We start from the raw sequence: 117,096 nt of genomic DNA on the forward strand, positions 1-117,096 counted from the left end.
AACCACCATCTTCAGAAATATCCGCCGACAAGTAACCACCACCATCTTCAGAAATATCCCCGGACAAGTAACCACCATCTTCAGAAATATCCCCTGACAAGTAACCACCACCACAGAAATATCCCCGGACAAGTAACCACCATCTTCAGAAATATCCCGCGACAAGTAACCACCATCTTCAGAAATATCCCCCGACAAGTAACCACCATCTTCAGAAATATCCCGCGACAAGTAACCACCATCTTCAGAAATATCCCCCGACAAGTAACCACCATCTTCAGAAATATCCCCGGACAAGTAACCACCATCTTCAGAAATATCCCCGGACAAGTAACCACCATCTTCAGAAATATCCGCCGACAAGTAACCACCATCTTCAGAAATATCCCCGACAAGTAACCACCATCTTCAGAAATATCCCCGACAAGTAACCACCATCTTCAGAAATATCCCCGACAAGTAACCACCATCTTCAGGACAAGTAACCACCATCTTCAGAAATATCCCCCGACAAGTAACCACCATCTTCAGAAATATCCCCGGACAAGTAACCACCATCTTCAGAAATATCCCCCGACAAGTAACCACCATCTTCAGAAATATCCCCCGACAAGTAACCACCATCTTCAGAAATAGAAAGTAACCACCATCTTCGAAATATCCCGGACAAGACCATCTTCAGAAATATCCCCGACCCACCATCTTCAGAAATATCCCCGACAAGTAACCACCATCTTCAGAAATATCCCCGACAAGTAACCACCATCTTCAGAAATATCCCCGACAAGTAACCACCATCTTCAGAAATATCCCCGACAAGTAACCACCATCTTCAGAAATATCCCCGGACAAGTAACCACCATCTTCAGAAATATCCCCGGACAAGTAACCACCATCTTCAGAAATATCCCCGACAAGTAACCACCATCTTCAGAAATATCCCCGACAAGTAACCACCATCTTCAGAAATATCCCCCGACAAGTAACCACCATCTTCAGAAATATCCCTGGACAAGTAACCACCATCTTCAGAAATATCCCCGACAAGTAACCACCATCTTCAGAAATATCCGCCGACAAGTAACCACCATCTTCAGAAATAGAAAGTAACCATCATCTTCAGAAACATCCGCCGACAAGTAACCACCATCTTCAGAAATATCCCCCGACAAGTAACCACCATCTTCAGAAATATCCCCCGACAAGTAACCACCATCTTCAGAAATATCCCCCGACAAGTAACCACCATCTTCAGAAATATCCCCCGACAAGTAACCACCATCTTCAGAAATATCCCCCGACAAGTAACCACCATCTTCAGAAATATCCCGCGACAAGTAACCACCATCTTCAGAAATATCCCGCGACAAGTAACCACCATCTTCAGAAATATCCGCCGACAAGTAACCACCATCTTCAGAAATATCCCCGACAAGTAACCACCATCTTCAGAAATATCCCCGACAAGTAACCACCATCTTCAGAAATATCCCCGGACAAGTAACCACCATCTTCAGAAATATCCCCCGACAAGTAACCACCATCTTCAGAAATATCCCCGACAAGTAACCACCATCTTCAGAAATATCCCCGACAAGTAAACCACCATCTTCAGAAATATCCCCGACAAGTAACCACCATCTTCAGAAATATCCCCGACGACAAGAAAAACCGACAAGTAACCACCATCTTCAGAAATATCCCCGGACAAGTAACCACCATCTTCAGAAATATCCCCGGACAAGTAACCACCATCTTCAGAAATATCCCCGGACAAGTAACCACCATCTTCAGAAACATCCCCGGACAAGTAACCACCATCTTCAGAAATATCCGCCGACAAGTAACCACCATCTTCAGAAACATCCGCCGACAAGTAACCACCATCTTCAGAAATATCCCCGACAAGTAACCACCATCTTCAGAAATATCCCGCGACAAGTAACCACCATCTTCAGAAATATCCCCGGACAAGTAACCACCATCTTCAGAAACATCCGCCGACAAGTAACCACCATCTTCAGAAATATCCCCGACAAGTAACCACCATCTTCAGAAATATCCCCCGACAAGTAACCACCATCTTCAGAAATATCCCCGGACAAGTAACCACCATCTTCAGAAATATCCCGCGACAAGTAACCACCATCTTCAGAAATATCCCGCGACAAGTAACCACCATCTTCAGAAATATCCCCGGACAAGTAACCACCATCTTCAGAAATATCCCCGACAAGTAACCACCATCTTCAGAAATATCCCCGGACAAGTAACCGCCATCTTCAGAAACATCCGCCGACAAGTAACCACTATCTTCAGAAACATCCCCCGACAAGTAACCAACATCTTCAGAAACATCCCCCGACAAGTGAACCAATTCAGTAACACTGACGCGACATGAAAACACCAGCCCTATTTAACGAAATGTTTATAATTCAATCATTTTAGACCAAGTAAGAACGTGTAACCTGACAAGGCACATACATAAGTGTACTAGGGAGCACGTTTGTAGACACTTGGTCAAATTTTACCCATGTTGCTATAACATTTATATACCTGTTATAAAGCAAAGGTATACAGTCAGATATGTTAAGGCTGACAGCACTAGGTAGATGTAAAGTAAGAAGAGATACATATTAGACATCATATTTATTTCGTCTCACGTAATACATGAATATTATAAACATCATGACATAGCTGTGGAGCACAAGCTCCCTGTTGACCAAGAACGCAGTTGTTGTGGTATCAGTATTGTGACAATAGGAATGTCGTTATGCTGCATACTCAGAATAGCTGGAACTATTAAAACACTGAATTATATGGGATGCACAAGGTCCTCTCCACAGCCCACAGAAATTGTCAAAATGTGAGCAAATACAGCACATACTTAATGAAGATCTGTGGAGAGATGATGTGACACAGGAGGACAGGTGAGCCTTGAAGCTGTCCTTCTATACCATCCCGTCCATAGATCGTAGGAATACATACCAACATCATGGCCCTAATGCGGAAATATATGTGTAATGATTTAATTTAAATGTGCGTAGATATTGAATTCGGTGTCCAAACACACGAAATGATCTATCATCTCACGTCCCAAACACCACCCGAACATATTCCATTCCCATGATGTAATCAAGTTTGATTATATACTCATGGAACAATCGGAAATTAAAGTACAAGTGTTCCTTCATTCTTTTCCAGATTTCTTCACAAGGTATGTATTGCGGCCGCTAAGAAACTTCAGGATTTATAAACTCATGTCCAAAAGAAACGATACCAAATATTTTTTTCAATATTTTTAAATTAATGATACTTTTTGGAGAAAAAACATATTTCTGTGTATCCCACGTTCCTAACCAAACGTATTCGATCGAAAAAAACGGTAACATTGATTCACTTAAGAAGCAATTGCACGAATACTCAAAATGACGTTAAGTCGTGTTGCACGAAGTGCACGTGAAGATGAACTGTATAAAACTGCTGGTCCGACACGTTGTGCCCACAGCAGTAAAAAGCACACAAAAGAAATGGCACGTTCGACAGCGATCGAGAGAGAAAGAGCCGTTAGAATGGTCCGACAGCGAACATCACACGCAGCTGTAGCAAGAACGTTTGGATGCGCACGCATAACCGTTACCAGGTTAATGCGACGGTTGCGTCAAACAGGCCGAACAACAGTCAGGCTGAGAAGCGGGAGACCCCGGGTGACCACGCCTATTCAAGACAACCACATCCGGTTACTTCACCTACGTAACCGCTTCGTTCCTGCGACGTTAACGGCGGCGACGGGACTGGGACACCGGATCAGTCGACAAACCGTCTACAGGAGACTGCAGGCACTTGGTATCCGTGCACGTCGCCCCTACCGTAGAGTCTACCTGACACGTCAAAACAGTCAGCCGATTGATATGGGCCAGGCGTGTTCGGCGGTGGCAACGTCGAAACTGGGCACGTGTCTTGTTTTCGGACGAAAGCCGGTTTTGCCTTTACAAGAATGATGGTCGGCAGCGAGTATACCGAAGAGTTCGTGAACGTTTGGCGCCGAACTGCATCAAGCAAGTCCATGCATTTGGAGGCGGAGGTGCAATGGTGTGAGGAGGTATCTGTGGTGGTGTGAAAACGAGGCTCGTCATTATTCGGGGGAACCTGAATGCACAGCGTTACCAAGATGAGGTTTTACGACCAGTCGTGCAGCTATTCGCCCAACAGCATCCAGGAGGAATCGTGTTCCAGCACGATAACGCTAGGCCTCATACGGCAAGATTGACCCCTGAACTTCCTTGCCAACGCAAACATACAGGTTTTGCCATGGCCAGCGTGTTCACCAGATTTGAATCCCATTGAGCACATCTGGGATCACCTCAATCGGAAAATCAGAAAACGCCCCGAGTCAACCTCCAACAATTGGAACATTGTCTCCAGGATGAGTGGCAGCGAATCATCCCTAACGTCATCCGACGTTTTCAAGAACAAGACGTCATCAGCTCGGAGGCGTGTCATGGCATGTATCGCAGCTGCTGGTGGACATACCCGGTACTAAAGTGGCGTTAAGACTGTTTTCAGAGACTACCCTCACTAGCCTCCTCCACTGTGCTAAAATGAATTTTGAATTTTGGGCACCACACTTCGTTTAAAGCCCTGTGTTCATGATTGTAAATCTTTGATTGCCATGACTTTTTGTACACATGCCGTAAAATCATTTATCTAATGAAAGATATCAATTTGAAATGTCTATGTTGTTTTGTTTTAATTTAGTGATCTTTTAAACACACGGTATCGTTTCTTTTGGACACTAGTTTATATACGTATATATGAAAGACAAACGCTGCCAAACAAATGCAAATGTAGAAAGCAGTTTGGTCAGTCATTTTGATGTCACTCCGAACCATTATGGACCACCTCCAAGACGAGTATCCTGTCCGACATGAAGGACGCCTGAGTGACAATGGTAGGTAGGACTTACATACCCACCATGCAGGTGACTGTCAGAGCGTTGTGTCTGGGAGAGTAATTACTACCGACCTGCACTGGTCACACACTTACTTTCATTGCCAGACAATGTAACACTGTATCCCTTACTTTCTGCACAGTATTAAACAACATCATGTTTTCATTCCCCTCAGTTTCCGTGTTCATCAGTTGAATGTATTCCTGTGGTCAACGAGGCTAGTGTGGGGGATGGGGTGTGGTATGTGTGGGGGTGGGGGTGGGGCATGGGATGCATACACGCATCTCGCATGCTGTAGTAGGTTTACGTCTTATCCTGGAGTAGAGAACCCCGAACACAGTCAGGCGTACGTTATTCTACTGTGACGTCGTTTCTACACCTACAGGATAAATTTGGAGGGATACCCAAAATAGCTCACTTACTTTCCGCTATCTGATTATAGGAATACGGGTTTTAGTTTACTTCACAACCAGACAACAGAGCGATGTCGCCATATCGCGATGTCGCATGTCTCGCGTCACAATATGTCGTTTCGTGATATCGCTATCTCATCGAACGTTATTACTGTTTCAGTGTGGCCGTTTCGCAATATCGCTATATCGTGTCGTACTATCGCGCTGTCGCGACATCGCGTGTGTTTTTTCAAGGAGCATTTGTGATAGATAATCACCTTAATCACAGTTGTGGGGATGTTACCTCTCTGCGAGGAACTAGTCTCATTCAGATCACGTTAGTTCTCAATGCTGCATCACCAAGATATGAGCACATCGCAATACAGGTCACGTCAGAACTAGAAATCAAATTGTTGACTTCAGTTTGATGGCCAGTAAACAGGCAAGATTGTATAACGATACTTTCATCGGGTTTGGGGGAATTATCTTCCCTTTCAAATGTTTATCCTCTTGAAGTGATGACTGGTTGGATGAAGTGGCGCTCTCGCTGGTTGGATGAAGTGGCGCTCTCGCTGGTTGGATGAAGTGGCGCTCTCGCTGGTTGGATGAAGTGGCGCTCTCGCTGGTTGGATGAAAGGTACTTCTGACGTGATGTGCCGAGATCTTTGCGCAGCGTTAGCGAGAACTTGGATTTGATCCTAGAAGGGTTGGTAGTGAACCGAGTACTTGCCAAGGTGGATCCCCCCTACTACATCATTGAACCGCCTCTTAACGTGGACAGTTTCTCTACTCAGCCTTGGACACAGGAAAAAACACTTGTAAACGTTCAATGATTCTTGTAATGTTCCAGGAATACAGGAATACAATAACTCTACCTCAGGTTTCAACTCCAGCCAATGGGAAGGATGCTCTAAAGTATACTTTTCGGCTTCTCCTTTTAGAGTGAGTGAGTGAGTTTAGTTTTATCCGCACTCAGCAATATTCCAACTATATGGCAGCGGTCTGTAAATAATCGAGTCTGGACCAGACAATCCAGTGATCAACAACATGAGCATCGATCTCCGCAATCGGGAACCGATGACATGTGTCAACCAAGTCAGCGAGCCTGACCACCCGATCCCGTTAGTCGCCTCTTACGACAAGCATGGGTTACTGATGATCAATATTCTAACCCGGACCTTCACGGGTCTTCTCCGTTTAGAGAATACATTATACTGAAGCAATGACATGAACAAGATTCAGTCTCCACAACAGTTCACAAGCCGTGAAGGAAGCTCCAACACAAATATTATTTCATAAAAGTGAAGTATCGATTGAATTTATGTTTCAATTCAATTCTTTTATTCTGTATAAAGGCCAACGGCCCATGTACAACATAATACAAGATAATCATTATAATGACAGATGGGAATTTCTGAGAAATAGAGCTTCCTTAAAAAATTTTACAACATATAACAAAATATTTATCTAATGACATGTTTAAAGAATTTTAAACTTAAACATCGTGGGTGAATTACAATAATATCTTGGTATATATTTTGATCTGAGATAGTCATACAATGGACATTTTAGAAGGAGGTGATATTCATCTTCTACTCAACCTAACGCATAAAATGTACATATGCTATTACTGCGGGGAATGCCACACCGCCTGCCAATATTAACCATTAAAGGGAGCTCACATATTCGTAATAAACATAAAAGTCTTCTGTATTCTCTTTCTAGGATAGCACACAAATAATAATCAATTGACAAAAGAGATTTATATTCTTTATAATTAGATAATTTACTTGAATCACAAATTTTAGATTGCAGTCTTTAAGTCTTTGTACAAAAGTATTGAGAAACATGTTTTTATCACCGACTTCATGAGTGATCCACACTAAACCAAAGCCATAACTATATAGTAAGTGTTTAACCTTTGATGCCCAAGTTATACGATTACATTCATCTCATGATTTACATAATAAATAACATTGTTTTGGATATCTAACAGTTGGCACTGCTAACAATTTTAACCAAAATGTCATACATCGTTTATGATAATCAATAAACAGACCATGTCTACCGCATCCACCCAAAGCAGCATCATTTGAGACATAATACCCAACACCTAAAACATATTTACAAAACTTAATGTGAAAACGTTCAACATATTCAATTTATGTTTATCTCTATATCATTTTATCAGCTTACATTTCTCACATAATGTTAATACGTTTCTCACATAATGTTAATTAATTGGATGCAGGTTATTCTCCCCAAGAGAATGTTGATTCTCTCACTGGCCCTCAGTACTGTTCACTGTCTAAATACTCCCCATCAAATAACCTGTAATGTCCTGTAATATTGTCTAACACCTTTGGTACAGAACTTCTTCAGTCCTCAGTTTTCTTGGTTTAAGTGTATGGCGCTGGCCCCTCCATATGAATACAGCATAGCCTTGGGCAGAGTTCAGGTTTTATTGTGATTGAGTCCAGTGAAAATAAAACGAAGGGACGCTTCAAGAGAACAGTGTGTGCTGAACAAAATGTCAGCGAGCACGCCATGGCTCCCAGCAGTAGAAAGCATCTACACCTCTTGTTAGCGGGATACGCATTCACATTCACGTTTCCCCTTCTCATTACCGCGATATGGCATCATACTGTATTCAGGTCAGTCAGAGGGACACGATGCCCTCCAGCCTAGCCGGGCTTACTGTTGTATCACACTGACCCGTCTAGTATTGGGTGAAACTTGCTGCTATATCACACTGACCAGTCTTGTACAACTTACTGCTATATCACACTGACCAGTCTTGTACAACTTCCTGCTATATCACACTGACCAGTCTTGTACAACTTCCTGCTATATCACACTGATCCGTCTAGTATTGGGTGAAACTTGCTGCTATATCACACTGACCAGTCTTGTACAACTTCCTGCTATATCACACTGACCAGTCTTGTACAACTTGCTGCTATATCACACTGACCAGTCTTGTACAACTTCCTGCTATATCACACTGATCCGTCTAGTATTGGGTGAAACTTGCTGCTATATCAAACTGACCAGTCTTGTACAACTTCCTGCGATATTACACTGACCTGTCTTGTACAGGTTACAACTTACTGCTATATCACACTGATCCGTCTAGTATTGGGTGAAACTTGCTGCTATATCCTGACCAGTCTTGTACAACTTCCTGCTATATACACACCTGTCTTGTACTTACCACTGTCTATCACACACTGGCCAGTCTTGTACAACTTACTGCTATATCAACTGACCAGTCTTGTACAACTTGCTATATAACACACTGGCCAGTCTTGTACAACTTACTGCTATATCACACTGACCAGTCATGTACAACTTACTGCTATAACACACTGGCCAGTCTTGTACAACTTACTGCTATATCACACTGACCAGTCTTGTACAGGTTACAACTTACTGCTATACCGCACTGACCAGTCTTGTACAGGTAACAACTTACTGATGCATCACACTGACCAGTCTTGTACAGGTTACAACTTACTGCTATATCACACTGACCAGTCTTGTACAGGTTACAACTTACTGCTGCATCACACTGACCAGTCTTGTACAGGTTACAACTTACTGCTGCATCACACTGACCAGTCTTGTACAGGTTACAACTTACTGCTGTATCACACTGACCAGTCTTGTACAGGTTACAACTTACTGCTGTATCACACTATCACACTGACCAGTCTTGTACAGGTTACAACTTACTGCTATACCGCACTGACCTGTCTTGCACAATTTACAACTTACTGCTGTATCACACTGACCAGTCTTGTACAGGTTACAACTTACTGCTATATCACACTGACCAGTCTTGTACAGGTTACAACTTACTGCTGCATCACACTGACCAGTCTTGTACAGGTTACAACTTACTGCTGTATGACACTGACCAGTCTTGTACAGGTTACAACTTACTGCTATATCACACTGACCAGTCTTGTACAGGTTACAACTTACTGCTGCATCACCTGTCTGACAGGTTACAACTTCTTGTACAGGTTACAACTTGTACAGGTTACTGCTATATCACACTGACCTGTCTTGTACAGGTTACAACTTACTGCTGCATCACACTGACCAGTCTTGTACAGGTTACAACTTACTGCTGTATCACACTGACCAGTCTTGTACAGGTTACAACTTACTGCTGCATCACACTGACCAGTCTTGAGGTTACAAGTCTGCTGCATACACTGACCAGTCTTGTACAGGTTACAACTTACTGCTATATCACACTGACCAGTCTTGTACAGGTTACAACTTACTGCTATATCACACTGACCTGTCTTGTACAGGTTACAACTTACTGCTGCATCACACTGACCAGTCTTGTACAAGTTACAACTTACTGCTGTATCACACTGACCAGTCTTGTACAGGTTACAACTTACTGCTATACCGCACTGACCTGTCTTGCACAGGTTACAACTTACTGCTGCATCACACTGACCAGGCTTGCACAACGTACGGCTATATCACACTGACCTGTCTTGTACAGGTTACAACTTACTGCTGAATCACACTGACCAGTCGTGTACAAGTAACTGCTATGTCATACTGACCAGGCTTGCACAACTTACTGCTATATCACACTGACCCGTCTTGTACAGGTTACAACTTACTGCTGTATCACACCGAGTCTGTCACATGGACAAAGAAGACTTGTTTGCTATATTGTCTGCAGCCCTGCTGTTGCTGCAACGTTTCCCGGATGATTTGGTACACGGCGCAGACATCGCTCCATTTCATTCAACACTCGTTCTATAAGGGAGAGATCCGATGAATTTGCAGGTCAAGGCGGTACTTAAACATTGTGCTGTTGACGGGGTACCCTGGGCGTGTGAGAACGGGCATTATCCTGTTGGAATGTCAACCATGGGCTTTGGCGTTGAAGAGACGGAATTGTCACTTCTCAGATTGTCCGGACCTTTCCTTTGGGCTCTCTGAGATGCATTTATCCCACCCCAAATGATATCGGAACCACCCCAAAACAATTCCTCTCCGTGACACAGGCTTTAGCATAACGCTTTCCAAACTGTTTGCGCTGTCTTGGGATTGTGAAACGTGGACGTCCTGCACGTGGGCGATCGGCAACTTCATTTGGTTCTGATATCGTTTCAACAGTGCGAAAATGGTGTTTCAGTGGCAACGGAAATGCGTGGTCACCTGACGTGGAGATATCCCCCAACGGACCATCCCAATAGTTACCAGACGTTGTGCAGTCGTGAGCGGTTCGTTACAGCCGTTAATGTTTTAACTATCGAACGTCAAACAATTAAGCTTTCCAAATCGACAGCAGTTTAACACGTAAGTGCTCCACGTTGTATCGAGATGCACATGTACAGTCGCGTGAAGCGGACATAAATCCAATAGCATACATTGACAGATTTGTGTACCCATCCAGTTCCTGTGTTAAGGTAGCTACGATCTCTTTGTCATACATACGTTATCTAACGATAACACGCATGTCAATCGTTTAGATATCCTAAAACACGCGGTGATATTGACTGAAAAGAAGCAGTATGTGACAGTAGTGCTGCCTGTATGAGGTTTTCAACAAACTATGGTCTTACCTGACGAGTCAATGTAGGCATTGAGCCGTACTTGTTGGTTGTGTACGTCACTTCTTGAAATAAGTTAGGGTCAAGGGTAGATTTCAGCATGACATTTAAGTAAGCATACCAAATATATAAAACATAATTTCCAAGCATGAATATGGCTAGAATTGGTTTACGCTGCGCACTGTGTGCAAAACGTGACCTATTGTGTCAATCTGTTGAAAATAGACCAATTTTATATCAAAGAAAGGGTCAACAAAACTGTTTGCATCGCACGAACACAACGGTAAAAAAAGGCGCTACCGCGATCAAGTTCTTCTCAATTGAATCTCCATCATGGTCCGACGTCAACTATGCAATGTTGATAGGGGAAGAGCCATTGCGTGGCTCCAGGATGGTTTGACACAAACACATGTGACCCAAAGGATTGGTAATTGTCTGACTATGGCAGCGGTTCCAGGCAACCAATTCAATTCAAAATCGTCCCCGCTCTAGGAGGCCAAGATCAACATCACAGCATAATGAACGGTATGTCGTACAGTTTGCCTTACGTCAGCTCGACGTCAGAGAGGTGATCTGCGAAATGCATCTGCTATTCAGGTGTCAGACCAGACCATCCGGAATCGTTTTCGAACCAACAACAGCAGGTATTCTTCACGGATGGGTCCAGGTTTGCGTTGCAGTTCAACGATGGCAGAGTTCGCGTCTATGACGAACAGGTGAAAGGTTTGCTGACGACAACGTCAGGCAGCGTCACCGTTTTGGTGGTGGTTCAGAGACGGTGTGGAACAATGTCTGTGCACCACAGGATTCCTCTTTACGTCGTCCAGCGAAATGTGACTGGTATCAGATACAGGGACGAAATTTGACTGGTGTCAGATACAGGGACGAAATTTGACTGGTATCAGATACAGGGACGACATTTGACTGGTGTCAGATACTGGGACGACATTTGACTGGTATCAGATACAGGGACGAAATTTGACTGGTATCAGATACAGGGACGAGATTTGACTGGTATCAGATACAGGGACGAAATTTGACTGGTATCAGATACAGGGACGACATTTGACTGGTATCAGATAAAGGGACGAAATTTGACTGGTATCAGATACAGGGACGAAATTTGACTGGTATCAGATACAGGGACAACATTTGACTGGTATCAGATAACAGGGACGAAATTTGACTGGTATCAGATACAGGGACAACATTTGACTGGTATCAGATACAGGGACGAAATTTGACTGGTATCAGATACAGGGACGACATTTGACTGGTATCAGATACAGGGACGAAATTTGACTGGTATCAGATACAGGGACGAAATTTGACTGGTATCAGACAGGGACGAAATTTGACTGGGACAGGGACGACATTTGACTGGTATCAGATACAGGGACGAAATTTGACTGGTATCAGATACAGGGACGACATTTGACTGGTATCAGATAAAGGGACGAAATTTGACTGGTATCAGATACAGGGACGACATTTGACTGGTATCAGATACAGGGACGAAATTTGACTGGTATCAGATACAGGGACGACATTTGACTGGTATCAGATACAGGGACGAAATTTGACTGGTATCAGATACAGGGACGACATTGGTATCAGATAAAGGGACGAAATTTGACTGGTATCAGATACAGGGACGACATTTGACTGGTATCAGATACAGGGACGACATTTGACTGGTATCAGATAAAGGGACGAAATTTGACTGGTATCAGATACAGGGACGACATTTGACTGGTATCAGATACAGGGACGACATTTGACTGGTATCAGATACAGGGACGACATTTGACTGGTGTCAGATACAGGGACGACATTTGACTGGTATCAGATACAGGGACGACATTTGACTGGTATCAGATACAGGGACGAAATTTGACTGGTATCTGATACAGGGACGAAATTTGACTGGTATCAGATACAGGGACGAAAATTTGACTGGTATCAGATACAGGGACAACATTTGACTGGTATCAGATAAAGGGACGAAAATTTGACTGGTATCAGATACAGGACGAAATTTGACTGGCATCAGATACAGGGACGAAATTTGACTGGTATCAGATAAAGGACGAAATTTGACTGGTATCAGATACAGGACAACATTTGACTGGTATCAGATAAAGGGACGAAATTTGACTGGTGTCAGATACAGGGACGAAATTTGACTGGTATCAGATACAGGGACGACATTTGACTGGTATCAGATACAGGGACGAAATTTGACTGGTATCAGATACAGGGACGACATTTGACTGGTATCAGATACAGGGACGAAATTTGACTGGTATCAGATACAGGGATGAAATTTGACTGGTATCAGATAAAGGGACGACATTTGACTGGTGTCAGATAAAGGGACGAAATTTGACTGGTATCAGATACATGGACGACATTTGACTGGTATCAGATACAGGGACGAAATTTGACTGGTATCAGATACAGGACGACATTTGACTGAGTGTCAGATACAGGGACGACATTTGACTGGTATCAGATAAAGGGACGACATTTGACTGGTATCAGATACAGGGACGAAATTTGACTGGCATCAGATAAAGGACGAAATTTGACTGGTATCAGATACAGGGACAACATTTGACTGGTATCAGATAAAGGACGAAATTTGACTGGTATCAGATACAGGGACGAAATTTGACTGGTATCAGATACAGGGACGAAATGTGACTGGCATCAGATACAGGACGAAATTTGACTGGCATCAGATACAGGGACGACATTTGACTGGTGTCCAGATACAGGACGAAATTCTGACTGGTATCAGATACAGGGACGACATTTGACTGGTATTAGATACAGGGACGAAATTTGACTGGTATCAGATAAAGGGACGACATTTGACTGGTATCAGATGCAGGGACGAAATTTGACTGGTATCAGATACAGGGACGAAATGTGACTGGTATCAGATACAGGGACGACATTTGACTGGTATCAGATAAAGGGACGAAATTTGACTGGTGTCAGATGCAGGGACGAAATTTGACTGGTATCAGATACAGGGACGACATTTGACTGGTATCAGATACAGGGACGACATTTGACTGGTATCAGATACAGGACGAAATTTGACTGGTATCAGATACAGGGACGACATTTGACTGGCATCAGATACAGGACGAAATTTGACTGGTATCAGATACAGGGACGACATTTGACTGGTGTCAGATACAGGACGACATTTGACTGGTATCAGATAAAGGGACGACATTTGACTGGTATCAGATACAGGGACGAAATTTGACTGGTATCAGATAAAGGGACGAAATTTGACTGGTATCAGATACAGGGACAACATTTGACTGGTATCAGATAAAGGGACGAAATTTGACTGGTATCAGATACAGGGACGAAATTTGACTGGTATCAGATACAGGGACGAAATGTGACTGGTATCAGATACAGGGACGAAATTTGACTGGTATCAGATACAGGGACGACATTTGACTGGTGTCAGATACAGGGACGAAATTTGACTGGTATCAGATACAGGGGCGACATTTGACTGGTATTAGATACAGGGACGAAATTTGACTGGTATCAGATAAAGGGACGACATTTGACTGGTATCAGATACAGGGACGAAATTTGACTGGTATCAGATACAGGGACGAAATGTGACTGGTATCAGATACAGGGACGAAATTTGACTGGTATCAGATACAGGGACGACATTTGACTGGTATCAGATAAAGGGACGAAATTTGACTGGTGTCAGATGCAGGGACGAAATTGGACTGGTATCAGATACAGGGACGACATTTTACTGGTGTCAGATACAGGGACGAAATTTGACTGGTATCAGATACAGGGACGACATTTGACTGGTATTAGATACAGGGACGAAATTTGACTGGTATCAGATAAAGGGACGACATTTGACTGGTATCAGATACAGGGACGACATTTGACTGGTATCAGATACAGGGACGACATTTGACTGGTATCAGATACAGGGACGAAATTGGTATCAGATAAAGGGACGAAATTTGACTGGTATCAGAAACAGGGACGACATTTGACTGGTATCAGATACAGGGACGACATTTGACTGGTATCAGATACAGGGACAACATTTGACTGGTATCAGATACAGGGACGACATTGACTGGTATCAGATACAGGGACGACATTTGACTGGTATCAGATACAGGGACGACATTTGACTGGTGTCAGATACAGGGACGACATTTGACTGGTATCAGATACAGGGACGAAATTTGACTGGTATCTGATACAGGGACGAAATTTGACTGGTATCAGATGCAGGGACGAACGTTTGTGTCCGTTTGTTGTTTCTACTCTTCGCCAAATTGGAGCTGGTTCTCTTCTTCAGTATAATGCTTGGCCACATAGGACCAGGTTTGTGAATGATTTTCTCAATCAAAATGGCATTGTGAGGATTGAATGGACTGGCCTGCATACTCGCCTGATATGGCACCGATTGAGCATGCTTGGGATGAGTTATGCAGGCGGGTAAGGGACAATCATCATGAACCTGGTCATCGTCAGGCAGAGTGACAGGCTATCCCACATAAGTTTTTTCGCGGTCTGATGACAGTATGCCTCAACGATGTGCTGCACGTGGTGGTTTCCCCAATTATTTCTGGTATTGATGAATTTTCAAAGGATGCTTACAATAATTGAATTTGCATAGAGCAAATGATTTGCACACGGTGCTCAGATTTAGGACAGAATGAACCAATTCTAACCATATTTATGCTTGGAAATTCTGTTTTATATGTTTGCTATACATACTTAAATATGCTGAAATCTATCTGTGACCCTTAACTTCTTGTGAGTAGTATATATGCAAAGCGGAGTTAAAACCAAACCCAGTGTACTCTGGTACACTCGCTCACACTACACACTCTCGCCCGTAGTTTCTAAACATTCTCCAAAACGTGTGTGACAAGTGCCCATGACTTCGCATGTTTTGTGAAAGTTAAGTATTTTCATTTACTAAGAAATTTATACGTTCTCGATTTTAGTCGAATACAGGCAAAATTAAAACTGTTAATGACTCCCAAGACAATGGCTTTTCTATACAAGAGCTATGCTATCACAGTTACGGTCATCAGAGCTCCAGTAGGACAGGTTCTCGCTACCATGGTTTCAGTTGCGTCAGGACGCTCGGGGCTGCAGTTGATCTTCCCGACTGTCCTGCAGAGAGTGTGGTTTAAGGAGTCTGAAGAATGGGGTGACATTTACCAGCATCAGGAACACTGCATCCTATCAGACAGTGTGGACTTTCAGATCAATTGATGAAGCGGCAAAACTTCTTGAAAGGCAAAACGACTTTACTGTAGCATACTTTAACAGTCAGCAGACCTTCGTTAGTCGCCATCGTTACTCGTGGCCGAGTATCCGAGTTTCAGAGTAACCTTGTGTGGTTAGTGTTCCCAACGTGTCACGGGGTTGTGGCATCGCCATATCTCAGTAGCCACTATTCCGTGTCGAATGCCAAGTGGAAACAAAATGTACGAAATTTATATAAAGGTCAAAGAACTTGGTGAGAAACCAACAAACAATCAAATGTATAAGATTTGTTTTCGAAAAATTAAGTTTACTAAACAAAATAGAGAGTTCTCATGTGTTACTTTATGTCCAAAGTATAGTGAGTGAATTTAGTTTTACGCCGCGTTTAGCAATATTCCAGCAATATCTCGGCAGGGGACACTAGAAATGGGCTTCACACATTGTACCCATGTGGGGAATCAAACCCGGGTCTTCGGCGTGACGAGTAATCGCTTTGACCACAAGGCTACCCCACCGCCCCTCCAAAGTATGACTAAATACATGTAGAACTAAGTGTGTGGCTAGTAGATAAATCTGGTTGTGGACGTAATGAGGGTACACTAAAACAGGATTAGGCATCAAGGTGAACTTTATGCACCCTCCACAGTCGACTGTAGCACGATCGGATCACTTTTTGATTTATCAGGGAACAGCCATCTGCGTTGGAGCTTTTTCAGTACCCCCTCTCTCATTCACAACAAACCAACGTTGTCTCATTGACTGCCTAACACCCGTGAACCCAGCATTAGACACCCTGGGCCATTGCTGTACCAACATGGCGCCCAGCTCTTGAACATTCTGCGGCTGACGTCCCAACCTACGAAGATTTCGCACAAGAGCATCCCCTGATCGATGTGATTTGAGGTCAGGTGATCTCGATAGCCACTCCATGATGTCAATATCCGCATTTTGCAGAAGATTTAGCCAACTGCTAGTGCAGCTGAGCTCAGCGTAAACCTTAATTATGGTTCACCTGTGTCAGAACAATATGATGTCGGGGACGAAGAGAGGCAGTGCGCAAGCGGTTTCGTTTGGTCACGCGACCCCTAAACAATTGACGTTGGACTCGTAAAACGATTACGCAAATGACGTAGCCGAATGTGATTGTGCTCGTCACACGTTGCCGTACTGATTTGGGGCGATCAGGTGGCGTACCGGTTTGAAACTCCTGTGGTTGTCAGTTGTTTCGTCTACTGAATCTCATGGCACGTGCAACAGCCACAGTTGACTGGCCAGCCTGGAGCAATTTGCAGGTTCAGGTTTACCATAGCAAGGCGTGGCAACTGTTATCTCTCGAGTGTTGTTAAGGCGTTGTTTCTAATCACCAGCCATTGCTGCACACGTTGGTTAGTCACGTGTTAGAAATCGTTGTCACGTGACTCCGCGTGGTTCACCACAGTTGAAATGGTCGGATGTGTCATGTTAGCCTGGCCATCCTGGATCATATTAACTACCCTGTACTACCCATTTTCAACATAATTCATTTCTCAAAGTGTGAAGTTTAGTTTTTTCAGTACGATACACCGTTCGCATGCGCCAATTACATACATGAACTAATTTACATACTATGTAAAAAAAACCATACGTTTGGTCCGCACATTTGTTCTGGTGGTCGTGTAAATCTTTTCACATGTGCAAAATGTACATGGTGAGAATTTGAACAATTGTTGGTCTACTGCCAAAGGCACGCATACAGTGATGTATATTTCAAGTGATTACTCACCAACTTCTAAAATGCCAATCAAACAGTGATCAAGCAAAGAAAATTGAAGGTCAAAGTCCAAGCGGTATGGTGCAGCCTTGGAAGAAGGCTCAACCAGTTCTTTGCTTAATATCTAGGAAGAAGAACTACTAAGAGTTTCAAAGATGATCCAAAACTAAACAACTCTAATAATATGTACAAGACTCTAGCATCCAAAATGGAAGAAAGGGTTAAGAAAAGAGTGGAGAACGACGTAAAACAAAAATGCACACTTAGGCCCAGCTAAAGTCTAAACATTATCATTAAACAAGAGTGGATCCCAATGCAAGTGTTGCCACAAGCGTAATGAAATACTGGGTGACAGAGATAGGCATCTTTGCCACTAAAGCTGATTGATACACACCTTAACAAAACCTCAGCCAGTTGAGTTTGAGTCTGAAGACGGACACGGTGATGACATTGACAATGGACACGTCAATACAAGTATTGGTACATCATTTTTACATGAGAATTAGTGAGATATCTTTAAATGGATGAGTAACAGATAGCGACCTCCATCGGACCAAAGTGATTTTCGTGCAGCCTGCACCAAGCCAGACGTTCCTGCCTGCACTTGTCTGTGAGTCCTTCAGATGGCACTGATGGAGAGGGGACTTCCACTCTCTATTGCCCGCCCAATACTTGGTGTGGTCATGGGTTTGTGTCTTGTCGAATTTGGGATCGGTCATTACAGCAATTAGTCTTCCTAGGTCTTCCAAATCTTGGACGATCCTTTACTTCACAGGTGGCCACGTGCTTCCTCAGAAGTCAACTTATAACTCTGTAGTTAATGTCTAAGTTAGCACCAATGTTGTGACAGGACATCCCTGCATCATGGATGCCAATAACTTGCCACCATGTATTTTCTGAAAATCGAAGTCTTGTCTTTGCAGCCTGTGAACATGTAGCTATACGACTGTGAGTGAAGTACATGCTTTACAAAAGCATTCCAGTTTGCTCGTATGATCACCTGTTTGGACCGAATGTTCAAAAAATTACCTTGGATTCAGGTGGTGCTTAATTGAGGCTCATATATATTCTCCAATTAATAACATGATCTATGATACAGAAACACAGTTTGCTGAGAATCTCTATTTACTTTTGAAGACAACATACTTTGAGTTATGGATTATGAGATCTATCAAGTGATGGATTATCATGTCTATAAAGATACACGAGAATCTGAATCAAACAACAGCACAGTAGTGGTTGGATATTTTATTGTTTGTGTAGGTTATTGTATGAAATAAATATCACAATATATGTATAATTCAAACACAGAGACTTACAAATGTCAGGTACAGCCACAATGGGCTTGAACACCATCTGACGTGTACAGCATCTGATGTGAACACCATCTGACGTGTACAGCATCTGATGTGAACACCATCTGACATGTACAGCATCTGATGTGAACACCATCTGACATGTACAGCATCTGATGTGAACACAACCTGATGTGAACACCATCTGATGTGAACACAATCTGACGTGAACACCATCTGATGTGAACATGGTGAGACATGTAATGATGCTTAAAGTGTCCTTTGTGTCTGTGTACAATGAAACATTGCAGTGTTACACATAGTCCTCTAGATATTGCATATACAGAGTTACAGGCACCACACAATGACTTCACACAAGGACTTCACACTGAACACACCCACTGGTAAACACAACATGCATTGCTGGTTTAGTGAATTTACAATTGTAGTATGCAAGATTTTATACTGGCTACATTCATAATAAAAGGATTTTACAATTTACCACCTGAAATTGTGAACAGTAGCATGTTACAGGCTCATGTCATCAACCCACATTAGTTATTTTTCCATGCTTCAATAACAAATGATAATACACAACATACACTGAGAACAATAGCATACATATCGACAAGATAAATGCAATCATTTTTAATATAAAATATACTTCAGGAATGCAAATGATCTGCATGCACGCATGTATACATGTACACAATTAAATGCTGTTAATCAGGAACGATAAACTACAAAGAGGTCCTTAACCTGGACTTGACAAAGATGGTCACAGTGCCAAGGGCCTTGTTGCATTCAGAAATCTTTAAAATCTCATGGACAGCTCCCATACTTGAAAATGATTTTAGAGTAATCATAGCGCTAATATTAATTCACAGAATGAGGCCCAGGGCCTAACTCCACAAAAGAAATTATGGTATGACTTCTGTAGTAACTATCCATCAGAGACAGACTCCTCGTCTTGACAGTTGCATGATGCTTTGGAACTGAACTACACCTTGGCCCACATTCACAGTTAAAGTCGGAGGTTTGGCCCACTTGGACAAAGTGACTGTATGACACCTTGGCCCACATTCACAGTTCAAAGTCGGATGTTTGGCCCACTTGGACAAAGTGACTGTATGACACCTTGGCCCACATTCACAGTTCAAGTCGGATGTTTGGCCCACTTGGACAAAGTGACTGTATGACACCTTGGCCCACATTCACAGTTTAATCAGGATGTTTGGCCCACTTGGACAAAGTGACTGTATGACACCTTGGCCCACATTCACAGTTTAAGTAGGATGTTTGGCCCACTTGGACAAAGTGACTGTATGACACCTTGGCCCACATTCACAGTTTAAAGTAGGATGTTTGGCCCACTTGGACAAAGTGACTGTATGACACCTTGGCCCACATTCACAGTTAAAGTCGGAGGTTTGGCCCACTTGGACAAAGTGACTGTATGACACCTTGGCCCACATTCACAGTTAAAAGTCGGAGGTTTGGCCCACTTGGACAAAGTGACTGTATGACACCTTGGCTTTCACAGTTCAAGCCCACTTGGACAAAGTTCACACATTCACAGTTCAAGTAGGATGTTTGGCCCACGTGCACAAAGTGACTGTATGACACCTTGGCCCACATTCACTGTTTCTGTAAATTGTACAGACACCTATGTACACATCAAGAACACTGCTTGTATCTGAGAACAAGACAACTTGAAAGTGTTCAAATATTCTTGATGTTGTGATATTCCAGTAATCTATTTATCACTCTGGATTATCATAACCTATTTTGATGAGAAGAGCACTTGTCTAATGTTACATGAATACAAAGGGGCTAGTCCAATACACTGTTTATACACAACATGGACGGCATCAGTTTCTGACATGGATTAACATCATGCAGCAACATGCATATCACAGATGAGCTGACAGACACACTCCTTTTCTACCGCACATTTGACGGCTGTGATCGGGGACGACTCTGGGAAGACTTGGGAAGTTTCTGTGGTGTGTGGAATCCAGGAGACCTGCCAAGTAGAACACAAGTTGCAGACCACAGACATGATTTATAGATGTACCAAGTAGCAGAACACCGACTGGATATATAATGTTTGCTCATAGTAGAACACAGACACAATATATAGATGTTGCAAGTGGTAGTGAGTGAGTGAGTGAGTTTAGTTTTACACAACACTCAGTTATATTCCAGCTATATGGCGGCAGTCTGTAAATAATCGAATCTGGACCAGACAATCCAGTGATCAACAACATGAGCATGGATCTATGAACTTGGGATACGATGACATGTGTCAACCAAGTCAGCGAGTCTGACCACCCAATCCCATTAGTTGCGTCTTTCGACAAGCATGAATTACTGAAGATCAATTCTAACCTGGATCTTCAAGGGTCTGCAAGTATTAGACCACAGACAAGATATATAGATGCTACAAGTGGCAGAACATACAGAGAGGCTGTATAGATGTTGAAAACATCAGGACACACATATAGAAGCAGGTCACCAAAAGAAATAATCTTTTCCCCACATGGATGCTTACCTCCCTTGTTTGTGTGCTGAACCAGGGCCTGACTTGATAGGACTGGGTTTCCCAACAGAGTAAGATACCTCAGAATCCTCTCTGAATGCAAGGAGAAATATCATGTAAAATGAGTGTCATGTCTAGTGAAGTATTTTATTTCAGAGGGACACTTATGCTGGGGAATTTTTAACTTGTGTCTTTCAACTACCTACCTGAGAAGACAATTCTGTCCTTAAACTACCATGCCAGGTGAAAGTCTTCTGTTCAGGTAAACCTACAGCAACCACCCCCTACCTGAGAAGACAATTCTGTCCTTAAACTACCATGCCAGGTGAAAGTCTTCTGTTCAGGTAAACCTACAGCAACCACCCCCTACCTGAGAAGACAATTCTGTCCTTAAACTACCATGCCAGGTGAAATTCTTCTGTTCAGGTAAACCTACAGCAACCACCCCCTACCTGAGAAGACAATTCTGTCCTTAAACTACCATGCCAGGTGAAATTCCTCTGTTCAGGTAAACCTACAGCAAACACCCCCTACCTGAGAAGACAATTCTGTCCTTAAACTACCATGCCAGGTGAAAGTCTTCTGTTCAGGTAAACCTACAGCAACCACCCCCTACCTGAGAAGACAATTCTGTCCTTAAACTACCATGCCAGGTGAAGTTCTTCTGTTCAGGTAAACCTACAGCAACCACCCCCTACCTGAGAAGACAATTCTGTCCTTAAACTACAATGCCAGGTGAAATTCCTCTGTTCAGGTAAACCTACAGCAAACACCCCCTACCTGAGAAGACAATTCTGTCCTTAAACTACCATGCCAGGTGAAATTCTTCTGTTCAGGTAAACCTACAGCAAACACCTCTACCATGCTACCTGGGAAGACAATTCTGTCCTTAAACTACCATGCCAGGTGAAATTCTTCTGTTCAGGTAAACCTACAGCAACCACCCCTACCTGAGAAGACAATTCTGTCCTTAAGCTACCATGCCAGGTGAAGTTCTTCTGTTCAGGTAAACCTACAGCAACCACCCCCTACCTGAGAAGACAATTCTGTCCTTAAGCTACCATGTCAGGTGAAATTTTTCCAAACCTGCAGAGGTTTTCAATTCTTTGAAGAGAGTCGTCCTTGGGGTACATATTATGCATTTTCCGGCTGAAAAATGTCCTGTGACAGTTGTATCAATGTTTTTTGAATAAAAAGATTGTACAATAAATAAACTCTTTTATTTATTATACGGACCCTACCTCACGGAGTTACCTCCCTTAGCGCGCATGCGCACCAACTGGGTAGGCTCCTAGACCCGTGGATCATCATTCCTTCTGCTGAATTCTCATCAGTGAACAGAATTGGCGGGAGGTGGGTGGGCCCTACCCCAAGGATCTACTCTCTTCAAAGAATTGAAAACCTCTGCAGGTTTGGAAAATTCTTTTCAGAGAGATCGCCCTTGGGGTACATATTATGCATAAACACAGACTCCCAAAGACCGGAGGCCAGGAGGAGGGAATTCTGTCCAAGCACACACAAAATATAGCGATCGTATCATGGAAAAAATTGAACAGACGCCATAACACTCACCTGTCACTGACCCAGCTTCGCCCGCCGAGAGGCATTATGGGAGGGGAACTGACAGGGAGGATTTGTGCTCAAAGACGAATTCTAGCATAATGAGACATTGCACGAGTGCGAATGTCAGTGAACCGACCCACTAAGTGGCTTCTTCGTGAGAGCACCGTGAGGGGAAAACAAAATACCACTCACTAACGATATCGTAACTCCTTAGAGAATCGAAGGGGTACAGGTTCTCTGAGTGCTCAGTGAGCAGACATGTCAATAATGGAATCATTGTACAGTAGCCAAACACAAACCAATAAACCAAGACTCACTTGGTCAGGGTGGCAGGACACTGTCCACTGGAGAGAACGGTACGACCAAAGCTCGCATGCGATTGCGTGAATGTGTATCGAGCTGATAATGGCGTATAAAAGTGCTTGGCCGGCTCCAAATAGCGCAGAGCAGATCTCTTCAATGGGGAGTGCCGCTGCAAAAGCTTTGATGCGCTACTGCCCTGACCGAGTGAGCCTTCAACCCCTCAGGGGAGGCTTGCCCTTAGCCTGATAAGCCGCACAAATACACGAAACAAGCCAGCGAGACAAAGTTTGCTTGCTCGCTGGCAGACCAGCCTTCCCGCCATCAGAATAACAGAACAGCTGGGTACCCGTACGGATCCCCTGCGCTCGCTTTGATATAGACTTTGAGCGCCTTACGGGACATCCAACGGGTGAGTGCTCAGAGGAGTGGTCCCCGATGTGGAAGGCTGGGTAAGAGTAGGAAGTTCGATAGGAGCTGTCACATGGAAAGCGTGATCGACCTTCGGTCGGTAAAAAGTATCTGGGAGGCTTAATGCTGACACGATCCGTGGTGAAACACAGTCAGCGCCGGGTCGGACGACATAGCATGTATATCGCCGACTCTTCGACCAGATGTTACCGCCACCAGAAACACAGCTTTCCAGGTCAACAACTGAATGGAAATAGCCGATAGGTGTGAGAATGTGGGACCGGACAGCCAATCGAGCCACGCATCGACATCTAAAATACAGCTACTGCACGGGCTCATGAAAGGTAATCACAAATCTAACGCCTGTTCAGGGGTCGCGGACAGCAGAAGGAATGATGATACGGGTCTAGGAGCCTACCCAGTTGGTGCATGCTCTAAGGGAGGTAACTCCGTGAGGTAGGGTCCGTATAATAAATAAAAGAGTTTATTTATTGTACAATCTTTTTATTCAAAAAACATTGATACAACTGTCACAGGACATTTTTCAGCCGGAAAATGCATAATATGTACCCCAAGGACGATCTCTCTGAAAAAGAATCCTCTGTTCAGGTAAACCTACAGCAACCACCCCCTACCTGAGAAGACAATTCTGTCCTTAAACTACCATGCCAGGTGAAATTCTTCTGTTCAGGTAAACCTACAACAAACACCCCCTACCTGAGAAGACAATTCTGTCCTTAAACTACCATGCCAGGTGAAATTCTTCTGTTCAGGTAAACCTACAGCAACCACCCCCTACCTGAGAAGACAATTCTGTCCTTAAACTACCATGTCAGGTGAAATTCTTCTGTTCAGGTAAACCTACAGCAAATACACCCTACCTGAGAAGACAATTCTGTCCTTAAACTACCATGTCAAATTCTTCTGTTCAGGTAAACCTACAGCAACCACCCCCTACCTGAGAGGAGCAAATCTTTCCCTGCTGCTGGAAACATCCGGGTCCGAGATTGAAGGAATAATTTCAAACTCATCAGGGGGAGGAGAACAATCCTGCAAACAAAAAGTTACAAAATCCTCAGAAACTTAACTGGTACAGTGATGTAAAGATGTGGTAATATTTGGTAAGAACAATCTTCATCAACATATATTATAATTGATACTTTGGGTGTATTCATACTTGTTTCTGTTACATTTACCTAAACTACAAGGTTAAAGTGGCACTGATCTGTGACTTCTGTGGCTGTGTGAACTGACAGTTACTTTGTGTGAGTTCATCTATTTTTCTGCATTCAAGAAGACCCACTGAGGTGAGCTTGTCAACCTTTCTGTATTCAAGGGAGACCTACTGGGTGAGCTTGTCAACCTTTCTGTATTCAAGGAAGACCTACTGGGTGAGCTTATGTCAACCTTTCTGTATTCAAGGAAGACCTACTGGGTGAGTATATGTCAACCATTTCATATTGTACTGTAAACGCATTCTATTTTCGCGGGAAGACACACTGCAATTTTCGCTGAATTGACAGTTTAGACTACATCGCTACACAATTATTCGCTAATCAGTAATTGCCGGAACTGCCAGCTGTCTCTTTGGCCAGCCACTAATAGCAGTGAAAACAAACAGAGTGGCTTAACCTGTCAGGGCGGCGCTTATTGCTTACTCACAGGAAATCCCTATCTGTGCGATATAATAGTACACAGTAATCCGCTTACTCCCACAGAAGAGATGAAAACACATCAGTCTTATGTTCAATTCTGACGATTTGATCTAATTAACTTATACTGTATATGAAGCTCTTTGTGATTTCAAACAAGCCGGGTTGTTGTGAATGAGATGATTGAGTGTTAGTGACTATTCGCTTCATGATGTACTGGTGAATAAAATCTTAATGAATAAATAAAATACTGCTGTATTATTTCTTTCCGAAGTCGCTTCACGGTAATCTGTTTTGTATCAAACCATCTGTCATGTGACCACTTCCATGGCGCCACAACACACATTGCTGTTTTCGCTTAATTCGCAATGGGATTTGGCTCATTATTTAATTATGTTTTGGGAAATCCATTACAGCTTCACAGTTAAGTATGATCAGTCGCCATTTTAAGATTCCCGCTGATTTCTGTCTTCAAACGTCTTGATGTGTTATGGTAACAACTCAGGGCGAGTGAGATTAAATCAACCTTCCTGTATTGAAGAAAGATCTTAACTAGACTGAATGAATGACAGGTTTATTCATCTGTAAGACCGACACACATTGAGAGAGAACATCTGTAAGACCGACACACATTGAGAGAGAACATCTGTAAGACCGACACACACACTGAGAAACATCTGTAAGACCGACATTGTGAGAGGACATCTGTAAGACCGACATTGAGAGAGGACATCTGTAAGACCCACATTGTGAGAGGACATCTGTAAGACCGACATTGTGAGACTCCACATCTGTAAGACCGACATTGTGAGAGGACATCTGTAAGACCGACATTGTGAGAGGACATCTGTAAGACCGACATTGAGAGAGGACATCTGTAAGACCGACATTGAGAGAGAACACCTGTAAGACCGACATTGTGAGAGGACATCTGTAAGACCGACATTGTGAGAGGACATCTGTAAGACCGACATTGTGAGAGGACATCTGTAAGACCAACATTGTGAGAGGACATCTGTAAGACCAACACACATTGAGAGAGAACATCTGTAAGACCAACACACATTGAGAGAGAACATCTGTAAGACAAACAGACATTGAGAGAGAACATCTGTAAGACCAACAGACATTGAGAGAGAACATCTGTAAGACCAACAGACATTGAGAGAGAACATCTATAAGACCGACACACATTGAGAGAGAACATCTGTAAGACCAACAGACATTGAGAGAGAACATCTGTAAGACCGACACACATTGAGAGAGAACATCTGTAAGACCAACAGACATTGAGAGAGAACATCTGTAAGACTGACATTGAGAGAGAACATCTGTAAGACCAACAGACATTGAGAGAGAACATCTGTAAGACCAACACACATTGAGAGAGAACATCTGTAAGACCGACATTGAGAGAGAACATCTATAAGACCAACAGACATTGAGAGAGAACATCTGTAAGACCGACACACATTGAGAGAGAACATCTGTAAGACCAACAGACATTGAGAGAGAACATCTGTAAGACCAACAGACATTGAGAGAGAACATCTATAAGACCGACACACATTGAGAGAGAACATCTGTAAGACCGACACACATTGAGAGAGAACATCTGTAAGACCGACACACATTGAGAGAGAACATCTGTAAGACCGACATTGTGAGAGGACATCTGTAAGACCGACATTGTGAGAGGACATCTGTAAGACCGACATTGTGAGAGGACATCTGTAAGACCGACATTGTGAGAGGACATCTGTAAGACCGACATTGTGAGAGGACATCTGTAAGACCGACATTGTGAGAGGACATCTGTAAGACCGACATTGTGAGAGGACATCTGTAAGACCGACATTGTGAGAGGACATCTGTAAGACCGACATTGTGAGAGGACATCTGTAAGACCGACATTGTGAGAGGACATCTGTAAGACCGACATTGTGAGAGGACATCTGTAAGACCGACATTGTGAGAGGACATCTGTAAGACTGACATTGTGAGAGAACATCTGTAAGACCAACAGACATTGAGAGAGAACATCTGTAAGACCAACAGACATTGAGAGAGAACATCTGTAAGACCGACAGACATTGTGAGAGGACATCTGTAAGACCGACACACATTGAGAGAGAACATCTGTAAGACCGACAAACATTGAGAGAAAACATCTGCTAGACCGACAGACATTGTGAGAGAACATCTGTAAGACCAACAGACATTGTGAGAGAACATCTGTAAGACCAACAGACATTGTGAGAGAACATCTGTAAGACCGACAGACATTGTGAGAGAACATATGAGAACGACCTACCTGGTTGGAGTACTCTCTGCGCACTGCATTGCTCAACTCTTGCTTAAGGCTGGCTACATGGCGTCGGTGTGACTCAATTTCATCCTCCAGGGAGTGGATTTTGGCCACAGCCTGGTGCTGTGTGTCAATGAAGGCACCCACAAGGTTCTGTAATGTAAGGTATGCTTATGAAAACAGTATCTATATATCTCTGAGCATTTACCATGGACACGTCTATTCAGTGTCAAGTTTGAGTGAGGTGAGGTGAAACTGGGTTTAACGTCGTGCTTGAAAATATTTCGCTCATATGACGACGTGCATGCATGTGTATGTGTATGTGCGGCTGCTTGTACTAGCCCAGACTGAAGCTGGTTTTATAGTGCTAGCCCACTGAGATACCGTGCCGCAGTGAAGCATGAATACCCCACTCAGACACATTATACTGACCCCGAACCGACCAGTCCTTGTTGTACCCATTAATGCCGAACGCCAGGCAGGGACCAACAAGTACCATATTTTAACGTCTTTTGGTATGACGCGGCCGGGGATCGAACCCGCGACCTTCCGCACTCCGGGTGGACGCTCTAACCACTACACCACGGAGGCGGTCTCAAGTTTGAGTGAAAAAGCTGAAGCATATATAATAATAATAATAATAATGGATATTTTTAGCGTGCCATTTTCCACCCACTGATACATGCTCAAGGCGCTACATAAAAGCATACATACAATGCATACAGAGGATAAAATAGTAAAATATGTATACATTGAAATTGATGACAGAAAGATTGATTTTAGGGATAGGCTTTGGAAAAAAAGAAAGTCTTCAACTTAATTTTGAAAGTTTCCAATGTGCATGACTGCTTTGTGTGGAGAGAAGAGAATTCCACAGAGTAGGACCAGCGCATTGGAAAGACCTCTTGCCAAAAGAAGAAAGTAGAACTTTGGGAACGGAGAGAAGACATTGGTCTTGAGATCTGAGAGAGTTCTGGTAGGGAGTACACAGTGAGAAGTTCAGAGAGATATGAAGAGCTTGATTCTGCAAACATTTATACACAATGCAAAGAAGTTTGGAAGTCAATCCGGAACTTGATTGGAAGCCAGTGTAATGATGAGAGTACAGGGGTGATATGGTCTCGCTTTAGTGGTAAGGATATATATCACGTGCTGCTGTATTTTGGACTTTTGTAGTTTATTGGAGATGTCCGCAGGTGAGTCCGTAGATAGAAGGCTATTACAGTGATCCAATCTGGATGTTACAAGGCATCTCACAAGAGTGTGGGCACTTTCCATTGTGATGTGCTTCCTAATCGTCCCAATGAGTCTGAGGTGGTAATAGCAGGTATGACAATAACTTATCCACACGCTAATCTAGAGACAGGCCCGAACTCAATATAAGCACCAAGATCTTTTATCAAAGCTGATGGTGTGGATGTTAGCTGAACCAATCTTCACACTATCGATGTTAAATTTCTCTCCAAGCTCTTTGGTTTCCCTTCAACAAGGAGAACCTCTGTTTTAGTGTCATTCAGTTTTAGTTTTCTGCCCGTCATCCATGTCTTGATTTCCAGAGTACAATTCTCAATCTCTTTCAACGCTGATTGGGCATTATTTGGTCTGAACTTAGTCAGGAGTTGGTTGTCATCTGCATAGGAAAAGTGTGGTATTAAAAAAAATTTGTCACTGATCAGAGAGAGTTGGTTGATGTAAATCAGGAAGAGCACTGGTCCTAGAACAGATCCCTGTGGAACTCCACATGACAGAGTAATCTTCAGAGATGCTGCCCGACACTGTGACTGACTGGTGTCTAGCAGACAGGTATGAAGAGAACCAGGTCGGGTGCTTGTCCTACCGATTCCAGAGTGATGTTCAAGAGTATGGAGAAGAATCTTGTGGTCCACAGTGTCAAATGCTGCACTCAGATCTAAGAGTGTCAGAATTGCCACGCCACCTCTATCAACCAGGCATCTTAGGTCATTTACCACTCTTAGAATAGAGAGTTTCGCAGAGTGGTGTGGATCGTAGTTTCCATTGGTACTGCCTAAGATGCTGTTGCTTGACAAGTGATCCATCAACCTCTTGGTAGCTGCTCTCTCGACAAGTTTGGAGAAAAGTCAGATTAGAAACGGGCCGTAGTTTTGAAAGTCATTTTGTCAAGTTTTGCATTTTTAACTAGTGGCATGATAACAGCATCTTTGTGCATATGTGTGGAAAGATCCCAGATGACAGACTCTTGCTGATGATTTCACATCGTCGGCAGTAGCTAATACTTAGGTGCTCAATCAGAAGAGAAGTTGGTATAGGATCGCTGAGACAGGTGGTCTTGTTGGATGACATGACGAGAGATTCTACTTCCTGCTGAGTAAAGGCTTGAACTGGAGGAGATTGGTTCCCTGGAAGTCGGAGTATGGTAAAAGAATGTCCCTCTCAGCAAAATTTCTGAAGCAACTTCCTGATGTCTTAGATCTTGTTCTTGAAAAAATGAGTTAAAGAGATGAGCCAACTCAGATGGATTCTTTCCTTCAGGAAGTACAACAGTCTCCTTTTGCCCATTAGCGAGCCCAGGAACTTGTGCAAGGTTTTTGGCTTGCAGGTAGAGTCTAAAATCTGTTGTTTGCAATAAAGACGCTTTGGATTCCTAATAACTCTGCAGACCATATTCCTCGCAGCTTCTATAAAATTTGACGATCTACTTCTAAACGAGATTTCCAACACCATTTTTTGCTCAGCACGCCTTCAGCATTAACACCTCTGGTGTGATGAACAGAGTCGTTAAAAAATTACGACAATCGAACGCTGAATGAAAGGATTCTTTCCTTAATAGGAGCATGTTTGTCGAGTAAATCCCGAAGAACAGTGTTATACTGATGAGTCAAGCTTTCAACATTTGACTCAGGGTGTGCTATGAGGTCAGATATTAACAGGTCACCACAGAATTCGATCCTATCTATCAGATCTGGGTATAGCTAAAGCATATATATACCTGACATGCTATCAGCTCTGGGTATAGCTAAAGCATATACACTGACATGCTATTAGCTCTGGGTATAGCTAAAGCATATATACCTGACATGCTATCAGCTCTGGGTATAGCTAAAGCATTCATACACTGACATTCTATTAAGCTCTGGGTATAGCAAAGCATATATATACCTGACATGCTATCAGCTCTGGGTATAGCTAAAGCATATACACTGACATGCTATTAGCTCTGGGTATAGCTAAAGCATATATACCTGACATGCTATTAGCTCTGGGTATAGCTAAAGCATATACACTGACATGCTATTAGCTCTGGGTATAGCTAAAGCATATATATACCTGACATGCTATCAGCTCTGGGTATAGCTAAAGCATATACACTGACATGCTATTAGCTCTGGGTATAGCTAAAGCATATATACCTGACATGCTATTAGCTCTGGGTATAACTAAAGCATATATACCTGTCATGCTATAAGCTCTGGGTATAACTAAAGCATATATACCTGACATGCTATTAACTATGGATATAGCTGCAAATTATGTAGCTGAAATGCTATTGTTACACACCCGTGGGTGAGAAACCCATGTGAGAAAACTGGTATCACACATATGTGTGAGATCGATTTCTAATCCCGTGATTGGCTACTCCATGGTGATGACCTAGGGTCAGGGTATGACGGACTACTTTCCTGATTAAAATTCATTGATAAGTTACTCGTGCTTCAATCGAACAAAAACTGTTACTCGTGCAAAAACTACCCTTTACACCTGCCTGTTATTTTTAAGCGATTGTAAACATAAACAGGTATTTATAAAACGAGTCACAAGTAGAATATATATAACACAAATCTATTTATTTTCTAATTCCTTTTATTAAAACTTTTGATTTCTAGTATATTCAAAATGTACAACACTGGTACTTTTACTGGAGAGATGCGATAAGTGTCATGTATCGTCTTGCAAAAATACCTGACAATATAACGTCAGTGCCTGTCCATTGTGAGATTGATTTGCCTTGTTGTTTCTTTGATGTATTGATGAAGATGACATTTTTCACTGATACAAGATGATGAAGACCCACTTCCAGCTCCGAGATACTATGTGATTCCAATGTTATCAAATACACCCATGACAATCTGAACCAAAACACACTCGTTGAAACAATGTTCAACATGGTACGTTTTGCAAGGCTTCATGAGTGCAAATGGCGGCACACGTCCTTCTAATCAATCGAACATGTACAGGAACCGTTGTTGATCTACACATACGCCATTGCTCAAGATATTCCTCCTCCACGATGATAATGAAAAGTTTATGTCTCTCGATAACTTACAGGATGTAATCAACTCACATTTCATACCGACAACTCCGTGAAATTCGCTACATTCCAAGTGGCAGTTTCTGACTTGGAAAACGAAGGATGGCGAAGAAGAGTAGTCCCCATTGACAGTGGAACGGTAATGGCCTCAGCAATGTCACATTCAAGCAACACTGGGGGCACTCTAATTACACACACTCAAAGGTTTTGGCTCCGGTCGATGGGAGAACATTGAACGGAACTGGTACACAAGTACAGATCCCCAATGCAGAGGATATCCAAAACAATCTTCGATGACGACAACCACCGCGATAGCGATATTAACTATCTGCTCACCGCCAAATATTTTACGCTGCAAGAATTAAAATCATCCACATTTGCACGGATAACATCATCGCTTTAGAGGGTTTAATTACTTTTCTGTGATCTTATCTAGTTATCATTATCACTATTGCCTTGATGATGCTTAAGAGGTGGCAGAAACCTTTTGTGGAGGGGTCACCATGGGGACGAAAGAGTGATTAGGAAGCCAAATGACGTCCACTCATTCATAAACGTTGTGTTGTGTATTATTAGCACCTCTGATGCGAAAACGCAAAATTTGAATGTATTTCAGGCCATAAAATGGTGCAATTTTATGGTGTGTAAGAAAAAGATTATTAGTACTTTCAGTGTCTAAATCGAGATACCATTTATTCTTCGAAGTTGTTTCAACGCATTTTAACTCGCTTTAAACCATAATGTTTTGAAACAACTTCAGAAGAAAAAATGGTATCTGACAGACACTCGTTTAGTATTTTCTATTTAGCTCTGAGCATATCTATAAGATATAACTGACATGGTAAAAGTTCAGTCACATCATATATACTTCACATGTTATTAGCTCTGAATTTAGTATGTATATACCTGACATGCTATCAGCTCTTGGCCTGCCTTTCCAACATCAGTGGGGATAAAGTCAACATTGAGCAATGCCTTGGACAGTTCAGCATCATGGCGACCAGGGTCTTTGAGTAGAGACATTTGTCTTTTAGCCTAGACATAAAAAGAAACTGTTTGTCAGGATATGTCAGAACACGTTGCCAATACTCTTCACCAAGATGAGCAATATTCTTGCAGCAAGGTGCACAGTGCAACACAATTCATTTCTCTCATTTTAGCCATCTCTAAAGACAAACATGTACATACAAAACAGCGTATATCATCCAAGAATATCAACATGGTCATTAACTGCTCTCTCTTCACCGAGGATGACAGAGAGACTCTTTTTTATAGTCCCATTATTTCTCAAGACCATAAAATGACCCCTTACCATGGACTGCCAGCATAATGGTATGACTCCCAACAGAGGCCTTACCAAGACTATTGTCAACCCAAATAATATTCTAATTATGATCCTCAAAAAAATCCAATAACCCGTAACAACGTTAAAAGACTTGACCTTTAAGTAACCTACCATTTGATATTCTGGGGGCACAGTATAAAAACAAAATAAATTGTCAAAGCAAACACTCGAAACAGTACTGTACAAGAGGAAGTTTGTCTGTGCAGAAAGTTACATTGGTTCAAGGTGCTGTTTAGGAAACAGTAATTTAGACTCACAGTTTTCTGGCAAACATATATCCAGTTTTGCAGTTGAAATACTCCCTAGAAGATCCACACCTTGGTTATCCTGAACATTAAGTGGAAAGGTCTCGAACAACTACTCCTATGATACATATTAGGAAGCTGCCATGATATCCCTCAAATCCTGACCCAAACACTCACTGTGAGCCTACAGACACAAACTGGAGTGTGCTAGCTGTTACTCACCTCATGTAGTGCTCTCTCCACAGACTTCATGTAGTGCGACAGGATATCCTTGTCTCTGCAGAAGAACAATCATATAGAATGGGTTAGAATTAGAACATACAAATCTACAAACAGTTCATGTTCCAACAAATATGGAACAATATTCTTTCATGTTAAGCAATTGGAGCATTCAACAAATGGCAAATATGTTTATTTCGTACCGGACTGGACAAGTGTTACCTGTTAGCTGTGTGCAATGCATTCTCTGTGTCGGCCATGTTGCCGGTAACAGACTTCACGGTCCATCTCCATCTGGAGCACTTGCTTCTGGAGCTGGCGGATGGACTGTTCCCGACGCCGTAGCTCCACCTTTGCCTCTGACAGACCCTGCAACCACACTGAAGCTATACTTCCCTCAGACACACTGAAGCTATAGTTCCCTCAGACACACTGAAGCTATAGTTCCCTCAGACACACTGTAGCTATAGTTCCCTCAGATTGTAGCTATAGCTCCCTCAGTCTGTAGCTATAGTTCCCTCAGACACACTGTAGCTATAGTTACCACATACTGTAGCTATACTTCCCTCAGACACACAGTTGCTATAATGACACTGTAGCTCTACTTCCCTCAGACACACTGTAGCTATACTTCCCTCAGACACATAGTTGCTATAATTACCACACACTGAAGCTATAGTTCCCTCAGACACATTGAAGCTATAGTTCTCTCGGATGCACTGAAGCTACAGTTCCCTCACACTGTAGCTATAGTTCCCTCAGACACACTGTAGCTATAGTTCCTCAGACACACTGAAGCTATAGTTCCCTCAGATTGTAGCTATAGTTCCCTCAGTCTGTAGCTATAGTTCCCTCAGACACACTGAAGCTATAGTTCCCTCAGACACACTGAAGCTATAGTTCCCTCAGACACACTGAAGCTATAGTTCCCTCAGACACACTGAAGCAATAGTTCCCTCAGACACATTGAAGTTATAGTTCCCTCAGACACACTGAAGCTACAGCTCCCTCACACTGTAGCTATAGTTCCCTCAGACACACTGTAGCTATAGTTCCCTCAGACACACTGAAGCTGTAGATGCCTCAGATTGTAGCTATAGCTCCCTCAGTCTGTAGCTATAGTTCCCTCAGACACACTGAAGCTATAGTACCCTCAGAAACATTGAAGCTATAGTTCCCTCAGACACACTGTAGCTATAGTTCCCTCAGACACACTGAAGCTATAGTTCCTTCAGACACACTGAAGCAATAGTTCCCTCAGACACATTGAAGCTATAGTTCCCTCAGACACAATGAAGCTATAGTTCCCTCAGTCTGTAGCTATAGTTCCCTCAGACACATAGAAGCTAAAGTTCCCTCAGACACACTGAAGCTATAGTTCCCTCAGACACACTGAAGCTATAGTTCCCTCAGACACACTGTAGCTATGGTTCCCTCAGACACTGTAGCTATAGTTCCCTCAGACACACTGTAGCTATAGTTCCCTCAGACACACTGTAGCTATGGTTCCCTCAGAAACACTGTAGCTATAGTTCCCTCAGACACACTGTAGCTATAGTTCCCTCAGACACACTGTAGCTATGGTTCCCTCAGACACACTGTAGCTATAGTTCCCTCAGACACACTGTAGCTATAGTTCCCTCAGACACACTGTAGCTATAGTTCCCTCAGACACACTGTAGCTATGGTTCCCTCAGACACACTGTAGCTATGGTTCCCTCAGACACACTGTAGCTATAGTTCCCTCAGACACACTGTAGCTATGGTTCCCTCAGACACACTGTAGCTATAGTTCCCTCAGACACACTGTAGCTATAGTTCCCTCAGACACACTGTAGCTATGGTTCCCTCAGACACACTGTAGCTATGGTTCCCTCAGACACACTGTAGCTATAGTTCCCTCAGACACACTTTAGCTATAGTTCCCTCAGACACACTGTAGCTATGGTTCCCTCAGATTGTAGCTATAGCTCCCTCAGTCTGTAGCTATAGTTCCCTCAGACACACTGAAGCTATAGTACCCTCAGAAACATTGAAGCTATAGTTCCCTCAGACACACTGTAGCTACTTAGTTTTCCCTCAGGACACACTGAAGCTATAGTTCGTTCAGACCCCACACTGAAGCAATAGTTCCCTCAGACACATTGAAGCTATGGTTCCCTCTGGCACAATGAAGCTACCAGTTTCCCACCCTCCCAGTCTGTAGCTATATTTAGTTCCCTCAGACACATAGAAGCTAAAAGTTCCTCAGACACTGAAGCTATAGTTCCCTCAGACCACTTTTCCAGGCTATAGTTCCCTCGAGACACACTGTAGCTATGGTTTCCTGAACACTGCTTTCTCCAGTTCCCTCCCGAACCTGTAGCTATAGTTCCACTCAGACACACTGTAGCTATGGTTCCCTCAAACACTGTGGCTATAGTTCCCTCAGGTTACACTGTAGCCTATTAGTTCCCTCAGACACACTGTGGCTATGGTTCCCTCAAGAAAACACTGTAGCTATAGTTCCCTCAGACACACTGTGGCCACACTTAGTTCCCTCAGATTTTACTGTAGCTATGTGGTTCCCTCAGACCCCTTTCCTTTCTGGTTCCCTCAGACACACTCAATAAGCTGGCGGTTTCCCTCCAGACACACTGTAGCTATAGTTCCCTCCAGACACACTGTAGCTATAGTTCCCTCAGGCTGCACAACAGCTATAGTTCCCACCTCAGACTACCTGTAGCTACTTGGTTTTCCCTCAGACACACTGTATTTGCTTGGTTCCCTCAGACACCACTGTAGCTATGGTTCCCTCAGACTTACACATAGCTATGGTTCCCTCAGACACCTGTAGCTATAGTTCCCTCCACCAGAATACTTGAGAAAAAGTTCCCTCAGACTTTTACTGTAGCTATGGATCCCCTACCCTCAGACACACTGTAGCTTCTCGTTCCCTCAGACACCTGTAGCTATAGTTCCCTCAGACACACTGTAGCTATGCTTCCCTTGTTCACACTGTGGCTATAGCACCTTGGGCTTACACTGTGGCTATAGCTCCCTCAGACCAGGCTGCTTAGCTATAGTTCCCTCAGACACACTGTAGCTATGGTTTCCTCAGACACACTGTAGCTAGTGGTTCCCTCAGACACACACTAGCTATAGTTCCCTCCAGACACTTTTGAAGCTATAGTTCCTCCCAAACACACTGTAGCTATAGTTTCCCTCAAGACACACAGTGGCTATAGTTCCCTCCAGACACACTGTAGCTATAGTTCCTCAGATTTTACCAGCAGCTATAGTTCCCTCAGAACACACTGTAGCTATGGTTCCCTCAACACCTATGCTTCCCTCAGACACTTTCTGTAGCTTCCTTAGTTCCCTCCAGACTACACTGCTTCTATAGTTTCCCTCAGACACACACCCACACAGACATGCTATGTCCTGCAGAACCCTTTGGATTTGTAATACATCCTTCAGACACACAGTAACTATGCATCCACCAACCAGCTTCTTCAGCTAATGTCGTGTAGACACAGCCACAGTTATGCTTACAGCACAGAGTCCAGGAGATCAATATGTCTGCATACCTGACGGGCTAAATGGATCAAGTATGTCTGCCTGACTCTCATCTACATGGATCCAGTATGTCCATATGACTGACTTACATGGATCAGGCCATGTCCATACCTGACTTGACTTACATGGATCAGTATGTCCGCCGCCAGGCTGACTTACATGGATCAGTATGTCCATATGACTGACTTGGGTCAGTGGGTCCATATGACTGACTTACATGGATCATTTGTTCATGAAAACTAACCTGCACAGCTTCTGCGAGAGTCGCTTCACATGTCCATACCCATAATGTGGCACACAAATCAATTTATTGCTCTGAGCTCCTCCAGCTACTGGCTCTGTTGATTTCCTGCAGCAGATGCTGCGCCTGCTGCTCCACCACTTCGCGCACTAACTAACTCCCGACAGACGCTCGCTCAAATTTCTCCATGGTCACATACTTTGGGGATTCTGCAGGGGATGAAGGAGAGAACAGAAATGACCTTATTTCAAAGATACCTCGCATCAATAGCCTATCGAATTTCTGCCTTCCAATGCACTCTGCCTGTATAACCTAGAAGTTTCAGCTTTTCAATGATACACTCTGCCTTCATAACCCAGGGGTTTCAAGCCTTTCAATTTACCTCACCACCTTCAAATCCCAGGTTTCCAGCCTTTCTTGTGGTACCTCTGCCTTCGCATAACCAAGGGTTTCCCAGCCTTTCAATGATACATCTGCCTCCACGACTCAAGAGTTGCTCTTTCTAATTAACTTTACTTCTGCCACTTCACAGAGTGGTGAGAGCCTCTACACAATTACTGAGTACCTTGGTGGCCGAAGTGCATCATATTTATCAATAGCAATCACACTAATCCACTAAATTACACCAATCCCACTTGATCAGCAGCGCACATGCTCCTTGGTGTAAAGCCCATCTTGTCGAGTAGTTGCCACATATCACCCACTTCAGACACCACCTGCTGCTTGAGCTGCTCCACCTCCGACAGCACGCTGCCTTACGCTCCACCTCCACACTGTGCAGGCGCTGAGTGAAGTCCAATATGTGGTGCTGCAGTGCTATCATCAAATCCTGAAGAAGCAAACCGCGTCAACATTACACACTAGCTGAGGTCACAGAGTGAATGGATTCAAACAAATGCATTAAATCAAGTTTCATCTGCATCAAGACTACATCAAATATCAGATGCTTTTGCCTCATAATTCTGATTAACAATAAAGTAAATGTTGAGCAAATGTTGTAAAAACATGTTAAACCTAGCATCACATAATAAGTCCATAAAAGTCTTATGTACTGATTCTGAAGAAACTTGAGTTCAGCTTGGTTTGAAAGTTAAATGATGCTACCTGCGATGGCGCGAGGGTTTGTTTCTTTACCACAGGGGAGTCCCACTCAGTGTCTGAGAGGGACATCGACCAAGTCCTCGCACCAAGGGATGTTAAGTTCTACCATGGTATCAGCCATTGGCTGCAAGCTGATCCCAGGGAACTCGACACCCAACTTGTCCAACAGCTTACTGAAGGAACTCCTTGCTGCACCAATCAAGGCCCTGGTCTCAACAGCCCCACCTGCAGAACACAACACAGACATGGGTCTCAAAATCCCAACATGCAGAACACAACACAGACAAGGTCTCATTCATCCTTTTAATCACCTGCAGAACACAACACGGAAAAGGGTCTCATTTATCCTTAACACAGACATGGGTCTCATTCATCCTTCAATCACCTTCAGAACACAACAGACATGGATCTCATGCATCCTTCAATGATCTGCAGAACACTACACAGACAAGGGTGTCATTCATCCTTAACACAGACATGGGTCTCATTCATCCTTCAATCACCTTCAGAACACAACAGACATGGATCTCATGCATCCTTCAATGATCTGCAGATCACTACACAGACAAGGGTGTCATTCATCCTTAACACAGACATGGGTCTCATTCATCCTTCAATCACCTTCAGAACACAACAGACATGGATCTCATGCATCCTTCAATGATCTGCAGAACACTACACAGACAAGGGTCTCATTCATCCTTAACACAGACAAGGGTCTCATTCATCCTTCAATCACCTTCAGAACACAACAGACATGGATCTCATGCATCCTTCAATGATCTGCAGAACACTACACAGACAAGGGTCTCATTCATCCTTCAATCACCTTCAGAACACTACACAGACAAGAGTCCCATTTATCCTTAACACAGACAAGGGTCTCATTCATCCTTCAATCACCTTCAGAGCACTACACAGACAAGGGTCTCATTCATCCTTAACACAACATGGGTCTAATTCATCCTTCAATCACCTTCAGAACACAACAGACATGGATCTCATGCATCCTTCAATGATCTGCAGAACACTACACAGACAAGGGTCTCATTCATCCTTCAATCACCTTCAGAACACTACACAGACAAGCGTCCCATTCATCCTTAACACAGACAAGGGTCTCATTCATCCTTCAATCACCTTCAGAGCACTACACAGACAAGGGTCTCATTCATCCTTAACACAACATGGGTCTCATTCATCCTTCAATCACCTTCAGAACACTACACAGACAAGGGTCTGATTCATCCGTAACACAACAAGGGTCTCATTCATCTTGCTGAATGGATCCACAGACTGAAAATGATGTCCATAAAGTGACAAAACTTTCTGTCATCATACGAGTCTTTATGACACATCTCACAGTTTGAAATAGTGCCAAAAGTGTGAAAAACAGCACAAACATCAATGTCATCATCCTTAATCCTTTGCTTCATGTAGAGTATGAGAGCAGATACACAGTCCTTGATGTTCTTCTAAACTCACAGGCTGGGAGTCATATACCGACACATTTACCACTACAGACATACACAGAGATAGTGACCATACACAAACCTTTCTCCTTGACCTGTCCAGCGACTTCCAGAAAGTCAGACATGGCTGGAACTACCAGGTCTGTGATGGCACTGCCAGTCATCCAGTTGAGTAGGTGACTCTCCCCTGGTCGTGTTACCTCCACATCCATCACTTGGTCTTCCTCAGTAGGTGCAAGACCAACACCTGGGTCACAAAGTCAATATCATTTTGACATTTACCACAAACTTTGCATGAGGTTTGAAAGGAGAGTCGTCAACTCTACAAAGCAACAAGCAATCTCAACAAGGTTCGGAAGGACTTTTCACGTCATGGCATTATGGCACTAATATAGCGATGTGCTAGCACATTTGTGATGCTAATTGTACTAAACTAATGCCTTATTCATAGTGCAAGCCCACTGAGATACCATACAGAAGTCTACCATGGATACACCAGTCACACACTGGCTACTGACTATAAGCTATCAGGTTCTTGTTTTAATGACACTCAGACTCAAACTACCAAACAACAGAGCCGAACATACTCATTACCTCTAAATACTCTCCTGGACTGCTTGGCGCCTCCGGTACACACCAGCAGTCCATTACTGCCTCGAACAATGTATCATACGTCACAAACATCTTACCACGATCCCTGGCCCATATGACACAACCTGTTGGCTGCCATCATCAGCTTAATAACACCAGTCCGAGAAGCACAAAATAGGAGTTCTTTTCTCTTTTTCTTTGATCTCGGCTCTGGTTTGTCAGTCTCAGCTGAGTTCGGAGTTGAGGGACACTGACAAGGTACTGGATTGCGGCTCACAGCAGGTGTCCCACCTGATCATCTGGTCCTCAGAACCGCGGCGCTCACTGGCCAGCTCGTTACGCCCGTCGCGTAGAGAGGATAGAGGGCACCAGCTAAGGTGCACAGGCCGAGGACAAGGAGGAGATTTGGGTGTCAGCATCATCAAGTACTTGCGCAACTCGAGGCACTCAGATTCCAGACCTTGTTGCACACTGCCTGAGGCTCGGATCTTCTCCCATGCCTGGTCTGCCACAGCTTGACTTTTTCTGTCAGGTTGCAATAATTGATGTTGACAGCTGTTACAACTCAGCGTTGTCTAAAGTTAATCATAACATAAACTTAACAACTTAGCTTGCTTTCCACACTGTATAAACAATATTAAGGGCGACATCTCGATTATCATTGTTTGATGTCTCTCTACTCTTATGTTCTATCATATTACATATGCAGGTCACCATATCATGCAGGTCCTTCGCCCACCACATACAAATAGGTCCCTGGGTTACAACATACAAAGATAATAATACAAATATAATAGGTTCCTCGCCCACTGCATAAGAATAGGTGTATAGCTGACTATGGGAGTAGGTAACTGGCTCACTAAATATGAACAGGTCGACAGCTGACTACAAAAGAACAGGTCCATGGCTCACTACATATGAATAAGTCAACAGCTGACTATATAAGAATAGGTCCACAGCTCACTACATTAATAATAGGTCCACTGCTCACTAAATTAAGAAAAGGTCCATGGGTCCCTACATATGAATAGTTCCAAGGCTGACAACTTAAGAAAAGGTCCCCAGCTTACTACATTAAGAATAGGTCCAGAGCTCACTACATTAAGAATAGGTCCATGACTCACTACATAAAGGATAGGTCCATGGCTCGCTATGTGTGAATAAGTCCACAGCTGACAACATAAGAATAGGTCCAGAGTTCACTACATTAAGAATAGGTCCATGACTTGCTACATGTGAATAGGTCCACGGCTGACAGCATAAGAATAGGTCCACATCTCACAACATATGAAAAGTAACCAGCCCACTACAAAAGGATATGTATCCCCTGCTCACTTCATAATAGGTCCACAGCTCACTACATACAAACAGGTCACTCGCTCATAACATACATAGATGTCACTCACTCACTCACTCACTCACTCACTCACTACATAATGGGTCCACAGCCACTACACAAGTAAAACTAACCAGCTCACTACAATAGGATGTGTATCATCTGCTCACTACATGCAAATAGGTCCACAGCTCATTATAATATGTATAGGTACCTCACTCAACAACATATTGAAAATTTACAAGCGATCCTTAACTAGCTGTAACATTTCTGACTGTAACATGTAACAAGAACTGACACCAGAAGGCAGTGATTATTCTGCCACACAAGGGAGCTGACCTTGGAGCGTGACTGCAGGTCCCCAATGAGCTGCGTGTAGTGTTGCTGCAGCTCCTCCTTCTGCCTCTGCCACGATGACTCCTGCTCCTTCGTCAGTGATGTCAGTTTGTCCAGCTGGTCTTCGTATGATTGCTGCATCGTGCTGATCTTTTCATCTCTCATCGCTACCGCCTCCTCCATTCCTCGCATCTAGTAACACAGCAATCAGTATGTCCTTATGTCTACGCCATACATGTCCATACGTCTCACCATCACCCCATCTAGTAACACAGCAATCAGTATGCCCTTATGTCTACCCCATCTAGTAACACAGCAATCAGTATGTCCTTATGTCTCACCATTGCCCCATCTAGTAACACAGCAATCAGTATGTCCTTATGTCTCACCATTACCCCATCTAGTAACACAGCAATCAGTATGTCCTTATCTCTCACCATTACCCTATCTAGTAACACAGAAATCAGTATGTCCTTATGTCTCACCATTGCCCCATCTAGTAACACAGCAATCAGTATGTCCTTATGTCTCACCATTGCCCCATCTAGGAACACAGCAATCAGTATGCCCTTATATCTCACCATTACCCCATCTAGTAACACAGCAATCAGTATGTACTTATGTCTCACCATTACCCCATCTAGTAACACAGCAATCAGTATGTCCTTATCTCTCACCATTGCCCCATCTAGTAACACAGCAATCAGTATGTCCTTATGTCTCACCATTACCCCATCTAGGAACACAGCAATCAGTATGTCCTTATGTCTCACCATTGCCCCATCTGGTAACACAGCAATCAGTATGTCCTTATGTCTCACCATTACCCCATCTAGTAACACAGCAATCAGTATGTCCTTATGTCTCACCATTGCCCCATCTAGTAACACAGCAATCAGTATGTCCTTATATCTCACCATTGCCCCATCTAGTAACACAGCAATCAGTATGTCCTTATGTCTCACCATTACCCCATCTAGTAACACAGCAATCAGTATGTCCTTATGTCTCACCATTACCCCATCTAGTAACACAGCAATCAGTATGTCCTTATGTCTCACCATTACCCCATCTAGTAACACAGCAATCAGTATGTCCTTATCTCTCACCATTGCCCCATCTAGTAACACAGCAATCAGTATGTCCTTATGTCTCACAATTAACCCCATCTAGTAACACAGCAATCAGTATGCCCTTATGTCTCACCATTACCCCATCTAGTAACACAGCAATCAGTATGTCCTTATGTCTCACCATTACCCCATCTAGTAACACAGCAATCAGTATGTCCTTATGTCTCACCATTACCCCATCTAGTAACACAGCAATCAGTATGTCCTTATCTCTCACCATTGCCCCATCTAGTAACACAGCAATCAGTATGTCCTTATGTCTCACAATTAACCCCATCTAGTAACACAGCAATCAGTATGCCCTTATGTCTCACCATTACCCCATCTAGTAACACAGCAATCAGTATGCCCTTATGTCTCACCATTACCCCATCTAGGAACACAGCAATCAGTATGCCCTTATATCTCACCATTGCCCCATCTAGTAACACAGCAATCAGTATGTCCTTATGTCTCACCATTACCCCATCTAGTAACACAGCAATCAGTATGCCCTTATGTCTCACCATTACCTTATCTAGTAACACAGCAATCAGTATGTCCTGATCTCTCACCATTACCCCATCTAGTAACACAGTAATCAGTATGCCCTTATGTCTCACCATTACCCCATCTAGTAACTCAGCAATCAGTAAGTCCTTATGTCTCACCATTGCCCCATCTAGTAACACAGCAATCAGTATGTCCTTATGTCTCACCATTGCCCCATCTAGTAACACAGCAATCAGTATGTCCTTATGTCTCACCATTACCCCATCTAGTAACACAGCAATCAGTATGTCCTTATGTCTACCCCACCTAGTAACACAGCTATCAGTATGTCCTTATGTCTACCCCATCTAGTAACACAGCAATTAGTATGTCCTTACGTCTACCCCATCTAGTAACACAGCAATCAGTATGTCCTTATGTCTCACCATTACCCCATCTAGTAACACAGCAATCAGTATGTCCTTATGTCTCACCATTACCCCATCTAGTAACACAGCAATCAGTATGTCCTTATGTCTACCCCACCTAGTAACACAGCTATCAGTATGTCCTTATGTCTACCCCATCTAGTAACACAGTGAATTGAGTATGTCCTTCGTCTACCCCATCTAGTAACACAGCAATCAGTATGTCCTTATGTCTCACCATTACCCCATCTAGTAACACAGCAGTCAGTATGTCCTTATGTCTCACCATTACCCCATCTAGTAACACAGCAATCAGTATGTCCTTATGTCTACCCCACCTAGTAACACAGCTATCAGTATGTCCTTATGTCTACCCCATCTAGTAACACAGCAATTAGTATGTCCTTACGTCTACCCCATCTAGTAACACAGCAATCAGTATGTCCTTATGTCTCACCATTACCCCATCTAGTAACACAGCAATCAGTATGTCCTTATGTCTCACCATTACCCCATCTAGTAACACAGCAATCAGTATGTCCTTATGTCTACCCCATCTAGTAACACAGCAATCAGTATGTCCATATGTCTGCCCCATCTAGTAACACAGCAATCAGTATGTCCTTATGTCTACCCCATCTAGGAACACAGCAATCAGTATGTCCTTATGTCTACCCCATCTAGTAACACAGCAATCAGTTATGTCCTTATGTCTACACCATATATGTCCATACATCGCACCATTACCCCATCTAGTAACACAGCAATCAGTATGTCCTTATGTCTACCCCATCTAGGAACACAGCAATCAGTATGTCCTTATGTCTACCCCATCTAGTAACACAGCAATCAGTATGTCCTTATGTCTACACCATATATGTCCATACGTCTCACCATTACCCCATCTAGTAACACAGCAATCAGTATGTCCTTATGTCTGCCCCATCTAGTAACACAGCAATCAGTATGTCCCTACGTCTACCCCATCTAGTAACACAGCAATTAGTATGTCCTTACGTCTGTCCCATCTGGTAACACAGCTATTAGTATGTCCCTATGTCTACGCCATATATGTCCACACGTCTCACCATCACCCCATCTAGTAACACAGCAATCAGTATGTCCTTACGTCTACCCCATCTAGTAACAAAGCAATTAGTATGTCCTTATGTCTACCCCATCTAGTAATACAGCAATCAGTATGTCCTTATGTCTACCCCATCTAGTAACACTGCAATCAGTATGCCCTTATGTCTACCCCATCTAGGAACACAGCAATCAGCATGTCCTTATGTCTACCCCATCTAGTAACACAGCAATCGGTATGTCCTTATGTCTACCCCATCTAGTAACACAGCAATCAGTATGTCCTTATGTCTACCCAATCTAGTAACACAGCAATCAGTATGCCATTATGTCTACCCCATCTGGGAACACAGCAATCAGTATGTCCTTATGTCTACACCATATATGTCCTTATGTCTCGCCATTACCCCGTCTAGTAACATAGCAATCAGTTTGTCCTTATGTCTACCCCATCTAGTAACACAGCAATCAGTATGTCCTTATGTCTACGCCATATATGTCCATACGTCTCACCATTACCCCATCTAGTAACACAGCAATCAGTATGTCCTTATCTCTCACCATTGCCCCATCTAGTAACACAGCAATCAGTATGTCCTTATGTCTCACCATTGCCCCATCTAGTAACTCAGCAATCAGTATGTCCTTATATCTCACCATTACCCCATCTAGTAACACAGCAATCAGTATGTCCTTATGTCTCACCATTACCCCATCTAGTAACACAGCAATCAGTATGTCCTTATGTCTCACCATTGCCCCATCTAGTAACACAGCAATCAGTATGTCCTTATGTCTCACCATTGCCCCATCTAGTAACACAGCAATCAGTATGTCCTTATGTCTCACCATTGCCCCATCTAGTAACACAGCAATCAGTATGTCCTTATGAAAGCGTTAGGATGACAGCTTACAATGATATGATTCTGGACCCACTGACACAAGGTGAACACAGCTAAGATGAGGAAAACTCGAACAAACCTGTAGAGTTTTCTGATTCTTTGATAAAAGTCCTCTTTGGGGTACATATAAGCATTAAAATGTCCATTTTAAAATCCTACGACAGTTGTAACAATAGTTTAATAAAAAATATTTACAAAACAAAAAGCACGTTTTTGTCTTGTGAGACCACCCCTACAGGGCCCCCTACAGCCAAGAGCAGGTAACTCTCGCCATCTACCTCGTACCTCACTTTTCATGCTGAACATGATCAGACAGAATGTCGGGAGGCGGGTGGCCGTACCGCAAGGACGACTTTCTTCAAAGAATCAGACACCTCTAAAGGTTTGTTTGATTCTTTTTCAGAAGAAGTCCTCCTTGGGGTACATATAAGCATAAGACAGACTCCCATAGATAGTGAGTCGGGAGTGGCATTCTGTCTGACAAAACTAAACCCATTCTCCAATGGAATCTACCACTGATCAGAGATAGCAAAACACACTTACCCAGTCACCTGACCGTCGATGTCAATCAGGCTGGGAAGTGGTTTAGGGCAGGAGTAGAAATGCCAAGCTCATGCAGCTGATTGGCTTAGAAGTATCAATCAACCCCACCTCCCAACCAACAATTTGGATGAGTATGAGGGACTGACAACAATTCCAGTAACATACACCCAGCCAGCGAAGCGTGTAGGGATGGAAATTACGAGTGAAGCGAGGTACAAGCGCCGTAAAAGCCAATTTGGGCGTGGGGAAAATGTCACCACCAAATACCATAACCAATAAAGGAGGAATGACATAACCCAACACCAGGAAGTGCAGAATGATGTAATCTTGATAGCTTAAGCGGCTAGAGAGTTACAACTCCGCCCACTGTGTGGAGAACAGTCTGGCCAAACCCGAGGCATGCGTGCGTGAGTGTTTGTCCAGCTAATAGGTCACGGATGCCCGTGCTCCGGCGGCTCCTAAACAGCCGCTGAGCAGATCTCTACAATGGGCAGTGCCGCTGCATGTATACCTCTGATGTGGTCACTGCCCTAACCGAAAAGAGTTTACAAGCCATCTGGAGCATTAAAACCATGGGAATATAGCCCAAACAAGACACCTTGAAATGGTTTGCTTGTTCGCCGAAATGCCAGCCAACATGAGTTACATTTGACCACTTTCCACATGGCATTGTGTAACCATAGCAGAACAGTTGTTTTTATCCTTGTTCTTGTGATATAAGCCTTGAGAGTCATACGGACATCTAAGACGTGCATCACGTGACAAAGGAGGCTGAGTAAATGCCGGAGATCGATAGGCGCCGTTACGGGAAAGGAGTCTGCGAACCTAGGGCTACAAGAGTCTGGCAACCTAATGCTGACCCTATCCATGTGACAGACGGTCAGCTCAGGATCCGATGACATTACGTGAATGTCACCGACCCATCTGCCAGACAACACCGTCACAAGGAAAGCTGCCTTCCAACTTAACAGCTGGAGAGAGCCGACAAATCAAAAGAGAGGACCGGGCATCCAATCAAGAGCGATTGACAAGTCCCGATGGGACTAATCCGCCAGACAGCCCGGTCGGATTCTGGCGCTGCACAATAGGGGTGGTGCCCCGAGAGTACACCATCGGAGGTGTGTGCAAAGCAGAAATAGCCGTGGAGTAGCCTCTGATGGAAGAAGCGGCGGAGCCGGCTTCTCATCTAGATTGCTGTAAAGGTCGCATCCTTGGATGCACACGCCAGATAATGACTACTGTCGCCATGTTGCCTAGCAACTGGAGCCATGTACATGTCGAGGCCACGGGAAACTAGAGAGATTGCAAAGCAACCCTTCTGAACCCCGTAAGGCGGTTTGGAGATGGGGATACCACGATACGCCGTGTCCTGAATCTCTCTCCCCAGAAAACCAGTCTGTGTAGACAACAGTTCTGATTTCTTGAGATTGATAATCCAATCCCGCTTGGTGAGAACACTCATCGCGGAAAGGATTGCGTGGCAAACGCTCTGAGTAGCCAGTCGTCTAGATACAGTGACAACACTTGCCCTGTGCCCTGGAGACCTGCGTTATAATAACATGACTGACTGACTGACTGAGTTTGGTTTTACGCCGCTTTTAGCAATATTCCAGCAACATCACGGCGGGGGACACCAGAAATGGGCTTCACACATTGTGCCCATGTGGGGATTCAAACCCGGGTCTTCGGCGTGACGAGCCAACGCTTTAACCATTAGGCTACCCCACCGCCCCTATAATAACATGAGTTTGGTGAACGCCCTTGGTGATGCCAAAGGGGAGCACACAAACCTGATAACACTTCCCGTCAAAGGAAAACACCTGAGGTATTTCCTGAACGCGGGGAGCATCGGGCTATGAAGGTACATGTGCTTGAGGTCGATTGAGCCTCCACAGATGAGATCACTGATCTTAGTGTCTTCATCTTGAAAGACGGAACCTCTATCATGTCGTTCAGCCCTTAAGATTAGTATAGGTTTGAACTCTCCATCCTTCTTGGTACCCAGGAAATAGGTGGAGTAAAGCCCCGCACTTTCCTGTCCCATAGGAACACCTGGATGGTTGCCTCATCCAGCAACGACTGGAATTCGGCACAGAGTGTAACAGAACCCAGGGATTTGCTGTGACTTTCTCCAACTCCCTTAGGAAGTCGGCGGTCAGCATGAAAATTGAGGTACCAGGTAGACGGCAAGAGTTACCTGCTCTTGGCTGTAGGGGGACCTGGGGGGCCCTGTAGGGGTGGTCTACCAAGACAAAAACGAGTTTTTTGTTTCGTAAATATTTTTTATTAAAATATTGTTACAACTGTCGTAGGATTTTAATATGGACATTTTAATGCTTATATGTACCCATACTTTTACATAGAATTATGGCAGCCATACTTCTATGATTGTTTTCAGGAAGGGAACCCAGAAAGAATATCTGACAAATAATGTGACACAGTAGTTCAACATCTGACTTTCAAGATTACCTTTTCATCAGCTTGTTGTAGAGAGTTAATCATGGCAACAACCTGTTGGTACACAGCCTCTGTCAGCTCCGTCCATGAGAACTGGTTGAAGCCCTTCTCCCTCGCTGGCACCACGATGCGCCCAGCCAGCAGGCGCTGATACAAACCATGCAGGAATGCCAGCTTTTCCTGAAAACAGAAAACATCATGTACAACATGCAGACAACACATGGGAGGACATATATGGCACAGTTCTGCCCAAACAGATTAAAATGCTTTATGTTAATGTAATTTTCTGATTAGAATTGATATCTTATACTTATCCTGACTCATGTTAAATGCTTGTCTCCTTCTTCTTGCGAATGATAGTGGAACACTTGAAATCCCTTGAAGTTCCCTTCTAAAAAGCAGACGTAAAATCATCACTCACCCATGAGTAGTCTCCCTTGCCTCTTTGGCGCCCTTTTTGGTCACATGACCAGCCATGTTTGTCACTCTCTCCGATTGTACACCCGACACCCGGATTTACAGGGAAATCCAGAGTGCCCTGAGAGGGGAGGTTGGGAGGGCTGACCTCATGAGTCAGGATAAGTATAAAATATCAATTTTAATCAGAAAAGTACATATTTTTCCTTATCCTGACTCATGCTAAATGCTTGCAGAATCCGTTGGAAATGGTGGTGGGTCAGGCCACTTCCTGGATTAACTGGCTGCTGTTTTACGTCCTGTATTACCCCCCATGGGAACTTATTACGGCACTGCTGATGATTCTATTCTTCCAAATTCCATCTGATGAGTTTGGGGGGAACCACAACCTGTCAGATTTCTTCCGATACTTCTCCTAACATTTTCATGTGGATTTTAGATAGAGGCTCCTTCAGGGACGTCTAAGGCTGAGCTGACATTGGTAGCGTTGTCCAGGCTCCTAGCTTCAGACGGGGAAGATCGTCGGGTGCGTGAGCCTTTGCACAGGCTTCCCTCTTCTTCCAAGTGCATTGGAGAGGTTGCTGAACCTTTGCGCAGGCTTGTAGTCGTTGTAGTGGTCTTCGTAGCAGCTTTCTCCTGCACGGACATTCCATCATCGACATCATCTGGTCTGTAAACTGTTGCATAAACAGCCCCGGGTTGAAGTTCTGCGATGTAAGCTGAGACTGCTGCAGGGTTGATGATGCTTCTGAGAACGATGAGGCCTCTTCTAAGGTACGCTGCACTTGAGAAGAGTTGACGCTGCTGCTATCTCTGGTCCCCGATGTCTGCGTTGATAGAATGTCTTCTGTCAATGTCTGCGCTGATATAGTTGCCGATGTAGCTGTAGAAGCAGGCTTCTTCTTCTTGCTGACAACTGTGACTTCAGGTATCAGGATGGGGGAATCAACATACATGTCTGCTTCTTCCGGAGGTACAATCTCGGCAGAGAAGGATCTCGTCTTCTGCGTAGAGCTGTGTAGAGACAAAGTCTTAGGGGTTGTAGCCTTCTTCTTCTGCGTTGAAGACGATCTAGTCCTCTTTTGTCTACCAAGAGGACAGCTCCGTTGACGACGATCTCTTCTTATTCGAGTCGGAGTTCATCAGTGGAACAGCGACCTGCCCTCGTAAAACGTTGGGTAATTCACTGGAATTATGAACATCAGCAGCAGTAGTTAACACACGGTTATCAGCGCAATCACTCGATTTACCAGACATGACTTGTGAATACCATCTAACCCAGTCCTTTGCACGTCCATGAATGGAAAAAAGGTAATTATTTAATTCAAAAGTGGTTAATTTCTGACAATGTTTACAGAGCTGGAAGAACATAAAGTAGTGCAATCAGGACATAATAAATTTGGGTCAGCCGTAGACAGCAGGTACCTACAACGAATACAAGTTTTCATCAAATGTAAACACGATGAAAAAGCATGTCAAACAATGTATAATTTAGACATAATTCCAAACCATATTAGTAGTATACAATCCTAAAACCGTATACAGCTATAATTTAGATGTAAAGGTCCAAAGAGAAAGGATATGTGCCGTGTATAGGGACCCAGGTGCTCTCAGAACCGTCCTCAAAGGGCAAAGAAGGAGAGTGACAAACATGGCTGGTCATGTGACCAAAAAGGGTGCCAAAGGGCAGGCTACTCATGGGTGAGTGATGATTTTTCAGTCCGGAAGGGAACCTTGAGATGACTATCATTAAGAAGAAGGAGACAAGCATTTAGCATGAGTCAGGATAAGGAAAAAATTATAATGCAACAACAACATGGTTGTGGTAAAACAAGGTAACAGAGAGTTTGAAGTGTTCCAGCAATATTCAACTATATGGCGGTGGTCTGTAAAATGGTATCAGAAATATTTTACTGGACATTAGTAATATCAAAAATACTTCAAGCATAAGATATTAAAATGAAAATGAGTAAAGTGAGCAACCATCAAACACAAGGAGGTGAAACCTGTGAGCGGTAACACTGTGACATCTATCACACCACCCCAGATTAGTGTAGAGGCAAACAGGGATGAACAAACACACCTTGGGCTGGTACGCCAGACATGCCACATGTTGTATTGATAGGACTGATCGGAATATAACATGTAATGTTCATGAGTACCTACACTGTGTTGTCAGGGACCACACAGCTGCTTTACAGTAGGCAAGCAATGATTCAAATATCTTATTATTTCTTTCATGTTCTTTACAAAAGCCAGTCGTTCCAATTCTCTCACAATGCTGGTATCCCACGGACATTACTTGTGCTTGTAAACTGACAGTGTTAATAGTGAGTGTACCCTTCATGTGACATGTAACCAACACATGGGCACTGTTCTACGAGCAACTGCAGCTCAATGTCTCTCATAATTCCCATCCTTCTTTTGTCATTGACCTTTAGTTGCTTTGTAGAACTGAGCCTTGAGATGAAACAAAACCATGCTGTGTTAGCACCAACCCCCATCACTGCACGCCACTCCCCCTCTCCCTGCCCCTCCCACCTGATGCAAGGGAGGTGTCCAGGAGGGGGGGAGGGTCATGAACTCCCCTTCCCCCTCACATACCTCGTCCTCTGCCCGGTGTCGCTTAACCAGCTTCATTATCTGAAACACACACAGTATGTTCACAATATCACAGCTGTAACACAAGAACACACATGCTATGTTTAAACTCTCCACAATACAAAACATACATATTACACTTTCACTCATTTCGTTTCTATACTCATAGAAATGAATAAGGAACACATGAAAGTACAAGTGTTCCTTTATTTATTTCCAGAATTTCACTCACAGTGCAATACATACCTTGTGAAGAAACCTGGAAAAGAATAATGGAACACATGCACTTCCATGTGTTCCCTTATTCGTTTCTTTGAGTATATTTATAATGAAGCAGTAAGTACAAAGTCAAACTTGGGACTTAACTGAAAATTACATATAGCAGGAAAACACTTACAAGCAAATCTACTTCTATCACTACACATTCATTTATAACAGTTCTCTGACACAAGATTCTGTAAAGATAGGTCACAGGTAAAACTACGAACAAAGAAGAATACTACTTCTTTATTACGTTAGTGTGCACCTACCTCCTCCTAGAGTTGTGTGTACATCAGTGGGTACCTACCTCCTCCTACAGCCCTTGTGTACATCAGTGGGTACCTACCTCCTCCTAGAGTTGTGTGTATATCAGTGTGAACCTACCTCCTCCTACAGCCCTTGTGTACATCAGTGGGTACCTACCTCCTCCTAGAGTTGTGTGTACATCAGTGTGAACCTACCTCCTCCTACAGCCCTTGTGTACATCAGTGTGAACCTACCTCCTCCTAGAGTTATGTGTATATCAGTGTGAACCTACCTCCTCCTACAGCCCTTGTGTACATCAGTGGGTACCTACCTCCTCCTAGAGTTGTGTGTATATCAGTGGGTACCTACCTCCTCCTACAGCCCTTGTGTACATCAGTGGGTACCTACCTCCTCCTAGAGTTGTGTGTACATCAGTGTGAACCTACCTCCTCCTACAGCCCTTGTGTACATCAGTGTGAACCTACCTCCTCCTAGAGTTATGTGTATATCAGTGTGAACCTACCTCCTCCTACAGCCCTTGTGTACATCAGTGGGTACCTACCTCCTCCTAGAGTTGTGTGTATATCAGTGGGTACCTACCTCCTCCTACAGCCCTTGTGTACATCAGTGGGTACCTACCTCCTAGAGTTGTGTACATCAGTGGGTACCTACCTCCTCCTAGAGTTGTGTGTATATCAGTGTGAACCTACGTCCTCCTACAGCCCTTGTGTACATCAGTGGGTACCTACCTCCTCCTAGAGTTGTGTACATCAGTGGGTACCTACCTCCTCCTAGAGTTGTGTGTATATCAGTGTGAACCTACCTCCTCCTACAGCCCTTGTGTACATCAGTGGGTACCTACCTCCACCTAGAGTTGTGTGTACATCAGTGTGAACCTACCTCCTCCTACAGCCCTTGTGTACATCAGTGGTTACCTACCTCCTCCTAGAGTTGTGTGTACATCAGTGTGAACCTACCTCCTCCTAGAGTTGTGTGTACATCAGTGTGCACCAACCTCCCCCATACAGCCCTTGTGTATATCAGTGGGTACCTATCTCCTCCTAGTGTCGTATGTACACATTAGTGTGCACCTACCTCCTCTGAAAGTCCTTGTATCCGTGTCCGATCTTTGTCCTGGTGACTGCTGGTACTCTGCAGGTCTAGTTTGGTCCTTGTCAAAATCCCCTCCAGCTCACCAGCCTCAGCACGCACTCGACTCAGCTCCTTCGCAGTGCGGGTGTAGTTCTTCTGGGCATCCTGTTGAAACAAACATGGCAAGTATCATCACCCATATGCAGGAGTCCACAAAACCAACCTCTCCTCTGTAAGGCGAACAGAGCAAGAAGGTGAGAACAATGAATATCCAGTCTTGGTATCATTATGCATCAATGTCAAGGGCATTACTTTTACTGTTCCTCTGCAATTTAACCAAACCTGCAGAGGTTTTCAATTCTTTGAAGAGAGTCGTCCTTGGGGTACATATTATGCATTTTCCGGCTGAAAAATGTCCTGTGACAGTTGTATCAATGTTTTTTGAATAAAAAGATTGTACAATAAATAAACTCTTTTATTTATTATACGGACCCTACCTCACGGAGTTACCTCCCTTAACGCATGCGCACCAACTGGGTAGGCTCCTAGACCCGTATCATCATTCCTTCTGCTGAATTCTTATCAGTGAACAGAATTATGGGGGGAGGTGGGAGGCCCTACCCCAAGGGCGACTCTCTTCAAAGAATTGAAAACCTCTGCAGGTTTGGTTAATTCTTTTCAGAGAGATCGTCCTTGGGGTACATATTATGCATAAACACAGACTCCCAAAGACCGGAGGCCAGGGAGGAGGGAATTCTGTCCAAGCACACTCAAAATATAGCGATCATTATCATGGAAAAAAAAAATTGAACAGACGCCATAACACTCACCTGTCCTTTCGACCCAGTTTAAGCTTCGAGAGGCATTATGGGAGGGGAACTGACAGGAGGATTTGTGCTCAAAGACGACCTCTAGCATAATGAGACATTGCACGTAGTCTGCGAATATCAACGAAATCCGACCCACTAAGTGGCTTCTTTCATGAGAGCACCGTGGGGAAAACAAAAATACCACTCACTAACGATACAGTAACTCCGTGAGAGAATCGAAGGGGTACAGGTTCTCTGAGTGAGCTCACATTAGCAGACATGTCAATAATGGAATCTTATTGTACAGTAGCGTCAAAACAAACCAATAAACCAAGACTCACTTTCGGTCAGGGTGGCAGGACACTGTCCACTGGAGAGAACAATAATCTGACCAAAGTTTGCACGATTACGAGAATGCGTATCGAGCTGATAATGGCGATATAAGCGTGCTTTTCGGCGGCTCCAAATAGCGGGCGAGCAGATCTCTTCAATGGGGAGTGCCGATGCAAAAGCTTTTGATCGCGGCTACTGCCCTGACCGAGTGAGCCTTCAACCCCTCAGGGGAGGCTTGCCCTTAGCCTGATAAGCGGCACAAATACCGCGATACTAGCCAGCGAGACAAAGTCTGCTTGCTCGGCTGGCAGACCAGCCTTCCCGCCACCGTAACAACAGAACAGCTGGGTACCCGTGACGATCCCCTGCGTTCGTTTGGAGATAGACTTTGAGCGTCTTCTACGGACATCCAACGGGTGAGTGCTCAGTAGGAGTGGTCCCCGATGTGGAAGGCTGGGTAAGAGTAGGAAGTTCGATAGGAGCTGTCACATGGAAAGCGTGGTCGACCTTCGATTGATAAGCATCTGGGAGGCCGAATACTGACCGCGATCCGTGTGAAACACAGTCAGCGCCCGGTCGGACGACATAGCATGTAAATCGCCCGACCCTTCACCAGATGTTACCGCCACCAGAAAAACAGCTTTCCAGGTCAACAACTGAATGGAAATAGCCGATAGGTGTGAGAAAGTGGGACGGACAGCCAATCGAGCACGATCGACAAATCCCAAGGTGGACTGGTTACGCCTGAGAGCAGGTCGAATCGTTCAGCGCCAGCGGCTGCTATGACGAGAGGTGCTGCCCCAGAAGAGCACCATCGACAGGGGTGTGAAAAGTGGAAATAGCGGTGGAGTAGCGGCGAATGGTCGGCCGCCAGGCCTTCTTCCAAGCGAGCTTGCAAAAACTCCAAAACTCGGACTAAATCCGCCCAGAAAAGGATCTGCAATCCCCTTATCTGAACACCAGCGCATAAGCGGGACCACCTATCCTCGTGACTGAGCGTTTGTATCGAATCCGCACCGAAGCCAGAATTGTGTCTGCAACTGCTGCAGGAATTCAGCGTGCCTCGAGGTTAGACCTGACAGAGGCCAAGCCACCCACTGAATCCGTGGATTTGGGTGGGCTCCGTTCTGAGTGAGAATGTCGATCGCAAAGGTAATAGAACAGGAGGCTGAGCCAGAAACCTGAGAATTACGGAAACCAGCTCTGTGGCGGCCAGCGGTGCCAGTAGCACAAGTAGCGAGCTGGCTGGGTGGACAGCTGTGAAAGGACACGGGGAATGAGTGGTAACGGCGGGAACGCAGAGCACTTTGCCCGTCCCAATCCAGCAGGAAGGCGTCGGCAGCCAACGCCCCTGGGTCGGTATCCGAGCAGAACACGGGTGTCTGATGCGTCCCGCGGGACGCAAACAGATCCACCTCGAGCGACCCGTACAACTGGGAGATTACTGTGAATATCTGCCTGTCGAGCATCCACTTCGTGCGGGGCCAGGATCCGGCGAGAGGCGCATCTGCTCGCCACGTTCTCCAGCCCGGAGATAAACAGGGAGTACCTGACAATCGTACTGGTGGCTCCAGAGGAGAAAGTCCGCACGCTTCCGGAGGCGCTGGGGACACCGATGCCTCCCTGCTTCAGGATGTACGACATGGCCGTCTGGTTGTCTAACTGAAGGCGGACTACCTGGCCGCGACATGCTCTCTGAAGCTCGAATACCAACGCGCACAGCTCTCAGTTCCAACACGTTGATGTGAAGGTGAGCCGGCTTCGACCAGAGTCCGAAGCCGACAGACTGCCCAGAACGCCCCAGCCCGTGAGGGCGCATCTGTCTGAACTGTGAGAGCTGGCGTCGGGATTTCCAAGGGAACCCCTGGTGAGATTCCGACATTTGTCCACCACTGAAGGTGAGGTGTCAACCACTTTCGGGGACTGTGAGACTGCGCTCCTCCGATCCTCCGTGTGAGTCCACAGCCCAGCCAAAGCTTGCTGTATGGGAAGCATCCTCAACAGCGCCCGCCACACTACAGAGATCGTAAGCGCCATATGGCCCAGTAGACGGAGCCAAGTCCGTGCTGGTGCCTGGGGCTGGGAGAGAATGAAGAGACCATCTCGAACTCTGGTGACCGGTCGGGCGACAAGGAAGCGAGATCCTTGTTCGTTTGGAATGCGCTCCAAGAAAAACCAAGTCCTGGGTGGGTACCAGGTCGGATTTCTTGAGGTTGATGATCCACCCCAGTCGAGTTAGAATGTCTATCACTGTGTGAGTAGCATCTTGACTTCGCTGGCTGTGTTAGTGCTCGAGCAACCAGTCGTCCTAGGTAAGGGTAACAACGCCTTCCTTTGCGAAGCGAGCTAGGGTAGCTGGGACTAACATGAGCTTGGTGAACACCCTTGGGGCAGTCGATATGCGAAGGAGCACCCTGAATTGGTAATACATCCCGTCGTAAGAGAACCGAAGGTACTGCTTGAACGATGGATGTATGGGTACATGCAGATACGCATCCTTTAGGTCGATTGGCGTGAGCCAATCGCCGGGCTGAACAGATGAGATCACCGCGGCAGTGTCTCCATCTTGAAGGATGGTACCGAGCATCGCGATTCAACCCCTTGAGGTTGAGAATCGGACCGGAACCCGCCGTCTTTCTTGGGACGAGGAAGTCACGTGGAATAAAATCCCGCCTGTTCCTCTCCGGTGGTATCGCTTCGATTAGCGGACTTGTCCAGCAGAGCCTGAACTTCGTCGCGCAATATGTCCGCCCTGGCTTGACATGGCGGCACGGAGTCGGCGGCGTATGCGGGTGAAGTCGGGCGGACCTCGCTTCCACAGTGGGAGATGGCCTATGCTGACCGTGGCCAGCACCCAAGCGTTGTTGGTAGCCTTCTCCCATTCCGGCAGGAATAGAAGAGCGACCTCCCACTGGGATATGGGGTAGGAGGCGTGTGTAGACCCGAGTAGCCCGAGCTGACTGGGCGTGACACACGCGGCTTGAGCGGCAGCCTGATGGGTTAACGGGAGGTGGGGCAGACCTCCAGCGCCCATGAAAAGGCTGGGAGCTGGTCGAGGACTGCTCCTTGCCCCTACCCTTGGCGGACCTGTTCCTCCGCCTACCCCTACCAAGCGGCCGAAGCCAGCCGGCAGACTTCGGTGTAGGCTGCACCCGGCGGAGGAAGGTGGCACGGGGCGCGGGGCGAAAGACACCAGCGGGTGCTCCAACAAGGCCTTAGAGTCCTTGAAGGAGGTAGCTGCAGCGGCAGCCTCCGTGATGACCTGCTGGGCCCCTGGAAGAGAGGGTCGCTCCCCAGGCGGAAGGGAGGGCCAGCAAGGTCTGCTGTGTTGCTGCCGAGTACCTAGACGTCGACAGCCACAGCCGGCGCATCCCCATGACTGCGCACATCACCGTCGATGCAGCAGACCGCCGAAAGAGTCGCGACAGGTGAGCCTGCACTTCCGAAAGCTGGCGGAGCAGCCACGACATGCGGCGACCGCGTCGCCAGCATGCCCTCCGCCTCCAGGGCCGACCTCTGAACCGAGGAGAGGTAGGCCTCATGGACCACCACCGCACCTGCTGCATCGCATCGTTCCGGTAGACCTCCTCAGTAAGGTCGATGCAGCGAGCATAAGCGCCAGCGAGGGCAAAAGGTGGAGTTAGAAGCCCTTGCCGAGCAGCGGAGCTGCTCGAGGAAGCCGAAAGCCTCCCCAGAGGCGGCGGAAGTGAAAACACATTCGTCAACAATCGGTACAACGAACAGGAATCCTCCCCAAGCTGGTAGCGCCGCACGAGTTCAGGTAAGTCAAACCTTACTCGGGCACCAGACAAGAGGGATCGACCATCGTCCGAGACCAGCGATGGCAGAATGCGGAGCTGCATCTGTGAGGGTTGCCTAGGGGCAACGCCTGCTCGCCAGGCAAAGCGGAACTCAGTCGAGTCCACGCAACCAGCAGGCACCGCGGCCTGGGGTAGGCCCTCGGCAATTCTCTGCCGGACCTCCCGCCCAGGCGAAGCAAAGCGGAAGCCGCCCGTCATGCTCCTCGACCTCCCCAAGCTCCATTGCCTGCGGCGTCGAGCCCGAGGCAGAGGCTGGGTCTCCTCCGTAAGAGGACCCTAACCCGACCCGGTGGACTGCCTAACGCTAGGAACCACAGGAAGGGAAGAACAGACAGACTGCTCCATCGCCAGCCAGCCGGGCGTGGCGTGGACCCCGGTCGAGGCGCTGGAGGCAGGCCAGGCAGAACTGGTGCCTCCGGCTCTCATGGGGCGGTGTGCGCCAAGGACCGAATACCAGGAATACTCAACGGCCCTGCCGGCGAGCTCGAGAGGGACTGGGAGCACCTCCCTCTCCCGGAGCAGCCGAGGCGTCCGGATCGAAGCCAGAGGCAGCGGATCTACAGGCGCCTCAAGGCGAGGATCGAGCGAGCCCGCGATCCCACCCCGGACTCTCCGCCCCGTCCGGAGTGGGTGAGAACTCCTGCCGGAGACCTCCAACCCGACTCCGCTAACCGAAGGACTTCATCGAGTCCATCTGCTGCTGAAACATAGACTCCATCAGTGACATGTCAAAACCACTTTCGAAGTGGCAGGAGGAGGGGAAGGCCGCGGATTTTTTCCCTTTTGACACCACGTTTGGACTTAGAGCGGGGAACCTCGTCCAGGTCCCCTCCGCCTCCGCGCATTTCAGCGATAGAACAAGGTGTCGGCAGCCCGCCTTCTTCTGGGCCGGGGAAAAGGCCAGACAAATAGTGCAGGAGTCAGCCTCATGGCCTGTCTTCTCCAGACAGGCCACGCAACAGAAGTATGACTGTCGGCCGGGGATACTCCCTCACAGACCGAACAGCATGAAAAGGCCTGAAACAAACACGCCAAACGTGTTAGTGAGCGGCTGACCAGCAGCATATAAACACGTAGAAAACATTGAAAAACTACGTGAAGGTTACCACGAAAAGTAATAGTTGGTTTTAATACGCAATATTACGACCACATGGCACGCTTAAACTTCCGCCATGGCAGAGCAACACGTCGCGTAACCACGGGAAAGTTCGGCGTATTTTGTATTAATACAAAGTCACAATTATGAAACAACCAACTGTAAAGCTTTACTGTTCTTGTTTTAGACAAATAAAGACCATACATACAGGTGGTGTCTCAGACATAGTCTCTTTTAACAGCGCCGTCACGGCTCATGAATGGGTTACTCAAAACACGTCTGTTCACGGCCGTGACAGCAGAAGGAATGATGATACGGGTCTAGGAGCCTACCCAGTTGGTGCGCATGCGCTAAGGGAGGTAACTCCGTGAGGTAGGGTCCGTATAATAAATAAAAGAGTTTATTTATTGTACAATCTTTTTATTCAAAAAACATTGATACAACTGTCACAGGACATTTTTCAGCCGGAAAATGCATAATATGTACCCCAAGGACGATCTCTCTGAAAAAGAATGTCAAGTTCTCCTAAAATCCATCAAACTTTGCACTGATCCACAAACTATAAACATTTATATAGGGAGGAATGGCTATGATGACTAAGAATTTAGACGTTGCCGATGACCGTTCTAATTCTAAACACACCTTCAGTATCCCATATGAATGCATTCCTAGATCAAACAGGGTGGCAAAAACCACTAACAATCAGTAGAGCATTGTAATAATAGAAGGGCAGTCTGTAAGATACTGGACCTGTGTGTGTACATACAGTGAAGGGCAGCCTGTAAGATACTGGACCTGTGTGTGTACATACAGTGAAGTGCAGTCTGTAAGATACTGGACCTGTGTGTACATACAGTGAAGGGCAGTCTGTAAGATACTGGGCCTGTGTGTGTACATACAGTGAAGGGCAGCCTGTAAGATACTGGACCTGTGTGTGTACATACAGTGAAGGGCAGTCTGTAAGATACTGGGCCTGTGTGTGTACATACAGTTAAGGGCAGCCTGTAAGATACTGGGCCTGTGTGTGTACATACAGTTAAGGGCAGCCTGTAAGAAACTGGACCTGTGTGTACATACAGTGAAGGGCAGCCTGTAAGATACTGGACATGTGTGTACATACAGTGAAGGGCAGCCTGTAAGATACTGGGCCTGTGTGTGTACATACAGTTAAGGGCAGTCTGTAAGATACTGGACCTGTGTGTACATACAGTGAAGGGCAGTCTGTAAGATACTGGACATGTGTGTACATACAGTGAAGGGCAGCCTGTAAGATACTGGACCTGTGTGTACATACAGTGAAGGGCAGCCTGTAAGATACTGGACCTGTGTGTACATACAGTGAAGGGCAGCCTGTAAGATACTGGACCTGTGTGTATACATACAGTGAAGGGCAGACTGTAAGATACTGGACCTGTGTGTGTACATACAGTGAAGGGCAGCCTGTAAGATACTGGACCTGTGTGTATACATACAGTGAAGGGCAGCCTGTAAGATACTGGACCTGTGTGTATACATACAGTGAAGGGCAGACTGTAAGATACTGGGCCTGTGTGTGTACATACAGTGAAGGGCAGCCTGTAAGATACTGGACCTGTGCATGAAGGGTAGTCTGAAGGTGAGATAGGTGAGAGAGGTACAGTTTGACCACTACCTCCAAAGCTTTATCCTTGGCCTGCACCATGTCCCGATATGTGTCCACTTCCTTTGACAGTTTGTCCACAGTCTTTTTACATTTAGACAACTGAGGGAGAGACAGTGACACATAGAAAACTCAAATAAACCAAAACAAGAAAGACAGAAGGAAAATATTTGGTTCTGAGCTATTTCCACAGGTTTCTGAAGATGTAGATTGGACATAAAAGGCAAGACAAATGTCACATATTTTCTTTTCTGTTGTCGCTGTGAACCAAACACTTCTCTTCATGTGAACAGGCTGAACACTTAGTGCTATCAGAAATACATGTGATGAAAAACGCCATCAATATGAGCATCTACCGTTAATACCTGGATCACACTTTGTCCTGAAAAGATGCACACTATTGTTGTACCCTGAAGGAGAAAAGCTATAAAGTTGAGCGAACCACAAATATAATCACAATATCTAGCACGTATACAAATGGAAAAATTGACACAGGTAATGAAAGTTTATGTGAGATGATAAGTTATGACAAGTCAGCACTGACATACCTCTTCACAGGTGCTGTCCCCTTTGGTCTTGGAGTCATGCAGTAGTCGCCTCAATGTCTCCAGCAAGGCGGTAGGGCTCGGCAGCTTCTTGGTCTTCCCTTCATCTTTTCTCACACCTTCAATATAGTGCATCCATTTAAATATTAACTCCAGTCTCCATAACATTGCAATTACTGCAGGTGCTTGCTTTCACATTTGCAGGAAGTTTTTTCAGGAGACCAATTGCAAGGGGTACTATTGACTAAGTCACCCACATTACCAACAGCCATCATTGCAATAAGATGAAAGTCAGCATTACAGTCTATTCATCTATACCATTCGAAGTATTCATTGAAATACAAGCCACCTCTACAAAACCATAACATCATGGACTTTTCAAATCACACCTGGAATGTAAGGCGATATTTGTTGCATATTTGGGGCCTAATAACAGCGTCTCATAAGGCCTAAATATATCCCTGAATGCATGAATGGCAAAACAATATAAAGAAACATCATTACGTGTGGTTTTCTTGGTCTTGTCTGTGAGTGGAGGTGAGAAGGTGGAGATCAACATGTCCAGTTCCTTCATACACCCTCCATATGTATCCTCCAGATATACCTGTCGCTTCTTGGCCTGCACAACAAACACTGGGAATAATGGCTGAACTCACAAGGAAACCCTATACATAACAGTTGCACCCTTAAGGAAACCCTATACATAACAGTGGCACCCTTATGGAAACCCTATACATAACAGTAGCACCCTTAAGGAAACCCTGTACATCACATTGGAGTGCTTAAGGAAACCCTGCACATAACAGTTGCACTCTCAAGGAAACCCTATACATAACAGCTGCATTCTCAAGGAAACCCTATACATAACAGTGGCACTCTCAAGGAAACCCTATACATAACAGTTGCACTCTCAAGGAAACCCTGCACATAACAGTTGCACTCTCAAGGAAACCCTATACATAACAGTTGCACTCTCAAGGAAACACAGAACATAACAGTGGCACTCTCAAGGAAACCCTATACATAACAGTTGCACTCTCAAGGAAACCCTGCACATAACAGTTGCACTCTCAAGGAAACCCTATACATAACAGTTGCACTCTCAAGGAAACACAGAACATAACAGTGGCACTCTCAGGCAAATGCTATATATAACAGTTGCACTCTCAAGGAAATCCTGTACATAACAGTTGCACTTTCACACATAACACTTGCACTCTCAAGGAAACCCTATAGATAACAGTGCCACTCTCAAGGAAACTTTGTACATAGCAGTTGCACTCACAAGGAACCCTTTAAATAACAGTGCCACTCTCAAGGATACACAGTACATAACAGTGGCACTCTCAGGCAAATGCTATACATAACAGTTGCACTCTCAAGAAACTCATCTGCCTTGTGTAAAATTGGTGTGTTGACGCCCAGTATTTACTTTAAACTATTTGATTGTCAAATTCAGCCTATTCTTTTGTATGGATCCGAGATTTGGGGATTCCAGAGATATGAATGCATAGAAAAAATACATTTGATGGCCTGTAAGAAATTTTTAAATGTAGGACCCTCTACACCGAATTGTATGGTGTACGGTGAATGTGGGAGGTATCCCCTGTATATAAATGCTCATATTCGATGTATAAAATTCTGGTTTAAGATATTGTGTATGCAAGAACATAGATTACCCAAAAGGCTTATAACATGCTTGTTCATTTGGACAACATTGGTAAAGTGGCGTGGGCATCTTATGTAAGAAATCTTCTGTTTTCACATGGTTATGGTTTTGTATGGTTAAGTCAGTCAGTTGGTGATGCAAGTTTGTTTTTAACTCAGTTTCCAGAAAGAAGTCTTAATATGTTTAATCAAGAATGGCATTCAGTAATACATAATAGCTCACGCGATGCGACTCTTATAGAATATACAAATCACTACTCCAGCCGAGAAATATCTGTCGTTTTAACATCAAAGAAATTAAGATATCCATTTATACGTTTTAGGTTAGGTTTGATCAACATAATGGTAAGCGAAGGAAGACATTTTATATTGAGCGATGCAAGAGAATGTGCCCATTGTGTAATATAGATGTGGAAAATGAAATCCATTTTTGCTTGTATGTCCTTTGTATAAAGATTTGGCGTACAAAATATATAGCTGAATATTATCTCACGTAAGCCACCTACATTAGCATTTAAACTACTTCTTTCATCAACTGACCAGCATGTAATAATAAAGCTGTCGTACTATATCAATTATGCTCTTATTAAACGTAACAATCTGATAAAAAGTGTTGTATGTCCATCGTATTTCACTACTTGTACATAATTAACTGCGTGTATCATGATTTGCTGTTTGGATCACTAATTACTACTTATTGCACCATATGTATAATGTATATGTACAACTCCAATGTATATGGGCCGGAGGCCTTTTGTACAATAAACATCTTTGACTTTGACACTCTCAAGAAACTCTGTACAAAGAACAGTTGCACTCTCAAGGAAACCCAATACATAACAGTTGCACTCTCAAGGATACACAGTACATAACAGTTGCATTCTCGAGGAAACCCTATACATAACAGTGCCACTATCAAGGAAACCCTGTACATAACCAAGGTACTCTCAAGTAAACACAGTACATAACAGGGGCACTCTCAAGGAAACACAGTACATAACAGTTGCGCTCTCAAGGAAACCCTATACATAACACTGGCACTCTCAAGGAAACCCTGTACAAACAGTGCCACTATCAAGGAAACCCTGTACATAACCAAGGTACTCTCAAGTAAACACAGTACATAACAGGGGCACTCTCAAGGAAACACAGTACATAACAGTTGCGCTCTCAAGGAAACCCTATACATAACACTGGCACTCTCAAGGAAACCCTGAACAAACAGTGGCAACCTCAAGGAAACCCTATACATAACAGTTGCACTCTCAAAGAAACCCTATACATAACTGGCTCTCTCAAGGAAACCCTGTACATAACAATTGCACTCTCAAGGGAAACCCTATACATAACAGTGGAACACTCAAGGAAACCCTGTACATAACAGTTACGCTCTCAAGGAAACCCTATACATAACAATGGCGCTCACAAGGAAACCCTGTACATAACAGTTGCACTCTCACGGAAACCCTATACATAACAGTGCCACTCTCAAGGAAACCCTGTACATAACAGTGGCACTCTCAAGGAAACACAGTACATAACAGTGGCACTATCAAGGAAACCCTGTACAGAATAGTTGCACTCTCAAGAAAAAAATAGTACATAACAGAGGCACTCTGAAGGAAACCTATACGTAACAGGGGCACTCTCAAGGAAACACAGTACATAACAGTTGCACTCTCAGGGAAATGCTATACATAACAGTGGCACCCTTAAGGAAACCCTGAATATAATAGCTGCACTCTTAAGAAACCCTGTACATAATAGTTGCACTCTCAAGGATACACAGTACATGACAGTTGCACTCTCAAGGATACACAGTACATGACAGTTGCACTCTCAAGGAAACCCTATAGGTAACAATGCCACACTCAAGGAAACCCTGTACAGAACATTTGCACTCTCAAGGAAACCCTATATATAACAGTGGCACTCTCAAGGAAAGACAGTAAACAACAGTTGCTCTCTCAAGGAAACCCTATACATAACAGTTGCACTCTCAAGGAAACACAGTACATAGCAGTGGCACTCTCAAGGAAACCCTGTACAGAATAGTTGCACTCTCAAGGAAAAATACGTAATTTTCTGAATAAACTTGATATTTTATACTTATCCTGACTCATGCTAAATGCTTGTCTCCTTCCTCTTACGAATGATAGTGGAACACTTGAAATCCCTTGAAGTTCCCTTAAAAAAAGCGGACGTTTAGCGCCCCTTTTCAGTCACATGACCAGCCATGTTTGTCACTCTCTCCGATTATACGCCCGACACCCAGATTTACAGGGAAATCCAGAGTGCCCTGAGAGGGGAGGTTGGGAGGGCTGACCTCATGATTCAGGATAAGTAAAAAATATCAATTTTAATCAGAAAAGTACATATTTTTCCTTATCCTGACTCATGCTAAATGCTTGCAGAATCCGTCGGAATCGGTGGTGGTTCAGGCCACTTCCTGGATTCACTGGCTGCTGTTTTACGTCCTGTATTTTTCCCCCATGGTAACTATGACGGCACTGTGACAATCGTGTTCTTCTAACTTTCATCTGATGAGTCGGGAGAGGACCACAGCTTGACGGATTTCTTCCGAAACTTCTCCTGACATTTTCGATATACTAATGTTCCATTAGTTATCTATTGCAACTCCATCTCTTGATGTGTGCATCAAGTGGAGATGCGACCCTTCTTCATGTACAAGTAAGTCCTATACAAGTACAGGGTCTAATCACTCATGCTAATCTGTCCTAGACGTGCGCATGGACTTTCAACAATTTACTCTCCAGAGTGTTGGTTTTCACAAGTCACATGATAAAGGGTGAGATCCTTCTCAGCTCCTTTGTGGAACCGTTAGTTGTTGTGCTACAACAAGTGGCCAAAATTGGTGAATGCCCGAGACGTCTTCGGTGGCAATGTCTCTGAGGTAGTGGTTGGCAAACACTGTGTCTGACTTCCAAAAGCAGCCCTCCATTAATAATAATGTGTCCATTTATATAGCGCCAAACTCCACACTAGGTATGCTCATAGCGCTAACAATCAAGGCCATTATTACCCCGGATAACCCAAGCTGCCTGTTAGGCCCTAGAAGGTTATAGTCATATGACTTTTTTCCACCGGGTACCCATTTTCCTGCTGGGTGAACAGAGACAATTTTGAACAAACTCACTTGCCTAAGGTGAGACCACATGTGTCACATGTGCTTCGTTGTGGGGCAGGACTCAAGTCCTAGAAACTCTCAGGAGTCAAGCTGCCAAACACGGTCACCCATCCAAGGACTCTCCGAGCTCGACGCTGCTTAACTCCACCGATTTGTGACCTGAGCTTTAAGCACAGGACCACGCGCCACCACAAGATAGATGATATCGAGCAGTTTCCATGCAGAGCGAGTGTGGACGTCAGTGCTCTGACTTTGTGTGGGTTGGAAGCTCGTGGAGGTTCTAGTCCTGCTGCTTTGTAGGCCCTCAGTATAACGGCTCTCATCCAAAATGATATTGTTGTTCTTGAGACTTTTACAGACGTCTCTGCTGACAAGGGGATGAATAGGCGCTTGAATTTTCTTCTCCTTGTTTTAGTCTTTTGAAGCTATATCTTTAGAGCTCTGACAGGACACAAGGATAAGTCCTGGGTGTCCTCTGGTCCGAGGATCGTAGATAACGCTGGGACGTGGAACTGTCTGTCCGGTCAGCCAGGTGACTGATTCTTTGCAATGAAGTCCTAGATGTACTGCAGCACGGTGCCCCGTGTCGAATCTAGAGCGTCCAAAGTCCAGCGCATGTATCTCAGACATTCGAGCTGCTGTGGCTAGGGCAAGTAGGAACAGAGTTTTCTGTGTGAGTAGCTCGAAGGTAGTCTGTTCTAGAGGTTCATAGTCATCACTCATGAGATGTCGCAGAATTACATTCAGATCCCAGGCTCGTGCTCTGAATTTCTTTTGCTGGTCCTCCAGTTTAAAAGATCTCAGCAGAGCAAGTAATTCTGGTACTTTCGTCAGTTTGATGCCTGACTTGATAGTGACGACTGTACTGATGGCTGTCAGATATGTGGATAATGTCGAACCTTTCAGATGTCTTGTATATCTAAGGTGACATAGATATTCCGCCACTTGAGGATGAGAGGCTTTCAGAGCTGAGAAGCATTTCTGCCTTGCATATTGTTCAAATTTCTGCCATTTGTCGTCATACATATTTTGCGAGTAGATCTGCGTAACGCTAAGGTTACTGCTTTCACTGCTCTGGCAGAGTATCCTCTTTTCTTCAAACAGGTTTTGATGTGGTCCACACGTGTAGCTGGAACAGTGTTTGGTTCCTGTGGACTTGTTTGGTGTCCGGATGTCTGAGTAGGTTCAACCATTCTGGTAGTTTGAGGGTTGGACTTCCGAGATCTTCTATTAGGTCTAGAAACCAGACTCTCGCTGTCCAATAGGGCGCGACTAAGTCAGTTGTAGCACCTGTGTCTGTTTGATCTTCAACAGCACTTTCGGTAGTAAGATCGGAGGTGGAAACGCGTATGCGTTTAGTCCTTCCCATCATATGCTCAGTGCATCTGTTGCCCAGGCTTCGGGATCTCGCACTGGTGAGACAAACGTCTGTAGTTGTTTGTTGAACCTCGTGGTGAACAGGTCTATGCATTGGGATCCTATTTCCCTTGTGATGAGCCGGAATACTTCTGGATGGAGCATCCATTCCGTGGGTGACGGATGAAGTGGTCGGGAAAGAGCGTCTGCTAGTACGTTCTTGGCTCCCGGTATGTGACAAGCCTTTATCCAGATGTTTGCATCCTCTGTGATGTTGAACAACTGGAATGTGAGCTGAAGTAGGCTTGGCGATCTTGTTGATCCTTGCCGATTATGGAGAATGCCATTGTAGCGTTGTCCGTGTGGACCATCGGCATTCTGTTGATCAGCGAGCTCGACCATAGTTGTACGGCTTTGATCACAGCTTTAATTTCCATCAGATTGATGTGAAGCTGCTGTTCTGTTTTCGACCACTGCCCTGATGCAGCTTGGTTGTTGAGATGCACACCCCATCCCTGTAGCAATGCATCTACATAAAGATGTGTGTCGAAGGCCGGCTCTTGTAAATAGGTCCCTCCGCAGACATTCGACCTGTGAGTCCACCAAAATAGGTACGTTTAGAGATTGTCTGGTAGCGAGATAGGGTCGGCGCTGTCCAGATGTTTTGCCAGGAATCGTTGCAACGGACATAGTTGTAACCTTCCTGTGCGAGTCAAGTCCTGCGCTGAGGTTAGTAGACCGAGTAGACAGTGCATGTTCGTAGTGTTAACGGCGAGATGACTGCTTGAGGTATCTTGAACCAACGATCTTCTGGGAACACAATTCGATTCTGTGTTGGGATAAATCTTATCCCCAGAAATTGAAGATCTTGTTTTGGTTCCAACTCCGACTTCATCAGGTTCACTAGCTATCCTAGTTGCGTGAGCAACTTGATTGTGAAGTTCAGCTGAGTTGATCTGCTTGTTGATGCATCTAGATTGCACTGTCTAGGTAGAATGCACTGCAAAGTCTCCGCTGATGCATCAGTGGGCTTTGATACACATCTAAATAGTCCCGGGGCCAAGGAAATTGCAAAGGGAAAATACCCTTTATTTCTGCAACAGGCATGCAAGGGCCGTAACTCAATCTTGACTTCGCCGCGACTCACAGAGACGACATCAAAATGGGTATCACCGCCATTTCTTTCTTCTTGTGCACTTCTCATCCTCGGAGATAGGCATCAGCGATGACAATAACCTTGTCCAGAATGGCAATTTGAAGTGATGATATATCATTCTTCCCCTTTTATACGCAGACGATCTGTGTTGATCAGCATATATTATTATCATAATTATAGGATACTTATATAGCGCACATATCCAGCCAACTAGTGCTTGCTCAAGGCGCTGATCTTTTTTCCCTCGATCATTGGACGTCAATCTCAATGGCACATCATATTATCAATCTCAACTCCTTGGGGAGTATACAACTCTTGCAGCCACTAGGCACACCAAGTTATTGTGGCTTTCTCATCCTAACGAGGTACCCATTCACAGCTGGGTGGACTGGGACACATAGTCACAGTATTTTGTCCAAGTTCACTGTACCCGCAACTAGGTGTTTGCACGTATTCATGTGGCCACCATCTGGTCATATACCAACGGATTCGTGGGTTCTTTTAAGTGCACTAGGGGTTGTGACAACACTGAAAGAGTCTGCACACAAAGTTGACTCCAAGGATTTTACACCCGGTCACAGGCGGGCTCGATCCAGACACCTCAACCTCGCTGGATCACTAGCCTGGCGCCTTAGCCGGCTCGCCCACCGCGCCCCCCAAGACTGGTATAGCAAGACTGGTTCCAGTGTAGTATCGTAGGAGACAGGTACACATACAGGCTTTTATCAGCGAAAAATTCCAAGATAAACATCGTTTATCCTGCTGTCAAGGCTAGACATCTATTAGATTCCCATGATGATAATGGGTCGTAGTTGTATGCTGTTTTCAAGGTTGCAGATGAAGTACAACTGGTTTGTTTACAAGTCAGGAAACTTGCTGGCGTCTATTCTGTCAGTAAGAGGCGTTGTCTGTCCTGGACCAATCAGCTTCAAGCATGACGTCACCGGTGTTGTAGCAAGTTGGCCTCCCAAAAATCTGGTGCAATATTTGGTTGAGTAAAAGCGCGCGTAATTCTACGCCGCTCATATAAACCTCTTGAATAAGGGTTGCTCCAAGTGTAAAATATTGTTCAGTAATATTAATCACGTATTCCCAATGTGGATAATATAAGCCAGCATAACGAAGGAGTACTGATGTTGAATCTAGTTGATAGGATTTAGATTCCTAATCCCCACCATGAGTGACGAGTGTTAATAATATCATCTGTATGTCCGTCCAAAGGATTCTTGAAGGCGTTAACCTTAAGCCCTTTACGAAGGTCGCCTTGAGGTTCTCCAGTACTTGAGATATCGGCTTCACAGGTGATATCATATTAGAGTCGAGTCATCAGCATATATGCAGTACGTCTCTGTTGGGTTGGAGTGAGTGAGGGAACGACAATATCAGCAGGCCATCTGCTACCCAGGATAAGACCTCCGCATCCGTGTAGATGAAGGGATTCCCCTCATCAAGTAGGTTGTCGTCCGAAACTGAACCTACTACAGGTGTAATGTTCGTGTAGGTTGTACTTGTAGAGTTGTGCAGGCTGTAAGCTGTAGAGATCGCATATGTTGTTGATCTTTTATTGTTGAGTTATAAGTATTCCTCACCTGGTCCATGGCACGTCTATAGATATAAGACAAATATTGATTAAATTGCAAATTTGATAAACCACTGCAATATATACGTGAGGTGGAAGAACATGGCTTAATGCACGATGGGCATTGGGGGTGAGGATCAGCCACAGATAGCCGGTGTCTGCAAACAATGCAAGATTTCCTGAAATGTAAACAATTTATATACGATGAAAATGTGTCACAAATTACAATAATTTCTTAAAATTTTATACAATTAATACATGATAGTTACAGCCAAATACCATACACAGCGTAAATTTGATAAATAGGATATAAATATAAAGGATATCTGCCATATACGGGACTCCAGTGCTCGCCGCTTGGGCGAAAATAGAGAGAGAGTGACAAGTAAGGCTGGTCACATGACTGTTTGCGCGGGAAAAGGGAGGTAACTCGTAGGCGAGTGTATTTATACGTCTTCTTCGGGAACTACAAAGGATTCAAGTGTTCCACTACCATTCACAAGGGAAAGGGAGATAAGCAAAAGATCATGAGTCAGGATAAGGAAAAATAAACGTCACCTCGCGCAGCACCTGGTGTTTCAACATCTACTCGCACAGCCCCTGGTGCTTCAATAGCTACAAGTACAACACTTGGTACAGAGTTTTCATACCTTGCCAAGCTCTTCCTTCAGCTCATTGAAGTTCTTCTGGTGCACCTCCAGCTCTTGGGACAACTGCCCGATCATGTTGGTCTTGTTCTCCACGTCTGTGGTCAGCCTCCTTCGTACACTTGTGTATTCCTTCTCCAACCTGACACAAAGCCATATCAACTGCTGTACAACCATTGCCAACTTCTCTACACTCCACTGTGCTCATTGTCAATACCTTGTAACCACTTGACAAATGCATTGCTAAGAAGATATTTACAAGAATAACTGCCTTTTGGCATTAAATAAGATTTACATTGACATTATATAACTTATAATAATACCTAAATATTACCTTTTTACTTAAACTATTTTAGTGTAAGCAAAGATGATGGCTAACTTACTTTTCCATCTTGTGTACAGCTTCTTTCTTCATCTTCCTCTCATCATTGTAGGCCTGCTCAATCTCCCTGAAACACACAGTCAGTTGCACTTAGAACTACTTCAACAAGAGATCAATGTCCCTGATACACACAGTCAGTTGCACTTAGAACTACTTCAACAAGAGCTCAATCTCCCTGAACCACACAGTCAGTTGCACTCAGAACTACTTCAAAAAGAGTTTAATATATCTAAACAGCAGCCAGCAGCCAGCCACTGTCCTATCTCAGTTGCCTTAAAGTGTACCCATGACTTGGTGTTCTTAATTAGCTGCCTTAATATGCACCCCTCACTAAGTGATGTACCTCAGTTGCTTCGCCAGTCTCTCCACTGCTTTCGTGGCCTCGATGTTGGCCGACTTCTCCACATCCATGCAGCCCTCAAGGTCCCGCTTACATTGGCTGAAACAGGTACCAGGTGATAAATCAGGATTTGTTATACTGACCACTGTCGCGTTTTACAGAACTTTTATCAATAGGAAATTTGCAGAAGCCAGACCACCCGCGAACAAAAACTCCAACTGGCCCCAAATTGGTAAGTGTTGATCAAATTACCTGCACAATCTCAGAGTTGAACTTGGTCTCCAGATGAGCTGCTCGTTCTGCTTCAATGTTTTCCTCTAGGGACTTGATCCTTCGGACAGCAACCTAGCAATATCAGTATAGCATATGTCAGACTGTACGAAGCTGCTTATAGGAACACTTCACCAACATTACACTTATATAACACCTTCACAAATTATCTTTAAAACTTGTTTGCTTAAAGCCATACTCAGCAATATTTCTTTAAGCCATCACCAATTTAACAACAAAGTATTGGCCACACAAACCAGTGATATATATTTTTCGTATAGACCTATGACATAAGGGTTCCATAATATGCAACCACTCTAGTCATCAGGTCACCTATATGACAAAGCCGAGATTCTAGGGGAACAACATGCTCACCCACAAGAACATGGCACTCGTGTGTCCCAGTTTGCATGAGTATGTTCATGTACAGCATACAATTTGGAGGTTTTCAGTGAGTGAGTGAGTGAGTGAGTGAGTGAGTGTGTGAGTGAGTTTAGTTTTACGCAGCACTCAGCAATATTCCAGCTATATGGCGCCGTCTGTAAATAATCGAGTCTGGACCATACAATCAAGTGATCAACAACATGAGCATCAATCTGCGCAATTGGGAACCGATAACATGTCAACCAAGTCAGCGAGTCTGACCACCCGATCCCGTTAGTCGCCTCTTGCGACAAGCATGGGTTACTGAAGGCCAATATAATGAATATTCTAACCCGGACCTTCATGGGTTGGAGGTTTTCATGTTTGTTTGGAGCATTATACTCATATACATGATCTTTGAATGTGAACAGCTAACAATGATTGAATATCTATCAAGTGTTCATAAAAACTCTTTTGTTTAACCATAAATAATGGTTACACAATTTAATGACTTCTTGATAATCAACATTTATGCACTGTTAGTAGGCTGCAATCACAAGTAGGACAAAACAAAGTTGCCAGATATTTTACCACACATCTCCTCTTTGGAGCCATTATCAGGAGCACAGCAACACTCATGCCTTGTGATAACCAGCATGACACAACTATGACCAGTGGACAAGTACACAAGTGGTAATAAAGTCAATATATTAACCCTTACATCAATATCTTTCTTCATCTTCTCCTCTCTTTCCTTGCCATAATCAACTTCTGACAATGCCTTCCGCAGATGGTCTGACAAGCTTGTCCTCTCACCTGGAACACAACAAGGGAAACAGATATTCAACAGGTCTATGTTGACCTATCTCAGTGGCCCATATGTAATGCTTGCAACATTTGTTTGCTGAACCTTTCATATGTTCAGGGTGGAATGGTCCAGAGGATGTTTGCAGTTCGTTGAGGACCAACTCAAGCATCTGTTTCAATCACATACAAATTACATGCCCAAATTAATGGACCTATGATGAGCAAACTTAGCCCTGATAAAGAAGGAGCCGTTTCCCTACTTTCTGTGGTAGTAGTGATCTGCCTGCAGGACTGACTGGACTGTTTCTGATCCTGCTGGTGACAACAGTGTTCTTCAGATGAAACTATCATCTAACTACACATGATGATGATGCAGGGATTTACCTTGAGTCCTGTTTTTTAGGGTCCCTGGGACTCATACTCTTAATTTTCAGGGGTCCTGGACAACAAAATTGGGGTCACTTGATGATTATTATTAATACTGTTATTGTATTGTGTATCATGATCATCACATTATTTGTTACAGTAATTGAATTGCAAATGATACCATAACCCAGATATTAGCAAACTCTTTGGTAACTTATGGTTACTTGATTGAAATTTTACAAAAAGTATTTGGACTTTTTCTGCATCCCTGTGGATGCGCTTATAAATTTTGTTGCGTCCATTGTCAATTTTTATGCGTATAAGACGCAGGAATTCGCATCCTGTAAATGCCTGTGATGAGACTCCACTGTTACACAATGAATGCACTCTATATTGAGCAAGGTTGAGAACAAATGTTTCTTGTTTAACACCCTTACTTTCCAGCTCCTGTATCCTCTCATGCAGGCCTGACACTGTGCTGGAAGAGATGACAGAGTTTATTACAACCACAGAGACGCTCAAAGGTCATTACATAGATAACTTTGGTAAGATGAGTATCATGTAAGCATCTCACCAAACATGTAGGTACATACTGACGTTAATGTCAAAACAATTCATTACTTGCTACCATGATAATAGTTAAACATGATAATACAAATCTGGAGGGGCCTGTCCTTATTCCACGTAAAGCAGTAGTAATCATGTTATCAAACAGTAAAGTTACATTAAGATATCACACAGTTTGTACACCGCTGGAACAGATTATCTAGACTTATAAAGTAGCATGAATTTCATGCCTTTGATTGCAGCTTAAAACATTATCGAAACTTTCAAAAGGCTTGTGTATACCACATTTTCACTGATGGTCTCAAAACTGTGGGAACAATACATGGTACTACAGTGGTGATAAGGAATGGGGATTAACGTCCGGTACAAGAATGACAGCATCTTCTTGTTTGCAGGCATGAGCTGCTTGCACGAATAGAGATTTATGCCAGCTTTAAAGTGAGATATTATGAGGCACGTTCAGCCTAATAACTCTACAACAACACAGTCCTCACACTCAGAGACTACCAGTCCTTGTTTATCTACTTCTGTTACATGTCTGCTGTAACATGTAATGACAGGTCCTGGCTGTTGTTGTACAAAGTGATCTTAACGCTAAGATGACCGTAACTCTCATATCTTAACATCAACTTACGCTAGTGTAAGCGCTAAGGTTGTTTTGTACAATGGTATCCAGGTCACATGTCTTTGTTAGTGAGGTGAAATGGGGTTTAATGTCGTACATGAGAATATTTCGCTCATATGATGACGTGCATGTGTGTGTATGTGTGGCTGCATGTACTAGCCCAGACTTAAGATGGTTTTATAGTGCTAGCTCACTGAGATACCATGCCACAGTTAAGCATGAATACCCCACTCAGACACATAAGACTCGAGCTGACCAGTCCTTGATGTGCTCAGTGATGCCAAGCACCTAATGTACGCTGTGTGAAAGGTCCTGGTCACTAGGCTTTGTTAGTTGGCCTACCTAATGTTAAATGTGTCTGCTGTGTGAGAGGTCCTGGTCACTAGGCTTTGTTAGTTGGCCTACCTAATGTTACATGTGTCTCCTGTGTGAGAGGTCCTGGTCACTAGGCTTTGTTAGTTGGCCTACCTAATGTTACATGTGTCTCCTGTGTGAGAGGTCCTGGTCACTAGGCTTTGTTAGTTGGCCCACCTAATGTTTTTTTGTTGTTTTTTTTGGTTTTTTTTGAGTACCCATAAGTACTTTTTATTCATTCATGACATATAATATACATTGCTGGTTATGAAAAAAAACTATAAACAAAATTGTGGCAGGGACATACTTTGTATGTCTGAGTGTTAGGATTAGTTTGCGCCAGTTAGCTTTAAAGTATTGTAAATAATCATTAATTCTCTGTCTTTATTTCAGCATCCAGTAGGCGCTGATATATGCAATGTACATATGTATTTTAATATATTGCTTTGTTTCAACTCACTACAGTGACTGAAATGAAATAGTTAACAATTCATGTATTTTAAATAAGTTTCTTGATTTCAGCTCATATCAGCTGGAAACAATTCATATAGTTAATCGCTTAGTTTTAGTAACACAACCAATAGTGTCTACCCAACCGTGACAACATCGTTCACGATTGGTCCATTCAAACCTGCATGCTTTTTTCTATGCCTGAACACCTCGCACCCTGACACAACTGACAAAACTTGTGTGAGAGACAGACAAGCATAGACGTCAACTTAATTTTCATCAGGTTAGTAAACTAACTATCTTAAATAATGTTTATGCATATCTAATGTAGCAGTCATTCAATAAGTAATCTTAAACACATAGCGTATATTAATAAGGGTAATTAATGCCGTCAGGGTAGTTAACATGTCTTGTAATCGGCACGGCAGGTAAACGCAAAGTTTCCATTTTAATATGTATCATATATTCCCTTTTAAACATAAACAGCATTAAATAACTTCAAAGCGAGGCATTGTGAGTATGCTTTGTGTATGAATGTTGTCTAATTATTATCATTGCATTTTGCACAAATAATGGCAAAGTGTCTCAATCTAAGATTTTACAGTGTATAAAATATATCTTTCCATGCTTATTGTTATGTCTGCATGGACAGTTTACACTGAATCTGTTTGGTTTTGATCGCTAATCTATCTTATTTACAGCACACATTATTCAATGCGTCTGCTATGGCGGGTAGGCATAAACCACGGGCCCCTGTGCCATACATAGGGTATGTAATGTGCCGCACAATACTGTTTATATCATGTGTATATATCATTCTAGCATACATAATCATCGTTCCTTTATATTAACCTTCTAAGGTAAATAGTGTATGCTGTCTTGGTGATTGCGCCCGATATCATTCACGGCTTTGTTTAAGTCATGTCATGAGTTATAAGCCCTGATCTTTGTAAAGTTCAATCCTCGGCGATCATCATATTTCCGTAATGTTTTAATGTACAGATAATATTGTCGGGCTCATGCATTCAAGCTCTATTAACATTTATAATGTTAATATACTGAATATATATAAATAGATGTCAATGTATGTTCTGCAAGCATGCGAACATTGTTATTATATTGTTATTATATTGTTGCTACAATTGTTTCAGGGTTTTATCGTGTATGTTGAAATCTACATCCACTTGGAATAAACAGAACTTACAACCCTGCATTCACTTTGCGTGGTCGTCATTGTGACCCTGCTACAAAATGGAGCCCCAGTGATTTGTGGACTTGAAAAGTTTCAGCGATGGACACTGCCTCTGCCTAGCTTAGATACAACACCGGGTCTCACGATAGATCGCGTGATGTCTTCACACACACCCAGGATTAAATCACTTATGTTTGTGTTATTGACATTCCTATAATACCGCGGTATTGTGACTTTACTTGTTGCTAGCTAGCATATTGACCTTCTTGGCCTTGTATCATTATGTTATGAGCTCATAGATAGTGCATTTTTCATTTGTTTACATTTTGATTAACTTCAAGTCAACTTTGTTAAGTGTTTGTTTACATTTATATTTATATTTTTTTCTAATTGACCATATTGTTTGTTTACATTTGATTTTGTTCACATTTAAATTAGTATTAATAAGTTATTAATTCAGCTGATTTTTTTCCTAGCTGAAAAGTAATTCAGTGGTGTAATTTGCATTTCTCATATAGTTTTCACACGGCATTACTGCTTAGTGTTTAAATTATCTTTTCTTAAAAAAGTTTAGTTAGCAAATCATTTCTTAGTATTCTTAATTCATAGTTAAGTTAGTATCACGTTAGTACTTTGCTTCATTATTATTTGCCTTACTTGTGCATTTATGATGAATGGTTGACATGTGTGTTTGTGTTTCCTCTTATTAAGCCTCAACAACATTTTCTCAAATTATTTTTAAATAAAGCTCAGTTAATAAATCACTTAGCTTGCGACGAAAGTGACTTGACAAGTAACTTGATAGTATGCGTTGACAGTTCACCATATTGCAAAATGCACACATACATAACAGCACTGTGTTTGTTGTTTATTTCTTGAATTTGTTGATATACATATTTGTTTTCTTTCAGGTAAACAAACAAGCATACGCTTTATTTCACATTATTTTTCTTTCAGGTTCCGTAAGTGATTGGTTTAAAGTTGTTATCTTTTAGGTTACAACTTGGCTTCGTTATTCGTTTGATTACTTTGCATCCACACTTGTAACTACACTTGTTACACAAAGCGCTTGCGTACAGAAACATCTTAGCTTAGTTTCTTACACCCTCTTATCAGCAATTAAGTTGCTGGTGGTCACAAATAATTTCGTGGTTTGTGTTTCTCTATACTTGGTATTATCTTAGTTTTACACTTATGTGTCAACGATGGATTTTACGGATAAGGAGATCCAAAACATGTTAGAAGTGTTTCAGAGGAAGAATGTGAAGCCTACTGCTGATACACACTGAGGAGTTTGAGTCCTGGTTCGATTCCTATGCAGCTCTCAAACAAGAGGATTTGGAGGAAGAGGAATACCATGCAATAGATGGTACTTTGCCCGCTGCTTCTCAGTTGTCTGGGCGGTTACACTCAGGGCTGGATTCAAACTATGTTCCTCCTATGCCTGGCACATCTGCTTCAACTACACGGATCCTCGATTGTTCTACCATCAGTTACCAAAACTTTCGTTCTTCAGTGGAGACTCTGGTAAGGATGCGGACTATGAACACTGGCGATATGAAGTGGCATGCCTTATAAACAAGAGGACTAAGCTCTGAAGATGATCTCTATGAGGTAATCCGGACGGTCACTGAAGGAGAAGCTGCCATGATAGCCAGGAATCTTGGACCACAGGCAAGCACAGCTACTTTGCTATCCAAATTCCAGAGTATGTTTGGGGAGGTTGACAGGACAGAGAGCCGGATGTCTAACTTTATAGTGCAAGGCAGAAGGACAAGGAGTCTGTCTCATCCTGGTGTTGTCGTCTAGAGCTTCTTCTATCCAAGGCATTGGAGAACAATCCGGAGTACATCAGTGTGTCTAGGAAAGATGATATGCTCAGAAACATGCTGTGGAGTGGGTTGAGACCTGAACTGAAGAACCAATCAGGATACAAGTTCGATCAGGCGTCAAACTTGAGCGATCTCCTCAAGGCTCTCATTGAGATAGAAGTGGATCAGGCCAAGGTGGATGACAGCAACACTTCTAAGCGGCAAGCATCTGTCAAGATGGCTTCCACATCTGAGCCGGAATGGAAGAAGGAGATCGGAAACCTACAGGCCATGATCAAGACATTGACTACTCAGGTTTCAGAGTTGAAGAGTCAACAGGCCAATCCTACTTTTCATCAGCCAAATCAAGTACACGGATACACCGGAATAAAAGCAGGGACCTCGCTTTTCTGGAAGAGAGGAAGAGGACACGTTAGCATGGATTTCCAGCCTTCAGGATTTGGTTATCTTGAGCCACAAGGATCTGTTCCTGAGCCTCAATCCTGTACAGTATCATATGATAACTCATTATACACAGCGACATCTCAGGAACCGTCTAACTTTGAACCTCAACTACCTTATGGACCAAGTGAAAGTGCTCCATACACGGCGTTCAACCAGAATCAACCTCATTATCGACAGAGAGACAGGATGCTGTGTGTTGGAACTGTGGATATACAGGACATCTTCACTACTCATGTACTGTCAGGACGGATCATAGGAGGAGACCTTTAAACTTTCGCAGGCCTATGGGAAGGGATTCAGCCCATAGGTTTTCAGGATTGCCCCACTTCACAGATACCGGATGGACTCGTTGGACATTCAACAGAAGTGGACATTGTTGTGGAGGACATATCAGTTCCGGCACTTTTGGACACAGGTGCCACAGTTTCGTAATGTCTCAATCATTTCATAGGAGTCATCTTAGTCACATCCCCATTCATCCTCTAGGAGACCTTCTTGATATTGAATGTGCTGGAGGGGAGAACCTGCCCTACCTTGGATATGTGGATGTTCTAATACAGACCATCGGGTTCTTCCATTTCTTCCAGATCGTGCCTCCTTCTTGTAGTTCCAGAGACCCAGTACAACTCCCGAAAGTACCAGTGCTCCTTGGAACCAATGTGCTCAAACCTCTACTGGAGGAGTGTAAGACTTTGTATGGCACCAAGTTCCTCCAGAAAGCAGAATTGTTTACACCATACTATTTGGCATTTAGGACCATAGCACTACAGGAGAAGGACATCCGTCGGAACAACTGGAGACTTGCCTATGTCAGGAGTTGTGAACCAACAGGTGTTTTGATTGGACCAAATAGCAGAGTAGTGATCAAGGGTCAGCTAACGAAAGCAATGCAGTTTCCCAAGGTTTGTGCTCTACTGCAACCCACTGTTGATAGTAGGAACTCTCAGGACCTCGACATAGCTCCTATTGTTGTGGATTATGATGCCAATTTTCCAGGGATTGTTGATGTGCACATCTCTAACGTGACTACCAGGACAGTTGTTGTGCCACCTAAAGCCCTCCTCTGCGAGTTACAACCAGTCTCTCTTGAGGAACCTGTCACAGGTTTGCCAGTGGATAAAGACACTCTCTTAAAGGACATTGATGTTGAGTTGAAGGATCTCACTGACAGACAGATCGATCAAGGACTTGGACTCATCCTCAAGTTTCAAGACATTTTCTCCAAGAGTGATAACGATTTGGGACATTCCTCTGCTGTGAAGCACAAGATCAACCTAACAGATGCTGCACCATTCAAACAGAGGCACCGGCGAATACCGCTGTCCATGTATGATGAAGTTCAAGTCACTTGACTCAGCTACTTAGTGCTGGAGTCATACATAGATCTCATAGTCCCTGGGCCTCGAGCGTGGTACTTTTCATACGCGCAAGAAAGACGGCAAAGCTGCGCGCATGTATTGATTTTCGCCAGCTCAACAAACAAAGTATCAAGGATTCTATGCCCTGCCAAGAATAGAAGAACTTTTGGACCACTTAGGTGGAATGAAGTACTTTTCGTGCTGGACATGAAAAGCGGTTACCACCAGGTAGAGTTATGCGAGGAGCACAAGGAGAGAACAGCCTTCACAGTTGGTCCTCTAGGCTTCTCATGAGTTTAACCCGGAATGCCCTTTGGTCTCTGTAATGCCCCAGCTACATACCAGCGTCTCATGGAGGAGTGCCTTGCGGTCTGAACCTAAATATCTGCCTGATATATTTGGACGACCTTATTATTTTTTTCTCTCGGACATATGAAGAGCACATGGAGAGGTTGGAACTTGTACTTAAGTGGTCTTCAGGAGACAGGATTGAAACTAGCCCCAAGAAGTGTGTAAGTTCTTCAAGAGGCGAGTAAAGTATGTGGGATACATCATCTCAGAGGACGGCATTGAGACAGATCCAGACAAGGTAAATAAGATCCAAGATTGGCCAACTCCAGCAAACCCAGATCAGGTCAGGAAGTTCCTCGGTTTCATGGGATATTACAGGAAATTTGTCAAGGATTTCTCTTGATTGCAAGACCCCTTTCCATGCTAATCCCTCAAGGAACAGTCAAGAAATCCAAGTCGTGGAAACCTCTTGAAGCGAATCAACTGGATTTGGGGACCAGATCAAGAATGTGCATTTCAGGAGCTAAAGAAACGTCTGACCTCACCACCCATCCTGGGATATGCAGACTACAGGAAGCCATTTGAACTGCACATTGGCGCCAGCGGTCGTGGTTTAGGATCTGTACTCTACCAGGAGCAGGATGGTCATCTAAAAGGTCATCGCCTATGCGAGCAGGTCATTAAACAAGTCAGAAAGGAATTATTCTGCACACAAGCTGGAATTTCTTGGACTGAAATGGGCAGTAACTGAAATGTTCCATGACTATCTATATGGAAGCTACTTGAGGTTGTAACAGACAACAATCCATTGACATATGTTCTAACTACAGCAAAACTTGACGCCACTGGACATCGATGGCTGGCTGCATTATCTGGATACAACTTCACGATCAGATACAGACTAGGAAAACTAACATTGATGCTGATCTCACGCTGTCAAGACTCCCAGAATTGAGCAAGACCGAAGGAGGACCAAATTCCCACAGATTCTGTACAAGCCATCTGCAACCTCGCAAATACTACCAACTTTGTGGAGAGTCTCTGTTTTACAACCAGTATCACCAAGGAGGATGAAACACCACTGACAGAGGATATATGTGAAACCAATGCGCGAGACTGGAGGAGAACTCAGGGCAAGGATCCAGTCTTATCCATCATCATGGAACATATGCGATCCGCCAACGATTGATAGAAGCCAGCACCTTGGTGATCCTGAAGTTCTCAGCTACTCAAAGGTGTTTCAGAGCCTTAGGATTAGAAGAGGAGTGCTTTTTCGTATCATCACAGTGGATGGTGAGGAACAGGAACAACTTGTTCTCCCTAAGAGATGTCGGCCATCAGCCCTGCAATGCCTTCATGATGATGTCGGGCATCCTGGGCAGATAGAACATTATCACTGATACGGGAGAGATTCTTTTGGCCAGGGATGACAAAGGACATAGACAGCCACATTCAGAGGTGTGATAGATGTCTCGGCGCCAAATCAACCATGATGAGAGCACCTTTAGTAAGCATTCAGACGTCACAGCCACTGGAGCTTGTGCATGGATTTCCTCACACTGGAACCTTCTAAAGGTGGACAACAACACATTCTGCCGGTGACAGATCACTTTACAGCAAAGTATGCCCAAGCCTATCCTACCAAGAATATGACTGCCAAAACCATGCCGGATGTGTTCTTCAACAACTTCATTGTACACTCACGGCTTACCCAAAAGGATACATTCTGATCAAGGCCAGAACTTTGTTGGAAAACTCATGACGGAACTGTGTTCTCTAACTGGAATGGACAAGTCCAGGACAACACCCTACCATCCAATGGGCAATGGGATAACAGAGGCTTCAACAGGACGCTCCTAAGCATGTTGGGTACTCTTGATCCAGACAAGAAGAAAGACTGGAAGAGCTACGCTGGACCATTGGTGCATTCTTATAATTGTACCAGACACGAGACCACTGGACAGTCACCGTTTTCCTGATGTTTGGGCGCCATCCCCGTCTGCCTATTGACCTTGCTTTGGATTGACATCACCAATGCCAAGTCATCATCTGTATCCAAGTACACAAAGGCACTACAAGACCGACTCAAGACTGCATATGACCTGGCAGTGAAGAACACCAAGGCTGCTCAGTCACGACAGAAGACTAACTATGATCTCAGGACAAGAGCTGCAACCTTAGAGATCGGAGACAGAGTACTGGTGAAGAGAGTTGCTTTCGAGGGCAAGCACAAACTAGCAGACAAGTGGGAGGAGGAAGTATATACTGTGTTTGCATCAGCCCAACCTCTTCATACCAGTCTTCACTGTGGCTAAGGAGAACGGAGATGGACCTAGAAGAACACTTCACCGAATCTTCTTCTTCCAATAGGTTCATTATCACCCCAGCAGCAAGTGAAGACACCACCTATCCCAAAGCCAAGGAAGCGTAAGCCAGAGAGCATTCCAAATGTCACTGAGGATGTCACCATCGAGGCAAATGATGAAAGTGAGGAAGAAGATTCAGTAGAGATCCTCGCCTTCTCATCCAAACCCGCGTAGCAACTGATAACCCAGCTGCAAGGCCAACCGAGGAGAATACAGAAGACACTGAAGATGCCACCAGTTCACAAGTAGTGCCACTACCATCGGAACAGGAAGAAACTTCCAGTGAGTACTGAACCAGTATTGGAGCTTGATGTTCATATGGATGAGGACCAACACGTGGATGAATCTGGAGATGTTCACGACACTGGGCATCAGGAACCTCAAGAACGGGACATTGACGCTTATAAAGGAAGAGGCCTCAGGATCCAGAGGAGGAGACACTCACAGGGACTACAGTATCTACTGCAGTACCATCACAGGAGACTGATGGTTTGGAGGAGCAGTCCACGGAGGAAGAGACAGTCCTAAAGACATGTGGCGTGATGGTCCCTGTAAATCCATCACGCAGAACCTGATGGAACAGCCGAAGAGGTACCTTCTACATTGCAATCACCACCGAGAAGAAGGCGGCGGTTACTACCGCAAAGTACCAGTTAGAGCTTTGAGGAGATCGACCGCAAAGAAGAGCACCTCAGCTATGGTGACATTGTGATGTCAACGTCAGCATCTCAGGCAGCCTGGAGGGCGAGAGCTGAGTATCTGAGGTCACTGTATGATGATCGGAGCTTTCGACAGGATGCCAACTCACATCTCAAGATCCATCATGGACCTGGTACATTGCAAGCCCTAATGATGAGGACATCATTCCCCTGGGGAGGGAAGTGTGTGGCAGGGACATACTTTGTATGTCTGAGTGTTAGGATTAGTTTGCGCCAGTTAGCTTTAAAGTATTGTAAATAATCATTAATTCTCTGTCTTTATTTCAGCATCCAGTAGGCGCTGATATATGCAATGTACATATGTATTTTAATATATTGCTTTGTTTCAACTCACTACAGTGACTGAAATGAAATAGTTAACAATTCATGTATTTTAAATAAGTTCAGCGCTGAAACAATTCATATAGTTAATCGCTTAGTTTTAGTAACACAACCAATAGTGTCTACCCAACCGTGACAACACGTTACGATTGGTCCATTCAAACCTGCATGCTTTTTCTATGCCTGAACACCTCGCACCCTGACACAACTGACAAAACTTGTGTGAGAGACAGACAAGCATAGACGTCAACTTAATTTTCATCAGGTTAGTAAACTAACTATCTTAAATAATGTTTATGCATATCTAATGTAGCAGTCATTCAATAAGTAATCTTAAACACATAGCGTATATTAATAAGGGTAATTAATGCTGTCAGGGTTAGTTAACATGTCTTGTAATCGGCACAGCAGGTAAGCTATAAAGTTTCCATTTTAATATGTATCATATATTCCCTTTTAAACATAAACAGCATTAAATAACTTCAAAGCGAGGCATTGTGAGTATGCTTTTTGTGTATGAATGTTGTCTAATTATTATCATTGCATTTTGCACAAATAATGGCAAAGTGTCTCAATCTAAGATTTTACAGTGTATAAAATATATCTTTCCATGCTTATTGTTATGTCTGCATGGACAGTTTACACTGAATCTGTTTGGTTTTTGATCGCAATCTATCTTATTTACAGCACACATTATTCAAATCGCCTGCTATGGCTGCCAGGGCATAAACACGGGCCCCCTGTGCCATACATAGGGTATGTAATGTGCCGCATAATACTGTTTATATCATGTGTATATATCATTCTAGCATACATAATCATCGTTCCTTTATATTAACCTTCTAAGGTAAATAGTGTATGCTGTCGCGGTGATTACGCCCGATATCATTTACACGGCTTTGTTTAAGTCATGTCATGAGTTATCGCCCTGATCTTTGTAAAGTTCAATCCTCACATCATCATATTTCCGTAATGTTTTAATGTACAGATAATATTGTCGGCGCCATGCATTCAAGCTCTATTAACATTTATAATGTTAATATACTGAATATATATAAATAGATGTCAATGTATGTTCTGCAAGCATGCCGAACATTGTTATTATATTGTTATTATATTGTTGCTACAATTGTTTCAGGGTTTATCGTGTATGTTGAAATCTACATCCACTTGGAATAAACAGAACTTACAACCCTGCATTCACTTTGCGTGTCGTCATTGTGACCCTGCTACAAAATTATAAGCGTACAATCGCAAATCAAAAGTGCAATATTTTGTACTTTTTTTTTCAGACGGGAGGAGTTTGAAAAGAGAAGGATAGCGGTATAGACACAGGGTGCAGAAAGGTTTTTTACTCACAAGGGAACAAAGAATTCCATTTCATACGAAATTTTTCATCCTTTTCTCCGAAAATATGTTCTTCTAGTTTGAAATGGTATTTTATGAAATATATAAGTTGGTTGATATTTAATTCCGTAAAGTCATATCTTGTTTTGTTAATATATTTCTTGATAATGATAAACAGATGGTTAATAAGGACAGGTGCCTCCGGTCTCCTAGCAGGAAATGTTTAACATTTATACTTATATTACAGCTAGTTTTGTATCGATACCACTCAACAAATGTTGTGAGAAGGTGTTTTGTTTTTCACAGAAATAAAATAAATGTTCTAAAGTTTCTATTTCTTTGTTGCAGAGGATACAGGCATTATCATCACTGATACCTATCTTAAAACAAAAATGACTTAGTTGTAACTATTCGATGAATCAGTTTATACTGAAAATTCCTGGCTTTATTTTCTATGGTAATTTTATTTATCAATTACAAAACAGTCACAAAGATAGTCATCTGCTAGAGTAATATTAAGTTTGGTTTCCCATTTCCGCTGAAGATTATAGAGAGAGCTTCCTTGACTTTCACATAGCTGAGTATATATGAATTTACAGTTAGCTGACTTGAGTATTTGTGTGAGAGTATTACACTGAGTGTTTACTGATTCTATCTTTTGATTTGTGTCTCTGATGGCTTTGATCCAGTGTTTGGGTATATATTTAAAAATCTGAAATAAAGGAGATATGTTTCTTTAAGGTTAAATTCTTCTTTTAAGCCGTATCATAGGACTTGAACTCACCGCTGTTCGGCACAATGTCTTTCATATATTTCATGCCTTTTTTATCCATGAGACGAACAACCCAATATCGCAACAGGTACAAAATTAAGAAGTGGCAAGCACATAAAATCTTCAACACTTTCACTAATTTTAGAATGGATACATGCATAGCATGAAACAACATCTTTCCAAAAATAGTTTTTAATATTTTTAGAGTAGGATTGCATTTTTCCACTTGAAAGCTGAATAGATTAATGTCACCAAAAGGTGATAATGTCTCAAATGCTAGGTGCTGCCACAACCCCTTTGATGTCAGTAATCTCCTTATCCATTTGATTTTCATGTACCTTGCAGAATGATATAACATCGATCATTTTTAAGCCACCCTTACAGTAGTCGCTTTATCAACATTTTCCTTCTGATTTTTATCACGCTTCCCACCCCAAATAAACGTAAAAAGTATAGTATTCAAACGTTTGAAAAAGAGTTTAGATGGATTAGGGAGGGCGATAAACAAGTGTGTAAAAAGGGGGATAATTTGAGTTTTAATTATCGTTATTCTGCCTATCAAAGTTAATGATCTATTTGACCACGAGAATAATATTTTTCTAATTTTTGAAAACTGCGGTTCGAAATTTAATGTAATCATTTCTTCTAAATTGGTTGAAAAAATTATTCCCAGGATTTTAAATGGTTCTTTTAATAATATGAATTAGCTCTGACAGTCCTCGTTCAGATCCATCTAAAGTGAAATTCATATCGTCTGCGTATTGGAAGATGAGATATTCTATATCTTTTATAGTAATACCATTGATATGCTTATTAGATTTAATTGCAATAGCCAATAGTTCGACACATGTTACAAAGAGATATGGCGCTACTGGGTCTCCTTGACGACATCCGCGTCCTAAGGAAAAGAAGTTCGACAACGAACCCGATAAAATTGAGGCACTACAGCTATTACGCTTGAAAGAGTTTAATCCACTTTCTAAGTACCGGCCAAAATTAAATACTTCCAGTACCTTGTCAATAAAGTCCCATTCGATAGTATCGAATGCCTTCTCAAAATCTATTGCAACTAAAGACCAGGTAGTTTATATTCTTCACAATAATTCATTAAGTCATATAATATTCGAGTATTTTCTCCTAGAAATCTATTTTTTAAGAAGCCTGTTTGAGTTTCACTTATTATCTCAGGAAGGACTTCTTTCAGTCGTGAAGATATGGCCCCAGATGCAATTTTGTAATCTACATTTAGAAGAGTTATAGGTCGCCAATTTGTTAAGTATCGCCTATCACGAGAGTCTTTAGGTCACTAGGCTTTGTTAGTTGGCCTACCTAATGTTACATGTGTCTACTGTGTGAGAGGTCCTGGTCACTAGGCTTTGTTAGTTGGCCTACCTAATGTTTCATGTGTCTGCTGTGTGAGAGGTCCTGGTCACTAGGCTTTGTTAGTTGGCCTACCTAATGTTACATGTGTCTGCTGTGTGAGAGGTCCTGGTCACTAGGCTTTGTTAGTTGGCCTACCTAATGTTACATGTGTCTGCTGTGTGAGAGGTGCTGGTCACTAGACTTTGTTAGTTGGCCTACCTAATGTTACATGTGTCGCTGTTTGAGACAGATCAAGGTTAATAGGCTTTGTTAGTTGGCCTACCTAATGTTACATGCGTCTGCTGTGTGAGACAGATCAAGGTTAATATGCTTTGTTAGTTGGCCTACCTAATGTTACATGTGTCCGCTGTGTGAGACAGATCAAGGTTAATAGGCTTTGTTAGTTGGCCTACCTAATGTTACATGTGTCTGCTGTGTGAGACAGATCAAGGTTAATAGGCTTTGTTAGTTGGCCTACCTAATGTTTCATGTGTCTGCTGTGTGAGACAGATCAAGGTTAATAGGCTTTGTTAGTTGGCCTACCTAATGTTACATGTGTCCGCTGTGTGAGACAGATCAAGGTTAATAGGCTTTGTTAGTTGGCCTACCTAATGTTACATGTGTCTACTGTGTGAGAGGTCCTGGTCACTAGGCTTTGTTAGTTGGCCTACCTAATGTTACATGTGTCTGCTGTGTGAGAGGTCCTGGTCACTAGGCTTTGTTAGTTGGCCTACCTAATGTTACATGTGTCTCCTGTGTGAGAGGTGCTGGTCACTAGGCTTTGTTAGTTGGCCTACCTAATGTTACATGTGTCTGCTGTGTGAGAGGTGCTGGTCACTAGACTTTGTTAGTTGGCCTACCTAATGTTACATGTGTCTGCTGTGTGAGAGGTGCTGGTCACTAGGCTTTGTTAGTTGGCCTACCTAATGTTACATGTGTCTGCTGTGTGAGAGGTCCTGGTCACTAGGCTTTGTTAGTTGGCCTACCTAATGTTACATGTGTCTGCTGTGTGAGAGGTGCTGGTCACTAGGCTTTGTTAGTTGGCCTACCTAATGTTACATGTGTCACGCTGTGTGAGAGATGCTGGTCACTAGACTTTGTTAGTTGGCCTACCTAATGTTACATGTGTCTCCTGTGTGAGAGGTGCTGGTCACTAGGCTTTGTTAGTTGGCCTACCTAATGTTACATGTGTCTGCTGTGTGAGAGGTCCTGGTCACTAGGCTTTGTTAGTTGGCCTACCTAATGTTACATGTGTCTGCTGTGTGAGAGGTGCTGGTCACTAGGCTTTGTTAGTTGGCCTACCTAATGTTACATGTGTCTGCTGTGTGAGACAGATCAAGGTTAATAGGCTTTGTTAGTTGGCCTACCTAATGTTACATGTGTCTGCTGTGTGAGAGGTCCTGGTCACTAGGCTTTGTTAGTTGGCCTACCTAATGTTACATGTGTCTGCTGTGTGAGAGGTCCTGGTCACTAGGCTTTGTGAGTTGGCCTACCTAATGTTACATGTGTCTCCTGTGTGAGAGGTGCTGGTCACTAGGCTTTGTTAGTTGGCCTACCTAATGTTACATGTGTCCGCTGTGTGAGACAGATCAAGGTTAATAGGCTTTGTTAGTTGGCCTACCTAATGTAACATGTGTCCGCTGTGTGAGACAGATCAAGGTTAATAGGCTTTGTTAGTTGGCCTACCTAATGTTACATGTGTCCGATATGTGAGACAGATCAAGGTTAATAGGCTTTGTTAGTTGGCCTACCTAATGTTACATGTGTCTGCTGTGTGAGAGGTGCTGGTCACTAGGCTTTGTTAGTTGGCCTACCTAATGTTACATGTGTCTACTGTGTGAGAGGTCCTGGTCACTAGGCTTTGTTAGTTGGCCTACCTAATGTTTCATGTGTCTGCTGTGTGAGAGGTCCTGGTCACTAGGCTTTGTTAGTTGGCCTACCTAATGTTACATGTGTCTGCTGTGTGAGAGGTCCTGGTCACTAGGCTTTGTTAGTTGGCCTACCTAATGTTACATGTGTCTGCTGTGTGAGAGGTGCTGGTCACTAGACTTTGTTAGTTGGCCTACCTAATGTTACATGTGTCGCTGTGTGAGACAGATCAAGGTTAATAGGCTTTGTTAGTTGGCCTACCTAATGTTACATGCGTCCGCTGTGTGAGACAGATCAAGGTTAATATGCTTTGTTAGTTGGCCTACCTAATGTTACATGTGTCCGCTATGTGAGACAGATCAAGGTTAATAGGCTTTGTTAGTTGGCCTACCTAATGTTACATGTGTCTGCTGTGTGAGACAGATCAAGGTTAATAGGCTTTGTTAGTTGGCCTACCTAATGTTTCATGTGTCTGCTGTGTGAGACAGATCAAGGTTAATAGGCTTTGTTAGTTGGCCTACCTAATGTTACAAGTGTCCGCTGTGTGAGACAGATCAAGGTTAATAGGCTTTGTTAGTTGGCCTACCTAATGTTACATGTGTCTGCTGTGTGAGAGGTGCTGGTCACTAGGCTTTGTTAGTTGGCCTACCTAATGTTTCATGTGTCTGCTGTGTGAGAGGTCCTGGTCACTAGGCTTTGTTAGTTGGCCTACCTAATGTTACATGTGTCTCCTGTGTGAGAGGTGCTGGTCACTAGGCTTTGTTAGTTGGCCTACCTAATGTTACATGTGTCTGCTGTGTGAGAGGTGCTGGTCACTAGACTTTGTTAGTTGGCCTACCTAATGTTACATGTGTCTGCTGTGTGAGAGGTGCTGGTCACTAGGCTTTGTTAGTTGGCCTACCTAATGTTACATGTGTCTGCTGTGAGAGGTCCTGGTCACTAGGCTTTGTTAGTTGGCCTACCTAATGTTACCCTGTGTCTGCTGTGTGAGAGGTCCTAATCACTAGGCTTTGTTAGTTGGCCTACCTAATGTTACATGTGTCTGCTGTGTGAGAGGTGCTGGTCACTAGGCTTTGTTAGTTGGCCTACCTAATGTTACATGTGTCTGCTGTGTGAGACAGATCAAGGTTAATAGGCTTTGTTAGTTGGCCTACCTAATGTTACATGTGTCTGCTGTGTGAGAGGTGCTGGTCACTAGGCTTTGTGAGTTGGCCTACCTAATGTTACATGTGTCTCCTGTGTGAGAGGTGCTGGTCACTAGGCTTTGTTAGTTGGCCTACCTAATGTTACATGTGTCGCTGTGTGAGACAGATCAAGGTTAATAGGCTTTGTTAGTTGGCCTACCTACTGTAACATGTGTCCGCTGTGTGAGACAGATCAAGGTTAATAGGTTTTGTTAGTTGGCCTACCTAATGTTACATGTGTCTGCTGTGTGAGACAGATCAAGGTTAATAGGCTTTGTTAGTTGGCCTACCTAATGTTACATGTGTCTGCTGTGTGAGAGGTGCTGGTCACTAGGCTTTGTTAGTTGGCCTACCTAATGTTTCATGTGTCTGCTGTGTGAGAGGTCCTGGTCACTAGCCTTTTTTTAGTTGGCCTACCTAATGTTACATGTGTCCGCTGTGTGAGATGTCCTGGTCACTAGGCTTTGTGAGTTGACCTACCTAATGTTACATGTGTCTGCTGTGTGAGAGGTGCTGGTCACTAGACTTTGTTAGTTGGCCTACCTAATGTTACATGTGTCTGCTGTGTGAGAGGTCCTGGTCACTAGGCTTTGTTAGTTGGCCTACCTAATGTTACATGTGTCCGCTGTGTGAGAGGTCCTGGTCACTAGGCTTTGTTAGTTGGCCTACCTAATGTTACATGTGTCTGCTGTGTGAGAGGTGCTGGTCACTAGGCTTTGTTAGTTGGCCTACCTAATGTTACATGCGTCCGCTGTGTGAGACAGATCAAGGTTAATAGGCTTTGTTAGTTGGCCTACCTAATGTTACATGTGTCCGCTGTGTGAGACAGATCAAGGTTAATAGGCTTTGTTAGTTGGCCTACCTAATGTTACATGTGTCTGCTGTGTGAGACAGATCAAGGTTAATAGGCTTTGTTAGTTGGCCTACCTAATGTTACATCTGTCTGCTGTGTGAGAGGTGCTGGTCACTAGGCTTTGTTAGTTGGCCTACCTAATGTTTCATGTGTCTGCTGTGTGAGACAGATCAAGGTTAATAGGCTTTGTTAGTTGGCCCACCTAATGTTACATGTGTCTGCTGTGTGAGAGGTCCTGGTCACTAGGCTTTGTTAGTTGGCCTACCTAATGTTACATGTGTCTGCTGTGTGAGAGGTCCTGGTCACTAGGCTTTGTGAGTTGGCCTACCTAATGTTACATGTGTCTGCTGTGTGAGAGGTCCTGGCTTTGTTAGTTTGCCTACCTAATGTTACAAGTGTCTACTATTTAAGACAGGTCATGGTCAAAGCCTATGTAAATTTATCCACACTTCAAGTTCAAGTCTTTTAGTTCAGCTGTTTGACAGACTAATCAGCTATCTACTGTTTAACCTCTCAAGAGTGTAGGTTGCACACTAGTGTCTTACCAATACAAAATATTAGCTATGTTGGAAGAAAATACAACATGTCAATTTGACTCCAACTTGGCTACTGCCTTGTACACTGGAATACATACAGAACATCAGTCATGTTAATCCGGGTGTAAGGTATCAATTCTCAGTGACTAGCAAAACAGAGGCTACAGCCTCAGTACAGATCTTGGACTGAGAGGCCCGACAGAGGAGATTGTAAACAAGTGAGCAAATAGGTGAGTAATCTGGACAAGTGATGAAGACATTATGTATAAGGAGTGACAAAGACACAAACGAAATCCTTCAATATTATACAAGGATGAAGATAACACATTACGCCTCGCTTCCTGACATATGATGAAGACACTACATAAAGCTTCAACAAATGACAAACATAGAAAGTACCAAGCTTAAGGTTTGAGTAGAGTGAGTTTAATTTTACCGCTTTCTAGCAATATTTCAGCAATATCACTCTGGGGGACACCAGGAAATGGGCTTCACACATTGTATCCATGTGGGGAATCTAACCCAGGTCTTCAGCGGATGAGTGAACGATTTAACCACTCAGGCTACCCCAATCACTTCTTAAGGTTTGAGACAACAGTAAGTTTGATAGCCGACAAAAGTTCAACACAACACTGGTTTCACTGTATGTCTTTAACTGATAAATGTTGTCATAATTTTATACAACAAACTTCCGGCACAGTGACAGCCCAATGATATCAAGCAGATGTCATATCGCCTCTAAGTCTCAAACCTTTGTGTAACATGGTCAGCCTTCTGTATCAAAAAGTGAGGACATTGGATCACTGAGCTCAAAGGAAAACAATTTTGCCTACCTCTGATGCTGCTTGAGGAGGGCTTCCAACTTCTCCTTCTCTGTCCTCATCACCTCCTGGTCATTCTTGTGTCGGTTCAGCAGGAACTCCTGTCACAGCAACCAGTAGTTATCAATACATTGTGACTGGTACTAAAGCCTACTTCTTCATCAACTATGATAACCTTTCAAAATATATCTGATGAAAATTTATATAAGTTTGAGAACAGCTGTGTACATGTACACGGAGATGCCTCAGTAACTCAGTCATAAGTAATACCGTACATATACAGGAAGATATTATTTCACTGACACCAAAACACAAGAGATCTTATAAGTTTTCGACATATATTTTCTATTTCTAATGAACAAATTAATGAACTCTGAAGATATTTCTGGAATATATATAGTAGATTTGAATGTATAGATGCAGATGCACACATCTACTGTCAGTATCAGTGTGTATTAGGGCTGGATGGGTCCAGATTTTCTACCCAGGTACCACCTCCATGACCCTACCCTACTAATACCCGTTATGTTAATTCCTGACATCAAATCTGTAAAAATGGCAACATATTTTCAGCTCGAGGCTAAAATTGAGTGCAACGCTTTATGAGATATCACGCTTACATAAGTTTGAAAAGTGGTCAAAGTGTCATGGTGACCTTTAAATATAAGGGTCAAGGTCACTAAAGTCACTGGTGTCTGCATGAAATTCCCCAATGTTGGCTGTCACCAAATTTGAAGACATTGGGTACTACAGTGCATGAGATATCTCGCTTACAACAGTTTGAAAAGCCGGTCAGTGTCGTGAGTGACCTTGAAAGTAGAGTCAAGGTCACCCAAATCAACTGGTGTCTGAACTTTGAATACACACCCTGGTTGCCCGTAATCATCCAATGCAGGCTGTCACCAACTTTGAATACATTGTGTACCACAGCCTATGAAAGTTATCGCGATTAACAACAGTTTGAAAAGTGGTCAAATCGTTGTGGTGACCTTGAAAATAAGGTCAAGGTCACCCAAATTGACTGAGTTCGCATAATCCCCCCAATGTAGGCTGTCACCACATTGGTGTAATCATATGTACAAGTCAGCAAAGTTGTCTTGGACCCATCTAACCTTCTTTGTAAAGCTGCTTAGACTTTTTGCAAGAACATGGGCCAATTTTGTTCTGATGCACCTCTGATAATCTCTGCCTTGTGAGATGGATAAGTTAAAATAGACTATAAATTGTCTGCATATGGCAAATATTTATACTATCCCTCACATGACAGACTCCAGCCTAACCAACCTCACTACACACATTACAAGATTGGTTCTCTCCTGAAGACAAGAGAAAGACTTCATAGGGGAATGATGTGGTCTCACCAGGAAAGATGAGTGCTTTGTATGAGTTTCCCAGTGACTGCTTACAATACATGGAGCAGGGCTGTGTTCAGTTTCTGTAACTGTTACACGAGGCTGGAAATTTTGTTTTAAGTTATTTCCACTCCAATGTTGAAAGAATAGAAACAGAAAGGGATAAAGTGAGAAAGGCTAAGCTTAAAAACACGAGGCTAAGTTTCAAAACAAATTCATTTAAATGGAAACAGTATATCAAAGACAATTTGACCTTTTCCTCTAGTTCCTTCCTCATCTTCATTTCGTGCCTTCACTGGACTTGTGGACTGCATATACTTGTTTCTGAAGGGCTTGCATTTCTTCCTCGAACTTCACTGATCTTCCCTGAATGGAGGAAAGAATACACATTAAATCATACCAACTCTTGCCTTGATGCAGTAATGGCCTTCAGGTGATAATTATTATTGTAATCATACAATGTTAGTGTGTAGCTTTCAGACAGTCATGGATCTGAACAGAGCAGAGGAACAATGCAGGCAACACATGTTCACACTATCTCTCAACACTAGTTCACACCCCTATCAATACATGAGACATCTAGCAGTGATAAATCCACAGAGTAGTTTGGTCACCAACTTTTGTCCAACCAAATGGCCATCTAGCACTTAATGTTCCATAATGAGTTGAAGCACCCACGCTTCAGATCATCATTTGTCTCCATGAGAACTGCCTCGCCCATACTGGCCTGTTTTTGCTGACTCAGCTCCCTCCTTGCCTTTGTCATTTCAAACTCAAGACTGTGACGTGGTTGCTCTACCTTATTCTTCTCAATCTGGGACCCCATTCTGGCTAACTGACCTTCCAGTGTAGTGACTCTAACACAGCATAGACAACAAACATGTATATTCACTAGCATGAACATGTAATACGTCTAGTTCCCATTCAAAATAGAAAGCAGACAACTTGTGTACAATGCTAAGAATACAACCTCTATTTCATTACACCCATAAATTTCAACACTAGTTTGAACATCATTATAACATCAGCTTATTGTGACACAACTCAAAAAGAGTTACTCCATCACAGGATAAAATACAAACACTGCTTTCAACCATTCAGCAATTCATCTTAGACTTCCTACACAGGTCTATCCCAGCAAAACTACATGTGAAGATGACACACAGAATATCATGGACTGACTGACTGACTGAGTTTGGTTTTACGCCGCTTTTAGCAATATTCCAGCAACATCACGGGCTAGGACACCAGAAATGGCTTCACACATTGTACCCATGTGGGGATTCGCACTCGGATCTTCGGCGTGACGAGCCACACTTTAACCACTAGGCTACCCCACCGCCCCGAATATCATGGATGTAACTAGAAACCATGGGAAACGTCCTGCTGTCAGATTTGCTTTAAGCAAGGGTTAACATCAGAAATTGGCGCTGTAGTCTAGTTCCTATTCTTTGTATTGTTTCTTTCATTTACAATCCAGAAACTCCTTTTCTTCAAAACATTAAAAACATATTTGTGAGCCGTGAAAGGTCTGGTTACTTTCACCACAGAGTGATTTCTAATGGTAAGAAAGATGGACCTGAGAAACCAGCACTACTCTCCCCCTGCCTTGTTGCGGGCAGTCGGTAAAGCCAGGTAGCATGATCCATATCATCCTTATTTTACACTCCAGCATTTAGTCATTAATAAATGTAATAAAAGTTACTTTGGCCCTATTTTCAAGACAACACAAAAAGAGATCAAAGTGAGTGAGCTTAGTTTTAGCAAGATTCCAGCAATATCACGGCGGGGAATAGCAGAAATGGGCTTCACACATTGTACCCATGTGGTGAATCGAACCCAGGTCTTCGGCATGACCGCCTTTAACCACTAGGCTACCTCGACGCCCCAAAAGAGATCAAAAGGGCGAAGTCATAAAACTCATGTACACACTAAACATCTGCTGTCACCACATCTACCTGTACACTGCCCCTTCCAATATAGAATAATGATAAAGGGCAAGAATTTTGAAACTGTACAGCTGTGTCAATATTATTTGGTGTGCTGGTCACAAGCAGTAGTGTGGACATTCCTACTGCTGTCAAGTTCTGCTGTATCATCAAACGACCATACCTCATTATTAGATCGACTAGCAGCTTCCAGGCGCTCTTTCTCTGCAGTGTTCAAGCGACGACGTAGTTGATTTGTGAGATCTGAAATCAGTTAAAGAACCACTAAACCTTGTTTTTTGTTACTCTTTTAACCATAACATATGAAAGATTTGAGGTTAGTCTTATGCGGAACGCCAAATTTATTCTTTAAAAACTTGTGGTTAATTAATATCGAGCGATTAAAAGTGGCCAAAAGTCGCCTGCTTCCCTCTCGCCAGCCAACGAAACCACAGACAGGTTACGTAACTCTGTCGCCAGAGCACTGCAGTGACGTCATATGAGGAACGATTTTCAGTTAGTTGTATAGAAAGTGTGTAGCACGCTCATCATTTTGATGATTTCTCGACATCAAATCTAATTTACATGCCGAATCTTTTGCTTTGTCGCCAATTGCTCTTAGGGTCGGGCGATGGTGTCACCATGCACAGATTTCCACAGGACCCCGCAGAAGTTCGTAAGCTAAATGGGTTATGTTTGTGAGTGCGGTTTAGCTGTTAGGAAGCCTGAAACCATATCTTACTTGTGTTCAGATCGCTTCACGGAAGTTAAAGAATCAAAACTACTACTTACTAGTTGTAGTAAAATATGTATATGAATGATGACCATAAAGATTTTCCATGACACAACTTGTGACATAACGATTTCTTCCTCGGAAGTGAGGTTGTGGTCAAGTAACAATAATATTGTAAAGAGTATTATATTGACACCCACCTCGCTGCCAGGAGACATTGTTATGTTATAATGCTATGTCATGCAAAATCCTATTGGCTATCAATAAAATACATATTTTACAACCAGTAGAAATTAGTTTTGATTTTGTAACTCGGTGAAAACAAAACTAAATAGCATTTATCCTCAGACTGGATGGATGTTTCATACAGGGCTACCATTTTGAAAATCGTGAAAGTCTGTTAGAATTTATGAGATTATAGTTTGTTTTCATCAAGTTAGAAAATCAAAACTACTTTCTACTCAGAAGTTAAATATGTATTGGAATCATAACCAAACGGATTTTGCATGACACAACTTATAACATAACGATTTCTTCCACGGAAGCCAGGTGGGGGTCGAAGTGACAATACTGCGCGATAAATGTCTTGCTACATTCACATGGTTAATGTCCACTCACCAGTATGTAGATACTAGTCAATGTGCGTCTTTATTTTTGGTCTTATAATCCTAATTAGTTTATTATCATACTTGTATGAATTTTGAAACTAAATAAAAAGCAGACGATCTGCTGATACTTATAGTGAATTTATAACAGAACTGTAATATCTAGACATTTTATAGTTTGCCAATGTGAATCATAATTCGCATCAATACACCCTAGCTGTATGTTGTCTGTCTCATTACACTTCACGGCGAAAAAACAATGATTCTGTTGAATGCTACGACAAAATGAATGAAAACAACATGCAAACATTAAAATTAAAACAGATTAAAGTTATAAGAACAATATCAGGCCATTACCTTGTTCGTGGAATGTATCCATCAATATCCACAAAACTGTTCCAAATGATGTGTCCTGAACAGTTTGATATACGAAAAAGTGATAAATCTTTTCAGGTATTGGTGTATAGTCTCATTGGTCACCCAAGATAGCACACCTGGCAACTAATTGCATAATGTCCGCCTTTCTTTAAAAACAGTAAATTAGTTAGCCAATAATGGACAATCAATCAATTTATCGCCGGTTAATCCTTTGAAAGAAGGACGTTGTTTTTACGCAGACACCGACACGACCGAGTGTATTCAGTATAGATTAGTAAATCTACATACATAAACACTACCTTTTGACAATTCCGCTGTATAAGATAAAAGTAATTAATCAATCAGCGTGTTATCGGTTAATCCTTTGATCGATGTTTATAATGTTGAATATTTACTCCAGGCACAAGAAATGCCAAATGGGGACCTTTGTCGGGTAATCTAAGTGTGTTACCACTAATTATACCTGTTATAAATTCATTAAATGACCATCAAGTGAATGATGACAAATAACATGTGTAGGTTTATACCACCTAACACGGGTTACAACGGAGTATTAATTGCTGTATTGCATGTGAAAACTAATGGGCGGACACTGTTTTGAAAATACAAACAGATTTTTACATGACATGATTAAATATCGAGGTAAAAAAACACAGAAATGGGATCAATTTGGATCAGTCATTATACAAATAGGGCCTAACGACACCAATCGATTTTGACAGAATCGTCTATGAAAACAAGTTGTAACTCGGAAACTAGGCAAAGCCGGAGACAAACTTAAATGACAGTAGATTGTGAGAACATATAGCTTTCATTTTCCACAACAATTGTCACGATTTCAGGTTTATACAATCCTGTAAACAAGATAATTTACCCCCTAAAATGTAGATGAATTCTGCATCGGCCCTCAAAGCTATTCCTCATATGACGTCACAGAGACGCGCCGCTCTGATTGGTTGAAATTTCGTTCGCGGGTGAGAATTGTGCACTGTTGTCAAAAAGGTCGATTTAAGTCAATTAAAGGTCGAAATGAGTAGTTTTAATGACGGGGTTTCAATCATAACGATGCCAGTAAGTGATTTATGTATTTGTACCCCCTAGGGTTTATGTGACCTTTAAGATGAAAATAAGGTCAAACAATGAATGGCAGTTACTTACATAGTTTGTCCTTTCCTTTCAACAGCTTGCTCAAACTGCATGACATACCTTGCTAAGAATGTAACACTTATCTTGCTAAGATTGAAACACTCACCTTGGTAAGATTGTAACACTCACCTTGCTAAGATTGAAACACTCACCTTGCTAAGATTGTAACACTCACCTTGCTAAGATTGAAACACTCACCTTGCTATGATTGTAACACTCACCTTGCTAAGATTGAAACACTCACCTTGCTAAGATTGAAAACTCACCTTGCTAAGATTGTAACACTCACCTTGCTAAGATTGAAACACTCACCTTGCTAAGATTGAAACACTCATTTTGCTAAGATTGTAACACTCACCTTGCTAAGATTGTAACACTCACTTTGCTAAGATTGTAACACTCACCTTGCTAAGAATGTAACACTCACCTTGCTAAGATTGTAATGCTCACTTTGCTAAGATTGAAACACTCACCTTGCTAAGATTGTAACACTCACCTTGCTAAGATTGAAACACTCACCTTGCTAAGATTGTAACACTCACCTTGCTAAGATTGTAACACTCACCTTGCTAAGATTGAAACACTCACCTTGCTAAGATTGTAACACTCACCTTGCTAAGACTGAAACACTCACCTTGCTAAGACTGTAACACTCACCTTGCTAAGAATGTAACACTCACCTTGCTAAGATTGTAATGCTCACTTTGCTAAGATTGAAACACTCACCTTGCTAAGATTGTAACACTCACCTTGCTAAGATTGAAACACTCACCTTGCTAAGATTGTAACACTCACCTTGCTAAGATTGTAACACTCACCTTGCTAAGATTGAAACACTCACCTTGCTAAGATTGTAACACTCACCTTGCTAAGACTGAAACACTCACCTTGCTAAGACTGTAACACTCACCTTGCTAAGATTGTAACACTCACCTTGCTAAGATTGAAACACTCACCTTGCTAAGATTGAAAACTCACCTTGCTAAGATTGTAACACTCACCTTGCTAAGATTGAAACACTAACCTTGCTAAGATTAAAACACTCATTTTGCTAAGATTGTAACACTCACTTTACTAAGATTGTAACACTCACCTTGCTAAGACTGAGTGTTTCAATATTAGCAAGGTGTTTCAATCCTAGTAAAGTGAGTGTTTCAATCCTAGTAAGGTGAGCGTTTCAATCCTAGCAAGGTGATTGTTTCCCCTTACTAAAATTGAAACACTCACCTTGCTAAGATTGTAACACTCACTTTGCTAAGATTGTAACACTCACCTTGCTAAGATTGTAACACTAACCTTGCTAAGATTGTAATGCTCACTTTGCTAAGATTGATACACTCACCTTGCTAAGATTGTTACACTCACCTTGCTAAGATTGTAACACTCACATTTAATACTTATCTTGCTAAGATTGTAACACTCACCTTGCTAAGATTGTAATACTCACCTTGCTAAGATTGCTAAGATTGAAACACTCAACTTGCTAAGATTGTAACACTCACCTTGCTAAGATTGAAACACTCACCTTGCTAAGACTGAGTGTTTCAATATTAGCAAGGTGTTTCAATCCTAGTAAAGTGAGTGTTTCAATCCTAGTAAGGTGAGCGTTTCAATCCTAGTAAGGTGATTGTTTCCCCTTACTAAGATTGAAAGACTCACCTAAGTAGGATTGACACTAAGGCTTACCTTAGGAATTGTTAACAATCAATCTGACTCCTGGCAACTGCTTCCTCACAATGAAATCTCATCTGAGAACATGAAGACCTTGCAGTGTTTCTTCCCCTCAAAACAGACCTGGTTAGTGTCGTGTTTTCTTCGGTGTTTTAGAGTACTTATGAATTGATGACATAAGAGCATGGGTCGATCACAACTTGTTTAATCAAGTGCTGGTACCAGAATGACCATGATGCATTTGCTCAAAATGGTGATGTCACGATTGGTCAATGACGTCACGTCATGAGGCAGTAATGACATTTACAACACACTATTAGTAAATAACTAATCATTGAGATAGATACATAACAGTTAGTCCAGTACCTTGCTCACTGTTTAACTCACCTTGCTCAGACTTTTCAACTCACCACGCTCGGACTGTTTAACTCACCTTGCTTGGACTGTTCAACTCATCTTGCTCACTGTTCAACTCAACTTGCTCGGACTGTTCAACTCACCTTGCCCGGACTGTTCAACTATCAAGCTAAAATTGTAACACTTACCTTGCTAAGATTGTAACACTAACTTTGCACAGACTGTTCCACATACCTTGCTCAGATTGAAAATCCAGCTTTAACTGCTTCATCTGGATTCTCATTTGACTCATGTCCACATCATACTGACCACTGATGTCCAGCAGAGAGGAAAACCCACCACTCTGAAACATTGACAGAAGACACAGTCTACAAACTATCTATGTTACTGTATGTACAGACATGTCAGGTGACTCATGGGTGGAAAGGCTTGTGAAACACTTTAAAATATTTCTTAAAACAAAAACTACAAAAAGTCAGTATACAAAAGAGGTTATTTGGTCAGATCTCATTACATCAAATCTTGCCTGTTGAAACTTTGAGACACCCGGAGATTTGAGCTAATGAAGTATGAACACCCACACAGACGATCAAGCAATGGTACTTAATCTGTTATTATAGATACATAGCAATACAACTGAATACACAAGAAATTAGGAAACTACAAAGTGATACTATTGCCACAAACTGGTTAATGTCTGGGACATTGACAGTAGCTTCACCCGGCTCTGACTTTAATTCAACTTTGAATGTAAGTTTTCATGAAAACAGGAAGAGCCAAAATATTTGTTCCATGTCTATACATGACGTTTCATTTGTTAATGAAGACAACCATTACAATTGCATTAAATGAGACGTTAATAATTGACTGAACAACTGGTTCAAATTGCACTCTATTTTACAGTGATTTTAAATGTTTGGGAAACATAATAGACATACATATATGAAAGAGAAGGGGTCACCACTATTTGAGATAGTATTTTGTGCTTCTCAAAGTCCTTATTGTGGCAAATTTCAACTTTAAGACAAAGGTACCAAGTTCCTTAGTTAGGTCACAGCTTGGACCAAGTCTAATGTTTAAGACAGCACTCTGCCTTTTATCTCAAAGACACAAGCATGCAAACTTATACAAATTCAGCTGATGAGGTGAGGTTGTGGTGAGAACAGGTATGGGTGTAAATTGTAATCAAGTTGATAGGCTTCCACTGCATTTGTTTCAATGTTTTCCTGTCCTCATGTTTCAAAAAGGCATTTCTGTGAAATTATGAAAAAAAATATATCATTAGCATGATCACAGATATCTATATCCATAGTAGGACCTTCTATAGTACAAACACAAATGCTTCACGTTCATACTTGAACTGGTAACACATCGTGATTGGTTAACGTACCTTGTCCATTTGTCCCTTAAACATGGGTGACTCGGTCATGTACTTGTTAGACAAGCTGTTTAAGGTGTCGTCCTGTCGGCTGGTGTCCATGTTGGTGTCTTACTGAGTCACACCAACTGCAGCTGGTGGTGTCCAATGTCATACACGCATCAATCGTCTGGACAAACAGTGGACAGACAGAATATTGGTGTTCACATTTTTTGGCATAGTTGTGACAGATCAGTAATAACAGTTCAGGCACAGAAATCAGTTTTTAACCTAAACCTGGAAGTAAAAGCAATCATTTTATGACCATTATATTTATAGTTAGAATACAAATGACAAGATTTTAAGTAATATTCATAAATTTCCTAGAATTACCATATGCAGGAAATATGAAGTGAAATTTTGTTTCAATGCAGTTAAAATTACAAAGTATATACTTTCTCAAATTTATTTGTACATTGTGATGTCATTCACACTCAAAATAAGATGGATTAACTAAAATCAAGAAACATATGAGTAATTACTCGAAGTCATAAATGTCTTCTAACTTTTTCTATTGCATTTTTCTTTTGAGTTTGGCATGATATTGCTTGATAGTGGTTCACTATGCCAAATCTGCTGAAAATTATCCAAACAGTTTATTTTCCAATCATAACCATGATCATAGTATACATACACCCACTTGATGGGAGGCTAGTGATATTTATAACCTTTAAACTGACAGTGACAGTCATAAATCTATGAAACTACACATTTTGACATTTACATGTTTTCCATGGCCGTGCATTCTTGAAACCATGTAAACACTGACAGACTACCTCAATATTCATAGGAAAACCCATGGGAACTCCCTGTCACTATCAAATTCTGATAAAATTCTGATAAAATTTAATCTTGAACTTAGCATTTTTGCACACACTTCGAGGTCAGATAGTCTTACTGCATCCCCATTCAAGGATGATTCATTAATACGACCCGACATAATAAACGAAATGAAAAAGGTACATCCTAACCATTGACTTGATCAGTGTTTAGACTGACATGTGACAGTCTTCAGCCATCGATACATTTACCTCTGTATCTATTTGACACACCTATATACCCTAAATCAATCACCTTTCAGTGATCTGTCAATTGATCGATCGATCATGACGTGAAATTTGAACTAATTTGCACAGTTTCGTGATCAGCTTCAAAAGTCAGAGCATATGAATGCAACGTGCAGTGATACTAGTATTGTTACTATAAACGTACTGTACCTCTGACCTGTAAACAATCCTGTGGTAAGCCCAACTTCCCGAACCAAGCCAAAACACTAAATCTTCGAACAGGAGATGCACAACACAGGCTTCATGGTAACGGGTGAAAGGCATATACATGGAATGAAATCTATGCTTGACCACGTAATAATGATTTAGGTATGTGTTACGTCCACATTTCACATTGCACACACGGTATATTCTCACTCGAAGACATGTCTGAACTAGAATCATTCATTCACATTCATTCGGCGGGACAGCGAGCCAGTGTAGATAGTTCTACAAGTTCAATAGAGTAGTAACCTAACACCGTAAAGGCCCCGCATTATCTCATCAGTTGGACATACTTACGTCAAATCATTAGAGGCAATAATGCTGAACCAACTTAACCGTAGTCTAAGATACAGATTTGTTTCCGCCGCCATTCGCGCAACTGTGTTGTTGTCCAACGCGACGTTTGATTGGCTAAAAATTGGAAATCCCCGACCGGAAACAGTACATTATGAACTTACCTCTGCAATGGTGTGTATCTCGGGTCACATATAGGTGTGGGTCTCAGATGTTTGTTCATGTACGCTTTCTCTGAATGCTCACTCCAGGTGCTGCAGTGTTACGCAAAGGGGCGAGTGGTAACGAATGAACAGTTGGTGTAAGTGCTTACGGCGTTTGTCACCACGATAGGACACTCTGAGATTTTTAACGGAAAAAGCCGAGGCTGGTCCCAAAGAACGAGGACTGCAGAATGTAAAAGGTGTCCATCTGCTTGCAGATCCCTATATTCATGATGATGATAAATTGGCCGACAACACATTAGGATGTGCTGCAAGGATTTTGCAAAGCCAATCACTGTTCTTTCGAAATAGATAACGTAATGTGTGAGTGAATGTAGTCTATGAGTGAGTGAGTTTAGCTTTACGCCACACTCAGCAAAATTTCAGTATATGGCGACAGTCTGTATAATATTAATAAATAATCGAGTCTGGACCAGGCAATCCAGTGATCAACAGCGTGAGCATCGAATTTTGATTCGAGGACATGTTAGGGCAGCATTTCTATTTTGCGTGTTTCTCATCGCCGGACTAATTTTATTGCCGACCCCCAAAACCTTTTTGTTTTCATTCCACCACCGCCGACTCGAACCTAAAACGTACCGCCTTATTATATAAAATGTTTATCTTATAATCAGTCGGTGCCACAAGTCTAAAGAACGCAAGGAATTGTAATAAGAATTACAATAAACGAGAAATCAAGAACTTTATTCAGAAAATCTTTATTAAGTTGTTGGGTGTTTTTTACCCCAACCGACCGACCGACCCATGTTCAGAATTTGGTTCAGATCAACTTCTAACCACTTTATTGTGTACAGAAACAAGAGGCTAATTCTCCGCATAATATGATTGTCACCACTGTAACACTACCTTGTAACGCCACAATATGTCGACCAATAAAGAGTAGCATGTGTTTCTGCTGGTAGGGGATCTCCGTCCGTATTCACAGTACTCTTGGCTAACCATTGGGAAACTACATACTGACGATTTATAGGAGCACACTTACAATAAAACATAATCGTATGACTTCTTAACACAACATATGCTCCCAGACAGTGGACCAAATTTGTCAAATACGATTGCATTGCTACAGGTTACACAAAACCAAATGTTTTCCCATAGACTTCTATAGTATATATTTCAAAATCATCCAGGCTGTCAACAGGCATTCCCTGTACACATGGGTACAGTCTGGCCTTTAAACTACAAGAAAAACATAAAATCCGGCTAGCTTATCCTGTTTAGTATCTGTGCACACATTATTATTATTATTATATTATTATTATAGGATATTTATATAGCGCACATATCCACGCACTAGTGCATGCTCAAGGCGCTGTTATTTTTTCCCTCGATCATTGGATGTCAATCTCAACGGCACATCGCATTATCAATCTCAACTCCTTGGGGAGTATACAACTCTTGCAGCCCTAGGCGCACCGAGTTATTGTGGCTTTCTCATCCTAACATTAGCATTAGTCTTGGTGTTGAATACGACTGCTCTAAAAACTTAAAATTGTGGATGGATGTGCTTTTACAAAACATAAAAATCTTACACTATTTCATCTAATCACAACTGTCATATGTCTATCTGGCCAGAATTTTACTCACGACACTGCCTGTGTAACAAAACCAGCTCTCAACACACTGTTTCACTGGAATAATGCATTCATAAGTTCTATAGACGCTGTCTGATTGGTTTAAGCCATGCTCCCAGCACGATCGCTTGGCTGGTAGCTGTCTCTTGTGTCTTTTTTTGTGTGGCAGATTGTTGGCTAAATGTATGTGTAATACACTCTTCAAAACAGAAGCGCACATGCGCTTTCAGCAGTTCATTGCGATATATTTTGACAGCAACCGTTATTAAGACAATAAATTATTCCAATGTTTGAATCCCGTTAATCGTGTCGTGGTCGTTGTGTATTGCGCGCAAACGCATCCAAAAATGTATAATTTGTAAACGTTTGTCATTAACAATGAGTCGGAAACATGAGTAGAGATATCGACCATGAAAGGCCAAACCAAATTCATTATTTCCGGTTCCGAAATTTACTTAGGAGATAAACATCATGTGTTGGCCAATTTCCGGGTGTTATTGAGTATTTGAAGCACGGGAATTCATTTGGAACCGACGGCGTCAGCCGGAGGTTTCAAATGAAATATTCCCGTGCTTCAAGCCTAAACTCTTCAAAAAACGAAACGCACGGACCCAAAATAAAGAAATTTATTAAATATATTTAAGTGTACGTAAGTAGAGTAAGCTTGAACACGGATGAAGGAAATTCGACACACGCGTGAACATATGTATTGTTGTCAGTGGCAGTATTAATACAGTTCACTCACTGCACGGGAATTCATTTGGAACCGACGGCGTCAGCCGGAGGTTTCAAATGAAATATTCCCGTGCTTCAAATACTCAATAACACCCGGAAATTGGCCAACACATGATGTTTATCGACATTGTAAACACAAAAGTAAACCAAAAGGTCCACACACGTATTTTGTGTCTGCTCTCATTGACATCGAGTACGGGTACAGCAGTGAAATGTCATCAGCCGGCCGTTTCGGCTGTCTCTCATGGTATCATCTGGAACTGCTCATTTGTGACGTCATTCGGACTTTACGTCACAATATGATTTTAATGACGTCATCACAGCTGATGACGTAACAATACAATGGTGTGAGCGATGTTTGTATGTATTAATACGCAGAGAATTTCCAGGAATCAAATACCATTTGGTCACGTTTTTCAACCAATCAGATTAAAGAACACAGTGACTTTTGGTTTACAATTCTACGTAAACGAAGATGAAAAACGAAGATTGAATGCTACTGACCGAAATATCGCCATTGGACGTTTGGAAGTAGGGGAGTCCCAGTCTGCCGTTGCAAGACACTTCAATGTCCACTACAGCACCAAATCTCGATTATGGCATCGATATTCCCGCTTCAGTTCGACCCAAGATCGTCCCAAAATTTGAAGACCAAGAGTGACAACTCCTGCTCAGGACCGATTCATCCGGGGTTTTCATCTTCGTCGCGATTTGCTACAGCAATGGACACTGCAGGACAGGTGCCTGGTCTCCAAGAATTTCCGACCAAACCATCAGAAATCGTCTGAGAGAAGTGGGACTTCGAGCATAGCGACCAAAATTTGGACCTGTCCTGACACGACTACACCTACAACGACGTGTCCAATGGTGCAACAGGGTACAGGCATGGAACCTGTGGAACTGGCGACGCGTTTGATTAAATGATGAATCGCGTTTCCTCCGGCAACGACCGAATGGGAGACAACGTGTCTATCGACGTCGACACGAACGTTTCGCGCGGAACTGCGTTCGACAGATGGACAGATTTGGTGGATCAAGCGTCATGGTGTGGTGAGATATGTCCTACACGGTAGATCAGAGCTAGTGGTGGTTCAAGGCAATTTTACAGCAAATCGCTTCATCGATCAAATCCTGTGATCTCACCTCCTCCTTCTTTTTAACCGCCAGAGGGAGCTGTTTCAACAAGACAACGACAGCCTATCTCGCCAATGCAAACGTCACTGTCCTTCTCTGGCCTTTCAAATCGCCTGATCTGAACCCGATCGAGCATCGTTGGGACGAAATTGATCGATGCGTACGTAAACATCACCTTCGTCTACATACACATGCAGAACTTGCCAACGCGTTGCAGGAGGAATAGCAAGCAAACATCCAACGGCTTGTGCAATCCACTGATTGAGCAGTGACGGTTGCAAGGGGTTGTGTCACCCGGTACTGACCTGAAGGCCACCTCGTGTTCACACATGTGCAGTGAGTGAACTGAATTAATACTGCCACTGACAACAATACATAAGTTCACGCGTGTGTCGAATTTCCTTCATCCGTGTTCAAGCTTAATCTACTTACGTACACTTAAATATATTTAATAAATTTCTTTATTTTTGGTCTGTGCGTTTCGTCTTTTGAAGAGTTTACCTTTAGGCTTGAAAGGCAGTTCCATCTGTACTGCTGAGTGTTGAGAAAAGACACCAGAGGGTTCAACCCACTCATAATTATGAATATTGTTTTTATACTTTAATAAAGAAACATTTAAATTACATGTTAATACAATTTGATGCAGAGTAAGTTAGTCACGTGCAATGTAAGTGTTCATTCATAATTGTTAAATGTATATTGTCAATTATTTTCAGGTATATTCATATATTAAGTCAGTAGCATATATATTGTCTTACAACTGTCAAAAATAATAATAATCAGGCCATTTATATTGCGCTAAATCCACACCGACAGCATGCTCAGACAAGATTAAGAGTCACTTGTAAAACACAGACAAAAGGTATGTGTTGTATGTGTCACTGCTGTGCTTGTTCTAGGGTGGGCTGGTAACTCATTCCATGTCATGGCGGCCGTAACTTGAAATGCGCGAAAAACATAGGATTTCAACTTTCCGATAGGCTGACTAAAATTTTGCCATGAGATTGTCCTGCTCCAGGAAATACAAAAGCTGTGCACTCACAGATATGCATTTACAGCTTTTCGAGGATTTTCGATAAGAAAGACAAATTGGAAATTTGGTCGATAATGTTTCAATGTATTGTTGTCCAAGCTAGAGATTTTATCAGAGGTTTCACTGCTGCCGATTTTAAAGCATTCGGCACTTCACCACTAGCAAGACTAATGTTTATGATCCTGGTAATCACAGGGAGGAGGACATCCATCAGCCCAAGGAAGACATCCGTCGGGACTGGGTCCAACTCGCAAGTAGTTTTCTTGGAGCTAGTTATTTGACTCAGAACCTGGTTTTCAGTTAAGGGTTGAAATTTGCACATCTTGGATCCAATAGATATCTGCTTTCTCGATAATATTCTGACCACTTGGAACGAAGGCTTTTCTAATAGTAGCTACCGTCTTCGTGAAAAATTCGTTGAAATCCTCTGCCAAGTAATCATCACGATCGGCATAAGGAAGTGTAACGTCTATTTCTTTCCCAAGAAACTTGGACATATGGATCGACAAAGCTTTTGGCTAAGATTGGACAGAATGCTTTCATTGTGATACTTTTGCTTACAACAGCTAATTACTCTATTTACATCATCACGCTCCTGCTTGTATAGTTGTCTGTGAACACTGAGTCTTGACTTTCGCCATCTTCTTTCAGCGATCCGCCGTGACTGTTCAGCTTCTGGTATTTCCTCACAATACGATGGGTTACTGGACCTACAGCGAACAGTCTTCATGACTGGAGGTGCATGTTTGTCCAGAAGGTCTGCGAGTGTAGAGTTGTACAGCTCCGTCAATACATGTACATCTCTTGGAGTATTTGTCACAAGTTCACTGCCAAGGAGATACTTCTTGAAGGCATCCACGTTTAAAGCCTTGATATTACGATGCATGGGGTTGCAGCAAACAAAGGTTAAATCAAATCCAGAGATGGTCGGACACGAGACGATTTTAAACTACAACATTTTCCAATGTTGTGTCAGAATCCCGAGTGATAATCCAGTCAGTATTGTGACCACTTTTACGAGTCCCTTATTATACTTGCGGTTTAAACCCATTTGCCTTAAGAATGGGAATACATTTCTTGACATCAGGCATATTCAGCTTATCAAAATGAGTATTGAAATCATCCAACGCAATGATTGAAACTTCCTTTGTGTCCAATGTCTCTACCCATGAAGGTCTGGGTTAGCATTGATCTTCAGTAACCCATGGTTGTCGTAAGAGGCGACTAACGGGATCATGTGGTTAGGCTCGCTGGCTTGGTTGACACATGTCATTGGTTCCCATTTGCGCAGATCGATCCTCGTGCAGTTGATCACTGGGTTGTCTAATCCAGACTCCATTATTTACAGACCGCCTCCATATAGCTGGAATATTGCTGAGTGCGGCGTAAAACAAAACTCACTAACTCACTCCAATGTCTCTATTAGAAGTGAGAAGTCATTATGCAACTGAGACACGGGGGCGTGGTGGGCGAGCTGTCTAAGACGCCAGGCTAGTGACCCAACGAGCTTGAGGTGCCAGGATCGAGCGCATCTGTGACCGGGTGTAAAAACCTCGGAGTCAACTTTGTGTGCAGACTCTTTCAGTGTCGTCACAACTCCTAGTGTGCAGTACACAATCCTGTGCACTTAAAAGAACCCACGATTCCGTTGGTATTTGACCAGATGGTGGCCACATGAATACGTGCAAACACCTAGTTGCGGTTACAGCAACGAGCAGTAAAACATGGACAAAGTACTGTGATTATGTGTCCGAGTCCACCCAGCTGTGAATGGGTACCTCGTAAGGATGGGAAAGCCATATCAACTTGGTGTGCCTAGTGGCTGCAAAAGTCGTATGGTCCCCAGGGAGTTGAGATTGACATCCAATAATCGAGGGAAAACCAAAGAGCATTTGAACAACTGAACTTGATATTGGCGCTATACAAATATTAGTATGATGATGATGATGATGATGATGATGTTGATGGTAAGCTTATTTGTCTTCGTTGAATGGTGTCGATTTGCAGATACACACCACCCTCAAAGATCTAGTTTCAGCTAAAATAACAATCTCTATCTGTTCAACTTAAAACAATCGATGGAGTACAGAGTTCGATATTCAAAATCTGTTTAGCTATTACTGCACCACCTCCTCCCATGGCTATTAGCCGTGGTACCTGTTTGAGTTCATAGTCCTTTCGAACTATATCAACTAAGGCAGTTTCATCACCGGCTGGTTTTAGCCAGGTTTCTGTTAGAAAGAAGAGGTTCAAATCGTCGTACAGTATCTGAGATTTCCCGTGCCTTGCTCCTGACAGACTGGACATTCCACAGAGCAGCTTTTAAATACTTTCGCTTCTGGTGAGTGAGTGAGTTAGTTTAGTTTTGCGCCGCACTCAGCAATATTCCAGCTATATGGAGGCGGTCTGAAAATAATCGAGTCTGGACCAGACAATCCAGTGATCAACAGCATGAACATCGATCTACGCAATTGGGAAACGATGACATGTGTCAACCCAGTCAGCGAGCCTGACCACCCAATCCCGTTAATCGCCTCTTACGACAAGCATGGGTTACTGAAGAATCAATTCTAACCCGGCCCTTCACGGGTTACATTCGCTTCTGGTGAACAGGTTTGATATTTTTCTTGTTAATAGTATCACATGATTTGCTATTTCCTTTGTTATCATCAGCTGAAAACAACTTCAGCGTTAAGTTTGGTTTTTCTATGTTTCCTTTTCCCACTTCGCTTGCCCGGCTTGGGGGCCTTTGTACTGCATATTCCAACTTGACGCAGATTACGCAATAATTACAAAGGAATCCTATGAGTGAAGCCAGACCTGGGCAGAGAAGCTGGTCTTTTGTGTAGGTGATTGATTCAATGAACTATGGAGGAAAGCTGTGAAATAATCCATGGTGCTGATAAACGAACGAAGCCCAATAAGCCTTTACGTTCTTGGGACTAATATGCTACATCTGGTTCAGTGGTAATCTTTGATTGACCTTTGATTAATCTTTGATTGATAATTGAGTTTGATAACAAGACGACTATACTTGAAGTAAGCTGACAGTTACTTCTCTCTTTATTTGTCAATAATATGTTGCTCATTTTAGACATTGGTCAACTGTAGACATATTTTCTGTTCGAAATCTAATGTATGCGCTTTTGCGTTTGTGCGGGAGAGTTGCCTCCCTTAGAACTCTTGGGACTCCTGAGTCGGTTATATGGACAAAACCACCTGTACGGCTCGGGACTGAAACAAAATATTTATTTATGGTAAAGTGCATCTTTGCATGGGAAACCAGAAAAAACCCGACATGTACATGATATTTCCTGCAAATAAAACTCCTGGTCAGTTATGGACAATAATTATTTTTGTTCTATCACGAACACCTTCACCACATCAATTTTGTTCTCAGCAATACCTGTTTGGCAATGAGAGGGTTCATGCGATATCCCATCGTAGTCACGTTCAGTGGTCGCTGTGTCTGTGGACGATGTCAATAACAACATCTCTACATGAATGAAACTTCTCACCAAATCAGACATGAACACAGTCAACAATGTTCCTACTACATCAGCCTGACCTGCACACAGTCGACAATGTCCCTACTACATCAGCCTGACCTGCACACATTCGACAATGTCCCTACTACATCAGCCTGACCTGCACACAGTCGACAATGTTCCTACTACATCAGCCTGACCTGCACACAGTCAACAACGTTTCTATTACATCAGTGTAACCTGCACACAGTCAACAATGTTCCTACTACATCAGCCTGACCTGCACACAGTCGACAATGTTCCTACTACATCAGCCTGACCTGCACACAGGCAACAATGTCCCTACTACATCAGGGTAACCTGCACACAGTCAACAATGTTCCTACTACATCAGCCTGACCTGCACACAGTAAACAATGTTCCTACTACATCACCCTGACCTGCACACAGTCAACAATGTTCCTACTACATCAGCCTGACCTGCACACAGTAAACAATGTTCCTACTACATCAGCCTGACCTGCACACAGTCAACAATGTTCCTACTACATCAGCCTGACCTGCACACAACCAACAATGTTCCTACTACATCAGCCTGACCTGCACACAGGCAACAATGTTCCTACTATATCAGTGTAACCTGCACACGGTCAACAATGTTCCTACTACATCAGTGTAACCTGCACACAGTCAACAATGTTCCTACTACATCAGTCTGACCTGCACACAGTCGACAATGACCCTACTACATCACCCTGATCTGCACACAGTCAACAATGTCCCTACTACATCAGCCTGACCTGCACACATTCGACAATGTCCCTACTACATCAGCCTGACCTGCACACAGTCAACAATGTTCCTACTACATCAGCCTGACCTGCACACAGTCGACAATGTCCCTACTACATCACCCTGACCTGCACACAGTCAACAATGTTCCTACTACATCAGCCTGACCTGCACACAGTCAACAATGTTCCTACTACATCAGCCTGACCTGCACACAGTCAACAATGTCCCTACTACATCAGCCTGACCTGCACACAGTCAACAATGTTCCTACTACATCAGTCTGACCTGCACACAGTCGACAATGACCCTACTACATCACCCTGATCTGCACACAGTCAACAATGTTCCTACTACATCAGCCTGACCTGCACACAGTCGACAATATCCCTACTACATCGGCCTGACCTGCACACAGTCAACAATGTTCCTACTACATCAGCCTGACCTGCACACAGTCAACAATGTTCCTACTACATCAGCCTGACCTGCACACAGTCAACAATGTTCCTACTACATCAGCCTGACCTGCACACAGTCGACAATGTCCCTACTACATCACCCTGACCTGCACACAGTCAACAATGTTTCTATTACATCAGTGTAACCTGCACACAGTCAACAATGTTCCTACTACATCAGCCTAACCTGCACACAGTCAACAATGTTCCTACTACATCAGCCTGACCTGCACACAGTCAACAATGTTTCTATTATATCAGCGTGCACCTGCACACAGTCAACACTGTTTCTATTATATCAACGTGCACCTGCACACAGTCGACAATGTTCCTACTACATCAGCCTGACCTGCACACAGTCAACAATGTTCCTACTACATCAGCCTGACCTGCACACAGTCAACAATGTTCCTACTACATCAGCCTGACCTGCACACAGTCGACAATGTTCCTACTACATCAGCCTGACCTGCACACAGTCAACAATGTTCCTACTACATCAGCCTGACTTGCACACAGTCGACAATGACCCTACTACATCACCCTGACCTGCACACAGTCAACAATGTTCCTACTACATCAGTCTGACCTGCACACAGTCGACAATGACCCTACTACATCACCCTGATCTGCACACAGTCAACAATGTTCCTACTACATCAGCCTGACCTGCACACAGTCGACAATATCCCTACTACATCGGCCTGACCTGCACACTGTCAACAATGTTCCTACTACATCACCCTGACCTGCACACAGTCGACAATGTTCCTACTACATCAGCCTGACCTGCACACAGTCAACAATGTTCCTACTACATCAGCCTGACCTGCACACAGTCGACAATGTCCCTACTACATCACCCTGACCTGCACACAGTCAACAATGTTTCTATTACATCAGTGTAACCTGCACACAGTCAACAATGTTCCTACTACATCAGCCTGACCTGCACACAGTCAACAATGTTCCTACTACAACAGCCTGACCTGCACACAGGCAACAATGTTCCTACTATATCAGTGTAACCTGCACACGGTCAACAATGTTCCTACTACATCAGTGTAACCTGCACACAGTCAACAATGTTCCTACTACATCAGTGTAACCTGCACACAGTCGACAATGTTTCTATTATATCAGCGTGCACCTGCACACAGTCAACACTGTTTCTATTATATCAACGTGCACCTGCACACAGTCAACAATGTCCCTACTACGTCAGCCTGACATGCACACAGTCAACAATGTTTCTATTATATCAGCCTGACTTGCACACAGTCAACAATGTTTCTATTATATCAGCGTGCACCTGCACACAGTCAACAATGTTTCTATTATATCAGCCTGACTTGCACACAGTCAACAATGTTTCTATTATATCAGCATGCACCTGCACACAGTCAACAATGTTTCTATTATATCAGCCTGACTTGCACACAGTCAACAATGTTTCCATTATATCAGCGTGCACCTGCACACAGTCAACAATGTATCTATTATATCAGCGTGCACCTGCACACAGTCAACAATGTTTATATTATATCAGCATGGACATACATCATAGTGTAGACTTGGCACACGGGCAGCACCCATTAGTGACCAGCAAGGCACCAGTGTATAGGGGCGGTATTGGGTAAAGCTGGATGTCACCGTCTAGTGTCACCGTCATGAAGACTGAGCATAACATATACATGGTCAGTTTCATTTTGGTTCATTCTGAGTACTCGATAACCTTTCAAAAGTTCAAGGGTTTTCAGGAAAGCAATAAGTGGAAACTCGTTGACACCAGTCTCTGTACGTACTTTCTTATCATGCTTTGATCAACCCGCTACCCTCTCACCCGCTGTTCACAGTGGCGCCAACAGATCAGTTAGGCATGTAGTAACTCCGGGCAATCGAAGAATACACTTGAACATTGGAAAACAGTCCCTCAAACTATGACACTACTCAAAGTTTGCCAAGGATCACTCCTTTGAAATGTTATGCGTCAAACTGCGTGCATCTTTTGAAATGGCCAAAGACAACGTTGCGTGTAGACGTGTTTAACAAAATGTCTGCTGTCACTTGTTACAGAATGCCAATAAACGTATAAGCAATACGCATTCAGACAATCCGTCCAAATCTGACCAAACTGGAACGTATGACACCAGCATACAGTCTCACAGATCCACAATGTCATCCCCGTAGCGCGCACGCGCACGCACGCACGTGCACACTCACACTGACTTCATCCTATAATACAAGTAGTACTGGCTCTTCCAGCTAACCTGCCAGCTCTTTTTTCCATTCCTTGTTCGAGCCCCCTCTGTAGCGGCTGGAATAGTGACTTTTTGTCTGCGATCTGTGAAGTATACATGTAGATAGAATCTCAATTCATCAGTACTGGAGCACCCAGTTCTGATTTCTGGAGTGGACTATATGTTCAGCCCAATACAAATGTACCTGCCTGTGGTGCCTGAGACCAGCCTAACGGAGACGAATATGCAATTT

The 117,096-nt window shown here is 43.2% G+C and overlaps 1 protein-coding gene and 2 long non-coding RNA genes across 3 annotated transcripts; all 3 read right to left on the reverse strand.

Moving 5' to 3' along the window:
* Positions 1 to 19,215: 19,215 nt before the first annotated feature.
* LOC124291839 lies at positions 19,216 to 20,800 on the reverse strand. Its single transcript, XR_006902292.1, has 2 exons — positions 19,467 to 20,800; positions 19,216 to 19,402 (listed from the first exon to the last, which is right to left on the reverse strand). It is a non-coding gene; the product is annotated as an uncharacterized LOC124291839 (long non-coding RNA).
* Positions 20,801 to 20,851: 51 nt separating this feature from the next.
* On the reverse strand, positions 20,852 to 105,255 carry LOC124291868 (coiled-coil domain-containing protein 171-like). Its single transcript, XM_046728934.1, is given in 38 exon segments — positions 20,852 to 21,303; positions 21,832 to 21,912; positions 25,052 to 25,143; positions 28,060 to 28,206; positions 33,248 to 33,376; positions 34,154 to 34,208; positions 34,373 to 34,425; positions 34,427 to 34,519; positions 38,585 to 38,701; positions 38,704 to 38,778; positions 39,054 to 39,083; positions 39,086 to 39,165; positions 39,168 to 39,275; positions 40,605 to 40,769; positions 41,340 to 41,451; positions 41,454 to 41,491; positions 41,494 to 41,541; positions 41,544 to 41,638; positions 42,775 to 42,977; positions 49,818 to 49,985; positions 52,827 to 52,865; positions 54,426 to 54,587; positions 62,133 to 62,222; positions 62,669 to 62,784; positions 63,170 to 63,284; positions 72,223 to 72,361; positions 72,603 to 72,668; positions 72,945 to 73,030; positions 73,194 to 73,286; positions 74,296 to 74,390; positions 75,185 to 75,225; positions 94,023 to 94,111; positions 95,616 to 95,652; positions 96,037 to 96,218; positions 97,475 to 97,554; positions 102,415 to 102,523; positions 103,571 to 103,727; positions 105,166 to 105,255. Coding segments are annotated over 37 exon segments (3,600 nt in total). The 5' UTR covers positions 103,661 to 103,727; positions 105,166 to 105,255; the 3' UTR covers positions 20,852 to 21,221.
* Positions 90,727 to 92,518, reverse strand: LOC124291840. Its single transcript, XR_006902293.1, has 3 exons — positions 92,470 to 92,518; positions 91,771 to 91,896; positions 90,727 to 90,813 (listed from the first exon to the last, which is right to left on the reverse strand). It is a non-coding gene; the product is annotated as an uncharacterized LOC124291840 (long non-coding RNA).
* Positions 105,256 to 117,096: the final 11,841 nt, after the last annotated feature.

The sequence above is a fragment of the Haliotis rubra genome, unplaced genomic scaffold, assembly GCF_003918875.1.
Source record: "Haliotis rubra isolate DU_JTF1 unplaced genomic scaffold, ASM391887v1 Scf50, whole genome shotgun sequence".
Lineage (NCBI taxonomy): Eukaryota > Metazoa > Mollusca > Gastropoda > Lepetellida > Haliotidae > Haliotis > Haliotis rubra.